We start from the raw sequence: 136,359 nt of genomic DNA on the forward strand, positions 1-136,359 counted from the left end.
AGCTGGCTTGCCTTTTAGAGCTGCTTTTTGTATCTCTGCTTCTGTCTCCTTGAACCCCAGTCGGCCTCGGCAGATGGCCACTCCCACTAAGCCTTGTTCTGCTGGAGGTTTCTTCCTGTTAAAAGGGAGTTATTCCTCTCCGCTGTCGCTACAAGCATGCTTAGTGTGAGGGATTGCGTTCGAGTCAATGAGTTGATGCAATCATCTGGTTTTCCTTTGATAGAAAACTTTGAATCAAATTGACTGTATGATCTGGTGAACTGTAAAGAGCCTTGAGATGACGTGTGTTGTGAATTGGCGCTATATAAATAAACTGACTTGAGTTGAATTAAATGATTCACATCACTTGACAGAAAGCCATAGTTTATATTATCAGAAGAGGCTGAATCCCATTTATTATTTTTCCAGCTATCAGTTTTACAAAGCCAGCAAACTGTAAATACTAGTAATGGAAGCATTCGATATAACAAAAAAAAAAAAGTAGAATTGATACGGAATATTAAATGTGGTAAAGCTGTGTTGGACTTATCTGTTTCCAGATTACAATGTGGCTATCTGTGACATTGCAATTTATTCATCCATTTTTTTTAGGTAGGTAGGGGTGATACAGTGAAACTGCACATCATTTAGAAATGGATGTAAAGCTCTTTGATAACAGTTTTTAAACCTTTGAAATGCACGAACATCAGGAATCAGAAATCTCATTGGGGTGTTCTTTAACCTGTCCTCCAAAGTTTAAAGAATGTGACAAATAAAAAAATAAAAAGAACATAGCAGCTATACTGCTAAACAGTCCAGTCATATTCAGAATTCAAATTTCTGAAAGTACTTTAAATATGGATTAAATTACATACTGTTCTATAAATGATAAGTGTTTTAATTAGGAGTCATTTTCATTTATTGTGATTTACCAACCCAGTCTCATGGGAAAATGTACCCCCACTACGTTGGTCCACACTGCAAAACGTAGTGGAGGTACGTTAATGGCCATTTTTTTTGTGGTACTGTTACGTTTCTTCTGCCTATACGCTTTCTATTGTTTTACGTCCTAGTCACGTGACTTTCAAGATTCCAGCTGGGAGAAGAAAAAAATATATATAGATGGCCGACATTCGCTCATTTTTTTGTGGAAGGATTAATAACTTGAGTTTGTTTTTGCATTAAAATGAGTTTTGATTACATTTCTAGTGAGAAATGTATAGTTTGTTGCCAGAATATTTACTCAGGGAATGTACATATTCACTAGCTTGTTCGTTTCTTGCAAAGATTTTTCAAGATAATGTGAAACTGAAACGTTTTGGTATAAACATGGCTGAGAGTTCTCTAACTTTTAGTGGGAAAATCAATAATTTCAATCAGTTTCTGCATTTAAATGGGTTTTGATTACATTTATAGCGAGAAGTGTAGGGTTTATTTACATAATATTTACTTAGTGAACATACATAATCACCCGCTTGCTAGTTTTTTGCTAAACTAGCAAGCGGGTGATTATGTATGCTCTCTGTCATTGATTCCAGATATGCTGGTTGTGTATTTAAATTGTTTTGGTTTTTCTTTAGTTCCTCTTTGGTCAAAATCTGGTCAAAATCCATCAATGAGATCGCACCAAACAGGAAGTTAAATGCACCAAGGATCCGGTAGATTTCCAAATAAAACACATCCGATCTTAACCCATGATCCTTTTTTTAAACTAGTTTAATTAGTTTCTCCCGTATGCCACGACGTAATGCATTGATCTGAAAATCAACCTCAGACGCAACGCACGCAGTGGCGAGGGTTTGATCCGTCAGATGGAGTTAAATCACAAAGAATTCAATGCTGAATCGGGGCGGCAGCTAAATGCTAGGCGATGGGTAGCAGCCTAAACGTTGCAATTTCACATAATCCTGACGAGATCCGAAAAACGTAGCAAAAACTAGCAAGCGGGTGATTATGTATGTTCACTAAGTAAATATTATGTAAATAAACCCTACACTTCTCGCTATAAATGTAATCAAAACCCATTTAAATGCAGAAACTGATTGAAATGATTGATTTTCCCACTAAAAGTTAGAGAAATCTCAGCCATGTTTATACCAAAATGTTACAGTTTCACATTATCTTGAAAAATCTTTGCAAGAAACGAACAAGCAAGTGAATATGTACATTCCCTGAGTAAATATTCTGGCAACAAACTATACATTTCTCAATAGAAATGTAATCAAAACTCATTTTAATGCAAAAACAAACTCAAGTCATTAATCTTTCCACAAAAAAATGAGCGAATGTCGGCCATCTATATATATTTTTTTTCTTCTCCCAGCTGGAATCTTGAAAGTCACGTGACTAGGACGTAAAACAATAGAAAGCTTATAGGCAGAAGAAATGTAACAGTACCACAAAAAAATGGCCATTAATGTACCTCCACTACGTTTTGCAGTGTGGACCAACGTAGTGGGGGTATATTTTCCCATGAGACTGGGTTGGATTTACTGGTGGCATCCATGTTTGTCAAAGAACACTACTGCCACCTACTGGTTTGTGACGTCATGGTGTGGTATCGGCTGTTGATCAAGCCCCAATGCTGTATCTGGTTTTTGTCACAATGTGCAAGTCATCTTGAAAACATTCGTCTTCGAAACGTTGGCTACTTATTACATGTTATTCCTCTGGCAAGAAGTTTTATGGCAAATCCTTCCTCTTTAAGTTGGCAATCTAGCAATGAACCCATGGTGGATCATGAATCGGAAATGTGAAATAACTCATTTTTACCCGATGTATTACAACATCCAACTGCCATGCATGTGGGCATTGTTAGTTAAACTATTGCTCTCTTGAATGGTGAAGTCCTCTAAAATAATTATTGTTGATTGCAGATGTGTCTCGTAGTTCCCATTGATTTTGCTTGTAAAGCGGGGAGAACGGCGCTAGGTTTACCGTACCGTGATGTCACTGCCGTCAGATGTCAGAAGTGAGGTGTTTGTATATTTGGGAAAAAATGGCCGGCTCCAGACTCATTGATCCAGATGAAAATTGTTGTTTTCATTTTTTTACTGATTAACGCTAAATCATTAAATCACTGCAAACATATCAGTTTTAAGTATAGATAATGATCCATTGATTATTCTTTGCTGACAGACTTTTTCTTTAAACAAGACAGATGGGCAAGGAGAGCATTAACAAGAGAGGTGGCTTGGAAACAAAAGGCTTATGATAACTGGAGCTCATCCAGAGCTCACCTGGGAGAGTCTGTTGATGGGAAAACAATTAGTTCCGGACTCCATTCATCTGTGTTTTTTTGCACACTGACAAAAAGATAATTACTGTTAAAGGGAAGCCTGTTAGCCACAAGTTGTCACAATCCGTATTTCCTTTTTTTTCCCATTTAATTTCCCTTGTTTAATTCTCTCCCAGCTGTGCTGAATTTTCCTAATTGTACTCATATTATTTTTATCTCTCCAGAATTTTTTTATTGTCATTATAATGTCACAAGTACAGAGCAATGAAATTAATTCTCTGCATTTAACCCATCCCCTTGGGGAGCAGTTGGCTGCCATTAAGGGGCGCCCGGGGAGCAATTGGGGTTAAGGGTTTTGCTCAGAGAGCCAGAGTTGCAGTCTATGGGAGTAGGGCTCGAACATCAGGATTCCAAGCTGTATGCCCTAACCACTAGGCCACCACTCCACACTTCTCTGGTGAGTAGTTACAGAAATGTAACTTTGCCCTTGATCAGAATTCTATGGGTCTGAACTAAAGAAACACTAAGCCCGGTGACCTTAGTGTTAGTTGTAAAGAGGTGGGGCTAGGTTTAGATTGTTTTGATATTTAAAGGAGTGTTTTGTTATATATGTTACATTTCTGTTTAAAACCTATAAATACATCATGTTAACTTCAACCTTCTGCATATAAACCTTGGTATTTTCTTATTCCCTTCTGGCCCATTGATTGAATCACGGGATCAAAATCCCAGTATATCTACTGTATATTGGAGTGAACTGTAGCATTTTATTTGGCTCTTTTGTGAATTTCTTTACGTAATGCTGATCATGTTTTTACTTCCAACTGTATGAATTGCTTTTTGTTGATTTATAAAACTAAAGATTGGGTTACAGTTTTTTATTCAATTTCTGTCCATCGGGGGGCATATTTGGCATTGAAGTAATGCACAGTATAATGGTTGTATGCTGATCTGTTTATAGTGAAAGTTTGTGCTTATTTGTTTAATTATAATAGCTGATATAATGGATTAGAATCGCTGAAAGAAGTTAATATTTTCAGTGTATTACAAGCAGTTAAATCCTGTGTTATACCGTCATAAGTTTATTTGGCAAAAAGTCCAATTTTGAAGCTTGCATCCTTTTAATAGAGGAAAAAAATCATTTGATAAATACAGTATCTTTTTTAGGTCGGCGTTAAGTAGGGCTATCGGTGTTATGTTTTCACATTTAGAGCTGGGCTTCCCTGGTTTGGGTATCATGAAGATTAAAGCACTTATCATAGATTTAGGTAGTCCAGAATTAAAAAAATGCTTCCTGATACATACATACAAGTTCTTAATATTCCTTTTTTAAATTCTGTCATCAGATATCTTGAAAAAAGTTTATCAGTAACAACAACGGTGACCTGGAAAGGAACTGTACTGAACAAAAAAATGGGTAAAGTCAAAATTTCAGGTAGCCAATTTTTCAGAAGTCCAAAAGTATCATAGCTATCAACACCATTTTTGTGTTGTGTGTGTGTATTTAAAATGTGTGTTATTTGTCTTTCACTTAAGGTGCTAGAAGTCTGTATCTTTGTCTAATTTTGAACCTCTGTTCTTTAATTATCTTCATAAACGCAATGTCACGGTGGGGTTGAGGTTTTTGAGGACCCAAATGCAGAGATCAGGAGGCTGAGGTAAATCTTATATATTTAATGAGTAACTGAGGCAAAATCCAAAAATACAAAGAAACAAAAGACCTGAAAACATCACAGTGAACCCCACCACTAGGTGGTGTCCTGTTCTCGCTGGGCCTCCCTGCACACCTGCGGCTCATTGGGTCATTATCAGAGGAGTACATGAACTGTGGACTGTCACCACCTCGTCGCCGGAGTGTTTGCCAGTATTGGGTACTCTAGCCAAACTGAGATTGGCTGAGTCTAGCCTTTGCCTTGTCTCTCTGAATCTAAGCCTTGCCTTTGTCTTTGTTCTCCAGTAGGATGCCATCTTGATCCACTGGATAAGCCTGGTCCTTCTACCCCCCTTGGAAGGAATAATTTGATTCACACTGAGCAGGGGGAAACCTTCACCAGATCTGTTCAAGGCCACTTCAGTCCCTTCCATTGCTCCTCTGGACCCAACACAAGTCTGCCTGTCCTACCCTCCAACAAGTTCACTCAGCTCTGGATTAAACCCCCCACAAACTGGACCCAAGAGAAACCAAGAATCTCCCTAATGTGAGTCTTCTCCAGCTATTCACCAGTCTCAGTCATTTTCACTACGGACCTTGAACTGATCTTTGTGATTTCCCCTTACAGTTTCCGGTTCCGGTTCACCTGACCGCAGTGGGACTTCAGTAGGCTTTTAATCTCTCTCTGTGTTTTTTGTCAACCTCTCAATAAACCTGTTAACTTTTCCCCTGGCTCTCTGAGTGAATCTCTGCATGTGGATGAGATCTTTAAAACGCATCATGACATGAGGAAGCAACAAACAGCAACAAGGAACGAGCACTAAGTGACTGCAGAGGTGGAGAATATAAGGGGAACAGAACAAAGGATAGGCTCAGAAGCTGAATTTGGAGCAGGTGTGAGCGGAACTAACTAGAAGGAAGCCATGGGGAAAGGAAACAAGCATAAGGGGGCAACAGAGGGTAACTATAGTCTGCTTGAATATAATGAAAATAAACCAAAGATCAACAAAAGTCAAAAGGGGAGAACCATAACAAGCCATTTGTTAAGTCTGCATTTGAGTAATCTCAGGCCTTCTGCCTAACAAACTTGAACATCTACAAACAAAAAATAGTGCTTGACGGCATTTGATAGTAAATTTTTCATAAGACATCTGCCAAGCTTAACTAAAAGACCTGATTACTTTATGTGCTTTCCACATTGCTATGTTGCAACATATAAGTTTACAGTACAGCTAGAGTAATGGCAATACAAATGGATGTAGAAATGCAAAGTTAATACAGTGAGGTTTCTTTTTTTTTTTCCATCTCTATCATTATGTGCTCTTCGACAAGACCCCGTTGTTATTTTTTGCTAAATGGTCTCATCACATTGACAAAGATGAAGATGAATCAACAATTTAACATTGCTTGTAGGTAAATAACAGGAAATGTGGACTAAAATGCATTTACACACAGTGATTGTGAATTGAATGCTGCCGTAGTTGCCAAGGTTCACATGAAAGAAGAAGATTAAATACAATTAAGATCTCTCTATTATTCAATTATTTGCTTCTGAAAATAAATGATCCTAGTAAACCAGCTCTAATATCTATATTTATATATGAGAGGCACATTTCATGGCTGCACAGTAGCAGGCCTTGAGCACCAGAACAATAGAGGCCCAGATCTACCACACAAGACAAGACCCCAGGTGCAGACTGTGCAAAGAGGCCCCTGAGACATTCCAACATATAACTGCAGGGTGTAAGATCCTAGCAGGGACAGCGCCATAGCCAAGTGGCTGGAGTAGTATACAGGAACATCTGTGCAGAGTATGGGCTGAAAACCCCAAAATCAAAGTGGGAAACACCTCCAAAGATGGTAGAGAATGACTGAGCCAAGATCCTTTGGGACTTCCAGATACAGACGGACCAAATGGTAATAGCAAACCAACCGGACATTGTGGTGGTGGACAAACAAAAAGATGAAAGCCGTTGTGGTTGACATAGCAATACCAAGTGACTGCAAAATCAGGAAAAAAGGAACATGAGAAACTCAAGAAATACCAGGGGCTCAGAGAAGAGCTGGAGAAAACCTGGAAGGTCAAGGCATTAGTGGTACCCGTGGTCATTGGGGCACTCAGGGTGTCAACATCAGACATCTTGGTCCAGAAAAGCGCAGTTCTAGGAACAGCAAAGATACAACGCAGAATTGTCAAGCTCCCAGGTCTCTAGTAAAGGACCCAAGCTTGGAGGAAAATAGGGAGACTGCCCGTGGTGGATGAGGAAGTGTTTATATATATATATATATATATATATATATATATATATATATATATATATATATATATATATATATATTTATATAGTACCTTGGGCGAAAATGGTTGGATGAAAGTATGATTATTTCTACAACGGCCCAATAATAGTACCACGGTAATACCGGTATGTTAAATCCAAAAACATATAGACTTTCATAAAGGGTGTCTTCCCCCAAGGTGTGTAGGCAATATTTCGCCTGCAATTAGACACTCACATTGGTACAGATGCACATTCACCTCTCTTCAGAAAAAAACATGTTTATACACACATAAACACCCCTGATGCAACCTATTTCATTGAATGCTTTGACAAGCTATACTTAATGGAAAAACCTACATGCTACATTTCAATGAGCACATTTTCTTCCAAGGATGCATATACCTACTTAAATGTTTCCAGGATTTCTATTAATAGTTAACAGAGGCTTTTTCTTCTGATGTTTTATATTTTCAAGGGTGTTCTATAGAGGTTTGTTTGCACAAAACACAAATGACATGACCACAGTGAGTAATGTTCATGTCATCCATATGTAAAAGATGTACTTCGAACCCTGCAAGTGAAAGCAAAAACTGCGATAGCTGGAGCAAATTTCACTGAAGTCAAAAAAATATTAACTTTTATGTTGATTTGTACATGCATTCTCTGCCCGGTGTCTTGCTCCAATCTGCTGCTGTATTCCCTTATCTCCAGAGCTGGTCCTGGCCAATCATCTCTTCTGCCCTGTTGTGGTGAACCCCTTGTCTTTCCTCTTGATCTGTTCACCAGATGCTCCTGTCTGAGCTCCAAAAAACCTCCTCACTTTAACTCTGTTGTCTTGGTGGTCCTCTTCTGAAGCAGGATTACACTTTCATATCCTGCTCAGATGGAAGTATCGCGTGAAACAACAGTCATCGAGACGTAGCTCCAGGACGTCCTGAACTGGGAGCATCTCTGGTTGACTCAGGGGCATCGGTGCTGGCACTGTTATTTGGCTTTCCAAATTAAATAAAGCATTGGCTCAGTAAAATCAGGTTCTGCCATGTTGAGTTAAGGCTGCAGATAGAAGCTGATGCTATATAATGTAGCACGTGGCATCATGTGAATGAGGCCAAATATTTGCTGGAATTGCATTCAGTGTAAACAAACCGTAAGTTTGCTTGCTTTGCTTTTTTCAATAAATGTTTTTTATTTTTTTTTCTGTATGAGGTCTATATGTGTTTTCTGAGCCTGGTGTCTCAACAGGACTATCTCATGATGACAATAAAAATTCTTCCTCTTAACTGAAGTTGAGGAATCTAGTATTTTCTTCTCTATTAGTTTAACTGCTTTGCATAATACACCACAACCATTAACAGCATTAAGACCCTGAGTTTGATGCCACCTCTATGCTTGAGAAATTATTAATGTGACTTAAATTCTCACGGTAACACTAAAGGACCTGAAGCAGAAGCAACTTGGTAAGCATTGACGTTTACAAACGAGACATCTGATGTTACTCTTCACAATGGGCTAACTTACCCACATGAATAAAGCAAATGTGTCCTGGATATAGGTTTATGGTCAGAGAGGACAGACCAAGAGATTTGGCCATTATTAAAAAAAAATATTTTTTGTTTGAAAAGGTCATAGTGATGTTTCAGATTCAACACAAATGTAGTGAATCACAAACTCAGCGATGGTAGCATCATGTTGAGAGTGTTCCCTTGAGAGTATTTGTTGAAAGTAATGTGACGCATTCATAGTAGCTCATTGTTGGAGAAAAAAGTAAAAGAAGTTTATGAGAATTGTTGTACAAGGCCCAATGTCTGGGCAAAACTTTTCTGTAGCAGTAGACTGGAAACCATTGTGCAAATAGTTAGGATATGGATGTGCGTTGATAATTCTTTCCCTTGTTTTGTACATACTCGGTTTATTCTTGGTTGACTTCTGTCTGTTCTATATTTCCTCAACTGTTCATCATTATCCAGATATTATCTCACATTCATAGCAGTGCCATTGTAAACTCCTCCCCCACCATTTAAGCTCTCTGATTGTAGCTGTTCTTTCCCAGGTCCATCTATTACCATCTACTATTGGTCTTTCATTCCCCCGTAAGTCTTGTTTCACGTTTTTATATTTCATTATTTAAAACCTCATAACGTTCATTCCATATCACTTTTTGTTCTTAGATCCTTCTCCAACCCTACACAAGCTAGAAAATTCATTGCAGCTATTGATTGATTGCTCTGCAGCTGCAAACCCAGATACTGTCATGGAAAGTGGAGTTTAGAGGATTTGTGGTGACTAGTGCAATTGCACTACAAAAAGCTTAGACAAATTATATAAAATAAAAAGCAAAGAGGAGCAAGAAAACCAAAATCAAGGGTTATAAATCAGAGAGAAATGTAATGACCCCCACTGAGAAAATCAGTAAAGGTCAAGCAGACAAAGAGGGAGCATTAATTCTAGAGGTGTGTGGGTAATAGAAAGACCTACAGTCATGCAGAGCCGGGTTGTGAACCCAGAAAGAGCACTACACTGAGAGACCATGTGTGAGTGTGCTTGCAATCCCAATGAGCTGGTGAAAGAGAAAGGATTCCTCTTTGTGTTTGAGTATAGCCCTGCACAAAGATGTTAAATTTCATTGCTGTCGGATTTCTATAAGAATGCAGACTACTCTCAAATTCAACTATGTTTTGTCCAAGCCTCATGATTGATATTATACTGTATTAGGCTATAGCATAAAAAGAACATGAGGTATATTCCAGGTCCTACAAGCACAAATAAAAGCAACTTAAAATGAACACATATTGCATGTTACACTTTGTAAATGTTTTGTAACAATACAAACACTCATAATGTTATCTTAAACATAAAAGAAAATTTTTTAAACCTTTAATCAGTGTGCCAACATAATACAAACGGGGTCACATAGGTTAAAAATGTGAACAGATAACAGGATAAAATATTATAAGTTATCAAGGCCCTTTTAATTACTCTATGGAATGAGTATTAGGATTAATTTTACATATTGCTACATCAATATTGTTGTATGTGGGTTGGTCAATATTTCAGCATTGTGTCTATAGTACTCTTTTTTGTATTACAGTTTAAAACTCCATTCCTCATCTGCCCCTAAAATATTCATTAGAGAGGCTTCATTTCTATGTGACAAATTCAGTTTCACAGACAGCTGTATGGAAGGAGGGGTAGTTGCTTTAGCTGTGATTTAAACAGGAATAATCACTTTCTTCTTTTTTCTCTTTAAACCTCAACTTTGGGTTAAAAAAAAGTGTTGTTTTAGTCTAAAATTGTTTATTCAATACCAAAGCTGAAAAAGAAATTAACCTTTTTATGAAGACTCATTTTTCATATAGACTAGAGAAACATTTGTTGATTTACTGTTTTAATAAGGTTTATATTACAGCAAAGGAGGGTTCTTTTGGTGTGATGACTAGAAATTCATTGTATAAGTATTTTGTGAGTGGTTGTGACTCAATGTAGAGAGTATTTGTCTTGCAATCATAAAGCTGATTCCAGCTTCTCAAAAGCACTTAACCTCAAAGTAGCACTGGGTAAAGGTGGCTCCTCAGATGAAAGTTGAGATCCAGGGAGATATTTCAAAGGCTATAGCGCTAGTACCTTGCAAAAGTAATAAAGGTCCTATTGGCTTTCACCCATTTTTATTCATAAAAATGTGCAATATAAACTAAATATAAAAATGTATATTAAAAAGAGAGTTTGGAAAAAAAAAACAATTGAAAATTCTGTATATCTATTCATCCCCTTTGATATGAAGCCCCTAAAACTCTTAATTACAGGACTAGTCTGTGTGCTTGCAATCCTGTTACAGGATTTTGTCAATATAAATGTAATTTCTGAAAGGTCCAGGAGTCTGCAACAGCAAGAGTCATCACACTATAAAGACCAGTAGCTCTTCAAAGGGACAACGTAGAAGTCAGGTCGGGGTTATGAAAAACATATCCAGATCTTTTTTGTTCCCCTGAAGCATTATCATATCCATCATCCTCAAACGGAAAGAACTTGGTGCCACAACAAATCTGCCAAGAGCAAACCGCCCATCAGTTCTCACAGACTCAAGAAAGAGGACATTAATAAGAGAGGCAGCACAAAAAACAAAGGAAACCTTGAAGAAGTTTGTTCTGTATTTAAAATGCTGCAGACACTCAAGCATTAGATACCTTAACAGACCATTGTATACCTGATATATCTACCTGTCTAACCATATGTTTTTTTGCAGCAGAGAGATACTTTTCCCTTTGTGACCTTTGCAGATCTGATTGTTGTGCTTGGAAAAAGCAGCAGAACAATAGAGGCTGACATGTCAGAGTCACATCAGGGAGGAGGATTGTCCTCGTATGGAAGGGCCAGATTACTCCTCAGATAATAATGTAGCAACACTTTGTGCCGTCTTGCCTTGTGTACAACTTTCTAATTTCTCTTTTTAAAGCAGACCCTCAGTAAAACATATCAAACACAAGAAAAGGGTATTGACTGCATGGAGGAAAGAAAGCTGCTGTCAATGAAAGATAATGATAACTCTCATTTGGCAAATTCAGAAGTGGATAGACTAATTATTATAAGTATTGCTCTGTTTTTAGAATAAACTGTTATTTGTTTCCATACTTGAAAAATAATTGATTAAAAGCAGACACTGTTGCAATTTTCATTCCACATCTCCATTACATAAGGCTTCTGCATTTTAATCATTTTTTCTTTCAGTTTAGATTACTGTTTGTTTAAATTGGCCACCACAATGTATCTGTAGTTTGATCAGACACCTAATTAAAGTATGTCAAGTTGATTTAACTTTATCTAAAAATGTATAAGACAAATTTGGTTCCTCTCTAAGTAGTATGATTTTGTTTTGTTTCTTTTTGTAAGGTGTTGTTGCGAGTAAGTAATTATACAATCTTAAGAGGTGCAGCGCTGTAAAAAGCAGTTAGGTTCTTACAAATATCCCTTGTTTTACTTTTGAATCACATTTAAATACTTGGTGTGCACGACCCATGTACGGAGACCTTAGTCCTAGACGTGACCGACCTGGGTTCGAATCCTGCCTGTGGTCTTTTGCCGCATGTCTCTCTCCCTCTCTCATACCCCCTTTCCTTTCAGCCCAATTTACAATAAATGACCCACAAGTGCTTTAAATAAGCCAGACTCATCTGGTGCTATGTTAAAGGGATAGTTCGGTATTTTTGACATGAATCTGTATGGCATCCCCATCACCAGTGTCATACAATCACACTGACTTACCCCTGGCAGCGTCCTGTGAGCAGAGTTCTCGTCCAGTTTTGGTCAAGCTGAAAGTAGTCCGGCAGGTTTGCTAGACCCAGCGAAATAAAACGTTTCTCTTCCCAAAACATTATGTGTTCAAAAGAGCGATATTTTTGCATCCCAAAAACGTTGTAGTGAAAAAGTCACACGTCGTTATCACTTGGTCCTATTTTCTCTCTGTTCGTATCAGTGCGCGCCGTCATTCAGACAGCTAGGGCCTACTAACCTGACAACAGCCAGATGCATGTCTCCCTCCGCCCAGCTAGGAGCTAGGCGGAGGGAGACATGCATCTGGCTGTTGTTGAGCTCGCTGTCTGAATGACGGCGCGCACTGATACGAACAGAGAGAAAATAGGACCAAGTGATAACGACATGTGACTTTTTCCACTACAACGTTTTTGGGATGCAAAAATATCGCTCTTTTGAACACATAATGTTTTGGGAAGAGAAACGTTTTATTTCGCTGGGTCTAGCAAACCTGCCGGACTACTTTCGGCTTGACCAAAACTGGACGAGAACTCTGCTCACAGGACGCTGCCAGGGGTAAGTCAGTGCGATTGCATGACACTGGTGATGGGGATGCCATACAGATTCATGTCAAAAATACCGAACTATCCCTTTAAAACAGATTTCTCCCATTGCTAAGTATGATTAACTGCATTATTTTTTGTTAATTTTCAATGCTCATACCCAGGCCCAATTCCAACCATGTCTGTAGAATCAAATAATAACATGAATAAAACCTGACAGACAACACAAAGTAGGCAAAACTTTAATCACAAAACACCTGTGAAACACAGTGAAGGCAGTTACCCACTTCCCATGGAATACAGGGAACAGTGTTGATTTTTCCTGGAAGTGGCCATTGTACCCACTTATGGTTTGACAATCAGTGAGACACCTTAACACTCCAAAAAGCTATTTTTGCCTCCAATGAAGCTTAATACCATTTATACAGGGCCTTTTAGTGGTAAAAATGTTTTATTACCTCTGAAAAATAAATAGATACTGCTCTAACTTGAGTTAAAATATGATTGAAGGCACATATAATGCATTAACTAATTTTTATTTTTTTAGTGTGTTATTTATTTTAGGTTTCTTTTTAGCAACAATATGGTTCTTTTTCTTTTGATTATATTGAACTTATTGCACTATATCAGTTAATACCCTGCACAATTTTTGACAATCATGTTACAAATGTTTATCTAAAACATTCATGAAAACACTCAACAATAGTTTAATATATTGCATCATTTCTATAAATTATGCAAAATAGTTTATTTAGTGGGGTCACCTGGGGAAGGTTTTGTTTGTCAAAAGAAATAAAAGTAACAGCCAAGACTGACTGACTTTATTATCAAACTTGATGCAAGCCAATCAGTAAGAAGGTGTTCATGGTATAGTTAAATAACAGTGACTGTCTCTTTAGTTTCTTTTATATTCTAGCATTTTTAGTTGGAGCTTACAGGGCTAAATTTAATAGACTTATCAAGTTGTATAAAACCGTTATAAATAACCAAGAGCTGCTTTAAACATTCAGACAAGGTTGGAAAACAGACAAGGTTGGCTGCATAGAGAACTTTAAAGAAAGCAATGGAGTTGAAGGGAGTCTAAGGGCATATTTTAGCTATCTGAAGCCTTCAAGGACAGAATCTTCCTGTTTGCTTCTTTTATGAACTATCAAAAAATATTGATAAAGAGTGAAAGAAGGTTTTTTTATAAAGAGCACTTAGACTTTGAAGGATTTTTTGCCATGGATGTTTATTGTTCATCATAAACCCTGCCTATTAAGTTGAGAGAAATCTAAACATTTTTAAATCTGTAAATTTAAATATTAAAAATATTATATACTAGGACAGACTGGCTACCTGTCCAGGGCATACCCCGCCTCTCGCGCATAGACTGCCAGAGATAGACAAATATGATATAAGAATGCAGAAGTGGTATAATAATATACCAGTAAAACTACAGATTGTGATTTTGTTTTTACAAACATAGCATAACAGCTTACTTCTTAATATTGTGAGGAAGGATTATTTTAACAGAACTGTACTTTATCGCAAATGCATCATTAGAAGCTCATAAATCCTACAATCAGTTTAACTCAGCTTGGTACCTTTTAGAATTCAAATATGCAATCTCAGTGTAATTCATGTCTTCAGCATGAAGCAACTGTTAGAAGTTTCTAGCTGTTTGACTTTTTATGCCTCAAAAATGTGATTTGAGTGCATTCTGCTTTAATCGCAATATGTGTGCATGTCAGTAAAGCCACTTTAAGTCTGAGTAATGCAGCACTTTCACCAGCCAGCAGTGGGTTCATTCATCAGGAGCCCACTCTACCATGCAACAGCTTTGCTTCAAGCTCGTTCACAGGCTCTACTATGTAAGAAACAGCAGGAGAGTATCTGAACCTCCATTTAATTAAATGTCACATTCTCTTACGACTAAACTCTGTTCCCCACTCCTTTTTAACTGTAAAAGTGCTTCTATCACTTCCTAGTCAGTGAAATAGCAGAGCACCCCAATAATTCCATATAATTCTTTGACTTTCAGCGCTTTTTAGACAATGTTCATTAACAAAAATGGCATTGAGCTCCAGAAGAGAAACTTTACCAGTTAACAGATTTATTCACAGTATTTGAACGTATTAAGCAGTATACTTAAACTTGTTAAACAAATGTTATACTGTGACCTTGATCTTCAAATATTCTAAATAAGTGGTGCTAAATTGCACATACGTACAAGCACTAAGATAGTTGCTCAAATGTTAAGACAAACAAACCTGCCTAAATCTGCCAATTAGGAATAGCTTTCAGGTTGAGAGTGGTATGAAGAAACCTAAAAAAAATAAATTAAAAAAAAGAGCAGATTTATGCTCAGTCACACACGTTTGCACCTTTTTAGGATACACAAACCTTTGGAAGTTTAGGAACTGGGTCTTAAATTGCATTTAATGCTGTAGACCAAAACAAAGCAGTACATAAATGAAACTGAAAAATAAAACTGCTTTATTTATTTTAGCTCCATCTTCATCAGCTCTGAGTGGCTTCCCTTTAGGGTAGAATAAATGCCACTACATTTAGTGTAATATTACATAAGTCTAGCCTGAGCAGCTTACATGGATTGCCATCCCCACAAGCTGAAATTAGCGCATTTGAAAAGAACCTGACACTGTAAAAACGCCTGTGATGTATTTTCTGATAAAAGGTAAGATCAGGGATGGTGCTAGACATTTAGGGGCCCTGAGCGAAAAAGTTGTATGCTTTTCTGTCACTGGAAACTAACAATAATACAGAATTCTCTGTTTGTTTCTCTTTATTTCCACAAAACCCTCTCTATACTATTGTTTTTAAAACAGCTGCAATAAATGAGATGAAAAATTTTAAGTTTGATTAAAAAAATTGCTAACTTTGTACCAATGGTAGTGAATTAATTTCCACACAAAATAACTGTTTTTTTCATTATCATGGAGTAAACTTAACAAAGACAACAAATCTTGACAGGGATTTAAAGGAGGAAACAAATAAAGTACAATTGATGGAACATACCAAACAGCGAGTATGTTACAGAACTAAAACTCTTCAAATAAATGCTGTTAGGATAAAGCCCTAATCACAGGTGATAAACATTATTTGGGACACCATGTAATAAATAAATCACCCTCATAAATCTGCTTTTGATGTGGTGCATTCGCAAGGGATAAACAAAACCTGAAGAAGATGTTAACGCAGTGTGCCTTAAATCTCATATGATATAATCCATCATTTGCATCTGATATCACTCCTTCTCTTCATCCTTTTTCTACTGAAGGCTGAACATGGAACCATTTCTCATGCTTTTATATTTTTATTTGTGTATACACTATATTGCCAAAAGTATTTGCTCACCCATCCAAATTATTGGAATCAGGTGTTCCAATCACTTCCATGGCCACAGGTGTATAAATTCAAGCACCTAGGCATGCAGACTGTTTTTACAAACATTTGTGAAAGAATGGGTCGCTCTCAGGAGCTCAGTGAATTCCAGCGTGGAACTGTGATAGGATGCCACCTGTGCAACAAATCCAGTCGTGAAATTTCCTCGCTCCTAAATATTCCACAGTCAACTGTCAGCTGTATTATAAGAAAATGGAAGTGTTTGGGAACGACAGCAACTCAGCCACGAAGTGGTAGGCCACGTAAACTGACGGAGCGGGGTCAGCGGATGCTGACGCGCATAGTGCGAAGAGGTCGCCAACTTTCTGCAGAGTCAATCACTACAGACCTCCAAACTTCATGTGGCCTTCAGATTAGCTCAAGAACAGTGCGCAGAGAGCTTCATGGAATGGGTTTCCATGGTCGAGCAGCTGCATCCAAGCCATACATCACCAAGTGCAATGCAAAGCGTCGGATGCGGTGGTGTAAAGCACGCCGCCACTGGACTCTAGAGCAGTGGAGACGCGTTCTCTGGAGTGACGAATCGCGCTTCTCCATCTGGCAATCTGATGGACGGGTCTGGGTTTGGCGGTTGCCAGGAGAACGGTACTTGTCTGACTGCATTGTGCCAAGTGTAAAGTTTGGTGGAGGGGGGATTATGGTGTGGGGTTGTTTTTCAGGAGCTGGGCTTGGCCCCTTAGTTCCAGTGAAAGGAACTCTGAATGCTTCAGCATACCAAGACATTTTGGACAATTCCATGCTCCCAACTTTGTGGGAACAGTTTGGAGCTGGCCCCTTCCTCTTCCAACATGACTGTGCACCAGTGCACAAAGCAAGGTCCATAAAGACATGGATGACAGAGTCTGGTGTGGATGAACTTGACTGGCCTGCACAGAGTCCTGACCTCAACCCGATAGAACACCTTTGGGATGAATTAGAGCGGAGACTGAGAGCCAGGCCTTCTCGTCCAACATCAGTGTGCGACCTCACAAATGCGCTTCTGGAAGAATGGTCAAAAATTCCCATAAACACACTCCTAAACCTTGTGGACAGCCTTCCCAGAAGAGTTGAAGCTGTTCTAGCTGCAAAGGGTGGACCGACGTCATATTGAACCCTATGGATTAGGAACGGGATGTCACTTAAGCTCATATGTGAGTCAAGGCAGGTGAGCAAATACTTTTGGCAATATAGTGTATATAACAGTCAAAAGTCTATTTCACAATGTTTAGAGAAACAATAGAGGGAGGTGAGGGAGGGAAAAATGGAGCATTCAAACAGTGCATATGAGGCCTAAATTTTACGTAAGTATGTACAGTATGTTACTATTTCTATTTACACAATAATTTTGATAGCCCTGATCACATGTTTATTTCAACGCTCCCTTTGCCAAGCTGTTTTGGATTTATCAACCTATGAGAGATGGGTAATCCAGCTCCAATAAGTAGAAACCCTGAACAGAGATAGGTTTCTATTAACGTTTGCATATCCAGCTCTACAAAAAAGACTGAAGGTAAATCATCTGGTTGCGTGAACAGGATGAAACAAAACAAAGCAGCTTCAACTATAGCTTTTTAACTATTAATTACATACTGAACTCATGATGAAAGGGGGCAGCTTGGGACAGACTTGAAAGAGCTCCATGTTTTTCTTGAGCAAATGTTTTAGAAGGTCTTGTATCAAATAAGCAATTTATGGCATTTTGAGTTCTGTTCATATGTTGCTGTTTTTGAAGAACTGGCTTTGTTTTCTTGTTCTTGTTTCTTTCCCATACTTTTATCTCATTAAGAGGAGTATCAACACTTATTTTTTTCCACTTAAAGCATTGACAATATGATACTGCAGCTTCAATGCGTCACTGTTGGGGGTACTGTTATAATTAGCTGTTGTACAGTGAAGATAGAGTGAACAGAAAAGGATAAATTCTAGTGCAGCCAGGGGGGTGATGTCCGGGATCCGCCTGCAAATCCAGCGTCTCTCTCTCTCTCTCTCTCTCTCGCTCGGATGGTTTAGGAGGGTGGACAGGCAGGTGAGCTTCAAGGGGGAGGACTAGTTCTGGCAGGTGATCAGAGGAATCCAGCTCCCTTGTGGCTTAAAGTTTTTCTGGCTTGGGTAACTGGTTCTAAAGGGAAAACAGAGACACAGTATTAGATCTGGCTCGGAGGAAACTTGGAGTAGAGTTAGTTTGGTTATGTACCGCGATCGAAGCGAGAAAGAACTGATGCTCTCCTCCTGGTCTCTGCTCCTTAAGAGGGGGCTTTAATCAGCAGTGATGAGGGGCATCTGCCCGTCACGCCCTGCAGAGATGGGAGAGCGAAAGACTACCCAGCCCTGCACACAGGCCTGGAGTATGATAGTTTCTACTAAATCTATATGGGTTGGGATTTTAACAGCCACTGCCTTTGAGATAGATGGAACTGATCTGTTGGAATTACCTCTATTCCAGGGGTCTTTATTTCATCTCCACATTAAGTGACCCATTAACTATACATATGACAAGTGCAAAGAAGGATTTGGGATTTAGAAATGAAAACTGTTGGTCTCTGAGGGCATTAGATGTAATGTTAAGTAAAAGAATAACAGTGTTTAGAAGACTTAAAAGCAGCAGAGTCTGAATATAACTTCAATACTATACGCAGTCATTTGTACAGTGGTGGACCGAACCTTTACCTTTATTCTGCTTGGAAAAATTATTTTCCCAGATATATACTTTATTAACTTCAGGAGTTCAATAGCTTTGCAATCCTTGAAGTACTTTTTCTCAAGCAGAATTATTGTTTGCTTTGATTAATTTAATGATAATCGCACCTGGCCTCCCTGCTGTTTTATTTTTCGTTTCGTCTCAGAGCCCCTTTGCAAATTTGTATTCCCATTAAATCCTGATGTGTGATTTTTAGAATCATCGTGATCTGAACACCTTAGCAACAAAAGGAACAAAATAAAAGAAACAACCAGAATACTAACAGGTATGAACAACATGATTCCTACTAAATAATACGTGTTCAGAATCCTCCAAAAAATGCAACAACAATGGACATGAGTGCTGGTGGTAACAACATGGTGAAAATGATACACCATTAACAGCTAACAACCGTGAAGGGAATATATTACTGTGAGGCTTGTGATCAACGCTCATTGACTCTAAATTATTGACCTGATTAAACCCTTTAAAAAGCATTGTAAGTAGAAGTGCAGTGTCAGCTATCTTTGTTCACACCAAACTCCATAAGGAGTGCATTCTAATATCCCTGTTTTCATTCTAGCTATTTTGTACACTTTGCAGTCTCATTCACTATGGCTCCTTCCCCTCTGCAATTCTTCTTTCTCTCCTTTTTTTCTTATCATACGAGTTTCATATCAGGGAACCCTGTTTTCTCATTTTCCTCCCACATGCATTGGGATTCTGACATCTTTAATCCATTCAGCTCACCTGCATTACCACTTTATGTTTTCTATTTATGTGCAATCAAACCACTGCAGGGGGAAAAAATCAGTGCAGCAGCTCATGTTCTGGCTGTTGGTTCACATAATGGTGGCAGGAACACCAGCAAGGTTTGAGATTAGGGTGAGAGAAGTGGGAGAAATTATAATGCCAACGACTCACATGAATAGCAGTGTTTTGGGGGCATTTCTCATGGTTGTTGCTTGGCTTTATCTGTTGTTCTTTCTTGCTCCTATTTTCTTATTCCTTTGCAAACCTGAGACCCTTATTATACAGGACCTTGCAAAGGTATTCAGCCCCGTCGAACATTTCAGGCTTCAAATATAAATATAAAGATATAGAATTGTATTTTTTGTGAAGAATTACCAACAAGTGGGACACAATCATGAAGTGGATGTTTTAAACTTTTTTATCGAATTTAACAAAATTAATCAGCCCTTTTACTTTCAGTGCAGGAAATGCTTTCCAGTGAGGATCTCTGAGTTATCTGTGTGTTATCATCTCTAAATATAAATGTACGTGATCTGTAATAGTCTCAGTGGTCTGTTTAAAGTGCAGAGAGCATCAAGAAGAAAAAGGAACACACCAGGCACGTCTGATATACTGTTATGGAGAAGTTTGAAGCATATTTGAATACAAAAAAGATTTCCCAAGCTGTAAACATCCCAAGGAGCACTGTGAAAGTGATCATACTGAAATAGGAGTATCAGACCACTGCAAATCTACGAAAACCTGGCGATCCCTCAAAACGTTCAGCTCAAACAAGGAGAAGACTGATCAGAGATGATCACTCTGGATGAACTGCAGAGTTCTACAGCTGAGGTGGGAGACCATAGGATAAATCTCAGCCATATTCTGCACAAATCTGCCCTTTATGGAAGAAAGCCATTTCTTAAAGATACAGAATTTTGCATCTGTTTGCCACAAGCCACCTCGGAGACACAGCAAACATGTGGAATAACTTGCTCGGGTCAGATGAAATCTTTTTGGCAACAATGCAAAACATTATGTTTGGTGTTAAACAGTGTTGTTTTTGACAGCCAGCCTAGATTAGGTCTTAGTCTTTGGGATGAAAACTATTATTAGTCTTAGTGGCATTTTAGTCATTATGATATGTGATAGTTTTAGTCTGTTTTAGTCTAATAAAACTTAAAAAGGTTTTAGTCAGTTTTATGTTGCAAAAAAAACTGAACCTTTATAATTTCGTATAACATCCAGATCCTTTACCAGACTGACAGCTCTTGCCTAGATTGCCGGGGATAGAATGCTGCCGTGCCGTTCATCATTGCTGTTGGGCAGAAAACTTTGATTTATAGAATTCAAATAAACTTTTTTATGACTATATGCCCTATTTTATACAAAAGTGTCTCACAAAAGCAGTGAAAAGAGCAGATCTAGATGAACACATCATATTGGTTGAAATAGCAGACAGACAAGCTAACAAAATGGACAATAAAAGAATGGTTTTAAACATACAAGGTTTCCATTCAAAAGCAAAGACTTCCTGATCTGCAATAAATTATGCATTACATGCAGATCAATAAATATTAAGAACAAAAATATTCATCTTTCTACTTTGGCGATTAGATTTAAATTCACAAGGTTTTAATATAAAAAAAAATACAGAGAACATAATTGTCTTATAATGCCATCGCAATCCAGACCTAAATTGAATGAATATACTAACTAAAATGTTGACATATTCAAAAGAAACATAAAAAATGTATTAATAACAATAGAAGGAAACATTTACATCATATTTAAATAGACAGAAACGAGAGCTATAAGAGAGAAATATTCAAAGATCTATGTACCTTTTCACCTGCACTGTAAAAAAAAACGGCCTCATTTTACGGTAAAAAACTGGCAGCTGAGTTGCCAGAAGTTTACCGTCTTTATACGGTAAAATTCTGGCAACCAAAACTGCCAGTTTTTTACCGTATTTCTAAAATACGGTAAAATTCTGGCAACCAAAGCTGCCAGTTTTTTACCGTATTTCTAAAATACGGTAAAATTCTGGCAACCACAGCTGCCAGTTTTTTACCGTATTTGCTAAATGCAGGATTTTACCGTATTTTTAATATACGGTAAAATTCTGGCAACCACAGCTGCCAGTTTTTTTACCGTATTTGCTAAATGCAGGATTTTACCGTATTTTTAAAATACGGTAAAATTCTGGCAACCACAGCCGCCAGTTTTTTACCGTATTTCTAAAATACGGTAAAATTCTGGCAACCACAGCTGCCAGTTTTTTACCGTATTTGCTAAATGCAGGATTTTACCGTATTTTTAATATACGGTAAAATTCTGGCAACCACAGCTGCCAGTTTTTTACCGTATTTGCTAAATGCAGGATTTTACCGTATTTTTAAAATACGGTAAAATTCTGGCAACCACAGCTGCCAGTTTTTTACCGTATTTGCTAAATGCAGAATTTTACCGTATTTTTAATATACGGTAAAATTCTGGCAACCACAGCTGCCAGTTTATTACCGTATTTTGTAAATGCAGGATTCTACCGTATTTTTAAAATACGGTAAAATACCGTACTTCCTAAAATATTTAAAAAAAAATAAAATGTGGTTTTGCCGTAGTAAATACGGTCATGCTGACTGAGGCATAATATCTCCATGAGTGAAAAACACATCCAGACTGGATGATATATTGACATTTTATTGTAAACCCTCCCCCCCAAAAAAAACTTATGGTAAATTACTGGTCTCTGTTCCTACCAGAATTTTACCATACAAATTATTGTACAACACACAAGGAAGTGTAACTTGTCAAGCATTTCTATACAGAAAGTTATAAAGAAAATAATTTCTAATTAAACAAAAATACAGATTACGAGTAATCCACTTAAAGAAACAATTTCTATTTAAAAAGTCAAGTTAAAAAAAGAACTGATTCTATTTTCTGTCCAGTTTCCTCACGGTATTACTGAGATCTGGAAAACATAAACAAAACAAACAGTATGTGTCCACATAAGAGATAACATATTGTAGAAGACAAAATGGTGATAAAAGGATTCTTGTTCTGGGTTGAGAGTCACAAGTCGCTGAGATCAGACGTTGCTCAGGATGGTTGTAGTCTTCCCAGTCACAGGTTGAAATTGAGACTCGCATGTTGTCAATCGGGTGTTTCCTCTCTGCTGGAAAACAAAAAGAAAAAGTTAGAAAGATGCACTACATGAACATCTTATTCGCTTAAATGTTTGTTTCACCTTTGTTGACTTGCATATGGACACAGGTACTTCAACCAGGTGGTGCGATCATTTCTGACTGAAAATTCAGTAGTTAAACCTTTGTTTGTTGTCAACAGGTGTGATCCTCTGGTCTGCAACCAGACAAAATACACAAACAAAAAACAAATAAAAACAAATATAACTGTTTTAGGCAATTTATGAAATAGATACTCATCATTTATCTGAGTCTCATGAAGGCCAATAGGTTGTCTTCAACCATTTATGTAAGTTACATTTTCTGCAAGCTAGCAGAAACAAAGCTGTAAATGTGAACACTTCATACAGGCAAACAAATTGATACAGCTGAGACAATTTATGCTAGGTTAGTTTTTCTCAGTCACTTTTGGTGCATTTCTCAAGTCATTGTTGGCATTTACAAAACAGTAAGCGCATTTCTCAAAACAATTTGTAGAAACAGGAAAAATAGCATTTGTTTGCTTTCAAAATCCTTAGTTCAGCTCTTAAAATTCTGTCTGTTAACATATCAGTGACTCAAAATAATAAGTTATAGTCTCTCTATGTACAGATAAGACAGTCAAATTGATTAGTCATGAGAAGAGACTACAAAAGGATCATTTACGCCAGTGTTTCTCAACCCTGCTCCTCACCACCCCCTGCTCTGCATGTTTTAGATGTGCCTCTACTCCAGAACAGCTGATTCAAATGATTGGATGACAATCAAGTACTGCAGAAGCTTGTTAATCATCCAGAGATACAATTCAGGTGTGTGGCAGAAGGGAAATACCTAAGCCTGCAGGACAGGGTGACGCTGAAGACCAGGATTGAGAAACACTGATTTACGCTTTTGCTATAATTTATTCATGGAACCATGCCTTGGTGATTCAGAAAGAAAAAGACAGAAATGCAGAGAACAAAAAAAGTAGAAAAGGAGCCACAGGACAATCTCCTCAAGGAAAACTGTACAGTGCTGTAGAAATTACATTACATTTTAATTTCCATAGTCACTTTGTTCCTTAACTCCACTGAGGATCTTTTTTCCTCAGTGGGGTTAAGGAATGAACAGTAGGGTGGGAGGACCTCCATCAGCGTCATGTTGTGGGTCTCAGCCATGTCCTGATGTTGGACTGATGGAAACTGGCAGATGTCCTCAGCCTCTTCTGACTCTTCTTCTGCTTTCCTCCTCAGCCTCACTTCTCTTCTTCTCTCTGGCTGTTCACTCTGTCCAGATACTTGTTCATCAGTTCTCAGACATGTAACATTGTGTTGTGTTCTGACTATATAGAGCATAATGTTGCCAACTGATGGTTCACAAGATGCACCTCCAATCTGTTTCAGAAAACTGGTTGATTGTTGGTTGAGCTAATGGTTCATACACTGACCTGTTAGAGAAACTCAGGACTCACTTGGGAGCAATTTACCAATTCAGGACAGATTTAGAAAATAATAGAATATAAATTAATTAATATATTATTCACATTATGACAACTTTAAGACTTATGCATGTTAAGACTTACACAATGAACTGATGCTATTTTGGAAGTTGAGAATTCAACACAGACACGTTGTTGTCCTGTTGTCCTCATTTTCTGTATACACCCTTTATCCTCCGGGTCAAAATGACCCGTCTTCACTAAACCCCCAATATAAGCAGCTTAATTGAATTTTAAACACCAAATTCTATCTTGTATATTGTCACTCACCACAAAATGTGTGAATACTTGAGTTTTCCCTCTCCACTTGAATTTCTATAGCTTAAGAAAAAAAATGTGCAAAATGAGTTTCGAATGCATTTTTATTCATCACAGTGACTAATTTTCTTTTACTTTTCTCCAGTGAACAAGAGGATGTACAATACAAAAATATGAAAAATAACATAACCCATTCAACTAATTGGCACATGTAGGGCAGTATGCAAGTGCACAGTCTTTGCAGATATATTTCTTACACCTGCAGCACACAGTATGTGTTTTACAGTCTGAGGGCAGAACTGACATCTCTTCTTCTTACTTGGCTTAGCTGGGGAAGTGGCTGTGGTAGATGGATCCTCAGGTTGATCAGGAGCTGCTGCACTCTGAATAGCTTTCACAACTACTGCTGAGGCTTCTGTGCGGGGGACATGCTTCCTTCTTTCAATGAGTGGAGTTACAAGTGCCTTTCCTAGCTGCTCCAGGAACACCCTCCTCTTGTTGTGCTTATGAGACATCCAGGTTGGGTTGATCTCTATCCAAATCACAAAGGCATTGTAGGAGGACACATCAATGATGTTGTGGAAGATGACCAGGGGCCAGCGGGCAGTCATTCTTCTGCAGCTATATGCTCCAATCACCTTATCAAGGTGTCCACACCTCCTTTGTTTCGGTTGAATTCCAGGATAATGATTGGCTTCCTGTCCTCACGGTCACTAGTGTCGCCGTCTTTGTGCAGTGTGCTCAGAAGAACTACATTCTTGTTTTTCTTTGGGAGGTAGGAAACTAGAGTGGTGGTGGGTGTGAAGGCAAACTTTGAGGAGAAGACCTCTCTCTCCTTTGACCCAAGCAGTGCAGGTGGGAGCTCAGGCTTGTTCTTTCGAACTGTACCAACCATGGTGATCTTCCACTTCAGGAGCTGCTGTCCGAGTTCATAAGAGTTGAAGAAATTGTCACATGTCACATTGTGACCCCTCAGTCCCTCTGTCACATCAAGCACAACTCGCAACCCCTGGTTCTTCTCTGGGCATCCACTGGTTGACTTCCCAGTATAGACTTGCATTTTCCAAGCATAGCTTGATTCGGAAGCCACCCATGACTTGATCCCATATTTTGCTGGCTTGCTGGGCATATACTGCTGGAAAGGACAACAACCTTTGGACAAAAGACATTAGCATCAGTGATTAGTATCAGTGTCACAGAAAATAGTCAAAGAAATCAATAGTGAAAATCACTTTTATTACAAATATGAAAACAGATTACCTCTAAATGGAACCAGTTGCTCATCCACTGTTACATCAGGCTCTGGATTGTAGAGGTAGGGTAACCGCTCCACCCACTTGTCCCATACCTCTCTTATGGCTGCAAGTTTGTCTGTCATACATCTTGCTGGTCTTGATTCACGGTCATCAAATCGCATCAGTCTTGAGTAGGTGTGAAAGAGTTTGAGTGGCATTGTGGCTCGGAAAATTGGCCTTCCACTCTCTGCTTACTTCTGCTACTGATTGATCTGAGACACAACTAAAACTTTGTAACATTTTATGGTTTGTAAATAACTCTGTGACCTTGATTTCAACTCCATTTGCCTCACGGGTCATTTTGACCTACAGCTTACATGGAAATGAGACTAAAAGCAACACTGAACTTTTTCTTAAAATCTCAAGTTAAAAAAATTACATTTAGGGGATTTTGGGGGGGGGGGGGTTAACACAGTGGCGGGTCATTTTGACCCGAGGACAACAGGAGGGTTAACATATTTTGATCAAGACGATAAAAGCAAATTACAATTATAAAAGCATAGAAGTGTACATAACCAGCTACATGATGTACAAAAGCAAAACTTGCAAAACTAATTTTTTGATGTGCAGAAGTGACACAGTAATTTGAAGATTGAACAGGTAGTTTTAGGAATTTCAATTCTGTTCTGAGAGATGCACCCAAACTGAGAAAAGCTGTAAAATATTAATATTTAAATTCTCTTATTTTAAAATCCTTCAACTGTCATGGACCCAGTGACTTTAGTGCAAGTATTTTGGGGGTGAGAGTCAAGACGTCAAAGGAAAATATTAAATAATATCTCTGATGCCAAGCTTTATACTTCTAAGTATTACCAAAGTATTGAAACAAAAGCTAACATGTTCTTCAGAGATTTAACTTGCATGCATGAACATTTCACACTCAAAGTAATTCAAATTAATTATTGAACCAAACTTGGAAAAAGTTGCTTCTGCCATTAACAATAACTTTAAGCACATGTAGTCTAAAGTAGACCAGAAATATAATCTATGCAGCCGTTCCTACAGAAACATTAATGGAAGTGTTGCATCTGTGAAGATTAAATGTTCCGTATAGTAAAAATATATAGCTGCAGTGCATATACATAAACAGCATGGCTCAGAAACTACACATTTCTTTGTCAGTTGGTTAAAGTTAGCTAACTTCAGTTAAAACCGTGAAAGGGACTCACCTGTGATGTGTTGCCCTTCTCCTCCTGAACGTGCAAAAATAGCAGAAATTTGATTTCAAAGACAGTAGCAGCATCTTGACAAGGACCAGGCCTACTGGGCTCTCAGCACCCTAGTTAGCAACCTTAGTTAGCACAGTGACTTTACTGTGTTGAGTTCAGGACACCACTACAGGAACAGAGTTAAAAGAATCTTGCTGCTGATACTGAAGGATCAAGCAGCAATGCAAACTAGATAATTATTTGTTTACATGACAAATAACAGTCTCCATTTACTGTAAACCCTGCTATTTATCACAATAACAAAATGAAAAACTCTCTAGACAAGGGGTCCCCAAACTACAGCCTGTGTCATTTGGTCTGGCAATGCTGGATCCAGCCTGCCTCCTCATACCAGAGAGCATTCAGTGTATTTTTTTCATATATTGTATTTTCTGGTTTGTGGATTTTTCTTCAACCACCAGGGGGCTCTTGAACTTTCCCTCAAATATATACTAGTCAGTCCCAGTCACCGTTTCACTCACGGTTTTTTCCATTTCCATTCTGGGTAAAAATCTATCTAAAAGCGACCGCGAATGTGTCGTAGTCAGCAATCCCCCCCCCCCCCCCCCCCCCCCCCCCCTCGCCCCGTCGACACTTTCAAAGACAGAACAGCACACACACCCCCCCAAACCCCCCCCCCCGCCGACAACGGCCCCCAAGCAGAGAAAGGAACAGCTATGTGGCCCTCGCAGGAAAAAGTTTGGGGACCCCTGCTCTAGACTATTCTCTACTAATAGCACAATACTTAAAACCAAGTGTGGGATTTGTGAAACTTCAATGATGGGTGACTTTACAACTTGTATGATTTTGGATAACACTAGAATTGTTCTTTATTGAAGTTTCACAAATCAGATAAAGGTTTTACAAACCCCACACTTGGTTTTAAATATTCTGATATGAGTTGAGAATAATCTAGTCCAGATTTGAACAGTCTAGGTGTTGTAGTTTTTTAGCTAGAGTAAATTAAAGATGCTGATTGTAGTGAAAAATTAGGTGGAATTGCCCTTTAGCCATTTCCCAAATTGGAAGCAGCAATTGGAAACCAACTTCAGCTTCATTCAAGCAAGAGGGGCTAACATACAGTTCTCTTAATGTTAATGATCAAATACTCTCATAAGTGATGGTGGCGTTGGCTGTAGGAGTTTGCTTTGCAATCGGTGGATCGCCAGATCGATGCCTGGTCTACTGCTGAGATTTCAGTTTGGTGTATTAAAGGCATTATTAAAAAAGAAACCAGAATATCACACCAGCATTCTGTTCTTTGTAAAAAATTCTTTTGCAGTCTTGTTTACGCTTTTACATTGTAGATCTAAACATCAGCAAAATTTGTAATTTTGGCTGATTGCTACTGTTAAGTTTAGGGTAATTAACTGCTGGCAATATTACAATTTTTTAAGAACTTTACAATTACTTATATTTTTACACTATATTTCTGTATTTTCTACATTCGTGACTGTCACAATTATTTAGGATATATATTTATTCAGTTATGATAATGCCATGTATTTTCTACGGCAGTATAATGCTGTGAATATTCTGGTCAGTAACTGCTGGCATTTTACAATTTTTTACCGTAAATTTACTGACTTTCTTTGCAGTTTCGACTTACGGTAGTTCCATGTAATTTCTACGGTAATGCAATGTTTTTGGATACGACGGTCAAAAACTGTTGGTCTTTTACCATTTCTTACCGTAAATTTACTGACTTTCTTTGCAGTTTCGACTTACGGTAGTTCCATGTAATTCTACGGTAATGCAACGTTTTTGGGTACGACGGTCAAAAACTGTTGGTCTTTTACCATTTCTTACCGTAAATTTACTGACTTTCTTTGCAGTTTCGACTTACGGTAGTTCCATGTAATTTCTACGGTAATGCAATGTTTTTGGATACGACGGTCAAAAACGGTTGGTTTTTTACCTTTTTTTACCGTAAATTTACTGACTTTTTTTACAGTGTGGGTCTTTATCCAAAAATAAATAGAATTCATTGAGATATTTTCTTTGGATATAATTTAGTGATTCCTTTTGGTAGAAATTAAAGAATGTTTAGCATCACCTCCTGTGAACTGGAAGAAATGAAATAGTGACAAAAGGATTTTTTTACGCTTGGAAGAGGATGATCAACCACATATAGTTTATGAAGTAGCGAGAGCTGGAAGAGCCATACTGCTGAGAGCGAACCATCAGTGTGGAGCGAGAAGTGCAGAGTGGGAGCTGCCGCCCTATGGTGGTGCCACTAGTGGGAGAACGGGGGTGCCTATTGGAGTCAGCGGAGGAGATGTATCCCTAGGAGAGCAGTAGGCCCCCCAGTCCTTTTCTCCCAATCCCCAGACTGCTGGGGGTTGTCTGGTCCAGGTGTGGGGTGGCAGGCCGGGCCCAAGAAGATTTTTCAGAGAGCTGGTTGACCTAACTTATACAGTAAAAGTTACCCTTTGTTGTACTACGATTGGGCCTTGCAGAAATAATCATACTTTCATCCATCCATCTTCTCCCACTTATTCCGTCAGGGTCGTGGTGGGGCCAGTGCCTATCTCTGGCAGCCTGTGGGCAAGAGGCAGGATACAACCTGGACAGGTTGCCAGTCTGTCGTTGGGGAACACAGAGACATTGACCCAGGTACAGACAGTCTCTCACCGTAAAATGGGAATCGAGCTAGAAACATTGTTCCTTTAAGGCTTCAGTGGTATAAACTGCGCCACCATGCAGCCCAATATTCATACTTTTCTTTACATTTTGTCATGTTAAAACACCAGACTTCATTTAGTTTTAATCTGGGATCCTCTGGAAGTCTAACCAGTTTGCTTCAGATTAGTTTATAGTTCCTACCTATGTTATTTAGTGATCCAGTAGGAATTCAAGAGATCGGCTTTAATGATACTGTGAGCATTAACTTTTAATTCAAATTAAGTGTGCTAAACCGGCTTCATGTGGGCAGCAATAAGGTTAAGTCTCCATTGCACTGTAAGGTTCAACTCTTTCCCCATTTTATCGCCAGTCATTCTCTATAACCTTTTGTAACTTAAAGAGACTTATTTTATTATTACTTTAATCAGAGTGTCAGCTAAGTGGAACAGAGCTGTTCTTATTTTTAGCACAAGAAAAAAAAAATCATTTTCGAGTCACTTCAAAGTCACAAATAAGTTAACATCAGGTAAGAAGTGAACTAACTTTACCACTGATAAACCAGAAGTGAGCTCTAGTTAATTTGATAAGACATCTCTGCCCTGCCTATTTCTGAAAAGTCACTTCAGCATTTAGTCATTTTCTCCTTCTTTTTAGATTTCCCTTGTTTTAAAATATGGCCTCCGTCAGTGTTTTGTTTGGGCTCATTATTTCATTATTTTCAGCTTCTTACCATTCACCTGGTTTTCTGTGAAAGATTTACACTCATTTAATTTTTGTTTTACACTTTTTAAAATAAAGTCTGTCTCATGCTGTAACTATGGTTCAGTGGATCATCATCCTGAATCCTAAAAATTGTGTTTGATTCCAGCATATTATTGTCAGTGCAAATGTCACTGGTAAAGCGTGCATATTAAAGCCAGCAATGAGTGTGTAAATTTGTTCACATCTGTAAGTATAGCCGTTTTTATGATCGACATGAGCGGAAAAACGCAACATTAATTCTGTCATTACAAAGACATATTTAGTCAAATATATTTTTATTCCAATATTTGTCAAGCTTTCAGATATTACAGAGAAGCTATGCTTTCTAAATGCTCGGAAGACCTGATCTACTTATCAGTTGAACGGATCATTAATTTTCTTCAATGATTGAATTTGCAGATTCAATCAATTTAGAGCATTTGCACAATCAGTTATGCAGATCATATGCTGATGATCAGAGGGACATTTTTTTTCTGGGAGGGGGATATGCAAATGTGATAACTTCCAACCTGCAATGGAATTAATCATCAAAGTGTAAACAGTTTCAGATCAAATTTTTCCATCTATATTTGAGAGCAGGTATGCCCAAAGTCTGTCCTTAGGGGCCGCTGTCTTGCAGGTTAAATACGTTTTCCTGCTTCAGCAAAGCTGATTTTCATTGACAGCTGATTAACCAGTTTTTGCTGAGCTGCAGTCATCAGAATCAGTTGTGAGTTGTATGGAAGCAGGGAAACCTCTAAAACCTTAAGGACAGCAGCCTCGACGGCCGACTTTGAGTAAACCTGTTTAAGAGGTTTCTCAGGTTTGTGAGGTTAGAACATCCATGCAAATACATCCACAGTCATTTTGTCAAGGTGGGAGCATTGGTACAATGATAGACAACAGAGGTAGAGGATCCATTTTTGGACTGGCAGAAATAATAGAATAGTATTTGATGAAAAAAAAGGCTGCATGGGAGAGATTAATGTGGGGCCACAGACAATCTTTATGGATTTAAATCATGGAAAGAAAAATACCATGACAGCATTTAAATATTTGGTGAAGTTCATAAACAAATTAAACCAAACATCAACAGCCACACAAGAACAGGAAATCATCATGGAGCCTGTAGAGTAACATTAGAGGGCGATACAAAGAGAACAGACTCTATATGTACCTGAAAATATGCCTCTCTTGGGTGAGTGATTTTATAAAAAAAAACATTGTTTTCTCATCCTTAACATTCCCTTTCTGTGTGTCTAAATGATACAGTTATGTAATATTAAATTATTGTGGGCCTTGGACTTATATTCAGTTTAAAAAAAATGTCATTTAAATATTTTAGATGAAGCAGGCATTGTAAAAGAGTTGATGGGGTAAATACAATATAACTTGTTATTTAAATTAATAACTTTTTGTCATGATCTCAGCGCTGATGCCTGGTCTGCTTACTCATTTCACTCACCTGCTTAGTTCTGCCCAGTTCTCATTACCTGCTCATGTAATCCACCTGCATTAGTCTCTATTTAACCAGCCTTCAGACCAGTCATCTGTGCCAGATTATTTTCAAGCTTATTGGTGAGACTTATTTTAGCGTACCTGTGTTCTGAACCCCTGATACTGACAGGTTCCTCCTCTCGAACTCTGAGCCTGCTTGTTCCCCTCTGATATGTTTGCCTAACCCGTCTTCTGACTCCTGCCGGATTTCTGCCTGTTTGTGTACCGTACCTGGAACTGTGACCCAACTCCGTCCTGGATTCTCCCTCTGCCCCTCATTAGATCTCTGCAGAGATGGCAAAAGTACTCACTTTGCGTACTTGAGTAAAAGTACAGATACTTGTGTTAAAAAATACTCTGGTAAAAGTGGAAGTACTAATTAAACTTCTTTACTCAAGTAAAAGTAACAAAGTACAGGCTTGTAAATTTACTTAAAGTATAAAAGTAAAAGTAGAAACCACTTTTTTCATGCCGTTGCCTACATTTTAAATGGATGTCTGCCAATAGGACTAGATCTCTGTTGTGTTCATTTTCAATCATCTCGTCGTCCGTACTACTATGCTAACGCCACCGCCACCAAGCTGCAATGATTTGCCACGAATGAATACCGCCTAATCTGTCGATTCATCTTGTATTGGTGCCTCAAATGCAACGTAGATTCCCATCCAATTAGATTGAATTTGGTATTGATGACGTGAAAAATAATAACGGTAATTCCATTGAAATTATTCAAAACTGAAGTAACGAGCCAATTTTTTAAAATGTAAGGAGTAGAAAGTACAGATATTTGTGTAAAAATGTAAGGAGTAGCAGTAAAAAGTCGCCATAAAAATAAGTAGTAAAGTAAAGTAAAAATATCAGAAAAATCTACTTGAGTACAGTAACGAAGTATTTGTACTTCATTACTTCCCATCTCTGGATCTCTGACCTCCTGGCTCTGACAACTGAACACATCACTGACAACGGCTTTGGCATCGCCCTGTTCTGATCTCGTGTCTGTCCTCTGACCTCCAATACATCAGCGTCTGGGACTCTCTCTTTGCGGTGTCTGTGCATCTTATTGGCAGCTGAATGGCTGGAACCAACCTCACCCTCTGATCTCAGAATGAACTCTAAGAACAGGTTAGTGGCACACAAGTTCATTATAATCCACCTCCATAGATAGACGTGGTCAGAAACGTGTTGTCTTCTCCTGCAGTGGTTCCTGTCTTAGACACAGATGCCGGTCATTTCGTTTCAGTTTTCAGTAAACCTTTTGAGAAATCTGTTTGTCTGCCTTGAAAACAGGACCCTACTGTTCTGAGCCTGAACAATTACATTGATGGAAAATCGAAATATTGATTCACATCATCATCTTTAGAATATGCTAGCTCCGACTGCAGCATGTCAAAATGTGAACAGGCACTGATTTTCATTGCTCAGTTTACTAAGAAGATTGTTGTTCATTAGTCAAATGCCTAATCCCTGAAAGAGTTTTTTTGTGCTTTGATAAAGATCTTAACAATACAAGATTGGCATGTGATAATGCATCATATCGATTGCAGACTATCTAATTCAATGTCGTCTGTCGTATTTAATCTTTTAGGTAAGGCAAGTTTATTTATAGACCACAGTTCAGTAGCAAGAGAATTCACTGTGCTATATATGAACAAAACATGATAAAACAGATCAAACATTGAAATAATAAGAAAAAAAGTAAAATTATAAAATGGCTGACATTAAAACTTTAAAAGTTATGTTACAAGCTTACTAACCATGTTTCGATAGCCAATTCAAAGGCCACTCTAAACAAATAGGTTTTAACCTTTAAAAAAAAAAAAGTTCTACAATTGTTTCTCTATGTTTGGTTCTGGTTCTTTTTATGCTGAGAAGACTTGAGCCAGAAACAGCCAGGACTGTTGATACACTGAAAACGGGTTTGTAATATATTTTGATGCAACGTCATTCTCTGATTTATAGACTAACACAAGTATTTTAGGGTCCATTCTCTGAGAGACAGAGATAGTGTAAGAACTTTTTAGATTACATTTACCTTAATCTGTTACTATTTCAACTTTTTGTAATGTTTTCACTGTTTTCTCTATAACATTCGGATGCACTTATATGTGACCTACAGTATAAGTAATATTCATTTATTTGATCATTAATTTTATAAGCTCTAATTATATGGCTCTAAACTCTATCTGCCAGTAGAAATCAAAATCATCCTTTAGACCCTTGTGGATCACTTGCAATAAGCCCAACAATTGCATGTGCTATTCAATGCTTTAGAAGTGCAGGACCTTATTTTTTTTTTAATTTTATCTTTTCGAACAAAAACTGTTCGTGCATGTCTATTCCACAGAGTTCCTCTCCTCCTAAAGTGGTTGCTTGTTTCATTAATTTATCAACACAATTTATGCTCTGTCTCTTCTCTGCTCCTGGCCTTTACATACATCACTGAGTGCTTTATTTTATGTTTTTTTTGCATACTTTGCAGCACACTTTATGTGTGCTGAAGTGCGTCTCAACATGCACGACCATAAACTAATATTGTTATAGCATTCCCTGGGGCCTGAAAGGACATAAAATCTGAATTAGCTATCGACTCTGACATCCTTCATTAGAAGAGCAGAAGATCACTGCACGATTGATTATTTTCGTCATTTGATCACTAATGTAGTTTCCTCCCTGTGCTTTCAGCTTTTTTTGTAATCTTCCTCCTCTTGGCTTCCACATTTCTGCTCTTTTTCCACCATAATAAATCCATCTTAACCACCTTATTTTAACAATTTGCTTTTCTGCTCAAACATGACCTAAATATACCTCTGCTAAGGCCATAAACTGAGCAACAAAAACATATTTTAATATAAATAATTAATTTATTAATTTTCTCTTTAAAGACTCTTAATACATACTTGTAACATGGGATAATTGACCACTTTCAGTGCAGAGAAACTGGGCCTATACCCAAGCTTCCCACAGAGAATGGATCTCCTCACCTATGTCACCTTGTCTGAGTAAAGGCCAAGCAACCCTAGAAGAAATTTATTTTGGTCACTTGTATTTGGAATCCATTTCTTTTAGTCATAATCTGTATGTCATGACTGTAGCTGAGTGCTCAAATATAGGTTGACCTAGAAATGTAGAGCTTTGTCGTTTTCCCAAGACGTTAGAGGTCAACACACTTGTAAGATTCATTCTTGATATGTCCATCCATCTCTGGCTCTAAAGTGAATTTCATACAATGATACTTTAACTGGTCTCTTTAAGGCTGACTCACCCATTTGAACTTTATTTTGTGAACTCTAATTTGGAAGAGTTGAGGCTTGTCATTCTCAGGGCTCAGCGGTGTGGTAAGCAGTTTCCTGCTTGCTTGTTTTGTTTTTTTTCCATCTCCTCTTGCACCTGACAGGTGGGGGTGCCCCTGCAGCTTCAGCTCGTTAGGGGGCCGAGGACTGGCAGCTAAATGGAGCAAGGAAGCAGTCTTAATGTCAGTTTGCTATTAATGCCCTAGTCCTCCATGCGACATTAAAATGGTCACACAGCATCTCCAGAGGCGTTTTTTTCTATATACTTTATTTTTCTCATTTTAGTATTTTTAGAAATACACAGACATACATTGAACAGTAAGACCCCCCTTCTTCCTACTTCTTTAAATCTTTATTATTCTCTTTAATATTTTATGCCATATGTCCAACGGTTCTTTTAGCCATAAGGGTATTAGGTCAGAATCTATATGTTTTTCAATAAGGAAATTCTTTCTGAGCAAGGATTTTAGAGGTATATCACTATAAGACAGGTCTATCTCTTTCCATTTAGTTTCACACAACCAACACTCTCATCTGTACTGCTCTGTCTGTAACTTCACTCTTGTTTTTTTTAAGCCCAAATAAAATTTGAGAATATTCTATCCTATTCGTGGAATTGTTTGTCTGGTGCCTTTATAGGCAGAGCCTGAAAACAAAAAGAAATCTTGCTTAAGGTTAATCAGTCCATCCATCCATCCATCCATCCATCCATCCATCCATCCATCCATCCATCCATCCATCCATCCATCCATCCATCCATCCATCCATCCATCCATCCTTCCTTCCTTCCTTCCTTCCTTCCTTCCTTCCTTCCTTCCTTCCTTCCTTCCTTCCTTCCTTCCTTCCTTCCTTGAGCCGGGTCGCAGAGGAGGCAGTCTAAATAGAGATGCCGGGACCTCCCGATCCACATACACCTCCTGCAGCTACTCTATGGGGACCCCAAGGCGACACCAGGTCAGCTCAGAGACATAGCCCCTTCAGCATGTCCTGGGCCTTCCACAAGACCTCCCCGAAGTAGGACATGCCTGGAACACCTCCTGAGGGAGGCGACCAGTAAGGAACTGGAGCAGATGCCTGAGCTACCTCAGCATGCTCCTTTTGACGTGGAGGAGCAACAACTCTACTCCAAGCTCCTCCCGGGTAACTGAGCTCCTCACCCGATCTTGAAGGATGTACACAGACACCCTGTGAAGGAACTCATTTCAGCCACTTGTATTCGCAATATTGTCCTTTTGGTCATTACCCAGATCTCATCACCTTAGGTGAGGGTGTGAACTTAGATCGATCGGTAAATCGAAAGCTTTGCACCATGACTCAGCTCCCTCTTCACCACTACAGTCCGATACAGCAACCGCATGACTACCAACGCTGCACTGATCTGTCTATCAATCTCACACTCCATCCATCCCTCACTCGTAAACAAGACCCCAAGAAACTTGGATTCCTCCACTTGAGACCACAACTCTCCATCGACCTGAAGAGGGGAGTCCACCTGTCTCAGGTGAAGAACAATGGAGGGTTCCTCACTCAGCTGCAAACCACCCCAGTGTACTCAAAGGTCCTGGTTAGATGAGGCCAACAGGAAAACATCATCTGCAAACAGCAGAGATGATGTCCTGAGGTTCCCAAAGTGGACACCCTCTGGTCCCTGGCTGTGCTCAGAAATTCTGTCTATAAATGTAATAAACAGAACCAGTGACAAAGGGTAGCCCTAGTGGAGAACATCATGCACCGGAAACAGGTCTGATTTACTGCCGCTGTAGGTACCAGATCTGCTCAGGTCCTGCGCATGGTTTCTATACTTTGTCCACATTTAACGATACGGAGGGCTCAAAATAACGTGAAAATTAATAATAATAATAGTAATAGTAACAGTTTTCTGTGGTTAAGCTTCTTTTCAATTGCGTAAAGTATCTACAAATATCTAGAACGTTTTACTATTTAAAAAGTTAATAAATAAACAACTAAAAACAAAACAAAATGCGACTGACTATGTTATTTGCTTGTTTTTGCATCAGCCTATCGAGATTCAGATTAATGTAATTAAGCAAGTTGTCCGTTAGAGGGCAGCAAAACCATATTTATGTTTTTTATACATCCTGAATTTATAATAACAAGCTTTTATTTCACTGGTCAGAACCTACTTATAAGCTTCAGGGAGAACAAATTGTGTATAACCTTCTAATCAGATTTTAGTTATCAAAGCTAACAACATAAGTTTATTTAAGCCACTATAAGATATTACAAACAAATACCCTCCCAAATAGTTTGCTTATCACACAAAACAGATTGTTATGTATACCCACTCAGCATCCATTTGTTTAGATACAACGTTTTTCTGGTGCTATCAACATTTTTACCTCAATAAATCACATGGGATCTCATTCCTTTAATATTTTACTAGAAATAACAATATATGTGTATCACTGAATTAAAAAGAAAGGCCCTAGGCCTAACCTTAAGGTGGAAATATTTCCCTTTTAAATTAAATTAAATTAAATTTTTATAGGAGAGAAAATAACTAAACTTTGCTTGTGTTTTTTAAAGATACTAGAAATTATTACAACTTTCTAAAACATCTTAGTGAACCAGGCAATAAAATCTAACTGCTCCCAAAATAGCTACCATACCAACAACTAGTCAAAAGTAATTATACATATTATTACATATTAAGCCATATTAAGCTACACTACTTTTAACTTTAACAACAACCGTTAGTTCTCTACAAGTAGAATAACTGTTTTATTTGTCTTAAATCTCTACAAAAGTCATTTCTAAGATGTGCCATGTGTCCTCCACTGCCCTGAAATCTTAAGAAAAGAATAAAAATAAGCTGAGACTTTTTTTTGTCATCTTGTTAAATGGCAGAGCTCAGTCTTAGAACGCAGTACTTTCCTTTAAGACTGACAATGATTGTTTTCTAATTTCGGCTACTTTAGATTGCCAATGAAATGTAAAATAAAAGCAAATATAGGTAATAATATGTTGAGACCCAAAAAGAGATGCAATACAATTTATCCGAGTGGAGTTGCAATATGATGATGTCATAAGAAGGGGCAGCATCCCGTACAGGGCACCACGAGGGACATGGTTGAATGGCTTCCCCTGCTCTGAAAAACACATGCGGACTGGTTTGGCAAACTCCCACAAACCCTCAAGCGCCCTGCGAGTCCCTTTCATAAAGAAAGGGCCCACCACCCTCATCTTTCAATCCAGGGATACTGTCCCCGACCGCCACGCGATGCTGCAGAGAAGTGCCGGCCAAGATAGTCCTACAACATTCAGATACAAGGTTCTCAGGATGAATCACATCCACCCCGGGGCCTTGCCACCAAGAAGCTTTCTTACACCCTTGGTGACTTTAGCATGGCTAATTGGCCAGTCTGCCTCTAAGTCCCAAGCCTCTGCATCCTCCTCGGAACACGTGACGATGGAATTGAAGAGATCCTTGAAGTACTTCTTCCACCGCGTCAATCACCTTCCACCCAGTCAATGTCAGAAGTTCCCCACCCACACTCTAAGCAGTGTTGGTGAAGCACTGCTTCCCCCTACTAAAGGGCTGGTTATACACCTGCAGCAGTGTGTCGCAGTGAACTTGACGCAGACATTTTTGATTTTATGCTCAATATTGAAGCGTGGTCTGTGCTATATGTTGTGGGTCTACATACGGCTGAGGCGATAAGGAAGTGGGGGCGAGTTTAGTCAGACAACGGAGGGACATGAGGGCGAGAAAGAGCCGGGATCCAAGTGGAAAAAGGGTCCCAGTGTTCTTGCGCACCTTGATCTTCTAGCTGGTCAAACTTCACGAGTTGTTTTCCGGAATTTCGGTCATAAAAACAAAACAAGCCGGCCTTCTGTCTGCGGCACTGTCTGCAGTACAATTTGGGAAAGGTGCAGCGGAGTGTCTGCGGAGGGGGTGGGGACGGCTTTTTGTTCACTGTGACACCTACGCAGAGGACCTGGTTTCGAAGTATAAATCAGCCTTAAGGCGGCGGACAGTAGAGTCCTGCAAGGGGTCGGGTACCCGCGGGACCCCAACGGGTCGGGGGTCGGGCGGGTAGTTGGTGATTTTTTTTTTATGCGTGTGTGTCGACCCGTGCAGGACCCTAGCGGACAGTTTGCCCGAACACTTTCAAGGCCGACCGATAGTCCTCATCCATGGCCTCTCTGAACTCCTCCCTTGTTTATCACATAATTTTCATTTCTAGAAGCTTTTTAAGTAATGTTGGGCATTCACCTTTTTCTCCCCCAGTCTAAGGGATTTTTTTTGTTGTTGTTTAGATATTGACAACAATATTGGCTCAGAATGTGAAATAACTGGTGGAAGCATTTGACAACTAAAAAAAGAAAAAAAAGGAAACTGATGTACAACTACATGCGAACACATCAGACTGTTATTTCTAAATATCTCATCATTCATCGAAAAATGAGAGGTGGAAGTGCTGGGGGAAGGGTGACACAGTGCCACGACAGAACAACAAAGAAAAATGTGTTGATTGCATCTGAGTGTGAGAGATTTTTGACCTTAGGGTAAAGAACACTATACCTAAGTGGACACACTCAGATAGATTTTCCTAAGGGGAGAAAAGACAGGGTGGGATAGAGAGATGCTGGCCGATAAAAAGTCAGCTATTTCTGACTCTAGAAATAACATCTTCTGTTTGACCTTTTCAGATGGATTCACACTCTCTTACAAAGGGACTAAAAACAAAATCTCTGATAGCTCCAGCATGTATTTCATGTTTACCAGACATATATTTAGAGAAATCTTTTTCAGAGAATTCAGAAAATGATGCATAAACCTTCTAATAAAATTACTTTTGACTAGTTGTTGGTATGGTAGCTATTTTGGGAGCAGTTAGATTTTATTGCCTGGTTCACTAAGATGTTTTAGAAAGTTGTAATAATTTCTAGTATCTTTAAAAAACACAAGCAAAGTTTAGTTATTTTCTCTCCTATAAAAATTTAATTTAATTTAAAAGGGAAAATATTTCCACCTTAAGGTTAGGCCTAGGGCCTTTCTTTTTAATTCAGTGATACACATATATTGTTATTTCTAGTAAAATATTAAAGGAATGAGATCCCATGTGATTTATTGAGGTAAAAATGTTGATAGCACCAGAAAAACGTTGTATCTAAACAAATGGATGCTGAGTGGGTATACATAACAATCTGTTTTGTGTGATAAGCAAACTATTTGGGAGGGTATTTGTTTGTAATATCTTATAGTGGCTTAAATAAACTTATGTTGTTAGCTTTGATAACTAAAATCTGATTAGAAGGTTATACACAATTTGTTCTCCCTGAAGCTTATAAGTAGGTTCTGACCAGTGAAATAAAAGCTTGTTATTATAAATTCAGGATGTATAAAAAACATAAATATGGTTTTGCTGCCCTCTAACGGACAACTTGCTTAATTACATTAATCTGAATCTCGATAGGCTGATGCAAAAACAAGCAAATAACATAGTCAGTCGCATTTTGTTTTGTTTTTAGTTGTTTATTTATTAACTTTTTAAATAGTAAAACGTTCTAGATATTTTTAGATACTTTACGCAATTGAAAAGAAGCTTAACCACAGAAAACTGTTACTATTACTATTATTATTATTAATTTTCACGTTATTTTGAGCCCTCCGTATCGTTAAATGTGGACAAAGTATAGAAACGAAAGTTGAAATAATTAAAATGTTTAAAGTCTCGCGATGCACCTTAAGTTGGTTGCCTTCCACCAATAAAAACATAAGAAGAAGAAGAAGTCTCGCGAGGGAAGGTAGAGGGAGGGTCGTTTGGTGCATGGCGCGTGTTTTGAAGCTGCTTGTGGAGAGATGTCCTGGGCCGTGAGTAGTGAGGAAACAGGAAGCGATTCTTGTGGGATGGAAGAGGGAAATAGTGACAATGAAGGTTGGAAGATAGCAACATCAAAAAATGAGAAAAAGCGGAAAAAACAGAGATCAGTTAAAGGGGAATCTAGTTCAGAACAATCCAGTGATGATCAATCCATACATTCCACAGCACAACAAAATGAATTCAAAGTCATATTCAAAGTCGTTAATCAGGCAGACTCTTTTACAAATTGGAATCCGGTTCACTTAACAAAAACCATCAATAAACTTGTCGGAGAAGTCAGAGGTGCCAGAATTCTGTACAGTGGAGACCTGCTAATTAACTGCAGAGACAGCGCCCAGCAAGGCAAAGCAATACGTATCAACAAAATTGACGGGATAAGAGTTCAGTGCAGCCTAATGGAGAACAAAAAGATCAGCAGGGGAGTCATTGGAGGAGTTCCTCTAAAAATTTCTGAAAAAGAGATTCTGGAAAACATAAGCGGTGCAAAAGTAAAAGAAGTAAAACGGTTAAAAACAACAAGAAACGGAGAAAGATCTGCCAGTTTATCGGTGTTAATTAAATTCGAAGAAGAGCAATTACCAAGCAAAGTATTCATCGGTTACATAAGCTATAATGTCAAAATCTACAATCCTCCACCACTGAGATTTTTCAAATGCCAAAAATTCGGTCACATTGCAGCAGTTTGTAAAGGGAAACAGAGATGTGGAAGGTGTGCAGGAGAACATGAGTACGGAAAATGTGGAAAAGAAGCTAAAATAAAATGCTGTAATTGTGGTGGAGAACATACTGCTGCTTATCGCGGCTGTGAAGCAAGCAAAAGGTCTGAGGAAATAAAAAAAATGAAATTTGAGCTCGGAATAACCTACGCTGAAGCTGCAAAAAGGATCCCATCTCAGTCAGAAAAACCCAAACCTACAGTTCAACACACAGCAAATTCCAAACCTCTAGAGAAATCTCCAAAAATTGATGAAGACTCACTAATTGTTAAAAAGACAAATTTTGTTCTTTTCATGGTAGAAGTGATTAATTGTACTGCACAGACAACAAAAAAAACTGAAAAAATCAAAATAATAGTGAAGGCTGCAGAAAAATATCTGGACATTAAAGATTTGAACTGGGAGATGGTTGGAAGCATGATGGGAGGACCGATGGGACCATCAGAAACTGGCAGAATTACGATGACCTAGAGTAAATTAAAATTATATGGGCAAATGTGATTTAGTATTATGTTGGTTTAAGTTACACAGGTTTTTTTTTTTTTTTTTTTTTTTGGGGGGGTGAATCGTTTCCTGTTTTCTTGCTTTACTCCATATCAGTTGGTGGCGGTAATGCACAATTCACAAGTCTGCCAACCGCCATAAAATCTCAGAAGAAGAAGAAGAAGAAGAAGTCTCGCGATGTTACGCGCATGTCATTCGAGTCTAACTGGAGGGATTTCTGGGCAGCTCACACGAAGAGTAGCTAACGTAGTTAGCAGGAGGGAAATATAAGTTTATCCTCGGCGAACCTGCCCGTGTTCACAAGCAGCAGTGCTAAGGTAATGTGTTATAACTTCCAGATGAAAGACTCTTGTTTTTACACATGTTTTACGGTATGTTTATGGGTTTATCGTTCTTTAGCAAACAATAGCAACAGTTAACTATTGGCTACGTTTGATTTGCCTGTAAGTGTTCTTTTATTTTAGCTTCATTTTATAATAAATAAATGCTAATAGCGCATACGCATATCGATACACGTGTATGAAACAAAATATAATTTCTGTTATTTAATAGCTGCTTTCACTATTTACTTTGGTTTGTGCTTTGGCTTCTGAAAACTAAATTTTCTAGACAGAGGCCAGCTTGCTGACAAATATATCCTTGTTTTTACTCATTTAGCTTGGATTTAATAACATGGCACCCTCTAACCACTGCACGCCGTGCTGATAGTTTTAAAACCAGATTCTTCCCTATTTCTTAAGGTTAGGTTTTCTTGGTTTTACATTGTCACTTCTTCTAAGCCTATAAGAACCACGTGCTATCCGATTATTAATTGATTAATCGACAAAATAATCAACAGATTGTGGTTTAAATTTATTTTAAAGATTGAAATTATCTTTAGTTGCAGCCCTTAAATAAAACTAACAAATGTACAGAGTACATTTTTTTACATATATGCTTCAAAGCATGGTGGAACAAAAAAAAAAAAAAAAAAAAAAATGCCTTCTTGCGATTTCTGGTTGATTAGCTTGTTCATTTGTAATAAAAATGTAAATTTACTTTATCGTTCAAAGCAATGAATACGGTGCTGTTTGGGAATAGAACTACTTTCCCAGCCAATAGTAATTCATTTATTCCAAGACGGTAGAGTCACTTAGATTTGTGTCTGGATTTTAGCTTAGGCTGAAAATATGAAGAACATTGCAATATCCTAAACATGTTTGCTAAAATAAGAAAAACGAATGCTGAAGTGTTCCTTTTGATTTGCAATACATGCATATTTTTTAAGACAAAGTTTAAAATACATGTTTTGAAATTACCCAAATAACTGGGCTTATAATTGTTAAGAACAATCTATTTCGGTTATTACTCAACGGTGCTGGAGGAGATCTTGGAAAAACAGTTCCAGCAAGCTATATTTGTGAACATATACAACCATGCCCATCCCTTCAGACCACCCCTCGAAACCACAACTTGAAAACACATGAACACGCATTCTGTCTGTCGAGGTGGTCAGCTGAGGTTGAGAACGAAACAAGCTGAGAGTTAGTTAAAGCAGCTAATTTACATGCAATGTCAATTGTTGACGCGCATCACGGCGCAGCAAAAGGTCCTGCAGCACGTCTAGAGCAGCTGAAGCAGTGTGTTGCTGATCTGGGAGCTGGCAGGGAGACAGGCAGCACTGATGATGCAGAACGCTATGATCACTCCTCTGAAACAGTTTATTAACGCCTAAATTAACTTAAAATGCCGAAATCGAAATTTGGATTCTGACATCTAAACTGCAGGATTCTTCCAGCCGCGGCAAACCGCGAGGAGGCAACCAGGCCATGGGCTGCTGTTGAATGGGATTCCTAGTGACACCGCACCGCCGGGCAGGGTATTTGAAGCACTGACGAAGTTTTCAGGTGGACTTTCTCACTTCAAAATAGGTTAAAACTACTTTTTACCCACTGATCACAGGAAATATAGCTCTGCCCAACGGCTATTCGACCCACTTTTTCCACCGCGCAAGTCAGAGTAGCAGAGATTCTTCAGCACGTCATAACTAAACTTGTACAAGCATCAAAAATGAAGCAGCACGCGCGTTTTTGCTGCTCTTGCTACTTTAGATGTGAACGTAGCTTAGCAGTGGCTAGCTTCCAGCCATGGCGTCCTGCAAGACCATTGGGGGTCGATTCGTTCATGTGTCAGGATATGCGCACAGGGGTTTAGGACAAGCAGGTGGCCCTGATTGACGTGTCAGGAAAAAATAGTGCACAAGGGACCGTGTTTTGTGATTGGTGGGCGTTTCACACTGTAGTGGGGACCATTTACTTTTGTTTCACTTCCAGACCTATTTCACTGCTTGCTATGCGACTGTGGGGAGATCTTTAAAGGAGAAGTTCGGTTTTTTACACTTTAAGCCCATTTTCTGTAGTGTCCAGGATGAAATCGAATGATCGACACCAAAAGTTTGACAATTGCTCCTGTCTCTGCTTTTTGGCTCATTTAGAATCACCCCCTGGCTGCTTTAGAATGGCTTGCATAGAGCATGTCCGATAATGTCCTTAAAACAACCTTTAACGTTCTTTCTTTAAAATATGCTACTCACCGGGTCGTCAGCGCTGTTCAATGACGTTCCAAAAATAGTTTCGTGAAGAAAAAACGTTCCTGTAGTGTTTTATTAAGCATTTTGTAAATCCCATTGAGTTCTGTTGGAATAGTCAATATTCCGCTGCCACCGGAAACGGAAATGGGGCCTGTTTACACAGTTGTAGTCTTTTCGCTTCACTCTGTGTACTCCGACGTCGAGAATCAAGAATCCACCTTTCGTATTCCATTTTCAGAGTTTTTTAAAGTGTTTAACAGAGACGTTAGCACCTCGACGTCGGAGTACACAGAGTGAAGCGAAAAGACTACAACTGTGTAAACAGGCCCCATTTCCGTTTCCGGTGGCAGCGGAATATTGACTATTCCAACAGAACTCAATGGGATTTACAAAATGCTTAATAAAACACTACAGGAATGTTTTTTCTTCACAAAACCTTTTTTGGAACGTCATTGAACAGCGCTGACGACACGGTGAGTAGCATATTTTAAAAAAAGAACGTTTAAGGTTGTTTTAAGGACATTATCGGACATGCTCTATGCTAGCCATTCTAAAGCAGCCAGGGGGTGATTCTAAATGAGCCAAAAAGCAGAGACAGGAGCAATTGTCAAACTTTTGGTGTCGATCATTCGATTTCATCCTGGACACTACAGAAAATGGGCTTAAAGTGTAAAAAACCGAACTTCTCCTTTAAGCCACATGGTAAAAAAGGCATCAGAAAAGATCTCCTACTGCACCTTTAAGGGTTTCTATGTCAATGATAAATGTAGTGCTAAGATGTCCTGTCTCTGTGTTTTTATTCAAGCTTTCTGCCTCTAATTAGTGCACCTCGGCCTCAGGGACCCTTTAAAATGGATCTAGAAGATGACACCACTATCCTAACAACCTTAAAGTCCTTTAATACTTTCATCAGTCGCCCTGAACATTCACAGCGTCCATCTGAGCAGTCACGGAGCGGGACCTTGCAGTCTCACTACAAACGCAGCTTAGAGGTACAAAAAAAAAAGTTTCACATTGATCTTCCAAGGTGATCAAAACCACCTTTGTAGCCACTGACAAGTTTGATTTCCCTCTTAGTTTTTGGAAGCAGCAGAGAGGGTTCAGTCTCAGCACCGCTACCTTCAGCTGGACCAAGAGAAGAAACAGATGGAGCTGAGTCACAAAAGAGCTCGTTTTGAACTGGAGAAGGCAGCTTGTGACAACGCTCGGGATTTGGAGGTACAAAGCAGTTTTACTGCCTATGTCCACTCATTAACCCAAGGCATAAACGGATTCTATTTAAAAGGGTTTATTGCAGCTCTTATTTTTACCTTTTCTTCTCTGTTTTAAATGTTTACTGTTTATTATTGCAGCATGAAGTGGACCGTAACCAAGGACTTTTAGGGCAAATAAAAAAGTTGGAGGAGAGAGAGAAAGAAGCAACGAAAAACCTCTCAGAGCAGTTGGAAGAAAACTCTTCTCTCCGCAAGAACCTGGATGGGCTGAAGAAAAGGCTGGATGAGCGAGATACTAAACTGTCTACAGCCAACCAGGTAAGAGACTCGGTGATACACTGACTGAATTCATGCTTTTTGGTCATTTTCTCGTCATCTAATTGCTTTATTCATCCATATCCAGACCATCACTGCTTTAAAGGATGAGATTAGAGATCTAAGGCAGAAGATTCAAAACCAAGACTCAAGCATTTCCTCCCAAACACTGGAAAACCAGGAGCTACAAGAACAGCTGGATTTACAGCGCAGGTTTGGACACACTCCGTCATGCTCTTGGAAATCTGCCCCTCCATGTTAAAGAAAATATTGATCACATGCAAATCTTCTGTTTTTCTTTTTGTTTACCAGAAAGTATCAAGAAGCTTCTCAACTTTGCCAAACTCTCCAAGCTGCACAGTCCTCATGCTCAGAGCATATAATCAAGATTAAGGTATGTTTTAGCTTATTAATTTTATAAAAGATGGAAAATATGGCCTACATTTATACATCCCCTGAGTCAAAGCCTTATAGATCAATTTGCAAAAGCAAACCTATCAGTTGTTAGAGCTGTGTATTTATGCTAAGAATGAGTTACTCTAAGATAAATTGATTTCAAAGGAGTGAAGATGGGTTGTGGGGCTGATAATGAGGCTAAAATGCAAAAAAGAAATGAATATAATTTGGAAAACAATCTATTGTTCTTCTTTCCACATGTGGTGTGCTTTGTTTCAGTCAGTTTGATGACCTGTATGTAAAGTTTGGGATTGTGCTTAGACTTTAGGAAATTCTAAGTGATTGTTCATGTCTTTGGACCTTTTTCACAGCCGTCCCAAAATAAGCAAACAACCTTTTATTAGAGGAATTTTGTAAGTAAAATTAATTTGTGATAGCTTAAGTTGCGCTTAGAAACAAAACTGATTAATTAAACTCTTTGTTAGATTTATGATAAAAGGTTGTAGACAGTAATTCAATTTTTTTTTTATTTTACACTGATTGCTGAGGAATTATTCACGGTTCACCACATTCTACATCCTGCATTGTGTAATTGAACAGAGGAAGCTTTTAACTTTATTTTTAAGTACTTCCTGTACAGCAACATGAAAAAATACAATAAACAATGATTTAAAAAAAACTTACTCTCAGCATAGTGGTCAATGATGCTGACAGTATCTCAAATGTGCTGCCATGAACCCTGGGGTTATTATCAGGAAGCTTTGTATTAAAAACCCAATCAGAAAAGTTATATGAGGCCTGGATGTAAACTCTTTGTTAGATTTATGATAAAAAGTTGTAGACAGTAATTCAGTAAACAGTTGTCACCCCTAAAAATGAGGATCTCAGAAAATCGAACCTGCTTTGTAGTACAAATATGCAGAATCTAAAAGTCCCTTAAACATCAACATATGTCTTCATGTATTAGCTCAATTAAGATCTATGAAATATTTTTTTAGGTCTGTTCGAATTTTTCAAAAAGTTGTCAGTATTACCTGGTAGGTTGTGATCTGTGTCTGAATGAGTCATATGACAGAGAGGCACAACTTTACGCGAGTCGGAGCTTACCTTGAACACAAGAGCTAACCCTAAAAAGTTAGAGCAAAACTGATTGTCATGACTTGCACTTTAGCTAAAAGAAGACAAACCATTTTACTGAGTAGATTAGCTGCTAAAAGGGCCACTTTGTCTCAACTTTGTGCAGAAAACATCACCCTCTGCCTCAAATCACTCCTTCATGATCAAAGAAATAGGTCGTTTGTTTACAGTGCGGGCACAGCCTGGTTAGGATAGCTGCTTCTTGTAAGGGGTATTCCCTAATTGTTCATTTTCAGGGGAGAGGGGGGGCTGCCACTCAAACAGCAGAACTCATGAGGATTACTCAGAAGTGCATAAATCAAGGGAAATGCCACTTCGTGCATGATTTTGAAGAGAACAATAGCAACCTGTGCGTTGTCAAGTGCTTCTGTTACATCATCAGTCTCAGCCCCAGCACCATTCCAATTCACAAAAACAATAGGACACAGAGAACGGACAAAGTCCCCGGATGTTGTTCTCGCCCCTCCCTCTTTACAGAGTATGCATGAGATCAGACTTCTCAGTTCTTGAGATTGACAGCTGTCCCAGCATGCACTGCGGCAGCAGCAGCTTCTAGTGGAGCGATCACAAAGCTCAGAGTATTAAGTTAAAAGTTCTCTTTTCTGTTGCCGTTGTTCAATAAAATAATATTTTAAGATCATTTGAGGCGAGAACATTATACTTTTATGTGTCACTATATGGTGCATTTACTGATTTAATGTGTAATTAAAAAGTAAATGTCAGAAGTTGAGAGGACCGAGGCAACCAGTAGACATTCAAGGCTAACTGTAGCCAGAGCTAATCAAAGCCCGTCTGCAGCAGGCCTCTTTTGGCATAACTGTGTGTGAAGGACCGCTGGTTCTTTGTTTTATTTGAAAAAATGTTCATTCCATTTGTGTTTATGTGACTGTGTTAATTATTATTCCCCCAATAAATGAAAAAAAAATTTATTATCTAGATACTATTGATAACAGGAGGTGAAATGCATGTGGTGACATCACGAGTACGCTTCTGTTCCAATTGACCCGTATTTATGCTGCATGCTCCTGTTCTCCCTAAGTCCAGACTTTCCTGTGTTCTTCTCAAGAACATACTTGGCGAGTAAAAGAGTCCGTATTCGCGTTGTTGTGAATTGAGAAACGGCCTACCTCTGCATTTAACCAATCCTCTTGGGGAGCAGGGGACTGCCATCGTGTGGCGCCGGGGAGCAATCCGCGGGTTAAGGGTCTTTCCTTGGAACCCAGAGAGGAGGCTAAGGGGATCAGACTGGGTACTTGCAACCTTCTTAGAGCACAAGAGTCCTGCTCTAACCACTAGACCAACACCTCGCTTAACATCCTTCAGGAGAAACAGTCAGTGTTTCTAAAGCAAAGTTCAAAAAATTGTTTAAAGTTGACTAAGATTAACTCAGAAAGACAATAATTAGTAAAATTATTCTGCTATTTACTAAACAAGGGGGTGTGTTTGTCTATATGAGGGTATACATTCTTACAGTTGTCTATAATGGGAAACTATGGATTATAGAATTTGTTGTTTTTTGTCTTTGATTTTTATGTTGCATCCACATATGTATGTGTAAAACTGAAGCACGTGTCTGTTCATGTTAATGTTTTGTCATTCATTCATTTGCTTCTGCAGTTTGCCATAACAAATGGTTTAGCTTTGTTTTGATTGATAAATGTATCTCTGATTTTTCAGGAGCTGGAGAGACGGCTTGCCCTGCAGGAACAAGATATGGCTATTGTGAAAATTATTCAGTCTGAGGCGGCAAGAGTTCCAGATTTGGAAAAGGAGCTTAAATATGTCAAGGAAGAAAACTCTTTCCTCAGGTCCGTTTTCTCTCTTATTTGTGCTCCTTTATTTAGTTGTTGGTGTATTTTTTTCCCCCCAACTCCAGTCAATTTGTCAGGAAATTCTACCCATAACCTCTTCTTAATTTTCTAAATTTCCCACACGTTGCTGAGGAATTATTCATGTTTCACCACATTCTATATCCTGCATTGTTTAATTGACCAGAGGAAGCTTTTAACTTTATTTGTAAGTACTTAGTGTACAGCAACATGAAAAAATACAATAAACGATGAATAAAAAAAAAAACTTACTGTCAGCATAGTGGTCAATGATGCTGACAGTATCTCAGATGTGCTGCCATGAACCCTGAGGTTATTATCAGGAAGCTTTGCATTAAAAACCCAATCAGAAAAGTAATATGAGGCCTGGATGTAATGACTCACATTATTAATGACATATGTGCTGTTGCAGAGTTCACTTTGCAGAACGTTAAATCTCTACGTATCTTTGAAATTTCAGCTAATAATAGAAGTGCATTCTGATGCTAGACCAAGCATTTTGATCTTTTGTTTGATGTGTTGAGAGTTTTTTAATGTCTTTCAAACAGGGAGAGTAGAGAAAATTGTAGCCTGTTGAAAGAAGAGGTGGAAGGGCTGAGGAAAAAGCTGAAGAGAATGGAGAAAAACAAAGAGGAGCTGGTCAATATAGAATTGGAGAAAGAGGTAAAGTATCTAATGTTGGACTTTTCTCATGGTTATCTCTAGACAATCAGATAAACACCAACACTACCATACATGCAAATCACATGCTCCAATCTTAGGGCCTTCCTACACATTTTGGCCATCTTATAGTACTATTCCTAGAACCTTGAACAGTATCCATGCTCGAACGCTTCATCAGGACACAATGCTCACCCTGCCTCATTTCTATGTGCGGAAGATAGATGCATCAAGCATAAACCAGCCTTCAGTCACAATTGGTCATTGCTACAAATCAGACCAAGTTGAAACAAGCTGCTGTATTGCAGAATAATGATGGGAAGTTAAGTGGAAGGAAAAAATGCACAAACAACAAGGATAACTTAAACCTCAGGAGGATCCTGAAGCAAAAGTGGTTAATGTGGATTAAGCATTTTTTATGGAAGATAAAACTAGTGCTGATTACAAATGAACATTTGATTAATTAGTCCAAAGATATTAATCAAAGTATCTTTTGTATGATGCATATACTGAAGTTAAGCTTATCAAAAAAGGGGTTAGGTTTAGACAACGCTTTGAAGAAAACATTTTTTTTTGAAAACATCAACCTAGTATTATTAATTCACAGTATTTCTAAAACTGTAAGGCACCAAATATCCTAACATAAATCTTAATCAAAATCAAGTGTAGAGTAAGATGCACAACAGATTGATTTTACTATCAACTAATCTCTTTAGTGTGTAAATTATTTGGTTTCTTCTGGTTTATTTACATTTCAAACATTTAAGGATCAGAAACCCCTTAAATTAAGTTTTCTTTTTGCTCTGACCACCATTAAACTTTGATTATATGTTTGGTTACTTTTAGAAACTGGCTGAGAAGCTCCAGACCTGGGAAAACATTGGACTGTCTACAGGACTTGACATAAGGTTAGTCATTGTTAATTGTGTTTATGTGAAAAAGCTTTTCTTTTAAACAAATGTTTTTAATTAAATAAAAACAAGGACCACTAGGGGGAGCTTTAGTCATTCTAGAAAAATGTGCCTCATCATCAGGGACTCATTCCATCAGTGTATTGTCATTTTTTATTTATTTTTTCGTATGTTTTAGCTTGCTTGTTAATAAGGGAACAGACGGAGGCTTCGTTTCCATGCGAGCAGTGAAGTAGTCCTGGCAGGTTGCATGCACTGAAGACCTGTGCATCAAATGCATTCATGCACACATTAACACTGATACGGTTATCTTTTGGATTAATTCTGAACAAGATGAAACACATCCATGCTCATAAAAACTATCCATATTGCTTTACATGTTTTATCGGTGGAGATGTGCTTAAAAACAAATGTTGAACATTCTGTTTAAGTAAAAAGAAAAATGGAAGGTTCCAGCATATAATGGAGCACAGAATAGAGAGAAAGGCTTTTAGCCTGGGCACCAGTCAAATTGGAGACCCTGTGTTTCATTTGCTCTGGCAGAAAGCATCTGTTCTCCCATGTGTTTCAGCAGCTGGCTTTGCATTGACCAGGCCTGCCTCTTTGACGTATCTAATACAGGAAATGCATGATATGATGAGGCTCCACACTGAGGCTGCTTACTTTCTCCAGTTTGCCGTTTCATCTTTAGTTCAGGGGCATTTTCTCTTCATCCTGTTGATGATTCTTCTTGATCAAAAATAATATAGAGAGATTAGTTTGTACATAAGTGTATTTTATGGCAATGCAAAGAGAACAGTCTAAAAGGTTTTGCTTTTGAACCAGCATGCATAGTTGCAAATTATTCAATTGCCTACCTTAAATATTGTAATTATTTGAACCTTTTAGGGATGAGACGATTTATGAAAACCGTCCGAACCGTTCGGTTCGACTGTCTCGGTTCGATTCGCGTGTGTTTCTTTCCGCCGTCATCGTAGGTCACTCTAAATCCAAAGCGCTCCCATACAGCAGACCTATAAAGTGCTGCTGGCGCGTCTTCCAACTCCTGTTCTTTCCCACTCGCCATTCCGACACAATTCTCCACAACAACTGATTTTTTTCCCTGCTACACCCGGCTAAGCTGCTTCGCTTCTTCTTCTTCTTGTTTACTACTGGTGGTTGGCTTTGGTGGCAGTACCGCCACCTTCTGCTCTGGAGTGTAAACGCTTCGCCTATGAGAAAAAGGAGCAGCGCATGAACCGAACGAAACACACGCGAATCGAACCGAGACAGTCGAACCGAACTGTTCTGACGGTTTTCATAAATCGTCCTATCCCTAATATATATATATATATATATATATATATATATATATATATATATATATATATATATATATATATATATATATATATATACACACACACAGAGTTTATTGCCTGTGTTCAGGCTCAGGATTTTTTTATTTGCTTTAATCCCTGCGCCTTCTATGCCTCTGAACAGACCACACCACATTACAGGTATTCGAGTATTGCCCAATTGAAACACCTGCTGTTGCCATATTTCATTTTCCAGTTGCTTTAGTGTGCGTGCCACTCGTAAAATAATCCTGTTTGGAAGAGGGGTTTAAGATGCATTCAAATTGTTTGGGGAAAAAAAAAACTGTCAGTGAAATAGATGCAGACGGCTTAAGTTTGCCATGCAAATTTGTACTTGATGGTTATGATGGAGTTTTAACTATAAACTACACTTTAATTGTTATGCATGGGGAAATTAGAGATATGTGGTGTATATTCGATAAATCACCCACCCCTAGTTCCAAAGGATCCTTGAAATCCTTTAAAGTTTGCAAATTTGAAAAAAAAAGAAGTTCCAGGCCCTGGAAAGTTTTTGAAAACTGTCATTGTTGTTCAACTCTGTTCCTTGAGCAACAATGTTAAAAAGCAACCCACTTGACTTCCAAGTTTGAAGACGTTTTGCTTCCCATCCTATGTTTTGCAAAGCTTGAAAAAGCTTCTTGAATAGGAAGCGAAACGTTTTAAAACTTGTAAACAAAGTCCAGTGGATTGTTTTTTAACTTTTTTGCAATTGCTATGACCTGGATGACTGAGAATCTTCACCAACTGATGCCTCAGAACTTGCTGCCAGTAGATTAAAGTGGAGAGGATGGTTTAGGCTGCGCTGTTCTGCTCATCACAAAAAAATTGCTTTTACAATTGAAAGCAAAGAGAAAATTTTTTTTAGTGGGGTGCATCGATTGCAGATTTCTGGCTGATTCTGATTTTGATTGATACAGATTTTTTTTTTTTTGATAACAGACACTGTCACTTCTTATAAGAAGACACCTTCAATATTTCAGTCTTATCTTAATGAAAGGCATTAATCTACCTATGAAATGACAAATAAAAATACAAGTTTATAGCATTGATTTTCTGATAGATTCAGCTCATCACTGATCTCTCAAAATTAAGGAAACCAAGGCTGCACCGCTGTTTCTTTGTTTTAACACCCAACATTTGTGCACAGGTCGCTAATACGATGAACTAAATGTGTGATAGTAGCTCGTTAGTGGTCGATATACTTTAGCTGCTCATGTCTGAGATATGATCAGGATACGGTTAAACTAAGAGGTTGGATACATGTGATGGTTCTGTGGTTGAAGTGGACCAAACATTGTATCGGGATATTGTATGGTTGACTACTATTATACCTTATTCTATTAAGCTAAAGTAAATTTTCCCTTATGGATTCAGACTGCATGTTTTCCAACAGTATTACTGTCTTTTACTGTACGGTGCAATATTTTGGACATAATATTGTAAATATATCTGTTTTGTGCAGTTGTTTTTCTGTAAGGATGTCGAATTCTATATTAAATCTGCCTGCTGGTTAATTTCTGACAACATTGTAACATAAACTCGACTCTCTTAGATCACTTCCTTTAAATGAAGGTTGAACTTTCCCCTATATTGCTTGTGTTAATTGGGAATGTTAAGATGGTTTCATTTGCTAATGATAATGAATCACAATTTTTACTCTCATAGATGGCATCATGTGACTAAATAGATATTGCTGCCATATCAAAATGGTGTTAAGTATCAAGTAGTTTATTGTAACATAGTTTATATTTTCTTGAGGTTTTAAAGCATCACCTGGAACCTTCCAACCTTACATCCTCTAGTAGGGAAAATCTGTTCTAAATGTAAACATATGCTTCTAGTTGTTCTGTTCAAAATCCATTAATGTCTTTTGCCGTGAAGTCATTTCACCTTAAAAAAGGCAGTTCAATGGAATACCTAAGTCTGAAATAAATTTGCGGAATCACTTCAACCAAACAAAATAGCAGTGTGTGCTGCAAAACAATTAGCATTCGGTAATAGCTTGTCTTCAGTGCTGCAGTAACTGAGCAGAAAATATTTAATGCTGTGGCATTCCAACCGTTCTGCGTTGTTTTCAAATTTGTTTGTGAAAAAAAGATTAGTTCACCTTGTTATGTTATTTGATGTAAAGAATATCACATAAAAATGCATTTGTAAGGGAGGTTAATGCACTATTTTCTTTTACAACTTTTTCTGCACAGCAGTGTGTTTTAGTTTTTTTTTTTTCCTTTAACCTTGGTCCTCAAGGCACACTACTGTGCAGGTTTTAGATATTTCTCTGCTTTAAGATACCCGTTTCAAATGACCGCAGTTCAGCAAAGTCTGGAAATCAGCTGTGTTAAAGCTGGGGAACTTCTAAACCAGGGGTCTCAACCTTTAGTCTTCAGGGGCCAGTATCCTGCAACTATTAGATGCATTTCTTCTTCAACACACCAAACTCCAGTGTGAGCTTATTAGCAGAGCTAGTTAGGTAGTTTAGCCATTTGATACATGTGTGTAGGGAAAGGGGCACGTCTAGAGGTTCCAGTACTCCAACCCTCAGGGATTTTAGCTTAAAACCCCGATCTAAAATATGCAGTTCAGTGTGCCTTGAGGTGCAGGGTTGAAAACCCTACTATAGAAGCACCTAACACTGTATTAATGTAAGCTCCCAAAGATGGGGCGAAGCTCCTGCCATGTTGTTTTTTTGTACCTTTTTGTTTTTTTTATCTGTAGATGCAACCTATGCAATGAATACTGGCGTACAACAAAGCTTTTCTTGTATTTTAGGCATTAAAATGTTGATTTTCTATTTAAATATGAATTGAAATGATCGTTTCCTTTTATTTTCGTTTTTCTTTCTCTAATATTATTTAATCTCATTACCCAATTAAACTTGAGGATAATCAGCATGATGCTACTATAATAGCGGCTGTTGAGTACATGCTGGTATATTATAAGACTTGATTGCATTTCTCCAACTTCTAATAACTGTGTAAATTCAAACTAATATTTACTTAATAAATTGAGTGTTTTTTTGTATTTCTAAATAAAAAGCAAGTTTAATTTTTTTCTTCCTTCCTTTTATGAATTCGAGACATTTTAAGATCTTTTTTGTCATGCAAGCTTAAGCATAATTTGTTAAAAGAGAAAAGAAAATGCCAATAATGTTAGGCACTCACTGAACAAAGTCTCCTATTAGAGACTCTTAAAAGCATTGTTTGGAGTTAAAGACCTGTTGGATTTTGTGAGGATGAAGGATTTCTCTTGATAAATTGAGGACATTGTATTTCATTCAGCAATTGGTTCACCTTTACATCACCCTGAGGAACAATGCGGGGCTAAAATTAGTATTGGCATGCACTTCTGCACTGATGGAATTAAATGGTAGGCTTGTGGACTTTTACAGGTCCCTACATCAGGATTCAATCATGATAGCTGTATAATAGTTATATGGTGATGCTAGTATCATAAAATAAATCAAACTGAATTTGGAATTATTATGTGTTATATATCTAAATGGATCCAGTTTAAGTGAAAGGGAAAATTTATGTGGATATTGTAAAGATTTAATAACTCAGGACTTTCTGAAACATTAATGTCACATTTAATTGCAACTTTAAAACAAAGTTTATTCAGACTGCATTTATTTACTACTTTTACAGGAAGATGTCTTATCATGGTTTTGCCACGATGGCGCAGACATTTATGGTTGCAGTGATTGTTAATTTAGTTGCCTAATATGCTGTTTTACTACAGTTTAGTTGAAAACTTTCTGTTTTGTAACACCAATTCATTTGGAAGCTTCTTTTTTTTTTCTCATCTGCCATTTTTCTTTTTGGCCAGATTGCAATTGATTTTTGGACAAGGAGACCCAATCCATGTGGCTGCGTGGGAAGGCAGACAAGCCTTTAACACCCCATTATGACTCTACCAGCAGCTCGCAGCCTCTTACTAGTTATTTTCTATCCTGTTGTAGGTTTTGATAAGTATTGTCTGCTTCTGCGTAGACAAAGAGTTAGAGAATTTAAAGTAAAAGAAATGGAAAATGAAAGTAATTTATTTTAATAACTCTGTTGGACTGGTCAAAGAAATTCATAAGGGGGTTGTTGCAATGTGTTTATCCCCTTTTGCAATTTTTATTTGGGAACAAAATTGGCATGTTTGTGTTTTTTTTTTTTTTTTCCCATTCTTGTAGGTTTTTCTTTTTAAAATGATTTTCTTGGTGCTATTGGTTAGTTACCTTTTAGATAATAGAAGTGTTTGTGAGTTGCATTGAAATATATTTATTTTAATTTAATCATTTTGACATAAGCATGATAATTCTGGATATTGGCTGTCAGTGATGCTTGCATATACAGCTTTTTTGCAGATTTAGAGGTTTTCTTGTGTTGTCTGTCAGACACAAAAGCACAGCTAACTAACATGATAGCAACTGCCCACTCTGAATTGCAAGCAAGAGTAAATAAAGCTTTGATAAATGAAGGATAGTTTAAAACGTGACATTTTGAAGCTCCATATTACCTGCAGTACTTTTCCTGATCAGAGGAAAAGATTTTTCTTCTATGTCAATTCCATGAAGTTATTTCAAAGCAGCAACAGACAAATCAACGTTGAAGCCCATGCATCACACAGGCAGAAGAAAAATAATTAGTAGCATAGTCGTGTTTGCTGGAAAAGGAAACTCCTTTTGCAACAGACTGAATATAGTTTATAAATATAAAGGTTAAAATCTAAAACAAGTTTTATCATATATTTAATCAAGCAAACTATTTGTAGCCAATACCATTGCGTTTTCTACAGCTGTTCATTACCAAATGTGTTAATACTCTTTCCAAGATAAACAGGCACACAATGTAATTCTGATATATAAGGGAAGGCTTGCCTAGGCCGCAACATGATCTCGGATCACAAGTAGGCCAATGTCCCATTTCTTGACGTCATACTAAGCCAAATAAAAATGGTGATTTAGGTTTGAAGTTTTAAAATATAACAGTGATGCTTGGCATAAAAAGCTGAGTTGTCTTAATTCTTTCAAACAAAATATTAAAATTTTTCCATTCAGATCAAAAATGTTCTCCACTGCTATATATGCTCTTTCCTTTGCCTTCCAGGACTCCATGACCATTATAAGTGGGTAGTACATTTATTTACCTGAGAAACTTCATCAATAAAATATCCTTTGTGATCACTTTTTTCAATTTAACGCTACTTTTTATTGAGTACAATTTCTTGCTACATACCCAATGTTTCTTCATAGAATGATGAAGAAAACATTTTTAATACTGTGTGGTGTGGAGGCTGCAACGCTGCAGACTGGAAGAAGGTGAGAAGAGTGGTGTAAACAGCAGAGAAGATCATTGTGGCTCATCTTCCCTCCATAAAAGACATTTCATCTGACAGCTGGATGTTGAAAAAACTCTAAATCATGTCACAGACTCTGCATCATACTGACAACACCAAACCAAAACACTGCATAATTGCACCATATATATTTAATGCTCTGAACTTCCATATCAATGCATATTTTTTCACCATGTATTTCCTCCCCCCACACTTGTTTACATCTGATCATTGCTGCCATTTAAGTAATGGAAATGTCATGAAAGCTGTACAAAATGGAATTTCGTTTTATAAAAACTCTGTGTATGCAAAATGACAATAAAAGTTGTCCAAGTCTATGATAAAAGCTTGAGATCAATTCACGACTTGTGGTTTCTAAACCACCCTCCTTGTTAAGCCCATAGTCACATTTGGACGTCATGTAAAAATGCAGTTAACGGTTTGCTACTGGAGGTTTTTTGTTCTCCTCTAACATACATACAGCTCCTAGTATTGGTTTCAAAGGTTTTATGTTGTGGAGCCTCCAGTCTTACCCTAAAACTTGAAGGCGTTTTTTTATTTTATTTTGAAATGTATCTATATCAACAAAGGTTTTGTCCTCCTCAAGTTTACTTGGCCCTTTTTGATTATACTGAGCTCCAAACTTAATATTTTTTGCACTGGGTGTAATCTGTAGACATAAACATTGGTTTATGCCACCAGCAACTAGCCAGCCTCTGAGGTTTTAGCTCAGAGCCCAGAACCTTCTTGCTGCAATGCTGTAGTGCTACCCACTGCGCCCCTGAGGAAGGTGGCTATATTCATATTTTAGGAAATATAGAATTGCAACAGAAATGCCATCTACCACAATATGGCATCACTCTTCAAGTTAAATGGAGGAAAACAAATTATTCTGGAGATAAAACAAAAAAAAGAACAGAGGGAAGCATGTTGGTCTTGGGTTTTTATGTTTGATAAAATGCAGCCCCCACATCTTAAACCAGGGCAAATGTTATTTTGGTGTTAGCCTTTTTACTGAAGGGAGCGTATTAAATGAGTCTTACAACTGACTTCTAGTCCCCTGACAGTCCATTTACCGCATGTAGTTATTCACAACATATCACCCAATAGAATGTAACCATCTGTGATTTGCAGAGTTGACTGGGCTGTAGACTGAAAAACAAAAAAATAAGCATATGGCAGGAATGGGAACTGCTTAAACACAAGAAAGCCTTTCAGTCTGTGTGCTTTAGAGTTGAGTTACGGGACATCAGTGCTTCATAATGCGGGCTTTATATAGCAGTTGTTTATTCTAGGAACAAAATTATTTTCTAATCTTTTATAATTTGCAAATGTGTAAAGCTTGATTTTTGATAATTCTCAGTCCTTAAGTATTGAAATGGAAAAAAACATTTTATTAATATTTTATCCAGCCATCCTTTCATTAAATTGGCCCCTTACCTGCTCATCTTTGTCCCTGTTTTCTTAAATAAATCTGTCCGTTCTTCCTATCTGTTTTGATTTTTATATTCTTTGGTCATCCATCTCTTTGGTCAATCTTTTTTATTTCTAGTTTATATTTTAATATTGAATTAGTAAAGCACATTTTTGTTCCACAGAATCCATTTACAGTTCTGTTATTCCCTTTATCGGACAACGTGTTTGTTTATGTAATGTCAGTATCTCCCACTGTGGGAGTTTGTTTTCTGCAATAATCTGCGTTTTAACTTTCTTGCCTCTAGCCTCTTCCTCTGTAGATCATTCCATTTTATTTCCCAGCTTCCCACTGGCTAATGGCTAAAAGAATAAGGACCAACGCTGCTTTGTTTTCATCTGCTCCATCCCCACCGCTTCTACTTCGGATTGATTTTTCATTGCTGTCTCCGTGCATATGTGTATGCTAACTACTCAGTGCTGTGTGTGTGTCTGCAGGAAACCAGAGGATCTGTCCAGGGAGGTGATTCAGATCCAACAGAGAGAAATTGCTCTGAAAGAGCAGAGCTGCACACTCAGCAGCCGGTAATACATGCCGTCTGCCTCACACAAAATCCTCCTATCTCTCTTTCTCTCGTTCTTGTTTCAGACTTATTTCTCTCTTTCTGTTTGCATTGCATGGTTCTCTCTCTCCCCCATGTATCTATTAGAGCATATCTCTGAGAAGTCCTTAATTGTCACAAAGTTAATTAAAGTGGTCCTGACTCTGATAGCACTCCTGACAGTAGCCACTGATGTATGTGTGTGTGTGTGTGTGTTTGAAATGTTGTGAGAGAGGGAATTCACTAATTAAACTTGTCCTGTTCAGACAGAGGTGATGTCTGCAGGGAGGACTGTATGCATGCTGTGGGTTATTAATGCTGCGCTGAAGTCCAGATTTTGTTGGTTAACGAGCATTTCACCTCTGCTGTGCTTATTCGCCTCATTATGACATATTAGAACCAGCAAAATTGGAAGCTGATAAATGAGCAGGAGTCAGTAAAAAGACTTTCCAGTGTAATTATTGCCCTCCGTTGTAATTATTGTCCTATTGATCAGACTTGACACAAATCTCTGCCTCAAATGATTTCTGAACCATCATCAGGCAGGCAGTTTGTCTTTGAGGGAATATAATTTTAAATTGACTTTAAATTGCTTTTCTCAAATTGTATGAAAATCTAGCCCTAATCAACACACTTCCTTTTTTTCCTAAATCTCGTTCTTTCTTTCTTTTTCTCTTTCAATGCAAATTACTTCCCACCTTTTAATTTACCATCAGTGTGAGAAGTTTGGAGCGATCCCTGTCTGACCTACAAGCAGAGCTGACCCAGCAGTGCAGCAAGGCTCTGGAGGAGCAGAAGAAGAGAGAGGCTCAAGATTCTCTCGTCCGACGTCTCCAAAAACGAGTACTTTTGTTAACCAAGGTATCTGGCAATCAAAAACAAAACAAACAAAAAAAAAAATAAAACACACACACACACTTAAACAGCTGAAAAGCCAATTACTTCTAAAACGGTGGGTACACAGTAGGGATTTATATCTCAAGACCCACACGGAATTCCTAATCCTACCTTTTACTGCTTGCTTCTCCCTATTGGCCGGTGAGTATCATGTGGCTTCTCTGGCTGTATCTCCTGCTTCCTACCACTCTGCAGCATTTGACTAGACCTCCTTGTGATATTGATTTCTCAGCAGGTGTTATTCCCCAGGTCATCAGGCACAATCTCTTAGCACACAAATCACATACACACACACACACACACACACACACACACGTACAAACATTCTCAACTTGGTATGTGTAGTGAGAACCATGAGTTGACTTCCATTGATTTTCAACACTTTATATGCCCCACCCCAGACAATAACCCTAAACGCAACCATTATCATTGCATACCTCTCTAACCCTAAACTAAACTCTGTTCACAACTTAACCCTAAACCTAAGTGTTAGCAAAATAACTCAAGGACCAGGAAAATGTCCTCACTTTAAAACAACCGGACAATAATTTGCTGTTACTGTTATCACTAATATGGCCAAACAGGACCACACTCATACACAGGAAACGCCAACACATCTGTTTTCTTTTTGAGAAAGAATGTTGTTACTCTAAGTGTTCAGCTTTTGTCTTTTTTTTTGTGTTTATCAAACACTGAGGTGGCGTTTTCTGTAAAAGCACACCTGTTTTTCTGTTGTTAATGGATAGGCTGTTTACAGGTTATAGAGGTTCAACAATTAGTCGAATAGTTGTCTGTTCCTTCATGATAAATACAAAAGGTATAACTCCCACAACTTTTATTCTATGCCTAGGAAACCCAGCAGTTTACACTTTCAAGCATATTTGAGTCGAATAAAAATAAGACTAAATGAAATGGACACACTATATTTACTGATGCTTCTATAAGGCTAGTTGTATTTCTTGTTTGTATGTTGGATTTAAAACTAGAACTTTGATCTAAGAACTTTCATATCTGTCGTATTTATACACATAATCGGATCACTGGTGGAGCCGGGCTGTTGCGGATATTTAAGGTCAATGGATATCAATGAATTCTGCACTATAAATTATGCAATTCACATTAACCTTTATATATGTGAAGCACACCTACATTCATCCATCTGTTTTCTGTCATGCTTATCCCTACTGGGGCTATGAGGGATGCTGGTGCCTATCTCCAGCTGTCAATGGGCGAGAGGCAGGGTACACCCTGGACAGGTCGCCAGTCTATTGCAGGGCACCAAAGAGACATGCTGGACAAACCCCCATTCACACAGACACTTAAGGAGAATTTAGGGAACCTGATTCATCTATCAGTCATGTTTTTGGACTGTGGGAGGAAGCCGGAGTACCCGGAGAGAACAAACGCATGCACAGGAAGAAAATGCAAACTCCATGCAGAAAGACCCTAGCCTCGTGAGACCATCCTGATCTCGCGAGCTTTCAAGACTTCACTCGCTAATCAGTCTGGAGACTCTCCGTTAAAGAAAATTTGGAGCCGTTCACCAAACGAACGTCCAATCAGCATTGGCTTTGAGGCGGGTTGAGGTGTGACGCAATGAGATGCGCGACAGTTCAGTCTAAAGAACAACTTCAGCCGATGAAACTAGCTTTAGCGTGGCTATCGAGTTTTATCGGAATTACACTGTATTTCTTCACTGAAAGAAGAGCAAAACACTGTTCTGGAGGCTTTTCTCAGAGGAAAAGACGTTTTTGCTCTTCTCCCGACTGGTTTCGGCAAGAGTAGCCTGGCTTGCGGTTGTGTTTTCATCGTCGCTCTGTTAGTACGTCATATGCTTCGTTGATCTGATTGGTTTATTTGGCCCGTCTATCACCAACTTACGCCAATCAGCTAACCAGTATTTTCGCCCCTTCCCAAAATTACTTCAACGGAAGGTTTCCAGATGGATACGCGGAGCAAATCCATCTGGCGGAGTAAGGTTAGAAAGACCCCTGGCCGTCAAACCCGGAAACCTTTTGCTACAAGGCAGTACTGCTACCCACTAGGGGTGGAACGGTTCACAAAATCCACGGTTCGGTTCGATTCTCGGTTTCTGGTCACGGTTTTCGGTTCGATTCGATACGATACATGTTGATTGTTACACCAAAATCCCATAAAAAATTATGAAATTAATGAAAAAATCCCCCCCAAAATAATGGATTGTAATTATTTTAAATGATCCGCGGAAACCCTGGATCATTTCCGTATGTTTTGCTGCTTTGAGTTTAATCATCTGGCGCATGCTCTCTAACCTGACAACAGCCAGATGCATGTCTCGCTCCGCTGGCTGTTGTCAGGTTACATGCTCTCTACCATCTCCAAGGAACTCAGAGGGGAGCAGACGAAGCCACAGTGGGGGCTGTAGGCTTTGCTTTGAGCAGCTGGTCTGGAGCGCAGCGGGGGTTGCTGACGGAGTATGAGGGATTTCGGGGTTAGCATGACATGTTGCTGTTAGCATAAACAAAACATGTTGCACAATGCTTGCACGCTGTTGCTTTTTTATCCACAACTTTCTTTCCGCCATCATCGTAGGTCACTCTAAATGCAAAGCGGTCCCATACAGCAGACCTATAAAGTGCTGCTGGCGCGTCTTCCAACTCCTGTTCTTTCTCACTCGCCAGTCCGACACAATTCTCCACAACAACTGATTTTTTTCCCTGCTACACCCGGCTAAGCTGCTTCGCTTCTTCTTGTTTACTACTGGCGGTTGGCTTTGGTCGCAGTACCGCCACCTTCTGCTCTGGAGTGTAATCGCTTAATCTATGAGAAAAAGGAGCAGCGCATGAACCGAACGAAACACGCGCGAACCGAACCGAGACAGTCGAACCGAACGATTCTGATGGTTTTCATAAATCGTCCCATCCCTACTACCCATTGCCTCACTATGCACACCTACATTGCTAATCAGATGTTGCAGTATCACCGAATTTTCATGCATAATCTTGCAAACATTCTACCCTGATGGTGATGATTCTCCCTCTCCGCTTAAGATACTGGATGTAGCAAAAAATGGGACTGGTTATGTCACCAAATTCCCAGTCAGTCTCAGTCGTTGAAGCACTTTATTGCATTGCCCTACTGATGGTGATTAGAGGGCCCGGTGTTGCCTAAGTAAGACAGAGGACATCTGTTTTAAAGTACAAGTTAAAACCACGTTATCTTCCAGAAGGATATTAGTTGGATGCCAGTCCTGGTCAAATAGGCATCTATTTCAACTATGTTCAGAAAAATAATTTGTCTGCTGTTCTGAAATGCAGCTTTCTTTACTAATTTTTTGCTTCTGGTTAACATTAGTAAAAAAGCTTTAAATGGTATTTTATCAAAGTTAATTGGAGGTTATCTAGAAACGGCACCCAATCAAAAACCTGTAACCACTGAATTTAAAGTTTAGTTTTTGACCAATCAAAAACAGTAAAAATGAATTCTAGAAAACCACTGTATTTAAACAATAGTAGTAGTAGTAGTAGTAGTACCAGTTCAACCCAGAATAACGCATTTATTTTCTCTTATGTTCTCCCAGTTAAAGTTAAATCCACCTGTCTTTGAGCCTAAATAGGTCAGTGCCCTAAAAAGAGCTTTGCTCTTAGCTGATTTCCATTAAAACCTTAAACCCCATTTTTCATTCAACTGTTTATTGCTGTTTAGGTTTACTATCAAAAGATTGTGTTAAGAAGTCAAAAGTTGTTCGTTTTTGGTTTTAAATGTTTAGAATGTGCATGAGAGATCAGCTTTCGAGGGTTGTCAAGTGTTTATAAGACATGCTTTTTTTGTTTAAAGCCGAATAAAGGTATGATATTATTGTATCTTTTTGAAAGAATCCTGTGATTAATAATTTGTGTTATGGCTTACCTTATACACTATGATCATTTACAAAAATAACAAATAAAAAGGGGAGGAAAATGCATGAAGTGGAAGAGATAATTGATATAATGAAGCGGCTCTAACTCTGCTCTTATAAGAAAAGCAAACCCTCGCTTCCAATGGCTTAAACACTAGCCTTGATTTGAAACTAAAAGCGCTCCAGTGGAAAAGCCACATTAAAAGCCAGTGACTTTCCACCACTCTTCCAAATACCAAGATAATGTTGATATTTGTCATAGAAAATAACTTAAATTTAAGTGCTGCTTCCCAAATGTTTCGTATCCATAGTCAAAGCTATGATAACAAAGATTGATATAACTTGGTCTTTGACAAAGCAAGATGATGACCCAAAATCAATTAACATTTTCCACAGTGAAGAGGTTAAGGTAAATAAGAACATTTCATGTTTGAAGACCTCAGCACAGCTTAACTTTGGTTATCCTGTCTCTAAAACTATTTACTTTGAAGCTTTTGAACACATCCCCCTTGGGGGTATCTGTAAGTGTGGAGCCGAGTTACCTTTTTCTTTTTACACCTGTGGGGCATCTTGTTTTTGTTTTTGTTTTTTTTAATTATGTCGCTGAGGCTTTTAGCTACATTTTTGTGCTCATTAGTCTGGCAAACAGTAGAGCTTCCACTAACAACCTTTTCTATAATTATGAAGCTGTTGGCCAATTTATGAATTAACAAGTTTAAAGAGTTTAAAATGAATCAAACTTGTTCAATTTTCTTACTCAATTTTAACAGTAAGCTTTTGCATTAACTGTAAACCATTTAAATTGATTGCCTTACTAAAAACAAAACAATATTTAAATGCATGAATTCCAGCATGACATATAATATTACAATCTGAAATGTACAAATATGTAACATTATGTAATATTCTGATGTTCCAGCCTTTACTTAGCCATGAGAAACTGGATTAGCCTTTTTTTTTTACTCAAGATATTTTTTAGTTTTACATAAACAAAAAACAGAGCACAGTTATAAGATGTTGCAAGGTAGGCTTATAGAAGCCAGTTGAACAAGTTGCTCATACAAAAGTTTGTTAAAATAAAAGAAATATAAGCTTCACAAATAGCGAAAGTAGCATGACAACTACAATAAAACAAGTCAGGTAGTGAAGCAAAAAGATATAATACAATAAAACAAACAAAATAACCCCTTCCCCATCAGTTACAAATATGTAACATTATGTAATATTCTGATGTTCCAGCCTTTACTTAGGCATGAGAAACTGGATTAGCCTTTTGATTGTTAAATAAGCATTTTGTTTAAAAATCTGCAATGAAAAAACAATAGTTAAACTTGCTTTTAGTTTAGATTATGGTTAATTGTGCATTCACATGTTTTTCTGTATACCCCTCAGTTTAGGTTTATCTTTAGCTTTCAAAAAATAAACCCAGCCCTTGTTTCTCTTGCAAGGCACTTTTAAGGTTGTACACCCTCTAGCCCAGCTTTTTATTATGTTTTTTTTTTATTCTGCAGTTTCCATTAACTGATTTTATCTTTCTTTCCCTTAAGGTTAGACCTACTAAACAACTACACTGACTATCACACACATTATCTGATTTGTGGGATGAATGAATGACCTGACCTATAAGGGGCACAGTAATCTTTGGACACTAGCTGTGCGTTCAACAGTTTATTTAGAGACAATAGATGATGGAGACGGTACTAATGGTTTTTATCACTCAGTCTTCCTGCACCCAGTTTGTTTAGAAACTAAATGTTCATTTATCACAAAAAAGTGGAAAGATGTTTGATTATGATTAGAAAAAAAGAATCCCATTTTGGGTTGAAAGAGAAACAGTCGTGCTGGTTTGATTTTGGAGTAAATTATTACCTCCAGACATATTTCTTTTGCCTACTTATGTTCCTACTGATTATTTTACTTTTTCATCTTACACACTGTGCTGAGTCTTTGCAGTGTGATTTGGGGCTAGATAGTTAGATCGACTGATAAAGGTTTTTAAAAAACTTATGTCTGGTTAAATGCTGCTTTAAATTGTTGTTAAAACACAAAGCAGACAATGTTTCCATCTTAGGGGTTAGTTGGTCTGTCTAATTTATGTTTTGTTTGAATCTGAATTTACCTAATTGGCTATGGTAGTGATTCACAATTTAAAATTTTTGCTGGTTCCAAATGAATTTTCTTTCCAATGAAAGCTTTGCTTTAATAAACACAAACATTATTTGCATCCATATTGTTTAAACTGAAGCATAAAAAGCATCTAAAGTTTGCCAAGTTTTTAAATAGTCATTTATTTTAATTGAATTAGAATTATGTTTTGCCATGAAAAACTTATACCAGTCATTATTTTTCATATCGAGGAAGCTCTAAACTCATAATGTAGAATATTTAACCATAGTCTTCAATTTTGAAATCTTGAATTTCTTTAATTTTAAAAAAGTGCAATTCAGACCAACTTTTAAATATTAAGTAGAATTAAAGTAACACTTTGTGTACTTTGAGAGATTAACTAGGACATCAGGTCATACTCTTAACTTGCTTGAAAAAGTAACAATGGCACCATTAGGAAAAACTTGCTTATTAACTTTGTTTTTTTTTTGTTTTTTTTTTACACCTGCAGCTTTGGGTTCCGTTTGGTTCAGCATGAAAGCATAATCGAACTTTAATGTGCATCAAACTAGAAATAGACAGTCTTGGTTTGCCTCCAGACAAAATGTGATGCACACTAGTTGCTGTCTGAAAAAATAAAAATAATTACTATGGTACAACAATGTGATATTATGTAACTTTGCCTGTATCTCCTCTGAATGAGTATCTCACGGTGCGTTGCATGTTAAGAAGTATTAATCTGAGCCTTCTCCTGAATCGGGCAGATATTTCTATTTCATCTCCAGCGCATCAGAATGTTATTTTTCAGCTTAATTTCCAGTACTATCGTTTGCTATTACTTGTACATGCAAACCATAAAGAAGAAAAGGAAAGAGCTACTAATAACCAGTGTACCTTAGTCTCCACCATGAAAGCTTTATAAAATTTTCTGCAACTTCTGGATTTCAATAGGTGGTCATGGACACATGATCCTCACCAGGTGCTGTGGCGTTTGGTCCTAAGTGACAAAATGACTGTTGTAAGAACTGTACTAACCGAAAAATGAACCTTTTTATTAATTCTTTCACTTTTTTTTTTTTCATTCATACAGGGTGTTTAGAACTCTGGTACTTTTTTTCCTGCTTCACAAATAGCCAACAGGTCTGACTATGGTTTAGTCAAAGGGACAAGTAGACTTGCATCTGAAATGCGATAAAAAAAAAAAAAAAAAAAACATTTTTGGGACATTTCAACACCTATCCAGGAGTCTTTGTCAATTCTGTTGTCTTTCACCAGTATGGAAGTCCTTCATCCTGAACACATTCCAAGTCAGATGCAAATCAAAATTTATTTTACGTTAATGATGCAGACGGTTAAACTTTAATTTTTCTTCAAATATCGTTGCTCAGACTGTTCCAGAAAAAAGAAAAATGCATTTTATAATTCCCAACAAGTGCTTAATTTAGACCTGCTATTTGGCTATGATGTGGCTGGAATGGACTGTTTGAAATTATCTATATTATTGAATATCATTGTTTGGGTGAAGGGACAAATAACTAAGAATGTAAAGAAAATCAGCAACAGATGTTGACAGGAGCACTTTTGTTTTAGACTTTAATGAAAGTCCTTTGTCTTACTATTCCTTGTGTATTTTTTTGAATAGAAGTTGTTTTCTTTGAATGAAATCCTTTCACCTCTCTTACCAGATATAAAGGTGACTCTTGTGTTTCTGTGCTTAGATGTGCCAAACTCACTAATGTTTAACAACACTGCTAGGGTTCTTTACTTTCATTGGGATGTAATTCTGAAGGGACTTCACTTTATAAGGTTAAAGAGAAACTTGACTAACTTGAATTGGACTCTCTCCATCTGCCCTTGTCTCTCTGAGTACAGTTTTGTTCTGTTATTTTCTCATGGTTTCATTAAAAAGAAACGGGTGAACTTCAGTCATGTCTTTAGAAATCATTATCAGCTGCAACTGATACATCTGGGATATTCTTCTTTTTAGTATTTTGTGTCATGCAAATATGAAGGAGAACATTTTTCTTTTCTCGTTTTTTATTTCAAAAGTCCTGATACCCTTAAAACATGCAAAAAAAAAAAAAAAAAACTCCAAATCTACCACAAAGTTGTTTTACTTTACACACACACACACACAATTGTTAGAGCCCCTTGTTCAATAAAAAAATACAAAAAACACAATGGTCACAGAAATAACCAAAATCTAATAAAGGTAATATAAATGTGTTTTACAAGATAAACTGCTAAAACGAGCCTCAACAAAAATTATACCTTTAATTTAAAGGGATATTGTGTAAGAATTACTCACATCTGGTGGGAAAATGGGGTATTTCCTGCAAACGAACTTTAAATTCTAGCCTGTCACTGCCTCAAACATCTGTTGCAGCAATTGTATCCGCCATGTATCAAAAAGCCTTGACAACGCAGATGTAAGTCTTTCAAGCTGGCATTTACTGTGGCAAAATCTCTGCGTCTTTGAAACCCACGTCAACCTAAATTCTGTACCAAGAAGATTAGCATACATTATGTGTTCTATGGTAACAAGCACCACTGTCTGATTAAACAAAGTGGAAAAAGTTGGCTTAACACTAATTTAGTCAATACAGTTGACTTACTTGGGAATGTTGAAACTATTTCTTGTGCTGTCGCTACATTAGCATGGTCCTTTATTGTGCTGCTGTAGTGCAGACTTTCAGATGTTGGGTTAGAGGCTCCAAATGATCTGCCACCTCTCAATCACACTGAAATGCCAGCAAGGTGCGTTGCTATTGCACACATTAGTACTTTTATATTAGATGGCCGAATGTCATGGCGCTTTGCAAACCATGCCTTGTGTATAAACTAATATAAAATCCTTTGCTTATGAAAATTCATCTGATTATTAGTAGAGGTAATAATGCACCAATAGTAACACGTAAATGCAATTATCGATTTCAATCGGTAAAAAAAAAAAGTAATATATGTTACTGGATAATATTACACATTATCCATTCAATATTTTTTTTACACAAGTTAACCTTTTGAGGCAATCACTGCAATCAAGTGATTCCTGTGACCGTAAATGAGACTTCAGCGCCTTTCAGCAGGCATATTGGCCCACTCCTCAGTGCTTGAAATGTAATGCTTTGATTTTTTTAAAATGCTTGTAAATGTTTTATGTTGTAATCATAAATATTTCCCAACAAGTAGAAATCTCCATAATAAACCACTTTTTAAAGAGAGAGTAAAAAAGAAAACAATGCTAACCACGTTGTCTGCATCTGGTGCAAGCTTTCACGTTCGCGTCTTAACAGTCTTCTGTCATGACGATGTAGCCTACAAGTGGACAAATGGTCGATCCACCATGTAGGATGTCATTTTTATAAACAGTGGCTGGAAAATATAAAATATAATCCATGGCAAGTGAAATACAAGTCACACAGTCACTGGCTACCCCATTTTTGTTTTATTTATGCTAACTACTAGCTACATACTAGGTTAACGTGATAAAGAAGCGCTGCTTTAGATATGGCAGCATCGGGTGATTCTGATAAGGTGTCAGTCCAAACGAATGATTCCCACCAGAGTTTGTATTCACTGCACCAGAAGTGCGTATTTAGCAGGGAGACAATGAATCCGGTCAACTCCGCTTCAAAACTGCAATTTACCACTTTTCATCCCATGGTATGGTATCGTGATCAAAAAAAGTTGCAGCTAAAATTATCTGTTCTAGACGTATATTAAGGAAATGGGTATTCTTAAAAAAATTTAAGAATGTATAAGCAGTTGGAACAATTTAATATTTTTAATCTATTAGAATATGGCATATTCAAAATTATTAAGACTTCTCAACAAAGATTAAAAGTTTTATTGATTTCAAGCATTGCGTCCCATTTTATAGGTGTTGACGAGCTGTTTTGCATTTTTCTAATAGGGTTTTGACAAATGTCTGCTGAAAATCATGCAGGGTGGAAATATCCTAACATCAATTTGCTTTTATTTATATATCCCCTATTCACTTTGTCATCTCAAGGCACTTTTCAAAGTCAATACAATCAAATCCTCCAGTCAGATTGGCAAGGATTTTCCCCTCTAAGGAAACCCAACAGCTTGTTTTGAGTCTTGAAAAGAAGTATTCACTCCTCCTGCAAGAGCGTAGAGCCACAGTTATTAATAAAAAAAGAGAAATTGACCATGATAAAGGTGTATGAACCTGCCATTAGCAAACTGCACCTTTGTCTGAGGTTGGAAGGATGCCTTTTCCAGACAGCATGTTTCTAACTCCTCCCAAATGATGCTCAATAGGATTTAAGTCACGAGCTCATAGAAGGCCACTTCAGAAGGGGTTTTTCGCTGTGTGTTTAAGCTCAACCCTGTTGCAAGACCAATGACGAGTGGCTGGTGCTGGGCATCACATATCTCTCTTGAATCCCTTGGTAGCCTTGAGGTTTTGTTGTTCCCTGCAGAGATTTGAGCCAGATGAAGCCAAGCAGCTGCAGAGCACAATGGAGCCTTTTCTATGTTTTACTGTAGGGACATTGCTCTTCATTTTTTCTCCATTTGTTAACATAAAGCTAAAGTACCTGGCAAAAATATACAATTTGTCTCATCTGTCCATAGGGCTTTTTCTTAGAAGTTTTGTGGCTTGTCAGCATGTAGTTTGGTTAATTTCACTCCATTTCTTTTTTTTATGATAATCATTTTTTCCAACTGTTGTGTCCTCTTGTCTCCCATTAAGTCCACTTTAGCTCAAACAATGATGGATGGTGGGATTTGACACCACAAAGATAAACTTCCTTCAGCTTGAAGTGTATCTTTAATCCCTTTAGAAATACTCTTCTGGGATCTTTTGTTACCATTTGTTTTATCTGTGTCTTTGATTTTTTTTAAATAAATTTTTCTCATGGGACTACATCTATGTAGGTTGGCTACAGTCCCTTTAATCTTAAATATCTGAATAACAGATATTTCATGTTTGCAACTGTAGTCACATGTACATCAAGCTGCTTGGAGATTATCCTGTAGTCTTTATCTTGAACATGCTAGTCTATAATATTTCTAATCTCCTGAGAGAACGGGTACCTTTTCTCTGGTCTCCTAAAGTTTGAAGCATCTGGTTTGCCTTCCGTTTAGTTTTAAATGTTCTCTCGTTTTTTTGTGTTTTTTTTAATACAATGTAAAGTGATCAGTTTACCCAAAGATAGTAGAAATGTTTCAAGGTGCCTCGAATGACGGCTCTAACAAAAGATGCTGAATGCAGCAAATTCTCTTAAGGTGGTTCCGTGTGCTCCATCCTATCAGAAAGCAAAACAGTAAAGGACAAAACAGACATGACTGCGACATAAAAGTGTTTAGAATCCCAATTCCACTGTATTTTTTTATTTATTTATTTTTTTACCGGTTTAAAGTATAGTCCCCAAAATACTTTAAATGAGACATTTATCTCTAGTAAAAAGAAAATGTATTAAACTTAAATGTATATCTTTTTTTAATGTTTTTAGTTTTTACGACACTATTGGCTTGTTTTTTCGACAGACTGACAGGAAAGGGGACATGAGAGAGGGATAGACATGCGGCAAAGGATCACAGGTCTGTTACAGCCCGTTGGAAATAAATAAATATTATACAGTAAAGCCCTTAACTTATTCAGATGCAATAATGCTTTCTGGAGTTGGTTTAAGATCGATCTTTTTCTTGCATTTATAGAAATGGCAATAAAAGGCTCTTAAATAAAAGACATGCACAAGGGGAAACATGAAAACTCGATGCAGAAAGACTTGAAAACTCTCTGGGTTTTGGCTAACCTACTTATAGGACTCTTGTGCTGCAAGGCAACCATGTTTTAACAAGACGACCCTGAATGTTGAAAGAAATAGCTTGTTGATCTGCGTTCTTGCTTAGATTCTTTCACTCTATGGTTAATACATTAAAAGTAATATGGGCATATGTTATTGGGATTGGACAAACCTGCAAGAATCACACCTTTCAAAAGAAACTCTGCATTATGCACACAGATGGAAACGTAATTTCTCGTATCAACTTCTTTATCAAACATTATCCTTAATCTAGTCAATGTTGCTTTCAATATTATTCTTTTTCTGCCTCCTTAACATTGATATTTTTATATTCAAAGGCTGCCTGCCATTTTATAGGCTGTACATGGACGGATACATTTCCATAAAAAGACACCAATCAAATCCCCATTTGATTCCCCCATTCGGTTCCATTCATTGTAAAAATGAATGAGATGGTGTGGAGCTGTGACTGTCGATGGTCAAAGGGGCATTAAAGTTCCCTCAAGCAGACGTACAACCCAAATTAATCAGAAAGCTGAGTTTTAGGCATCTAAGTAAATTCTCTTCAATACAGACAATAAAATATTACAAATTAATATTAAGGGAATTGTAACATGATTTAATTTAGACTTGCTGATTGAGTAGCAGCGGTCCACATGTAATGGCTATAGCTCACTTGGAAGAGTAGTCTTTTATGGAAGTTGTGGTTTAGTAGCTGGGTAGATATGGCTTTATTATTAAAAACTTTTAAGGATTTGAAAAAAAGCCATAAACCAAGTTTACCATTTGTTCAAATTGCTGTTTTTTTTGTGATATCTTTCAATGTCCAATGCATAATGAGGCATAGTTTAGATTTTTTTTTTTTTTTGTCAATGTACCTGATGATGATCTTGTTTTAACATAACACAATTAGCACCAATGCAAACATTTCAGGGGCTATAAGCTCGGAAGTGTTTAAAAAGCAAAATATTCTTGTCTTTAAGGATTTGACTTACGTGAGCAGAAGTTCAGTCAAAAGACATTTTGAACTCTTGTTTTCAGCTGAAATTTTCCTCAGCATTTTACACTTGACAATCAAACATTTCCCTGAGATGTGTCACTGTTGAAAAAAATGCTACAACTATGGACACATTTAAAAGAGGGTACTGGTCTGTTCATACACAGACAATTGTTATTACTATAATCACCTTAAATGTACAATACCTGATTCTACATTTGGTGAACTTTATTTTATTTTAATTTCTCTATAAGAAACCCTCCTTCTCTTGGACATGCACAAGGCTAAACACGTGCCTCAAGCTTGTGTAAAACCCTCCAGAGCACCATTTCACATATCTTCACAGTTACAGATAAAATGTTTCTAAAGCAGAAAGTGAGTAAGCTTAGGACTGATAAATAATGAAAAGTTACCTGTCAAGCAGAGCTACAGACAATTTTGAGTCCAAATCTAGTCTCAGGCTATTCCCTCAAAGCTCTCCATTTGTAGTAGGACATGCCAGTATTCGCATGCAATTTGCTTCTTCTTTGGTCACTGTTATGCTTCAGGTGTCTCTTCTCCATCTGCTTTACTTCTTTTAGGCTGTTTAGCAGCCTGTGTGTGCAGTGGCAGGCAGTGGAGGTATCACTACCTCCCATGGCTCTTTGGCAATCATGCTGTTCCTTTTATGCATGCACCCACTGGAGGAGCAGCTGCTTAGCAAAGACTTCACCTCTTGTGCCATTGGCAGAGAAAAGCTGTTGCAGGTTTTCCCCAGTTCCTGCTTCTTCCTACTACAAAAAAAAAAAAGAAAAAAAAAAAGCATGGATTCGCTCAAGCGTGCAAATAATCAGTTAATGTTACAGTCATCTACAGCATTTTTCATAAGCAGGCCCAGAAAAACTGAAAACAAGTAAAAATCCTCTAAGACTGACAGCAAACTGCAATTTTTTAATGATTGTATTTATACATTTGTTGGTATTTTTGAGTTGCCCAGCTTAATTTAATGTGGTTTTAACACTCAAACCTTAAGCCTGAGCAGAGGTAAGCAACACACACATTCACTGTTCTTCTATAAAAGGCAAAGTTTACTGTCACTGTGGAAATAAACGTCACCGCTTTTTATGTGTTGCCCTGCCTCCAGCCAAAATTTCTTATCCTTTCAACAAAATTAAGTGAATATTGTTAAAATCCTGTCAAAAGTAAACTGCTTTATTTAGGCAGAGTTTTTGTAACCCTGCCTGTGTTTGTTAATTTTTGCTAAGAAAATATCAGAAAGAAATGATTGTTTGATTTGTTGTTGTTTTTTGTCAGGAGCGTGATGGCATGCGTGCTATATTGGAATCTTATGACAGTGAACTGGCATCAAATGAGTACTCTCCTCAACTCAGCAAACGAGTCAGAGAAGCAGAAGAAGTTATGCAGAGGACACAAACTTACAATACAGAGATGGAGGTGCGTGATGGCTTTAGAGATTTTTTTTTTAATGTCTAGTTGATTTAACCTTTTCAGACTAAACGTATGTATTCTTTCCAATATATTTTGGAACTTTACAGTTTTGTCATTAATTGTATTTTGTAAATGAACAAATTAAATGGAAAAAAGAAAAAGTTGATACAAAGAACGCATGCAGGTTGTCACTTGCCCAATCTTCATCTGTATTTTCAGTTTATACTGTCTATTCTTAGATTACTTAAAATGTTCACTTTTTCTATTAGAAAACACTTTTTTGTCAATTCAGGCGCAGCTTACCAAGGCACAAGAGGAGACAGGGGAACTGAAACTAAAGCTACAGAAAGTAAGTATACTGTGCCCTCCACAATTTACTAGGTGTCCTTCAGTAAAAAGGCCTTATGATAACATTTTAAGAAGGTAGCATTCGGTTTTTCTTGCTTAAATTCTGACACCAAAGTTATTGGCATCTCCTAACACCAAAGACAGCCGTTTGGGTTTTGATACAGGTCCAGATGTTAATGGGCTGATAGTTAACACCTTTTAAAGAATTTTAGTATCAAAGCATAATTTTTTTTCTCTTCAGTATTGTTTATTGGCTATCACAAATATTGCAGTTTGAAGAAAACAATTCATATTTTTGCTATTCATTTTCTTCATATTTAATTCCGTAAAAATTCAAAAAATATCCACTGGACTTGGTTTTCAACATTTGAAGACGTTTCGCCACCCCTCCAGGAAGCTTTCTCAATTCAAATGTCTGGATCCGCAGTGAGTTTGAGTCTTATATAGACAACGCCTTGTATCGCTTGGAAACATGCAATAGAAACCGATGAATGGGTCGTTAGTTCCATCGTTAGCCTGTAATATCTGAAACTGTCTATGATTCTAGGGGTCGGTCGTTAAAGGGGGGATTGTCATTAAGGGGGGATTGTCTCCTGTAATACCTGAAACCTGTCTATGATTGTTAAGGGTTGGTCGTTAAGGAGGTATTGTTCACCGGCTGGAGCGGGTAAGTCCCTCGTTCCTCTGTGATGGGGTGGGGGGTTTGGTGATATCTGGAAGGGATCATGTCTATGATTGAATTGTATGTTTTTGGAAGCTGGAATCTCAGTCCACCACCTCTGTTTAAAGTTGGTTTTTCTCTCTTAACATAGATGGCTTCCTTCACGCCCCTCTCAAACCACCTATTTTCTTTATCCAGAATATGGACATTCTGGTCCTCAAAAGAATGTCCTTTGTCCACAAGGTGTAGGTGTACTGCGGAGTCTTGTCCAGAGGTGGCCGCTCTTCTGTGTTGGGCCATGCGTCTGTGGAGAGGTTGTTTGGTTTCTCCAATATAAAGATCAGAGCATTCCTCACTGCACTGAACAGCATACAGGTGCTGGTCATAAAATTAGAATATCATGAAAAAGTAGATTGATTTCAGTAATTCCATTTAAAAAGTGAAACTTGTATATTATATTCATACATTACATACAAACTCATATATTTCAGATGTTTATTTTGTTTAATTTTGATGATTACAAATGACAACAAATGAAAATCTCAAATTCATCATATCAGAAAATTAGAATATTACTGAAGACCAATAAAAACAAAGGATTTATAGAAATGTTGGCCAACTGAAAAGTATGAACATGAAAAGTATGAGCATGTACAGCACTCAGTATTTAGTTGGGCCTCCTTTGGCCTGTATTACTGCAGCAATGCGGCGTGGCATGGAGTCGATCAGTCTGTGGCACTGCTCAGGTGTTATGATAGCCCAGGTTGCTCTAATAGTGGCTTTTAGCTCTTCTGAATTGTTGGGTCTGGTGTATTGCATCTTCTTCTTCACAATACCCCATAGATTTTCTATGGGGTTAAGGTCAGGAGAGTTTGCTGGCCAATTAAGAACAGGGATACCATGGTCCTTCAACCAGGTACTGGTAGCTTTGGCACTGTGTGCAGGTGCCAAGTCCTGTTGGAAAATGAAATCTGCATCTCCAAAAAGTTGGTCAGCTGCAGGAAGCATGAAGTGCTCTAAAACTTCCTGGTATGTGGCTGCGTTGACCCTGGACCTCAGAAAACACAATGGACCAACACCAGCAGATGACATGGCACCCCAAACCATCACTGACTGTGGAAACTTTACACTGGACTTCAAGCAACGTGGATGAAGTGCCTCTCTTCTTTTCCTCCAGACTCTGGGACCTTGATTTCCAAAGGAAATGCAAAATTTACTTTCATCAGAGAACATGACTTTGGACAACTCACCAGCAGTCCAGTCCTGTTTCTCTTTAGCCCAGGCAAGACGCTTCTGACGCTGTCTGTGGTTCAAGAGTGGCTTGACACAAGGAATGCGACAGCAGAAACCCATGTCTTTCATACGTCTGTGTGTGGTGGTTCTTGAAGCACTCACTCCAGCTGCAGTCCACTCTTTGTGAATCTCCCCCACATTTTTGAATGGGTTTTGTTTCACAATCCTCTCCAGGGTGCGGTTATCTCTCTTGCTTGTACACTTTTTTCGACCACATCTTTTCCTTCCCTTCGCCTCTCTATTTTTGTGCTTGGACACTGAGCTCTGTGAACAGCCAGCCTCTTTAGCGATGACCTTTTGTGTCTTGCCCTCCTTGTGCAAGGTGTCGATGGTCGTCTTTTGGACAACTGTCAAGTCAGCAGTCTTCCCCATGATTGTGTAGCCTATAGAACTAGACTGAAAGACCATTTAAAGGCTTTTGCAGGTGGTTTGAGTTAATTAGCTGATTAGAGTGTGGCACCAGGGGCCATCAATTTTGAACCTTTTCACAATATTCTAATTTTCTGATATGATGAATTTGAGATTTTCATTTGTTGTCATTTGTAATCATCAAAATTAAACAAAATAAACATCTGAAATATATGAGTTTGTATGTAATGTATGAATATAATATACAAGTTTCACTTTTTAAATGGAATTACTGAAATCAATCAACTTTTTCATGATATTCTAATTTTATGACCAGCACCTGTATACCACTCCGCTCATATTTGGTCTGGGGGTTTTATCTTTCGGATGCTCTGTTTAAGGGTTTGGTTTGGCTTGAAATGTACTGGGATCTTGTGTTTGGAGAAAATCCTCTTGAGCTTTTCAGACACTCCAGCAACATAAGGGATTGTGATGTTTTTGCGTTTAATTTTCCCATCGCTGTCTTCTGTTGCGTGTCTTTTGGATTTCCTTGCTGATTTGATAAAAGCCCAGTTTGGATATCCACAGTTTCGGAGAGCATCTTTGATGTGTTTCTGTTCTTTTTGCTTCCCATCTGTTTTAGTGGGGACATGTTCTGCCCGGTGTTGTAAGGTTCTGATGACTGAGAGTTTGTGTTCCAGTGGGTGGTGTGAGTCAAAAAGAAGATACTGGTCTGTGTGAGTAGGTTTCCTATAAACTTCAATGTTTAGGCTTCCATCTCCTTCCATGCTCACCAGGCAGTCCAGAAAGGGTAGTTTGTTGTCCTTGGCATCCTCTCTGGTGAATTTGATGTTGCGGTCAACAGCGTTGATGTGTTTGGTGAAAGCTTCCACTTCCTCTAGCTGGATTTTGACGAAAGTGTCATCCACGTATCTAAACCAGTGGCTTGGTGGTATTCCATTGAAAGTGTCTAAAGCTCTCTTTTCCATTTCTTCCATGTAAATATTTGCTACAATTGGTGATACTGGAGATCCCATTGCGCAGCCATGTTTCTGTCTGTAAAAATTACCTCTGAATTTGAAATAGGTTGTGGAAAGACAAAGGCCCAGTAGTGTGCAGATCTGGTCCGGAGTGAAATTAGTCCTGTTGTTTAAATCACTATCTTGTTCAAGACGTGTCCTGACTGTTTCCACTGCCTCTGTTATAGGTATGCATGTGAAAAGTGAAGTAACATCAAACGATACCAGGGTTTCTCCTGGAGCCATCCTTAAATGTTTGGCTTTGTTGGCAAAGTCTTTGGAGTTTTCTATGTGATGTGGTGTGTTCCCCACCAAGGGAGCTAAGATATTAGTAAGCTGTTTAGCAATGTTGTATGTTACTGAGTTAATGCTGCTGACAATGGGCCTGAGTGGTGCCCCTTCTTTGTGAATTTTTGGAAGTCCATATAAGCATGGAATTTCCTCCCCTGGATATAATCTGAAATAGGCTGTGCTGTTAATTACCTTGTCTTTTTCAAGTTGTTTGAGATAGTCTATTATTTTCTTTTTGTAGCCGCTGGTTGGATCTCTTTTCAAGGATTCATACGTATCAGTGTCCTTCAGTAGAGTGATAATTTTGTCTTGGTAGTCTGAGGTGTTGAGGACTACGGTGCATCTTCCTTTGTCTGCTGGTAATATGGTGATGCTTTGGTCCTGGCTCAGGGATGTTATGGCTTTCATTTCCTGGGGTGTGAGGTTGGAAGGAGGTGGTTTGGCGCTGGACAGGGTGGCTGTTACCTTCATTCTGAGTTGCTCTGCCTCCGTTTCAGCCAGGTTGTTGTTCCTGATGGCCGATTCAGTGGTCGTGATCAGTTCCACAATGGGTACTTCTTGTGGAGCAATGGCAAAATTCAGGCCTTTACTCAGTACATCCATCTCTGGTTTTGTCAGTGGTCTGCTAGATAGGTTTTTTACCCACTTGTCTTCAACCTTGATGTTATCCTCCTGAGTCATGTTGCTCTCTTGTTTAAATGCTGCTTTCTGTTGTAATCTTTTGAATTTGGCTTTTTGTCTTTCTTTTGTTTTATGATGTTGTGAAAGCTTGACTTTATTGACCAAAATGGCAACTTCTTCAAACAAGGTTCATATACTTCATACTTCATATTTAATTGAGAAAATGTATAGAATAAAAAAAAGGAAGTTTGTAATTTTTTTTTACTTTGATAGTCTAGTCTCTCCCTCTAGTCTGTGCCCCTCTTCCCCTACCTGCCAGTGGTTTAAATTATATCCCACACCTGTTTGGACAAAGGCACCAACAGTCTGGCACCGGAAAGAGGAATCAAAGAACACAGTGGGATGAGTCGGTGAATGGAAAATGACTCAATGACATGATTCTTGAGGAAAAAAAACAAAAAACCTTGCAACTCATTGATGCCCTCGAAAAACTCTTTGTGTGCACTAAATACTAATTTGTGACAGCAGAATATATAATACTTGCACAAAATACATTAATTCACTCCTTCAAAGTACTTATTTGTGGCCATAACATGGGTATAGAGTGCTCACGAAATACTAAAACAATCTTGTCATACAGCCCAACTTCTGATTTGTTGTCTTGATTCTGGTTCTAATCGATTCTCAATTCCACCTATGTGAGGAAGAAGGGTCATAAAGGTTTCAATGTTTTAAATGAGCTGGCTAACCAGAGTTCTTTCTAATTGAACTTCCTTTTATGAACATTTAAATTCTTATAAACTTTACTCTTAGTTATCGAAATGTTATTTCCAACCAGAATATAAATATCAAACTTAAGAACGATAATATCAATCTGGATAATTTCCTTTTCACAAGGTCAAACTTTCACATTAAGAATTGTTTAAAACCTCATTAAGACAGATCTATACAACTAACGCTGCAGCTACCTATACCTTATTACTTACTCTATTATTTTAAATGACCTGACTCCGGCTGCGGTGAGGTGCTAGGCTGATTGTCACAGCTCGAGGAAAAAAAGCATTGCAACAGATGCTGTGCCAAGAATGATATCCCCACGACATTCGCTTCCCTGGCATTGTTACTGCCCCTCATTTCCATTCAACTAGATATAAAGGTTGTGATGTTTAATCTTTGTAAACAGAGAAATGAGATTTTGTTCTCTATTGTTAGTGGGTTTCATCAAATACAACCAATCCCAAATGAAATAAATGAACAAAGTTAGGCTTAAAATATTAAACTTCTGGCAGAGCTAGATTAAAGAATTCATAGGAAATGTGGCAGGTATCCATCAAAACAATGTAAAAGGAAGATAATTGCTTTGTTTTGTATCGGCACAGTATTGTTTTTAACATTCACCGATTTTGGATGTTCGGCATGTGTACACTTTTAGTATGGATCATGTGCAATATTTTATCAATGACACACCTGGTCTATACCAGGACTTGGGAGAACTTGATTGCATACTAAGGATGCAATTCATCATTTGGACTCAGGTGTGGAAGCCGGGATACATGGAAGTTGTTGAACATTGGACCTTCAGTGATTGCAATATAAAAGCAGGGAGGTAGTATTAGTCCTAGAAAACTAATCTTCCTGTAAAGAATTGAAGTGGTCAAATCAGAACAGAAATGTTCCAGCACACCCAAAATAAACATGCTTTTCTGTATCTAGTTCAAAGACCTAAACACTGAATCAGAATGAGGAGATAAGCCAAGACCAAGAGTATATATAATGGGTAATTTTCTCTAAATCTATGCTACTAAGAACATTTGCGCAAACATGTGTTAAAATTAAGCTTGACACAGACATTTTTAAATTATGCTCAATATTGAAGCGTGGTCTGTGCTACACACTGTGGGTCTAGATACGGCCGAGGCGGTGAGGAAGTGGGGGCGAGTTTAGTCCGACGGCGGAGGGACATGAGGGCCAAAAAGAGCGGAGATCCAGGTGGAAAAAGGGTCCCAGCGTTCTCGCGCACCTCGCTCTTCTAGCGGGTCAAACTTCATGAGTTGTTTTCCGCAATTTCGGTCATAAAAACAAAACAAGCTGGCCTCCTGTCTGCGGCACTGTTTGCGGTCAGCTACAATTTGGGAGAGGTGCCCTCTCAAGGGGGCAGGGACGTCTGGAGCCGTGGTATTGCATTGCACTCATTGCACTGATTTTGTGCAGTATTTTTGCTTTATTCTTTGATGCAACTTTTCTACTTCTGTTATTTGCTGTTGTTTCCAAAAAAAAAAATGCATAACGATATTACAGCTTTCATTGATTTATTTCAAACTTGAAACTTTGTTTAGCCTGTAAGGTGTAAAAAAAAAAAAGAATTAACCGAATAATTGAATCGAATCGCATCGTGGTGTATTCTTGAGTATCGTAAATAATCGAATCGTTGGGTCAGGAAATCGATACTGAATCGAATCACCATGATGGATGTGATTTACACCTCTAAATAGTATTGTATCAGAAATTAGAATATTTTATCGGGACATCCCTAGCGACAAATGCAAACAGTGTGGAGATGTGTTGGACCTGGCTGTGCTAAGCATCATGAATCAAACCATTCCCGGTTTTTGAGAGTGGTGAGGCGTTACTGGTGCATAATATTCTGGTTTGTTTGTTTGAATAACACATTTTTGTTTTCAGTTGGCGCTTTGCTTGCATGTAAACATAGCTATTGATTGTATTCAGTATTATCCATAATAAACATCAGGTCACTGACCAACATTATTTTTCTGATGTGACAAAACTTACTTTGGATACATTCTATCATACTTTGCCAAACATTATTTAGAGAGATATATTTTAGTACTGAGTTAATATAACAAGCTAGTGTTGGCAGCCTTAGAGTTTGAAGGTTTTTGTCTTTACTTCACCTCTTATTATTTTTGTGGCCCCTTGTTGCAAAGGTAACATCAACACATCCAAAGCAAAGAGTAGTGACGCATAAAATCCACCTGTCTGATATAGCAGTAATTACTTATTCGTCATGGGAAGACTTTAATAGAGGATATGCTGAAAGACAGACAGATGCTTTTAGGAGGAAAATTGGTTTGCAAATGTAAATGAGACATAATTGCAGAACAAGAATGGTGAAATAACTGAGAGACAGACGGATTAAAACCTGTGGTAACAAAAGCGAAGAGGACATTATAAAACAGAGTAATAGGACTAATGGTGTGTGAAGGATCTGCTGAATGGTTCTCTATGTGCCGTGAGATGGTAGTTGATAACGGAGAGTCCAAAGAATTTGTCTGCAGCCTAAATGTTTCTGCTGGATTTCTGACCAAAGGTGGGGTGACGTTGGTTCCCCCAGATCATTTTATTTTTCTTTTGTCTGTTCTAGGTGGAGTTTGAATTGGACAATGTAAAGAAGGAGCTGACCTCTGCAGCTGACGGCAGCTCTTTAGTGAACAAAGAAGAGGTCAACATACTGAGGTACTAAACTCAAAGACCAGTTGGCTTTTCTCATTTTTTTTTTGCAGTCATACTTTCATAATTTTAATGTAAAAGCTTTAAAAAAAATGTGCATTATATTAAGTTTTTTTCCCTCTGTGTTCTCGGGTATAGTTTTTACGGTTGTGTGTTTGGATATTCATTATTTCGTAAGAACTTGGAAGAGTAGGTCAACAAACAGCACTTGTGAAGAGACTTTAACCAACAGATGTTGTAGCTTCCCAAAAAAAAACACAAAAAATCAGTTCTTAAATCAGAGCCCAAAACTCACCTTTTCAAACTTTCTAATTAGTGTCTTTAAGAGGGAGTGTTGGCCTAGTGGGTTAGATCAGTAAATCTTGTGCTCTCAGAAGGTTGCAAGTACCCGGTTCGATCCCCAGAGCCTGCACGCTGGGTTCCTAAGCAAATCCCTTAACTCCACACTGCTCCCCGGACGCCACATAATGGCAGCCCAATGCTCCCTAAGGGGATGGGTTAAATAAAGAAAATGAATTTCCCCATTTTGGGACAATAAAGGGATTTAAATTTTTATTTATTTATTGTCATGTCTTAACTTTTTCCTTGATCACGTTTGTATTTATTCTACAGTTTTAACTATGTGCCTGTTTTCTTGCGTTTTTATGTATGCAATATAAAGTGACATTGAGTCTCAAGAATGGCGCCTACAAATAAACTGTATTATTATTATTATTATTAAATACATTAACTTTAAACATATAATCACTGTATGTTGCGATCTTTTGAATAATGGTAGAGAAAACCCTGGGAAAAGCTTTAATGATACATGACCTTAAACTTGGACAGAAGACATGTAAAAGTAAATGACTAAAATTTAAGTTTGCAGTTGTATCTGCTTAAAAGAAACTATGACGTTAGATGAATAAAGTTTGGTACAATTATGTCAGTGATATCTGCAGAAACTGTATGTAGATTTTAAATTCTAAGTCTTATAAAATTAAAGGTTTCTCCTGACAAATCCATACGTTAAACACTTGTTTAACCAGAGTTAAATAATCAGTTCTATGAGCTGCATATATGCATAATCTTTTTATACATGCATTAAAATATTTTATGCTTAAAAATTCCAGGCAAAAAATTGAGGACTTAGAGAAGGAGAGACAGCGTTTGGAGGAGCAGAATAATATTTTGGAAATGAGGCTGGAGAGACACAACCTGAAGGTAGGTACCAAACTTCCTTCCAACTGGTTTTTAAGATGGATTTGCTCGTCTAGCACAAAGGAAGCAATTTAATAACCCCAAGGGTAGCAGCCTATCCTGCTAGCTGCCGCAGATTGATGCATCTACACATATCTCATATCTGACAGTTTTCCAAGCACAATTGGACCCAGGTGCCATTCCAGCAGTGGCCAGTAAAATAGTCCCAGAACCAAAGACATACTTTTAAAACCTATCCTTTTATTGGAAGAAAAGATAATTTTAGACTGGGCCAAAAACTGGAGTGAATAAATTTAGATTTGTAGCTTTAAATGCAAAGGAAATTAATCTCTCTGGGAAGTGGGATTAAAACTGCTGACACACATGTTTGATTGATCTACTTTACACTTAAAAAATTAGTTATGGCTACTGTAACCTGTGCCTGTTTTGACTGCTTTTGTATGAGTGTGCATGTCTCATCTTAGTTAGATTCTGTATCTGACTGAGATGAGACACCCCGACTCACACTGTGCCAGACTAAGCCTACCCTAGACATTTTAATGACATCTGTGTGGGCAAGCATGTTGGTTCCATTTAGCCATCGAGTAAATGGAATCTATGACTTTTCAAGCATGACCACTACCTATAAGGCAGTGGTCAACTGACTGTCTCTGCACTGGAGTCAAGGTTACACAGTCAATGGATTGGGTCAGTTCTTAGGAGCTAATTTTACGACTCCTCCGCGGTCTAATGCACACCTAGAGTGCTTCACATCAGCCTGGGTTGAAAGATTATTAACTGAATGGAGAAGTGTTTGAAGGGGGAAATCGGTCTCTGAGCAAGTATGAGCAAATGGCATTCAGAACCCTTGCTTCAAAAATCTCAAAATGAGAATTTTCATTACTCTGACTTGTATAGCACAGTACTGTAGCTAACCCATAATTTACCCTGTCTTTAAATTTTTATCACTCCCGTCCATTTATTGTCATGAAATATCTCACAAAATGACTTTTTTTTTTTCTTAAAGATTGTTCCAATTGAGCTGCTCAGCAGTATATCAATGTACCGATTCATTGAGTTCTTATTAAGGATTTAGGGTTTTTCTGTATAGTCAACAGGAATAGGCATAGCTTTTTACTTATATGGTGTGTATATGATCTATATAAATCATGACAATGAGGCATGGCTGAACATTGTTTTACCCTCATTGTTTAATTTTAGCTCCATCTTCTAATATATATGATAAGATATACGCTGCTCAAAAAATACAATATAACTTCAATTAAATCAATTTTCATTTAAATCAAACAGTCCACTTAGGGAGCAACACTGATTGACAATCAATTTCAAATGCTGTTTTACAAATGGAGTAGAAAACAGGTGTAAATGATTGTCAGTTAACAAGACACATTCAATAAAGGAGTGGACCACACACAACTTCTCAGTACCTATGCTTTCTGGCTGATGTTTTGGTCACTTTTGAGTGTTGTTGGTGCTTTCGCACTCGTGGTAGCATGAGACTGACTATAACCCACACAAGTGGCCCAGGTAGTGCAGTTCATCCAGGATGGCACATCAATTTAAGCTGAAGGTTTGCTGTGTCTGTGTCTGCACAAACGATTAGAAACTGACTCCATGAGCGTGGTATGAGGGACAAGTATCCAGAGATTGGGGTTGTGCTCACAGTCCTTCATGTGATCACCAGAGGAAAAATGACTGCCATTATGTGATTAGATCCTCAGACCCCTTTTGAGACCAAATGCTGGTACGGTTGGCCCTGGGTTCCTCCTAATGCAGAACAATGCTAGATCTCATGTGGCTGGAGTGTGTCAGCTGTTCCTACAAGATGAAGGTATTGAAGCTATGGACTGGCTGTCCGTTCCCCAGACCTGAACCCATTTGAGTACATCTAGGACATCATGTCTCGATTCATCCCCTAATGTCACGTTTTACCACAGACTGTTCAAAAGTTGGCAGATGCTTTAGTCGAGGTCTGGGAGGAGATCCCTCCAGAGACCATCTGCCACATCATCCGGATTATGCCCAGGTGCTATAGGGAGGTCACACACAATACTGAACCTCATGTTGACCTGTTTTAAGGACATTACATCAAAGTTAGATCAGCCTGTAGTGGCCTTTTCCACTTTAATTTAGCATGACTCCAAATCAAGGCCTCCATTGGTTAATGCATTTGATTTCTATTGATGATTTTGTTGTCAGCACATTCAACCCTGTAAAAAACAAAGTATTCAATGATAATATTTCTTTCATTTAGATCTAAGATGTGTTATTTGAGTGTTCCCTTTTTTTTGAGCGGTATAAATGATTATATATTCTATTTAAATGACCTCCCAGCCTTCAGAGAAATGGTTCTCAATCAATGCATGACATTGAGACATTTGATCAAATATTATATAGAACACAACCAAATTATTAAGGGGTAGAAGTGCCACAAACTACAGATTTCTTAGACCATGAAACCTGAATAAATAAACTATGAGAAAATAGAAGACACCCCAATATTTATTCCCACCTTCAGTGGCAAAATCTGCAAAGTGACCTAAGATGGCTGCACATGACCAGATTTTTGTTTCTCAGTTAAACCTCAGTTAAAACAGCTTGATGTTCTTCTGGCAGTTAAAGGGAGAGTTAAAAAAACTTGTTTAAAAAGAAAGAAACGTATAAAGAACACTTGAGAACATTTATTTTTTTTTAATCAGTTGCGTTTTTTGTATTCTAGATGTTCAAAGGATTGGAAAATGCCATGTTTTAAGGCCAGGCTCTTTGAGAGACGGTAATTTTCTTAATCCCTAGGAACTACAGGTGCTGGTCATAAAATTAGAATATCATGAAAAAGTAGATTGATTTCAGTAATTCCATTTAAAAAGTGAAACTTGTATATTATATTCATACATTACATACAAACTCATATATTTCAGATGTTTATTTTGTTTAATTTTGATGATTACAAATGACAACAAATGAAAATCTCAAATTCATCATATCAGAAAATTAGAATATTGTGAAAAGGTTCAAAATTGATGGCCCCTGGTGCCACACTCTAATCAGCTAATTAACTCAAACCACCTGCAAAAGCCTTTAAATGGTCTTTCAGTCTAGTTCTATAGGCTACACAATCATGGGGAAGACTGCTGACTTGACAGTTGTCCAAAAGACGACCATCGACACCTTGCACAAGGAGGGCAAGACACAAAAGGTCATCGCTAAAGAGGCTGGCTGTTCACAGAGCTCAGTGTCCAAGCACATTAATAGAGAGGCGAAGGGAAGGAAAAGATGTGGTCGAAAAAAGTGTACAAGCAAGAGAGATAACCGCACCCTGGAGAGGATTGTGAAACAAAACCCATTCAAAAATGTGGGGGAGATTCACAAAGAGTGGACTGCGGCTGGAGTGAGTGCTTCAAGAACCACCACACACAGACGTATGAAAGACATGGGTTTCTGCTGTCGCATTCCTTGTGTCAAGCCACTCTTGAACCACAGACAGCGTCAGAAGCGTCTTGCCTGGGCTAAAGAGAAACAGGACTGGACTGCTGGTGAGTGGTCCAAAGTCATGTTCTCTGATGAAAGTAAATTTTGCATTTCCTTTGGAAATCAAGGTCCCAGAGTCTGGAGGAAAAGAAGAGAGGCACTTCATCCACGTTGCTTGAAGTCCAGTGTAAAGTTTCCACAGTCAGTGATGGTTTGGGGTGCCATGTCATCTGCTGGTGTTGGTCCATTGGGTTTTCTGAGGTCCAGGGTCAACGCAGCCACATACCAGGAAGTTTTAGAGCACTTCATGCTTCCTGCAGCTGACCAACTTTTTGGAGATGCAGATTTCATTTTCCAACAGGACTTGGCACCTGCACACAGTGCCAAAGCTACCAGTACCTGGTTGAAGGACCATGGTATCCCTGTTCTTAATTGGCCAGCAAACTCTCCTGACCTTAACCCCATAGAAAATCTATGGGGTATTGTGAAGAAGAAGATGCAATACACCAGACCCAACAATTCAGAAGAGCTAAAAGCCACTATTAGAGCAACCTGGGCTATCATAACACCTGAGCAGTGCCACAGACTGATCGACTCCATGCCACGCCGCATTGCTGCAGTAATACAGGCCAAAGGAGGCCCAACTAAATACTGAGTGCTGTACATGCTCATACTTTTCATGTTCATACTTTTCAGTTGGCCAACATTTCTATAAATCCTTTGTTTTTATTGGTCTTCAGTAATATTCTAATTTTCTGATATGATGAATTTGAGATTTTCATTTGTTGTCATTTGTAATCATCAAAATTAAACAAAATAAACATCTGAAATATATGAGTTTGTATGTAATGTATGAATATAATATACAAGTTTCACTTTTTAAATGGAATTACTGAAATCAATCTACTTTTTCATGATATTCTAATTTTATGACCAGCACCTGTAATCTATGGTTGATATAATCTATACTCTGAAAAATGACGCTTCCTTTTATCTTCAGCCGTTTAGCAAACAGCTGAAGGTTTCTGGGTCAATTAAGCAGCTATTTAGGAGGTTTTGAATGAAATCCCTTTTATTCCAGTAACTATGTATTACGCGAATGGTATTTATTATGTGATGAACAGTGTTTCGTATTGTTTTTTGCTAACCAAATCAATCGTTTGGGATTATAAACCTCGAATTTAGATTTTTGTTTTATCAAACTGTGATACCCACCTGAACATCATTGTTTTATTTTTAAAAATAGGCTTTTGTCTTGAAACCTTAACTCAAATTCCAAACATATAGAGAATACAAGAGATTGCATTTTGTCGTACACCCCCAATACCTGCAAAAATTCCAGCAGCTGTCTGTTATGCTGTCGGCATTTTGTCAGTCTACCTGACAAGCTTTTATCTTGCTTTTCTTTTTTTAAATATATTTTGGAGTTAGGTCTAGTTCTCTGTAATGTCACAGTTGTCCCTTATTTTCTGCTGTTATTTTTTTTTTTTTACAAGTGTTGTGGATTAATATTTAATGTTGCACCTTTTTTTTTACCCATTTCCCTGATTTATTATTAACAATAGCAGTCTGTCTGTTATTAATAGATATTCTCTATATTATTTTAAAAAATGCCTACACAAAAAATGTAATCACTTTTCTGTAGTAGTTTAAGAGAGGATGGATTTCCCTTTCATTATTTTACGGGCTTTTATAAGTAAGGACCAACGAAACGGAGCATTAAAGAATATTTGATCAATAATATTTTTTCGCTTTCTTGTTTATAAAAGACACGGGTCTATCAATGTTTAATAAGTTTACTGAGTTAGCGAGTTTAATTGAAATAACATGCTTTATTTGTTTTAAAACATCATAAATATAGGATTTCACAACTCATCTTTGTTTTACCATTTTATTGAATATTCTCCTTTTTTCCCCATTAATTAAATACTAATTGCAAAAGGTCTTGTTAAGAGCCTGTGGACAATTTTAAAGACGTGTTAAGTTGAAACTGTTTGTTTTTAAATTGTGTCTTAAAGGTATTGTGAAGGATTTTTGCAATTTTTTTAAAAGACCGTCTCCACTTAAAGCTACAGTGTGTAATAATTACAGGGATATAAAGTCAGAAATGTAATATATCATACATAACTATGTTATTTATCATCACCTATGAGCTCAGCCTTTTAACCATAATATTTGCGTTGCCTTAGAATTCGTTATTTATAATTACATAGGAGCGGGTCTCGCAGCCATGGAGGCAGACATCTTTGCGCTACGGCAAGCGCAGAGGCAACAAACTAGCGAATGCGAGATCTCCCATTACGCTCGAAAATAACTACGGCAAGTTGAGAGAGATTAACTGAGACGGTACTGAACAGTAGATGGCAGTATTATGCCTGAGAAGCGTTTAGTCTGCCTGAAACCAAAGAAGAAGAAGAAGCAGGTATACTGCGCCTCAGTAACAAGAAAGGTGAACAAGGCGGCAGGCGTGAGTGACTTTGCAAACTGTTTGGCACTGTGTGGCCAAACATCAGACGAATGGAGGATCATGCCTACTCTGTATCACAACGAAAAGCGGCGGACACCGAACCCCCGTCATCTAAGAAGTGGAAACACGACGAGAATAAACGCAATCGTGACAAGAAACGACAAAAAACACGGATCAACATTGGCACGGCATTTACACGATGGAAGTCAATGATGGAGGAAAAAGGTTTTCAAAGTGACGCTCAAGTTGCCAGTTTTCTCTTGGACAGGTAATTAATCCTACACACACAATTGTCTAATATCACTGCAGTTTTTGGAGTACAGGATGCTCAGACCTGTCTAAAACAATAACATGCTGCGTGATGATGCTGTTACTCTCCAGTATACTTATTCAGCAACGTCCCTGACGTTTCACAGGTAATGATTCAGTAATTTTCTGTAAAATAATTTTCTGGATATATACCTCGGTTACTTCTCTCCGGCTCCTTTGGAGATCTTCAAGCCTTTCCTCCTCTGCTCTAGTCACCCCGCTGGCACCCCTCTCTCGCCTGGCCCTGGCTGCACGCCCTCGCCCTCTCCCTCTTCCTCGCCTTGTAACCCCCGTGCCACAAACAAGACTTGGACTCTGTAAACGGGGAATATATATTCTTCCAGCGAATACAATCTCGCTGTTAAACTAATGACTACAATTACTTCGTTTGTTTATATCACCATGCAAAGCAGCTCACCAAAACGTCCCAACGACGTAGAAAAAATAACGGGTATATTTATTATCTAAAGTCTACATGAAATCTATACCCTACGCAGACTAATGAAATACTATCTGTAAAATTATCTATGTAAACAAACCTCATCACTTGAGAAGGTAGGTGATTCCGACGTCGTGGAAGACATTTTGTCCCGTAACGCTCGCCGTACTGTTGGGGGGGAGAAGCGGTGGGGGGGAGACGTTCATGTTGCTGCAGTCCGCAGTCTAGACGTTAGATGTCGCTGAAAATTACACACTGTAGCTTTAAAAAATAAATAAAAAATCCACATTCACAACCAAGGACCTAGCCTGGGTGCCATTCCGAACTTAGTCCCGCCCACAATGTTTGAGGTCGGGAAGTTCGGTCTGGCATTGCTCAACAGTAGCGCGAGTATGCTAGCATAATATCTGGTGGGCCAATCAAATTGTCAGGGCGGGCTTTATACGATGATGGACAGTTGATCAACAGTAACGTAATCAACCATGTGACCAAAGCGCGCATGGGTGACAACAACAATGGCTGCCGCTGGAGAGTTGAGGTGTGTAGATTCTGCTATTAGGTCTGTTCTAGAAGATATCAACAGCAAATTAATTTTAAAAGAGGAACAGAGAAACGCGATCAAGGCTCATCTTCTTATTCTAGGCGTGCAACTGCACGTTTTGATTTTTGTTGACAACAACTATGCCTCGCTTAACATACGTCACGCACTCCGTTGCTCTTATTGGTTGTAGGTCTATCCAATTGAGTGCAGAGGCATTTTTTTTCCTGGTTCGTTCAAAACACGCCCCATAATCACAGCTCTATGGAGCAGTATCAGACTCATATTCTGACTAGAATTGAGTAGGACTACGTCAGGCTACCAAGGACCCACTTTAGAGAGGAAACGCCTATTAAAGGAAAAGTCGGGTCAGCAAGGAATGATCAATGGATCATTTTCCATACCTAAAATTAATATGTTTGCAGTGATTAAATTAATTTAGTTTTAATCCAAAAAATAAAAAGAATAATTTTTGTCTCAATCATTGAGTCAGGGACCTGCCATTTTTTCCCAAATATAGTAACTTACTCCTGATATCTTCTGGGTGTGATGTCACAGTGCGGTAAGCCTTGCGCCATTCTCCCCGCTTTACAAGAAAAGTCAATGGAAACTACGAGGCACTCTTAAAGCTACAGTGTGTAACTTTTAGCGACATCTAGCGGTCAGACTGCAGACTGCAGCAACATGAACATCTCCCCCCCACCGCTTCTCCCCCCCAACAGTACGGCGAGCGTTACGGGACGAAATGTCTTCCACGACGTCCGCATCACCTACCTTCTCAAGTGATGAGGTTTGTTTACATAGATAATTTTACAGATAGTATTTCATTAGTCTGTGTAGGGTATAGATTTCATGTAGACTTAAGATAATAAATATACCCGTTATTTTTTCTACGCTGCCGTAGCGCAAAGATGTCTGCCTCCATGGCTGCGAGACCCGCTCCTATGTAATTATAAATAACGAATTCTAAGGCAACGCAAATATTAAGGTTAAGAGGCTGAGCTCGTAGATGATGATAAAATAACAGTTATGTATATATATTACATTTCTTACTGTATATCCCTGTAATTATTACACACTGTAGCTTTAAATCAACAATTATTTAAGATTTCGAGAGGACTTCACCATTGAAATATGCGAGAGCTATAGTTAAACTGACAATGCCCACGTGCGTTTCAGTTAGATGTTGTAATACATCGGGTAAACGCTCTCGTGCATGCTCTGATTAAAAGTGGCTGTTCTCATACAAGATTACTGTGCCCGAACGTCTGCCCTAATCCCTAAATACCTCAATCACTATATAAAGCGAGGACTATATGGTAGCCTTTATAGCGAACTCAGTTTACTTACCATTCAGACAGATGATCACTGCTTTTTGCTCCCCGTTGGTCAAGTAACTCCTCCTCCACTGCACGGTGCCAGCGCCATCTTTATTAGACGCCGCTGTCTATCCAGGTTAGATTGGATTAAACTTTCTGTGGTTATGGTAGCTGAATTTCTTTCTTGAATTAGTGGCGAAATATTTCAGTTATTCTTGTTACCTCTAGATCAAGAACAAATCTATCGGAATAAGTAACAAGCTTTCACTTTATTTTTCTCAGTTGCAGCTTCCACAATATGAAGCATTGCAGTCATGGGCTGGTTGCAGCTCCTTGTGCTGTATAATCCAATCAGTGAAAGGCTTTATTCTATTGTTTATTTGCTGAAACTTTGTCAGTTTTAGTCACTGGCCAAATTTTCAATGTATTTGTAGTTAATAAGTTGTCTGAATTCCCAGCTGAATTAAAAATTTTGTTTTTTAATTTAGATGTTCGGTCATTAATATTGATGTTGAATCAATTTGTGACTATTTTTAGTTTAAAACCTTCGCTTTCCTTGAAAGAATATCTTGAAAATCTTTGGATTAGGCTTCCAAAAAGGTTTAGTATCTTGCTTTGGACTGAGATTTTTTTTTTTCTGTATTTATATTGGAAAAGGTTTGATCTCTATATGTTTAATTCGATTTTTTTTTATTTAATCTGTTTATTTTTGGCTGTATTAGTTTAATACATCAGAACTTAGACATGTTAAGGAGGTTCCAGCTTCTATGTCTATATGGAACAGGGTGTTCATGGTGGAGCTTCTGCCCCAATGCATTTCTCACTAGATAATTTATGCTTTTACAAGATATTGCATCAGCAAGGTTTAACTGTTGTGTGTCTGATGATAGACCCTGTTGTATCTTTACAGTTACTAGCCATGGAAAAAAAACGGCATGTTTACATATGAATTACTGAAACGTTTGCTATTCGATATTGTAGTTTTGAAGGTATTATTAAGCCTTTTTAACCTGCAAATATAAATAGAGTTGGAAAGAGTCTTCACATGAATGGGAACTCTCTCTTTCAGAAGGTCCAAAATGTGATGTTGCTGTTCCCTCATGTCTAATTTGCAACAATTTTCATATGCTCTGGATACAATTCTCCAAGTGGCCTGAAATGTTTTTTACCATATTTCAATAAATATCAACTATTTAATATCAACTTTGAGTTTACTTTAAAATTAGAAAAGAAAATTAATCAGTGGAAGTCTGGTTGCCATTGCCTTTTGAATAAATTGAAAACGACTCTAGTGCTGGAGCCTCACTTGCCACTCTGCTGTGAGTGTAATATGATCTGCCAGTTTCCCATGTGTGGCCTCTGGGGCTGCCTTAAATGGATTATGATGGTTGATAACTGTGGCTTAGAAATGACAAATACCAATCATGGTCAAAATTCTTAAGTAGTCACCTGCAAACTCTGCCAAGGAGTTGTGCTGCTGTTTACTGTGGGAGACTTTTAGCTTTTGTGCTGCATTAAAGCTGAAGTCTGTAAGTTTTTAAAAATCACTTTTTTGTCATATTGGCTAAAACTGTCCCTATGCACAGACAGCAGTACATGTGATATGTAACCTGTGAAAAAAACTGCTTCAATTGGTACCGCCTACTGCCTGTATTTCAATCTGGAAAGAATAATTCGGGACGAGTCAAAACAACCAATCACAGCCAGAGGAGCGTCTGATGGAGTGTCAATCACAGCTCACACACGCTGAATCCCCCCCCCCCAACAATCAAGATCTCCCAAGTCTTGATTGTTTCTGGAATACACAAAAACCTTTCAAATATTGATGTCATACACTTGGTATGAATAAAAGATTTGGTCTAAGAGTAGGCAATGGGCATGCAAGGAAAATTAAAAAATTAAAATCACACCTTTAATTTGCCTGGTTTGTTTTTGAGATTTTTACACCATATTTTGAGGGCAGTATTGGCTCTACTATTGTGCTGATATAGAGAAAAAGAAAGTGTCTCAGGGGGTTTCTGTGGCTTTTAACTTGGTATTCTCCAAATATCTCTTATTCTTCTCAAATGCAGTGCTTTTGTCATCTCCCGTCTACCTCTTTTTTTTTTTTTACTTTTTTTGTTTGTTATGCTGGGACCAGCATACATTCACACTGAAATTGTTTCATGGTCTTCAAAAATGTGTGGACTGGATTCACACAGACTGGTCAGCTCCAGAAACAGGACACTGGCATAGTTAAAGGTACAGTGGAAGGATCTTCTTTTTCCGGGTGGACCATCTAATTACGTGGTCCTCCTGACTGTCAGTCATTCTGGTGATATGTTTACCTAAGGCCATGCTCGTCCCCATTTTCAATTACCAGTAATTAGGCTCACAATGGAAAAATTGCAAATCTTCTTTTGGAAAGTAAGCTTGTATGAGCGATGCAAACAGCAACTTTTAAACAGAGCATGCACAAGGAGAAATGGGGTCCTTTGTTTCTCCTGCACCTGTTTATTAGGCAGGAGCAGGTACAGGGTTGTGGATGTAAATTTTTTTGAAGTGGAGAGAGCGTGACTTTTCAAAAATTCAAAAATCCTCCACTGTACCTTTTTAAACGATTTGGCATGAATACATGGATCGTGGGGTTGTCTTCTTCCTTTCGTTAAGCTCTGCAAAAAGTTGCAAACATTCGGACACCTAAAGGCTTCATATACTCGGACATGCAGTGCAGATATCAGAAGCTAAATGGACTATTACACCCCTTGACCATTGAAGTTTTGCTTTAATAGTTGAGCAAACGGCATATATTCCTTGTAATGAATTCCGACATTTCAAACACGTTATTTTAATGGGATGAAGAAGGGGAATTGATGGTAGCAGGTATGATGAGCTAGCTGCGTGTCTAGCTCCACCAGGCACCCACCAAACAACCTCCATGTTTAGAGCAGCTTACCGTAAAAGCTTGCGGTTGCATAAACAGTTACTGTTGCACTAACATGCTCAGCAGGCAAAGCTCTTCAAATCAAGCGGTTATCTTGTAATGGAGTCTTGCAAGTGAGAACACATCAAAGCAGTACAAATGAATATAGGAAGTATGCCCATGAATAAAGTGAGCCATGAATGTCCGTTGTAGGTATCAGATCTGTTCTGGTCCTGCGCATTCCAGTGAGGTTACGCTACATGATGGCTGAACGTTGCCACATGATGTAAAGCATTGTGGTTGCCCAGACAAGGATAATAACATCACACAGCGCCCGTGTGCAGAGTCGGGAGCATCTGTAGTGTTAGCCAGTCTAATGACCAATGAAGTTTTACCTGATCGATAACAGAACTGAAAAAAAATCTGTTTATGGTGAACAAAGTAACTGTAGGACCGTAACATAAAAGGGGAGAGCTGGGTAGCGCTGTAGCTAGCTGTGCTCAGTAGCTAACAGGTTAGCCTCTTTTAGCTCAGTCAGTTAGCCATATTCAGCTACACTACTTATAACTTTGTCAACACAACTGTTGGTTTTCTACAAGTAGAATAACTGTTTTTTTTTTGTCTAAAATCTCTATGAAAGTCATTTTTAGATGTTCCATTTGTCATCTCTGCCCTCAGATCTTAATAAAACGAATAAAAACAAGCCTTTCAGACTTTTTTTTGTCACCTTGGTAAATGGTGAAAAGCAGTACTTTCCTTCAAGACTGACAATAATTTTTTTTCTACTTTGGGCTATTTTAGATCGCCAATGAAATGTAAAATAATAGCTAAAACAACTAATATGTTAAGACACCAAAAGAGATTTGATCCTTAAGAGGGTGCAATACAATTTGTCCGAGTGGAGTTACTATATGTTGACGTCATAATAAAGGGCAGATCTGGTACCTACACCGTCTGATAGACCAAATTGACCGGAGATGCCACATCCCTTCACAGATTTACTTTTAATTCTTGTAGTAGCTATTTATTATTTTTTTTGTTACAATAAAAAAATATGGTTATTTAGGAGGATGGATTGTTGCTATTCGATGCAAAAGGCTGGGTCTCCTTAGGTAGAATGCTTTTTACAAATTAAAATAACTAACTGAACCTGATTGCACTAAAACGAACCATCATTTTTAGAAGGACTGTTTGCCTTGAAAACTCCATTTAGGTGACACTAGCTACGTTTACATGCGCAAAATTTCCCCGATCCGATCCAAACCTTGGTTGATCGGAAATTCAAAATCTCCGTTTACATGGACACTAAATGAAATGATCCGATCATGACGTGTGTATACATGTACCAAGCGTTGGATCAGATTAAATCTTTTAAGCATGCGCAGAACTTCCTGCCAAACTTGGCAGTTCTGTCTGCGTCTGGTTTTTCGGAGGCCTGACAAACGATGCGCTCGGAGCGAGCGGAAAGAAAAAGGAGAGAGGAGGGAAAAAGCGCTTGGCAGCGAAATGTCCGAGAGAAAATGTAGAGAATGAGCGATTGAACCGGCGTGGGAGAGCGAGTGGGCTGTGGAGAGGAAGAAGAGGAAGAGGAGGAGGATAAATTCCTGCATCCTGCAGCTTTAAATGAACTTGAGTGTATAAGTCGGCGTTCCTAGACTCCTCCCGCCATGTTGTTCACAACAAGAGCGAGAGCGACCGGTGGTTTCCTGTTGTTGACAAGGCGGAAAAATGTCACGCTGACGTCGCACACATGCGCAGTGAAGATTATTTTACTCTTAAGATCCGAATGGGTGTTTACATGGACGCCAATCGGAATGGCGATCGGCAAAAACCACCTCTCTCTTTCGGAATTAAATTTAGATCCGATCGGACTGAATCGGATTAGAATCTTCAGTCTGACATGTTTACATGAAACATTTTTGATCTGATCAGGCCTTCAATCCGATTAGTTGTGTCCATGTAAATGTAGCTATTGTTACCAGATGACAGCAACTAGGTGGTGTTTTCGAAGCATAAAGATTAGAAAGTGAAGAAAGTCACACATAACATAATAAAATCTGGTGCTCTTCCTTCACCCAATTAATTAAAAACCCTGTGTTTTGTTTTTGTTTATAAAAACTTCAGACCTTGTTATCCTCCCCGCAGCAGTGTGTTGCAGTGAGCTTGATGCAGACATTTTTGCTTTATGCTCATTTTTAAGCGTGGTCTGCGGTATATGCTTTGGTTCTAGATCTAGGTCCCAGCGTTCTCGCGCACCTCGCTCTTCTAGCTGGTCCAACTTCACGAGTCGTTTTTTTCGCAATTGCGGTCATAAAAACAAAACAAGCCGGCCTCTTGTCCGCTGTCTGTGGTCACCTACAATTTGGGAGAGGTGCAGCAAATTGTCTCCAGAGGGGGTGGGGACGTCTTTGCGTTCACTGCAACCTAGTTTCGAAGTATAACTTAGCCTTTAGCCTCCAGCATTAGTTTCATAACATTTTGTTTATTTTTTTTTTACATTTTTAAAACTATAGTTTTATTATTTCTGGTCTTTTAGTGTGAAATTAACAAAGCCATCATCTTCAAAGCATGTATCTGTAGTAAGGGTGTGCAAAATAATCGTCAAATCGATGCATCGTGATTCTAATTTTTGTGATCTACTGAATCGATTCTTGAAGGCAAGAATCGATTATTAAAAAAAAAAAATGAACAAATAAAATACATTAATGGTTGGCGCACATCAATCAAACCAAGTGGAATACAACTTCCAGTCCAGCAGATGTCGCTGCGGATGTGTTGACGCCTGCTGCTTTGTGTCATAAGCATGTCCGGACTGATTATCCTCATTTTGTTATTTTAAGTTTGATGAATCCTAAGATCTTTTTGTTGGTGTGTCCATGCCAGTAATAGTAATATTTCTGTCCAGTATTTGTTTTCATGGCAACACCTCCAAAAGTAATTTCAATAAATACAGCTATGTATGAATTCAGTTGCTTTCAGTTATGTATCAATTGAAGACACTATCCAGATCACACCCAGCCAGTCAGCCACTGGTAATGGCTGTATCTTTTTCTTACAGTGTTCAGTGAAAATATCCCAATGCATCGCAATATTTCAAGTATCGTGATGCATCGTGATAGAATCGCATCGTGGCATGTGAATCGTGATTCGAATCGAATCGTGACTTCTTTGCCAATACCCACCCCTAATCTGTAGTACATTGGCCTACCATAGGCTATGAGAGTAATGATTTTTATTTTTTTTACCACACAGATTATTGGTTTATTAGGGAAAATTAAACATGTTTTTGATTTTGTTTTCAAACCTTTCAAACCACTACTGACTTCTTGAATAATCTAAAGCTTCTTTTAGATAAGACTTACCACAGACAATATATATTGGCATCAGACTCTGTCTTGTCTTCTGCATAAGTAGGATGAGGAAAAATTGTGTCATTGGAGTGAAAGTGAAACCGGCCTTCTGTCTTGAGAAGACAAGATGACAGTGCTGCTCTGCTTTTATGTGTGAAATCACTGAAATGATCCAAGACATCAGAAGAGAGCCCTATCCTTTCTCTCGGAGCTTAGGGGGAAAAAAACAGCTGTAAACATCCAAGTATCTAAATAAGTATCTTCCATTTGATTGAACATAGCTTTTCTTTTCTTTTTTTTTCTTCGTTTTTTCTATATTCATTAGGTTATTTTGAAAATACTGACAACTTCTGTAGTTGGTATGAATTGTTTGATCACGTAAAAAGATTTAAGAGTGAAAAGGTTTCAGCAATGACTGACAAAAACCCATTAGTCTTGTGTTGTTGATGTGGTAAATGCTTTCCTAATTACCTGTCAACAGACACAAAGATCACCCAACACTGGGTTTCTAACAACAGCCCATTCTGTCTAAAATATAATGAAATGAACATTTGAGTTATTCCTCTGGGATGTTTTGTATTACTTACATGCTCTACACTGAGCTTTAAACACCAGAATACAGAAAGAAGACCTTGAAGCGCAGTCGTCCATGCAAGTCGCTGCTCTGCAGAGCTCTTCCTTCATGCTTTCCAGGCTCTCACTCAATCTTCTCTTGCTTATCTATAAACTCCCCTAAGGCTCAAGTCCCTATGGCAAAGCCTGGCAGAGATTTTAATGCTACCACTATATGGACATTTTTCTTTTTTTAGAAGACGGAACAGAACTTTTGAGACTTTTTGTAGCGTTTGGGATTTGGTGCTCATTTTCTGAACGGAAGCATTTCCCTAAATGCAAATCTTTTTGTAAGACAATCATACCTCTTTTCCTGGAAGCTTTAGTGCATCATACACAGTATACTTTGGATTTTGAAATCCTTGCAGGGCAGCTCAGCATGAAGAAAGGGCACTTCACAAATAAATAATTCTCAAAAAAAGTGATGAAAAAAAGTGGGTGCAAAATGTTAAACTCTCCTATGGGGTTAGTTTGCTATAGGGAAAACAGATTTTTAATTTGATGATAATCAGGACAATAATGACTTACAGCTAGGGCTGCAACTAACAATGTTCATAGTCAACTGAACTATCAATTGGTTTAGTTGTCTAGTTAGGATGATTTTTCGCTCTTCATCACTTTCTGCGACTGCAGCCGTCATTTCAGCCACTTGTAAAACTGCTTCAGCTCAATCCCACTAGCCTAGACACCTTTACAGGAAACATCTCCCTTTGTTGTCTCCTGTTGCCATCTTCTTTATTTGATAACTTTATAAATGAAAACCCATAATTTGAAAGTAAATTTTTTTTATTTTTTTTATTTAGTAATGAATAATGTTATGGTAGGATAGGTGAAACATTGCAACTACAAACACATTCTTAAAGAAGCACACATGCCCTTAACTATCAAAATTAACACATTTGACTGAACCAGTCTCCTCAAACAGAAAGGTTTCTTACGTATAAATGTAAATGAGGTAAATGTGTTAAACACAGTTTTTGCAGCCATTAGGCTAATTGAAATTCAGTCTAAAGGCCTGGTGTAGTGAATTGTAGATGTTCACAGATAATGAGATTATATTCATCAGCCTCTCTATGTATAGCCATTTCTGTCCCAGAATTGTTTCTTTTTAACCTTTAATATCTCTCTCTCTCTGGAAGTGGCAACCTTGACAAAGCTAGATGAGAATGCGTGCTTCATATTCTGTCACTGATGCAGATGCAGTCTCTCACTTACACATAAATACATAGACTTTTTTCAGAAGGCAGTAAGTGCAACCTTCGAGGAGCGGGTTAGAATGACCATAGGAGAGTTAAGAAGAATTCCTGCCAGCAGGGTTTTAGCTGGGAAGATTTCATAGGGTGTGCACCTTGCTGTATCACATCTTTAGGCTTTGCACAGCATATGGGGGTTGGGGGTATCCTCCCCTGGAAAAGTTTTAAATATTGACACTATGAAATGTAATTTCCTCCATTTTAATCTACTAGCACTAAGTTGCTAACTGATTAGCAAGATGCTTCAGAGAAAACGGCCACAAACAAACTTGCTTGCGAAACTTCCGCCACAACAATCCTGCCCGCCTTTATAAAGGACCAATCACATTCACTTTATTCACTTGCTTAAAGTCGTGCACCACTCCTTATGACTTTAAAGGTAGTGGACAATGATGTTTAAGAAATATTACTATGTGCAAAAGGTTTTACCATATAAATTGAAATGATGAAAACTATCAATGTTTTAAAGATATATTTTTCACTCTGCAGCATTGTTTTGGAACTGGGAACCTTAGCATAACATTGTTACTTGGTTTTGGGTTTGTAGTCTCTTTTTTTTAAAGTGGCTTTAATCCTTTTAAATTTTTCTTAAGTCTTATTTTATAACTAAGGGTTTTAATAATGGTGATTCTAAGTTTAGCTGTTTGGTTTCCTGGCAATCACTTAATACATATGGTGCCCTTTCACTGCAGAGGAAAAACATGCTTTTCTAGCAATGCTTTTCATGAGTTTTTCTAATTTTGATTTCTGCTGAAAAAGGTCTGAGTCCAGTTGATTACCTAAAGCAATTCACACTGTTTTTTAACGTAGTAACAAAGAAACCACTTTCCAGAAAAAGCTGTCTTTATTTATGTTTTTTTTTACTTTTGTAGTTGACACAGTGAAATTAACTATAGATGATATTCTTTTGGAAGTATCTAGGTTAGCTTGTTTTTAACCTGTACAGCTTTTAATTTTTTCTCAAGTTCAATAAAGGAAAGAACATTTTTGGCACGACAAACTTCTGATTAAAGGAATAGTACACCCAAAACATGATTAGCCTTCATTTTCTACTCACCCCCATGCTGAACAACACTCTGGAGTACTTTTTTGATATCTCAAATGCATCTGGAGATCTGGGAGGCTTCTTGCTGTCTGCTGACATTCAAATAATGGAGGTCTATGGTGCCCGAGACAGAAAGGTCCATAAAAGTCCACAAAAAACGTGTCAATATTCCTCAATACTGCTCGTCCAATGTATTCCAGGTGTCCTGAGTGGGTAGCATCCAGAATTTACTCGAAACGAAGTCATTTAGAATGTTTTTAGAGCATAAACAGTAGTGTATAGGATTTCCTGAAGGCGTGTCCCTGCGCGTTCAGGACGCTACGGAAGCCGGCAGACCAAACCAGATGAAAGTGCGCATTCAGCGTCTGCTCCGCCGATAATGCAAGCGTAGAAGAAGAAATGTGCTGTTTACCTGTGCAAAGAAAGAAACAACGAAAGAAAAATGTCTGAGGACTTCAGTGTTGAGGAAGAGCATGAGTTCTTTGCCGAGCTGAATGCGCACTTTCATCTGGTTTTGTCTGCCACGGTTTCCGTAGACTCGTGAGCGCGCTTTCAGGAAATCCTATACACTACTGTTTATGCTCTAAAAACATTCTAAATGACTTTGTTTCAAGTAAATTCTGGATGCTACCCACTCAGGACACTTGGAATACATTGGACGAGCAGTATGGAGGAATATTGACACGTTTTTTGTGGACTTTTATGGACCTTTCTGTCTCGGGCACAATAGACCTCCATTATTTGAATGTCAGCAGACAGCAAGAAGCCTCCCAGATCTCCAAATGCATTTGAGGTATCAAAAAAGTACTCCAGAGTGTTGTTCAGCATGGGGGTGAGTAGAAAATGAAGGCTAATCATGTTTTGGGTGTACTATTCCTTTAATCCTACATCGGCACACCAATCAAAGACCTCACATTGGGAGCGGCACACACAAGAATTAGCCTCTGCAATCCGCTAAACCTCACACACTTCCGAGTCGGATTCTAATTCCTTTGATCCTTCCTGCATATTAACAAAAAAAAAAAAAGAAAACTGTTTGTGCATCTACTAACTTTCTTTAAGTTGAATTTCATAACCCAACAAGATCGGTTTATTTAGTTTTGGTTCAGGTAAAATGTTGAGTACTTGAAATTATTTCATAGAGTTTAGTTTAAGTTTTCAATCTGTTTAGAGAGATTTTAATAGCTTTCTCTTGTTGACATAGGTTGGATCAAAACACGAGGACATATGCTAACTAAGTGATGATGTCTTCTGGCAACAGCCAATAGAGACTTTTCTTACTGGAAAGTTGTCAACAGTTATCTTAATTATATCTCTCCGATAAAACTCACTTGCTTCTCAGGCGTTTCACCTTCCTGCAAAAGAAATATTTTCATCCAGCATGTAGTCTACTTAGTTTGCTAACTATATGTATATTTTTTTTAATTTTCATTAACTACCGCTTCACTTTTTGTTTTTCACTCTAAGAATTAGTTTTAATGTACAGTGTCTGAGCTATAAAGGTGCATGTTAAGCCCCATGGTTTTAATCAGTTTTTTTGTGTGACTTTTTTTTTTTTTATCTTAGTTCTTTTTTTTATGCTTTAATTTCTGATAATATTTTGTATATGGTTGCTTGTTTAAAAAACAAACATTGCTTGTGGGTACATCCAATCACTATGACTGTTTAACCTGTTTTGGTATTCAGTTATTTTTCCCCTGTGTGTTATGGTTTATTGAGTATGTAAGTGGTTGTTTTTTAGTGCTGTTTGCTCAGTGAGATTACATTTTTTTCCTTCAACCTCTTTGCGTTCTGTAGAAAAATCTTTTCTTTATTTCCTCACCTGATCTCTTTAAATCTTACTCTTACCAGGGCTCTTGGTCTGTTTTAAAAACTATACATCATGTTTCTGATTATTAATTGTTAATAAACACACCTGTAGTGCCTGATGTTTTACAAAACGCCTTGCTTTAAAATGTCACCTAAATTCTCAGCCTCTTTATTGTCCAAATGTATGCAGATGCAAAACACTCTAGACGATTTACATAAGAATAAAAAAAAAAAAAAACAAGAAAAAAAACAGGGTTTTATGTGGAAATGACGTATGTCCAGCTGAAAATGGATCAGTATAAATAGACATGTTCTGTACAACTCATTTTGGAAACCTCAATCTCTGCTGCTTTTAAATTATACGAAACGTTATTTATAAGCATGTGAGGTTTTTCTCTCTCTGTTCCCTCCTCCCTGTTCTGCCGACAACACAGCACCCTTTGTATTTTTTTACATATTCTTATTTGTCTCTTAATGTTACTTTAATGTTTTCTTTACCTCATATTCTCTTTCTCTTCTGTTCTTTTTCATCTGTTGTTTATTGGTAACCATTGCTTGAGGGTATGGAAAATCTAATTTATTCAGTAATCAAGGGCTAACATTGACACTTGTGTTTTATTTTTGTGTGGATGTAGAATGATACTTTGGTCTTTTGTCAACCTTGGAGGGTATATATCAAACGCAAAGCATATGGGCCAGATCTGGCCTGACAAGGTAATTTGTCCGTCCCTCAAGAGCCAAAAAAGGCTTATCAAGTCATAAAATAGACATATGTCCTTTTAAAGTAACTAATACTGTTGAATAATACCAGTTTAGTCTTTGTAAAGGAAATTCTGAATACAAACATTACATTTCTGCAAATACAGCATATTGGTTAAAGCTTTATAAATGCCTATAAAGCTACAATTAGCCCTTTTGAATAAGGTGGGGGTATTAATTGCATTTTTCATATGATCAGTCTGCTAGAAACACAATTTTCAGAGGCACAGAATGTTGGTCACATTAAATTTAAAGAGTAACACAGACTTTCTCATTCCAGCACTTTAAGTGGCAATAATATGCTCAAAGGGGGTTTTCCACCATAGAAGGGACGAGAGAGTTTTAGCTAGGGAGCAGATTGATGTGTGCAAATAGCATTAAATCTGAGAGAAGAAACAAAGATTTGAGAGAGAAGAGAAAATATTTTAGAGAGAGCGCATGTTTTGAGTGTGAGCATTATAAGTTTTGAGTGCAAGAAGATGAAATTCTTTTCTCAAATTGAAATTATGCGCTCTTGCATTATGGCAGGATAATTCTCCCATAGAAGCAAAGCAGCGTAGCCGGGCGTAGCAGAAAAAAAATCGGTTGTTGTGGAGAATTGTTTGGGTATGGCGAGTGGGAAAGAACAGGAGTTGGAATACGCGCCAGCAGCACTTTATAGGTCTGCTGTATGGGACCACTTTGCATTTAGAGTGACTTACGCTGACGGCGGAAAGAAAGTTGTGGATAAAAGTGCAACAGTGTGCAAGCATTGTGCTACACGTTTTGTTTATGCTAACAGCAACATGACCAACATGTCATGCTAACCCCGTAATCCCACATACTCCGTCAGCGCTCCGCCCCGCTGCGCTCCAGACCGCCTGCACAGAGCAAAGCCTACAGCCTCTGCTGTGGATCCCGTCCGCTCCCCTCTGAGTTCCTTGGAGATCGTAGAGGGCATGCGCGAGATGATTAAATTCAAAGCAGCAAGACATGCGGAAATTATCCAGGGTTTCCGCGTATCATTAAAAGTAATTGCAATTCTTTAATTTTTTGGGATTTTTTCATTAATTTCATTAATTTTTATGTGGTTTCGGGGTAACAACCAACATATACCGAACCGAAAACCGTGACCACGAAACCGTGAACCGAACCGAACCGTGGATTTTGTGAACCATTCCACCCCTATTGTGTCTTAGCGGGTGGTCGGCAGCACAGGACCAACATAGAAGACCTCCTAGGCAAAGCCATCTGTGAAACAATTTTACCATCATTCCCTTCTGTAACACAGAAATTAGAAAAGGTAGCAGCTCCTTGAACCACCACCTTAACATGGTGGAGTGGTTTTAGTGCTCGAAAGATCCCAGAAAAGTTATTGTCAGGGATTTAAATACCCCTGTTCAGGTCTCCCAATGCAAACCAGCTCTGAGTAACAGGCCAGACAAAGAGCAGTTCAAAACCCTTCATGGAGTATTTACACTCAGCATGAAAGCAGTGTCCAATGAAGATATGCATTTACATATCAAGAATGTGTTTAGGCTGTAGAATGAAATTAATCAGGTTTGATCAAACTTAAGATAATTTTTACTGACCTTATACTAAAGACGCAAAATAAATGCACTCGACAAACACTTAACAATGGAGTCAACAATTTTTCTGCAATCTGTATCCATATTAACCTGATGGCCACAGACTGTCTACGGATTTTGTTGGCTACAGTCCAAATATGTGTTTTCACCACATCCCAAAGGTACTATTTGTATTTAGATACGGTTACTGTGAACTTTATTGAAGATTAAAATAATTTCAAAATAATTGCAAGGTCACCTGTGTTAATTATGTGCACAGGTGACCGTAATACAAGGAAGTTATGATCTTCTGTGATACATAATGATGTCTTGCCACAGTTATAGAAAATCATAAAGGGTGTTCCCCCTTGCATTCTGCAGAATAGGAACTTACATATTGCAGTTTAATTTGTACCAACATCCATCTTTTCATTAAGGATTTTATAAATTAGCTCCACTACAATTCAGCCTGTGCATATTGGCCTAATTCTTGTATAATCATATTAGATCAAGATGCTAATTAATTAAAAAAAACTTAATGTTTAATCAATTTTTGTATGTGTAATATATTTTGGCTAAGACTCTACAGTTACCTGGTTAATGTTATGCTGATGCTCCCATAAATTTGTTAGCATATCCTGATTTTTTATTCACATAAAATAAAGGAGATATCTTTCTGATTAGCGTTATGCTTAATATAAATTAAGCAGGGGTTTAGAAACTCCTTTGCATAGTTGTTCTGAATAAAACTTGGGTATTTGTATATATTTTTGTTTACAATAATACTGCAAGCAACTAGTGAATTATACTGTATGATTGATTGATTAAATATGCTTGAAGCAGCAGGTTTTCTTGGCAGTAAGCCAGTCTGTACATATTTGTGGCTCACATAATAAATGAAAGAGAATCTGCTCAGTTTCTAGAGGCTTCATTAGAGAAATGACAGAGGACGACAAGGGAAAAAAAGCTCTGGGAAAAACGTAAAAGCAAAAACTCTTGCATTAAAGATTAAATCATATATCTCGGGCACATTAAAGCAATACTGTAACTTTTAGCCACGAGGGGCACTAGACATCTAACTTCCAGGTTGGGTGCCCCTGAACGTGACTGGTGCACTGGAAAATATCCCTCCTTGTTATGAAATCTGATAGCAGATGGCTTTGGACCAGCAGATTCAGAAGACATGGAGTTGCGTATAAAGGCAAGGTCTCATTGACCCTAAATCAAAGAACCAAAAATATGTCTGAATGAGTTAACTGTTGTATTTGTTTTGTTGCCTAAGAACAACTTCTACCTTGGCTAACTGTGGTATTAATTCCATATTATCACATTCTGGGTCACAGAAATCATTGGGTGCAGGGTTCCCGCGGGTCCTTAAAAAGTCTTGAAAGGCATTGAATTCTTCAAAATAAAACTAAGGCCTTAATTGGTATTAAAATGTCTTAAATCAGTCTTTCTAGGTCTTATTTTTTAAAACATCATAAATAGGATTATTTTTATTACGATTTATTTTTGTAATCTAAATAAAACGTTAAAGTTGAAAAATGTTTTTTTTCTCATTATTATTTAAAAACAAACGGCTCGCCATTATTGGTTCCGTCCCGATAGCGGACATTTGGGAGATGCACCATTAACTTTTTGTCTGGAAAATATGAGCAAGTGTACTTGTAACGAGTTTTCTCCATGCCTAAAACCAGTACCAGGAAACATACGTGAGGCACAGTGACTTAGCACTGGTTATGTTGTGGCTTTAAAACTGATTTGTTTTGTTCCCTGCTAAAACAAAGTTTGTGAATTCAGTTAAATAATTGTTAAAATATATCTGTCATTTGTGTGTTTTTAGCTTTCTTCCTGTATGGGAAGCTTTTCAAAATTTGAAACATTAGTGCAGTGGTTTATGTTAAAATAAACCTTTCGGTTAAGTTGTCACAAGAGGCTTTTTATTGTGTTTCTTGTGAATTTGGTCTTAAATTTTTATTTCAAGTGGCATTAAAAAGTCTTAAAGTCTTGAATTTAACTTGCCTTATGCTGTAGGAACCCTGGGGTGACTGATTCAACTCTCAGATTAATTGATTTAACTCTGACTGATTCAACATCACAGAAACACATTTTAGTGATGGTCAGCCTCACATAGCTGCATGCCAAGAACTGTTTATTTAATTGAAAAATCATTTGTACTCAAATTAAGCTAATACTTGGGTCGCAAGTTATGAATTGTCAATTTAAAATAACATTCTGCTTCAAATAGTATCACTGACCTTTCCACTTATATTGGCTTTGTTCCAGTTTGCTTCATGGTCAAGATGGTCTAATTTTGGTGGTCAGGTTGGATTAGTGATTCACAAATCATCTAAGTTTGAAACATTTAAGCATGACAGAAAAGCAAAAGCTGAAGAAATCTATAGGATAGAAATATTTCCCTGCAATGTATGCAGATATAACCATGAATTTTTCTGTTTGATTCAAAACCATGTCCTTAAAGATCCCAAAGCTCATGTCTTTGTCTTTTAAGGGCTCATGAATCGATCAGAATTCCTCAAAGAAAACCAGCGATTGGTGTCTGCTTGGAAATCAAAATTTAATGCTTCCTCTAGTATTCTAACATAAACCATAGGAACATCTTGCAAGATGCACAGACCCTCTGTGTACTGATCTTAGATGGGAAAAAGGACGCAGACTTGAAAAATGTCTGCAGATTTAGATGTTTTTAGGCTGATCACTGCTTCCCGATCTTAAAAAAAGCCCAACATGCCCATTCTGATTTTGATCATTACAGATTTTGTTTTTTTAAAGCGTACACTGTCAGTTGTAAGAAAATCACAAAAACTCTTTAACTATTTAGGATACATTTTTGTTATGTTGCTTTTTTTATTTACTTCTTAGCATTGTTTATTTAGGCTGCTGATACAAAGCCTGCCTGATTCTGTGAATAGAGGCTTTGTTTTCTGTTGGTTGCAGATAAGTAAACAAAGTGTTCATAAGTACTTTACATAAACCCCAAATTATTTTACTGTTTCCTTTTGTTAATGACATTTTCAGCACCATTGAGATGTTTAATACAAAGTAAAAACTAAAGGAGCCATTCAGGTTTCTATGCACACATACATTCCCTCTGCATATTTTACACCATGGCTTAGTTTTGGTGGCCAGTCTTGCTTTAGGACTGTCTGGCGTAGAGGCTGCATTTTGGTACTTATGATGAATATGTGTACCCAGCTATATTTGATCATTTACAAAATGTAGAACATTTTTATTAACTTTTCCTGCTTTTACTAAGCTGTAATCAGGTCAAAGGTGCATTGTATTATAATTCATGTCTCCAGTCAAAAAGCATTTTTTGTATTTTGGTAAAATATTCATTAATGTCTTGATTAATAACCACGTGTAGATATATGTGCCACACATTTGGCTTCCTTTCACTTCCAAACATTACTAATGCAATCAGATATAATTGACCTTAAATAGTCTTAACACATCTCCCTAATAATATACCTTTTTTAACACCATCTATGTCTGGCTGCAATCACACTGATTGCTAATGCACACAAAAAAGTTAGAGGCTGTTGGTGTCATCTTTAATCAAACTTTTACAAAGTTACTGCTTTTAAACGTTCCTTCAGTCTGTAGCATCTAGCACTGAAAGCTTTTCTCTAAGATTTTCACTAGTTTTTACGTTGTTTTTCATGACTAAGTATTTAGAAATCTATCATCTATAGACTTTATTCAAATGAGTAAAGGTCCTGTCAGTTCTAAGATTATCTGTTCTTCTGTTTGGTGAAGGGAGACTATGATCCTGTCAAGACCCGGGTCCTCCATCTCAAGATGAATCCCGCCAGGGAGGGCAAGCAGCAGCGTCAGCAGGAAGTGGAGGCTCTTCGAGAGGAATTAACTCGTCTTAGGGAACTTGTGCGTTCCTTCCAGGAAGGAGGAATGGTCTCAGATGAGTCCAGCAGTCATAATCCTGGTCTGAGTTTCAGTTTGCCCCCATCCAAAGAAGTGCTGGGTAAGATTCGGGACATGAAACACCTTTTTAGACCAATACTGAAATGAAAAGTGATAAATACATGGTAAAAAATTTTTGCAGATAGTTTTTTATTTATTATGTTTGTTTGCTAGTTTAAAAAAGAATATCATTGTACTAAAGCTAATAATACATAGCCGTAATGGTTACCAAAACCTGATATCAAAACGGCTTGGAGTACTGCCTTAAAACCATCACAGACTGAAAAGCTTAAAGTTTTGATGACACAATATTGATTTCATGTAATTTTGCATTAAAATCATGCAGCAGGGCATACCAAGTGGTTCTGGGTTATTTTAAATCAAACAGGATTATTTTTTAAAACAAATATCCTACATTTAGTAGCTCCAAAGCCGCATTGATTACTAGTTAGTGGAAACCCCCATGTGCTGCTACATTCTATAATGGAGATGGATGGAAACACTGATGGTTGTTCCAGCACTTCTAGTCTAGAAGTGGTTTTTGTTGTTGAACCATCAGCCAGTTTAAACTCAGGAGAGGGTAGTGATGCTAAGGAACACAGAGGCATCACGTTCTGCTTACCTCACTTGCCCTCATCCAACACGCTTGCAAACTATTGACTTTTTTTTTTTTTTTTTTTTGAAGTGACTAGCAACCAATCTTGCAAATGTTTTCTGGTTTGTTTGACACTTGGCAAAAAAAAAAGTAAAAGCACTGATCGTTCTGAGTTAACTGTCTGCATCAAACAGAGTGTGCAGCTGTGAGCCCCTCCTGCATTGAAAGCACTGACAGGCTTGCTGTGAAGCTGCAACAAACTGTCTGAAGTCAGAGAAGAGAAGACACAAATTCGTCAGGTTTCCCCATTGAAAATTAATCGGGCATGAGCAAAACTTGGATCGATTCCTAGATTACAAAGCAGGATGTAAACTTAACTTTTTTTTTCTCTAAAACTGTTACCGGTACTCTTAACTAGATCCCTTCCTCTAATTGATTCAAGCACAGGCTCTGTCACTTATCAGACTGTTTGCAGGTTTGTGAAAGGTGTTAAGAGATAATAAATGAAATTTGCAAAAATTGGGGCCATCAAACAGGAAGGAGTGTGATTAGATTAAGGGTTTCTTTTATAATGATTATCCAACTGTACACTTTCTCTAATCCTTTTTAAATGTATTGCTCCTAAAAAATACATCTATTAATTTAGTCTCCATTATTATATATTTTTATGTGCGAGAGGGAGTTGAGACGGCAGTCTGGTAAAGACATCCATCAGAGTGCATGAGTAAGTGGTCGAACTACTTGGGCTTAAAAAAAAAGATAAAAAAAAAAAAAAAAGAATGCGACTCTGTCAGTCTATGCTCTAACCATTGAGTTTGCGCTCCTAACTCTAAAGGGCGGATTATACTGCAACCACACACATCAAATGTCACTTGCGTCTGGTTGCGAACCAGTTTTGCTGGTATGCTTCTGGGCCATCGATTTTGAATTTCTAGGGATGCACAGCAGGCGCCAAAGTCGGCGCCGCGCTTGTCTGAGGCATCATACAAGTGGTTGTACTTTCAAACCTCCTCGATTAACCTTTCGCCATAGTTGTCCATTGTTCCTCGTTTTTTTAAAATGGCGCACCCCGGCAGCAATCGAGAAGGAGGACCACACAGATAGCCGGAAAGGCATACCAAGGACAAATCACAGCTGCTTTTTGTCTGCTTGAGGTGTGCGCAGGTTTGCGACCGTCCAACGCGTATTCAGGTTTTTGTTTTAGGTGCGCAACGACTGTTACAGAGCCTCTGCGTGGCTTGCGTGGTCACGCACAGAGACAGATTTGCCGGTTGCAGAGGCTTTGCATCAGAAGCATAAATTGGCCTTAAGCCTTTAGACCCCTACATACTCAAGCAGACATATGTCCACAAATGGGTAAAATCTGCGCAGACCTGAGGCAGACTCTGCTACACTGCTCAAAGCTACATTGTTATGACTGCATAGGGATTGTCTCAGTGCTTTGCTTGGTTAGAGTATATTCATACTGCACTGCTTCAAATTTGACCCCTGGCTGACAAGGCTCCATTGATGATAGCTTTGAGCAACACACTGCTCACAGCAGCCAATTACAAGGACATGCAGCGACTTCTTCTGATAGATGTGCAGTGGGTTAAGAAACAGCCCAAACACCAAACTAGACTTGTCTCTTTTGTTTTTGTAAAGCTAAAATATAAGCTCATGTGATGAAGCCATGGCAGTGTGGGACATAAAGGTATTGAATGTATGAAGAATGTACAAATAGGTAAGGTAGACTGTGAACTATGAACAGTCCCCATGGGTATGTGGGACAGACATTAATACTAATGCTTAAAATGCTAACATAACCTCTTCAGCACCATCAAGATTGGTTCCACATATAGGAACTCAAGAAAGCCAACATGCACTCAATAAAAAAAACTGCTTTACGTTTTTACAAAAGGGTAATCCAATTTGAAAATGTAATTATAGAACAGGGTCAGGAACAAAAAATAAACAAGTCTGAGTAACGTAAACTGCTGAAGTTAAACAAAATGGACAGTTTGCAATGTGTTATAAAAAGTTCTAAACTAAAGTTAAAGAGTTTCCACCATAGCTGCAGCTCTCAGGGATGTTGAGATGTAAAAAATGCTGTTATAGAATTTTACTGATTTGCGACGTAACTGCAGGAAATTCTCTCAAAGTGGGAGTTGTCAGTTAGATGGAACAAATTTTAATCTAATAAACAATTTATTGTTTGCTTACATTCCTATTTTGTCCCTTTAAATGAAAAATCCTTTGGTTTTTACAGACATGCAATCATTACAGTAATCTGTGCAAGAGGTTATCTTGGTGAGAATTTGTTTAGCTTGATCGGGGGTGTCCATTCAGCAGGAGTGGACGCAGGAATGAATCAAAAGATCAAGAAATCTGAGAGACTTCAATGGGGGTCAGTAATATGTGGTCAATACTGTGCTTTCATTGATGTCTGTAAAATGCTTGACTTTCAATTTAAATTTACTTTATTGATCTGAAGATGTCTTTAAGTTTAAATTACAGTGAAGTAAAGTTTAAGCACTAAAATATTTTCAGTGGTTGTAGAACTGTGTTTAATGCTGAAAAAGAAACATCTAAATTATTGATATCCAGCTTAGATTTTTTATAGATAACAATAGGGTTGTCACGATACTAAACTTTTCAACTCGATACCGATACTAAGTAAGATATATTCGATACTCGATACCCTTTTCGATACCACAAGGATAAAAACAAAGACTCTAAAATTCAACAGAAATATTTTCATTACTAAAAAAATACAAGAAATAAATAAAAAACAATAAGAACAACGTTTTGAGGTTGCATGCTGTGCACAATATTAAGCAAGCTTGATAAAAAACTTACAAAATTTAAATTAAATTTTCCTTCCTTGGCTATGCTTTGCAGACATAACAATGGCACTAGCCAAACCAGTTAACAAACAAAAATAATTCTCAGCAGCTGCACCTCTTACAAAAAAAGTCTGAAACTGAAAAATGAACAGAATTATTCAATCACACAGTTTTGAGAAAGTGCATTTTCCACTATTTTGCACTTTAGATGGCTGTATCGATACTTTTGAAAAGGAGTATTGTATCTGGATACGTTTCAGTATTGATATTTTTTCGAGTATCGATACTTTTGACAACCCTAGATAACAATGCATTCAGTATGTACCAATAATCCCCTTTAACAGGATCGTATTTCACTCTAAAGACAGGTGCTGCTCTGATCTGTTGCTAACATGTACCATGAACCAGACTAAACACGAAAGAGAGAAAAGCAGAGTTGTAATGTTAACTTCCAATTCTGCTTTCCAAAATAAGGAATGCTTTTATATTTTGTAAAAGCACCATTTGATTTAGAAGGTATTGTGTCTTAATTTAGATGATGCAACAAGGCAAAGGGATTTATTTATCTTTATTTTGCATCTAAATCCCTTGTTCCAAAGGAACAAGGGATTTAGCTGGAAGTATGCATACCTTAACCTAGTGAGATTAGGAAATAAACAGTCAGCAAGCAAACCAATGCGTTTTAATACATGAATAACAGTGTATTTATTTCTATGAATGAGAAATAATTTCTCTGGTTTCACAAAAACACCAGCAGACTTGCTGTGAATGTATTGCTAAGATGGCATCTGCTTTTTCTGCGGTAGACCAAGTGTTTTATTTGCATATAAAGTGACTCAGATTTAATCCCAAATGAGCATGGAAGACTTGTATGAAATGACTTTTTACCTTCTTTTGATGGAATCAGCATGAATGCATTTTAGCACCAAGTCTGAACAGCTACACATTCCTTGATTGTTTTTGTGTTTGTGCTGATTGTTATTTCAGAGAATGGGATACAATGGCTCTGTTAGACGCCATTACCAGAAAGCCAGCTGCTGTGATGTAAATAACAGAGAGACTGTGGTAATTCATATCAAAACTTTTTCCTTATAAAGATTTCTGTTTATCCTATGAAACTAAACTAAATAACAAATAGCTCTTTCATAGAAAAAGGGTTAAATAATCTGTTTATGTAACTTTATACCTTTGCTGATTAAAGCTCCCATTAATTTCCTCTCATTGTTTTGGTGTTTGTTACCTTATCTGCACCCCATTGGCTTGACTTGGCACTAAGCCTTTCAAAAATTGGTCCAAAATCTATCCCACTATGATGGCGTCTTTAGCTGAGCCCTCATTTAGGTTGTTTTTAAAAACTTTATACATCATCTTGTAAAGTCAGTGATTGTAGAAAAATAAAATAAAATTTTATCACCAACCATCTAACAGCCATTAGATAGAGATTACTTAGGAATGACATGCTCTAGATCACTGAGCAGCTACACCACAATATGGAGAATTAGCATGTAGGTTAAAGTAGATGTTCCTGTTGTTGTTTTTTTCAGTCGTTAATAATTAATCACTGCAACCCTTAGAAATCTCTTCCACCTCTGTTCCATCTGAAAAAAGGTTGCCTCAGAGCATGATATAGCCACCACCATGTTTCCCTCTGTAGATAACCTGTTGTAGATACTCTGGGTAAATTTCTGTACCACACATACATTTTGGAATAGCTGCCAAAAAGTAGATTTTTCTTGTCAGTCCGTAATAGGGGTGTAAATCCCCAGGTTTATCATGATGCTATATATATTAATCTGTTGTGATGACAGTACAATATCAAAAGGTCTGCATTACCTACAAATTCAACAAGCCTGCAGTCACTTTGATAGGATGTTATGCTAATCTAACTCAGTTGTTGGAATCTATATATTAAAAGCGGTATTCTTTTCCTTTCATAAAAGAAGAATTTAAATAGATCACCTGATCACATTCTGACACAGTATGGCTGGAGCCAGCCTTTTATAAAGTTGATTATATAGATTAATGTTTTGATTTTTTTTCCTTTAATGTATTTCATTGTTAGTTATTGATTCGATACGGATCAATGTCTTTTTACACCTAGGGTGACCAGATCAAAACAAAAACAAATATGGGACATCTGTAGGATGCTTAAGAGGGACACCGAGGGACAGGCACTGCTTTTGCAGCTGTTGTGTAACTCACTTTTCTGCTGTTGCTTTACTATATATATTAAAAAATAACTTCAGCACAAGACGCTCTCAAACACCTGTTACTGGCCTCACCCAGTTATAAACCAACATCATTTGTTTTCTTCTCTTTAAGCCTAGTTTGCATCTTATTTTGCAATAAAATTTATTTGTGGGACAGAAAGACAGAGGTAAAATATGTAGAACTGTCACGCACAAATCGAGTCATTAGGTCATCCTAGTTAGAACTCTAAATCTTAACACTCACAAGGTTATGTTTATTGTGCCATGGTAATACATCAGAGCTGTGATACATTTTTAACTTCCTCTTAAATGATGGAAGTGAAATGATCGATCCTGGAGACTCTTTAGCAACTGACCAATCAGGGAAACAAAGTGAAACAGACCTCTGCTGGAGCGCTGCATCTCTCTCTATCTCAGACAACCTTGACAGGTTTTTACATCAACAAGGCATAGGAGACAGAGGAAATTTGCTAAGACATTAATAAAAGCCTAAAGGTTGTAACTAGCTTAACATGACTTAAATAAATTTGACCTACCTACTTTTCACTGTGTGAATGTAAGAAAGGATCCTATTTTAAAAAAAAGCTTGTTTTGTTTAATTAATTTCAAATGCATGTGATAAACTGCGCCCAAGGTAATGTGCTGCAAATATTCATGCAAATATGATAAAACATGATGCTGATTTCACCTTCTCGGTTTTGTAACCTCAAAAGGCGTCGGACACTACTTCACTCATAGTCAACCTTATTTTAGTCCCTAATTGTACTTCCTGTGGATGTTGAAAACCATGGGCTTTACTGTTGATTTTTCCGACTGTTGCGTCAGGTGTAGGAGTTTGCCCTGAAATCAAAGGGTTGACTGTTCAAGCCCCGGCTCCAGCTTCCAGTGTAGTTGTGTCCTTGGGCAAGACACTTCACCTGCACCCATTAAAGGGCCCATCAACTGAATGTAGTGTAAGTCTCCTGACTTGAAAAAAGTGCTATATAAGTACATGCCATTTAAATAACTTTACTGACTTGATGTAGAGAAAAACTTTGCCTATTGTCTTTGCCATAAGGTTTGCTGGTAACGCATCAAATTACCTCTGGTAAAGAGGTTAGCTATGGTTACACCATTCTGCCTTCTGACTTACATTTTCATGTAGGTGCAGCAATCTTGCAGTTTGCATCACATCAATTAGATTTTTCTGACTGGTTACTTACGTTATCTGAATTGTCGCAGGATTTTTTAATTTGCAAACTCTCGAAAATACAACTTGCAGGAGCCAGCAGATACGTTTACCTTGATAAGTTTCAGACCAATGAAATGGATTGAAGTGCATCAACGAATCAAGCAGAGGCGGAAGGCTGAAGCAAAACAAAGATGGCTGTGCCAGTTTCGGGGGAAATTCCCTCGGTTTCTTTTTGAATAATGAGCAAATGAAACTTCTACTGCTGCTGTGATTGGGTACCTGCCTCCCATGTCGTGTTTTTAGCCAATCAGCTCAAAGAGTTAAACTGAACGTCAGGGTTACTCAAACATCTATCTTCTTAATGTAGGCTTAGCGTAGATGTTCAAAGAAACGTGTATTATGAAGGTGTTTTAATAAACCTTTTTAAACATCTGCTGACCATTTTGTCTTTAAAAGTTCAGTTCTATCTACTCTCATTCCTTCTTTCTAGCTTGGGGCTATGCTATCTTATTTCTTTTCATTTCTCATCTTTTTCAGCTAATAGCTGGTTTTACAGCTGTTCATTTATATCTATACTGCCATCTTCATTAAAACCTGACACATTCTTCATCTGTGCCAATTTATGTCAAATTAAAATGTAATTTAGTTTTCAGGCAAGATCTTACATTTTAGCTTTAGTAGATAATTAACATGAAGTCTGTAATATCTCTTATCTTCAGACAGCAGTCTAGTTGTCTTGAAAGATATCAAAGATCACCTGAAAAATAAATCTCGATAATTGGGTTCAACAGTTTCTTTAATTGTCCTGCATGTGACTTCACTTACTGTCACCATTAATGATTTGTAATTTAAAAGTGACTTTTTTGGGGGGGAAAGAAATTATCTGCATAAAGATGGAATAACTTGTTAGAAAACGATTTTTTTTATACTATTGTAACGCTCTTTTAAAGAACTTGCTGTGGAAATAAAAGTCTTGTACCTTTTACTATTCAAGAGAATAGGAAATTGGGACTTAATAACTATAAAAATTAAAAATGATTGGATAAAAGGGTCTCTTGTAGAGTTTCCCTGATCAGGATTTTTTCTGCCGATCCTAAATATAATCCCTGCCATTTCAGATCACTGCAGATGGATCACATGGATTGGCCATTAATTTTTGGGTACAGGTATAAAGGCCGCTACTGGCTTATGTGACCTGGCAAACTTGAAGCATAACATCATTTAATATTTACAAAACTTAGCAAAAATTTGCTGGCACAATGCAGCAGGTATTCAGTCGAAAGGACAAATGAAAAACATGCCTTTGATAATACAATATGCAACAGAATAATAAACGTTATGATCACCTTCTTTTTCTATCGTCCAGATAATCATAATAGGACGATTTTCATCGGTGGCTGATCGATCAGCTTCCCACTAGCATCTGATAGGCATTGTAGAGCATTTAAAACAAACTGAAGACAACCCCGCCCAGTAAAGTAGTTATTTTACTTTGGTTCTTTTCATAGCTTTGGTAGTTAGATAAATATAAAATAATTCATTAAGCTATTTAAGGAATAATATTTTCTTTGGCTGTGTGTTGGGTCAATGGTCTTGCTTGAAGATGTTTATTTTTATCTACATTTTCTTAAAACAGTTTTTGATGTTATAGTTCATTGTTCCATGTATTCCTTCACGCATATCAAGCCTAGCAGTAGGACAGTCCACATCATTTTATTTCCATTTGCAAATCTCACTTTCAGTGTTATGTTTTTGGGAAGCTCTTTCAAATCATCCGTCTTTCAAAACATGATGTTTGCAATGACATCCAAGGCGTTTGCCTTTGCGCTGATATGACCGTATTCTTCCTGCTTTTCTTTTACTTGTCCAAATCTTCTGAAGTAAGCTTAAAACAACTCTACTTTGCTTCAGCAGTGGAATACAGAGACCTGCCATTTTTGGAGAGAGAATTTATAGTGTGTAAATTTATATCTTGACCATGCTATCCTTGTGCCACACAATTCTCTAGATATCATTATGCATTAGTGTGTTGCTGTGTCTTCAGAATTTCCAGCTATTTTCAGAGTAGCTTGGTTTCTGTCATAGCGTGACAGTTTTATCAAAGTTATGCTTTCTTTAAACAATATCAGCAGTGACTGGAGTTTGAGAAGAACATTGTCACCCAGGAGACAGTCAGTCACACAGACAGATGTGCACACTTTCACTTTGTATTTTGCACCTTCATGATCTTAAAAAAAATCTGTTCAAATGGAAGAAGCAAAAATTTTGTCAAGACAAGTATGATGCCTAAAAAGCCTCATCGCTGTTATCTGGACTAGAAGCCTTTTGCTCATTTCCCTTTCTAATTAAGATGTCATATTTTGTTTTTTTTTAACTTCACAGAATGACACTAAACATTTTCAACGTTTCAAAATAAATGAGTATGAAATGTTTTGTTTTTTGGTCTGCATTTTTTTCCCACTGAATTTCCAGTTACCACCCAAGGAGCTATGAACTAATTAAGATCTGAATAAACATACTGTTTGGAATAATTTTATACACCCGTGCTGCGTCCACATGATTTAGGAGGCTATAATCAACAGCTTTAATAAATGTGTTTTTGCAAACAGGTTTTAGAGACATTACAAACTTGGTTTTCCTCTCACTCGAATTCTGAGCAAATTAATCAAATATGAAGGATTTATCTGAGAAACTATATAAAAAAAAAAAAAACAAGAGTTCTATCTCATACCTTTTAGGTAATATGCTCTGCTACAAGTTATTGCTGCCAAAGGCGTATCTATAAGCATTGAAACCCCTAGGCCTTTTTTTCCTTATTTGAAAAATGCATACTGTAGAAATATATTTTTGTGCAAAATTTTAAAGATGCATGTTTGAAAACTACTTTTGGAAGTTATTCTCAATGAGCCTCTGCTGAAAGTTCTAAATTCATATGTGTATATGTGGTGTAAGCTGCATATTGGATCAGGGTTGGTCTTCAAAGTATTCAACATGTCAAAGTTCAAATTTAACCAGCCGTCTCTTAAATTTGAATTTTCATCACAGAGAAATCCACCCTTTCATCTTTTGGTATGTAGGTCTGCACAGGCCAGCTTCAACATTCAACAGCAGGGAAGATAGGAGATGACTGAACTTTTCTCCAAATAATTTGTGCCTACAAATGTAACATAAATACCAGAAAGAGAGTTGAATACTGGCGTTTATTCTGATGCATATATATAGTTTGTGATTTAGTTGTCTGCATCAGACCAGCGAGCTGCTCCTCATATCTTTTTATGTTCCTTCATACTTTTTCATTTGTCATTTAACTATTCTGTGGAAACATTTTTGTTAATAGTTCCTCTCTTAATGACTGACTCCATTCTACACAGAGACATTTCACTGACTTTGCAAACTAGTTATTGCAATGGGCTTTTTAAACAAATTAAAGTGATGCTTTGTCCTGTTTCTGTTCTTCTTCATAAGCACCCTGCTATGATTCTCATTTGTTCAATCTTTACTTTGCTCTTTGGATTGTTGCATTTTCTAGGAAAATTGGGCTGCTGCACTGCTTTGAGAACATTGTTTTAGAGCTGACCGTCAAAGAGCATCATTGCTGCATTAGCCTAGTGAGATAGTTATGGAATTCTTAATGTTTACAAAGACAATATCTTGCACACATGGCTGCAAATGTGTGAAATGTATTTTAATGAAGATGTTGATTCTGACTCAGGCTGAACAAAAGTACCTTTTATGGTCACTGTTCATTCAAAGTAGCGTCAAAGCTGTTGACTGATGTGTTCTCTCAACCTCTGTTTGCTTTCCAGAGTTACGTAAGCAGGTGGAGAGCTCCGAGCTGAAGAACCAGAGGCTAAAGGAAGTGTTTCAAAAAAAGATTCAAGAGTTCCGCACAGTCTGCTACGTCCTGACTGGTTACCAGATAGACCTCACCACCGAGAACCAGTACAGGCTCACCTCAGTCTATGCAGAACACATGCATGACTCTCTACTCTTCAAAAAGGTATGCAAAATTACAGTGCAAACTGAGTCCATAATCAAGCTAACATTTTATTATCACTGACTACCTTCAAAATTAGTTAGAAAAAGCGAAATGACTCAAATTAGTCATTATCTTAGTCTCAGAATGTACAAATAACGATTGCACCATCCTGCTCAGCTGCAGTATATAATAAACCACGTTATTTCAGGGTCCATTTACTGGTCAGTGACACAGCCTTTGTAAGCATATGCCCTGTGGTCATAGAGGGAAAGCTTCAAATGAGAAGCTACAGCTGCCTGTCGTATCTGTTTCAGTGTTGATACTTGTCTCTTTTAGCTGAGAACATGAGTGGAAGATTTTGGTGTGAGTGATGTGCAGAGAGTCAGAGTGGTAATAGGACAGTGGCACAGGGCTATAATCGCTGTCTGACTCCCTGAACACTTATTGAGTGTGTTAGATACAAACTGTATGTGATTGTCCCTTAGCTGTTGAGCAAATCCTTTACTTAAGTAGCTTTGGGGGGAGCAGGGGTGTCCCTCCTCCACTCCCACATCTTTGTCTCTTCTCTTCTTCTCTCCTTCCTGTGGCATGCACATGTATCCCCTTTATCTCTCCATTTTTATCTTCCCAATTTTCTTTGTTAATCTGATTTGAGCTTGTAGCCGTTGGTAATAACTGCGTTGTTGGTTTGGTGATTGCCAAACTGTGGGGAAATAATTCTGGCAAGTTACTGGGCAGTTTAGATATCTTGGTAGGTAATTCATGTCTTCCTCAAGGGTATTTTAAATACTGCCATGCTAAAGTGTGACATAAAAATATAAATGGTAAGATCAGAAGGAGTGAATGTGTGTATTGGTGTGTATTTGTCATTATTGCCAGAGTGCCATATTCACCCACCTGAGACCCTGCTTGAGGAGATAATTTTCTGTCCGTATGTATTAAACTCAGACTGTTTCTAAGAATGGAAATAAACACACTCTGGTAATGTCCTCCTGGTGAGCATTTTCCCTTTCATGCTGGAGTGCTCCCATGTTAGCCTCATTCTCAGCCTCTTTGATACCAACCTCATCAGCTAACAATCCCTCCATGCACATGTACAGTGATCCATGCACAAACCAAAGAGATGCTAATGCCTTTTATATTAGTATTCATTGTGCATTAAATGCATGTAGCTGATTTTCGAACTAGGACAGTAGGGGTACCACAATTGTTGCACAGAAAATAAACATGGGATCACTTATTCATGTTCCCAGTGAAGCTTTATGATGGAAAAAGAAAAAAGAAACAGTAGTTGAAAAAAAGTGGAGTAAACAGATTCCTGAGAGTTGGTTTTAAACAGACTGCTCAACAGCTGATCAAAATTTTAAGACCACAGCAATTTAATGTTAAAATCAGAGCCTCAGCCTGGCTTTCATCTATTTTGTCTGGCAGGTACTTTGTCACGACTCCTGTCATTGAAAAGGGCAGAATTATTCAGCTGTACAAGCAAGGTCTCTCCCAGCATTTAGTTGTTGTTGAGGTAAAAAAAAAGAAAGCAGTAGACATTTAAATAAGTTTGAAAGATTTATATGTTTGTTAAACTGTCTGAATAAAAAAAAAAACATTTTTAGTAATTCATCCACTGATGTATTTTCTTTCCTGCTGCTGTGTCATCTTATTGCCTTTTTATTTTCTTCCTACAGCCTTATTGCAGTCCAGCAGTGGGAAAATTGAAGGCTTATAACATTTTACCCAGGTTTAAGATTTTAATCAGATGTGTGTGTGAAGGCGGTTATAAAGTATGAGATAAAAACATTATTGACATCTCTTATTTTAATCTGAGGTGAGGGAATATAGATTTTAATGACTGGATAGTCAGAAGATGATGAGAAAAACCTTGGGATTTTGAACAGGAAGCAGAGAAGTCCTTACAAATAGGATTCTAGCGTTCTTCACCTTAGCAACAGTGTTGCCAGATAATCCTGCTAATATTCCCCTCCAGCAGAGGCAACCAAATCCCCCTTCTATGATATAAGCTGTTTAACTGGCCCCAGTCACGTTCCTCTACCTGTTGTGTGTTAATGAATTCATGTCTGTGTGACTCTGATTGAAATGTTTTCACCAACCTTCGGTTAAAAATATTTTTCATCCTCTTACACCACCATTGTTTGAGGATAATATGTAAAATTGATAAGCAAGATTCTTTCCTCGGCATGTGCAATATCGGCCTCATTAGGTGACAGCTAAAGACATTTTTAAAAAACCTCTTTCCACCTTTCTTTAAGTCTTGTTGCAACACTTAGCATCCTTTCACCATTAAAACCCAACAACACCATGAAGCAGGGTGAAAGCCCATAAATAATAACAGAAACAAGATTATTGCTCCTAACTTCTTGAACTTTAGCATAGTTGCATACTGACAAAAGGAATTGCTTAGCTATGGCATTATGCAGTATGTAGGGGAACAGATATTTGTCAACCTTGTCTGCAAGCTGAGTTTTCACAGTAATTGTGAGTTTGCAAATGCAACAGAATCAATTTTGTACAGCTTCAACTGTTCAAAAATGACTTAAAATGGTTTGGCCAGTCTGGTGGTAGTATTATGGTTTTAGGCGGGACGTATTTCTCTTGAGGAGAGCAAGAGCTGCCGAGCCCACAGCCAAACCAAAATAAAGATGGCAGTGTAGCTGATGCCATCACATCCTGTCATAATCCATTTCGTATTTGAAAGATGATCAGCAAGAGCGTTAAAAGTGAAGCTTGTTGTGGTTTCTCATGGCTTCTGCAGACATTTTTATTTGTGTGCACAGCTCACCTTTGCAAAGGATCACAAGTGTCTCGTTTGAGTTTCTGAAACTGATAAATAGTTTTTGAAACCAGAATAAAGTGCAGCCGATTAGACTTGTCTTATAAACATATCTCAGCTTCTCTTTATTATTCCTGATTCTTTTAATTTAATTTAATTAGTTATGGTCATGATTCGTAATGTTTGTAACATTTCAAAGTAGCTAGGCTCTTGATTAATGCTCCTTTTCTAAAAGTGAAAAAAAATCCATCTTCAGTTTACGCAGTTTGCCTTGACTGCATTTGCAAAAATATTTTTATCGGATGGTCTTGGAATGAAAAACAAGTACTAAAAAAAAACTTTGGTCCTCAGATCCATGATTCAGAATTTTTTTTATCATCTTTAGCTAAACTGTGCTGCTCTTAGGTAGGGCTGGGTACCGAACTTCGGTTCTTTTATGGTACCGACCGAAATGCTTCGGTTCTACAGAGTATCGAAACATGCCTCGTCTTTCGGTACCAAGTTTTGGTGATTGGCTTTAACACTTAACATGATTGCGTCATCCAAGAAAAATACACAGTTGGTCACGCCTACAGCCAGGGTTCATGTGTATCTGTTGTGAACTGGATGCGAGCGTCGTAGAACCCCTTTAAAACGCCCCCCCCCCCAGGTCAAAAGTGCGGCTTCACTTTATTAACACTGATGCCAATAGTGCGCAATGCAATACATCGTGCACGGAAACAATTTAAGAGCAGAAAGTTGCTCGGTGTTTGACTGCAAGAAGAGCGGACCGCAGCCAGCGCGACCATCCTCCTCTCAGCAGCCCGTGGGCACTGCAAAGCCAGAACGGAGTGAATCATGCTGCTTTCAAACTGGACGCAGCAGGAGCAGCAAAATCACGTCTGCTGCTTCCTTTTTTGCTGCTTGTACCAGTTAGTTCTGACGCGCGGCTGAAGAAGCTTTGCTGCTCTGGCTGCGCGGTCGAAAAGTGGCTCTGACGCGCGTTGGGCGGAGCTACTCTATCCTTTCTCTGCCTTGCAACTATATTTGCTGTGATCAATGGGAATAAAGTAGTTTTATTATATTTTTAAGTGGGAAAATCCACCTGAAAACTTAATCAGTGCAGTCAGTTCATCCTGCCTTCCAATATTTCTGTCGGAGCCGCTCAGACCCCCACATACCAGCGGTGCTCTGTTAGTAGGATCCCATTCAACGGGCTTGTTTGTCAGACATGGTAATTTTTTTAAAGGAAAACTGCTAAGTTAAAAAGGTCCTCACAATGTACCAGTGAATATTAGACACTGATTTTTTTTTTTTATGTAAGAGGAAAAATGTAAATGGAAAAATCTGAGCTTAAAATAAAACTCAAGATTTGTACTTTTTTATGTTGTGTAATTTTCTTTTTCTTCAAATTGATATTATAAAACTGGTATTGAAAAAAGTATTGTTCAGGAACCGGTATCGAAGTGAAGGTATCGGTATTGGTACCGGAACCGAAAATTTTTGAACAATACCCAGCCCTACTCTTAGGTCACATCCTCTCTTTGAGCTGTTGGTCTGTATGGACAGACTTGCTCTCCCACTGCCAACTAACCACTCCAGTGTGCCGATAAACGGTGCCAAGATCACATATTTAGTTATGTGTACTGAGCTTAGCATGCTTGTCTTTCAGTGTAGTTGGGTTAAATTTTTAAGAGGTTACTCATTACACTGTAGTATTAAATATTTAACCAATTCAAATTTTATTTAACTTCTTTATCAGTTGATAAAAATGTGATTTTTTTTTTTTTTTTTTTTGGTTTGTATAAGAGAATGTCTGCACTGTCATTCTGGTCATAGATAAGTTTTGAAAAGGAGGAAAGGAGGATTGTTTGAAAGACTTTCTTAAGCTTTGTGAATTTCAAATGCTTATGTGTGATAGATTTGATCAGACATGATGAAGTCTGAAGCATGCTAGATTGATGTGCGTTTACCTGTTTGACTGGCTAATCCACAGTAAACAGTAAGTATTGATATCTGGATCCAGTACTAATTTGGCAGAGTATCGATATAATACTAAAGTCATGTTTGGATACTTTTGCTATTGTTAATTTTACATGTCTGGATTATTTACATATTTACACATAGAATAATAAGGAGAGTTAGGAGATGGTGGTAGGAAGTTTCCCATTTATGTGGGTTATTTCAAATTTTATTAACCATTTTAAGTCTACAGTGTGGCTTTCAAGGAATTTGATCTTGTTGGCACCTCACTACTTTTGTTTTTGATCAATTTTAACACCATTGCCAGAATCCTGTGATTCTTTTAACAGCTAGCCTTTTTAGGGTGCTAAAAGATCAAGCACTGCACATTAGAGTTGAAGGTCTTTGCAGTATTGGTATAAATAAGAATCAGTTTTATTCAAAAGCTTTGTAGAAGCTCATAGTTTAAAAAGAGTTTTGATTTTAATAGGAAATCAATGTGGCAAATAAACAATAGTCTGAATTTTATTTTTAAAGTTTGCTGTGACTCAGTGTATGATACCTACCTTGTGCTTGTTTGTATTAATATATCTCTACTTCCCTAGGATGATGGTGCTGATTAGCAGCACTGATTAGGTATTTAGGACGCTCTAATGATTAGTCAGATAAATACCTTGATCTTGAGTGTTTTTTGAACATTTGCCTTACTCAACAAGGGAGAAACATGTCTTGCACATTAATAGTTGTAAATGAAAGGTTCTGATTAAAACAAGGTTTAGAAACTATCAAACATGAATGCATTAAAACTTAGTTAATGAATAGAGATTAAATGAATGTGCCCCAAGGACAAAGACTTTCAAATGATTTACTAATAAATCATCTAGAGGTGGTTATTGACCAGCTTTTCTTTATTTACTCGGTTCTTTCTCTCTGAAGTTTAAGTAGATAAATCGCTGCAGCAAGGCGGCACTGGGAAATAAGGTGCAGCTAGAAGGAGTTTGTGTGTAACATTAAAAACAGCATTGGTTTTTTTTAGAAAAACAAAATACATCGCTTTTGAAAAAAGATCATTGAAGGGCTGATTCTGTTGTCGATGGTTGATAGATGTGTGCGATATATTGTATTTATAAATTTCTGTATAACAATTTTATTAGGCAGGCAATCATTCAGATCAGTTTAAAACCAAAATCCCGTTTGATTTGTTATTCAACCTAAGTTGGTACTTGTGTGTGGATGTCATTTGATCACTGCTGCACTTAAAAAGAAAAGGAAATGTCATAAGAGCTCTACAAAATGTAATTTTGTTTTGTATACACTCTGTGTATACAAAATGACAATTAATGTTGTCTAAGTCTATAAAGATTTTAATGCTGCTGAAATACTATGAGACTGTTTCTGTGTCCTTGGGTATTGTCTTGTTTACTTTTACCCCAACTTGCTGTGATGGGAATTTCCTTAAGGGGACACGATAAAATGATACTGATAACAATACTGGGTTGAAAACTGGATCTGTTTTTCTGTTGGCAGACCTCAATGGTGGGTTTTTATGTGTAGCTTTTTATGTGTAACATCTAGCGGTCAGACTGCAGCAACATGAACATCTCCCCCCCCACCGCTTCTCCCCCCCAACAGTGCGGCGAGCGTTACGGGACAAAATGTCTTCCACGACGTCCGCATCACCTACCTTCTCAAGTGATGAGGTTTGTTTACATAGATAATTTTACAGATAGTATTTCATTAGTTTGTGTAGGGTATAGATTTCATGTAGACTTAAGATAATAAATATACCCGTTATTTTTTCTACGCTGCCGTAGCGCAAAGATGTCTGCCTCCATGGCTGCGAGACTGGCTCCTATGTAATTAACAATAACGAATTCTAAGGCAACGCAAATATTAAGGTTAAGAGGTTGAGCTCGTAGATGATGATAAAATAACATAGTTATGTATAATATATTACATTTCTGACTGTATATCCCTGTAATTAACCTGAAATGTGCTATAAAAACATACTTGCTTTGCCTTGTCTTTTCATGTTGAGTATGCATGACGCTTTCAGTGCACCCTGTTTTTGTATTTCTTGGCATGAGTTGTGAAAAGTTTTGTGTTTATAATATGCTATGATTGATTACATTAGTTTTGCCATCCGCCAAAGGTCTTTTTTCTTTTATTTTACGTCAAATTATCTGAAAAGGACAGTTCAATTGCATACTGTACACCCAATCTTGGAGTCCAAAATAGCTCAGCTGTTAGCTAAATTATTCAAAAAGAAGGTTGCTTTAACCTTATTAATATAGATTGAGCATCTGGATAGCCTTGGATGAGATAAAAACAAAGTTATTTTGGGGTTTTTCCTGGGTTCCTTCAACAGTTATTTAAAGGAGCTTGCAGCAAAACTTAACAACATATCTAATCAATCTGTAGCAAGCCTATCAGAAAATAATTTTTGTAGGAAATTGTTATAAATGCATGCTCATTTGAAATTTACTTAAAATTTTGTATTGTCCTATATTACAAAAATTCAGGTCCATTTGATTTTTACTGTCCTAAAAAATATTGAGAGTTAAACATTCCTTGCCAAATAAAAGATAAATTTTTTAGCTAAATGTTGTAAAATCTAATGTTTTTAAGAAGATGGTTTGGTCGGACACAGTTGTGTAGTGGTCCCTGGAGAGTAGGGGTGTAAATCACACCCATCATGGCGATTTGATTCAGTATTGATTTCCTGACCCAACGATTGGATTATTTTCGATTCCCAAGAATACACCACGATACGATTCGATTAACTGGTTCATTTTTATTTATTTTTTTACCTCACAGGCTAGACAACGTTTCAAATTTGAAATAAATCAATGAAAGCTGTAATATCAATATGCATTTTATTTGAGAAAAAACAGCAAATAACAGAAGTAGAAAAGGCCTATTAAAACCTCATTCACTGAAAAATAATAATGCCCCTGTGTTATTGATTCTGAGAGGCCTTGCATCAAAAGATACTGCATAAAAATCAGTGCAATGCAATACCTCGGCTCCAGAGTGTTGAGCAGGTATCGGAAGCCTGCGTTCTCCACAATGCAATAGGGACGTATGTCTGTACAAATGACGAACGTCCCCACCCCCTCCGCAAACACTCTGCTGCACCTCTCCCCGAAAATGTAGCTGAGTGAAGACAGTGCCGCAGACAGGAGGCTGGCTTGTTTTGTTTTTATGACAAAATAAAAATAGCGGAAAACAACTCGTGAAGTTGGACCAGCTTGAAGAGCAAGGTGCGTGAGAACACTGGGTCCCTCCGTCGTCGGACTAAACTAGACCCACAGCGTATAGCGCAGACCACGCTTCAATATTGAGCATAAATCAAAAATGTCTGCATCAAGCTCACTGCGACACACTGCTGCAAGAGTATAACCAGGAAGTGAGGTAGGAGGGCAAAATAGGTTTAGCGCCACCGCAGCACTGGAGTCAGAATTACGTCCAGGGGCAAATGGATAAAAATAGACTGGAGGAAAAAAAAACATAAGTCGCTACTCTTGTGGACGTGTTGATGCATCGGATTGACTAGTGAGACACAATTATGAGTAGTAAGTGAACTATTCCTCATTCCTGAGTCCATCCAATTAAATGACACCTATTCTCTCACTTAGTAAGCCAGTAGTTTCTTTTGTAAACTGTCTCTTTGAGCAGCTGATTGGCAACAGTTGGTGTCGGCCACTATTAAAATTAGAATACCTTAATCAGGAGTAGTTTGTTGGTATTACTGGTCACACAGGCAGTCTGCATTGATATGATATAAGGATGAGGCAAATATGGTGTTTCAGTTATTTTTTAACATTTATTTGAATAGAATGTTTAAATAAAAACATTTTAGTGTGCAAATGTAGTAGTAATGTTGTAGATGCAAATTTGACATCCTTGATCATATTTCGGCTTAGATTTAAGACTAAAAATCAAACGCATCAAAACGATTCAGATAAACTGAAAGGTTGATAAATTGAAATAAAAACAATTTCTCTCTCTGGGTTATGATCTGTTTATCATAGTAAATCAGGAACTTCATATTTGATCAGGAATTGATTGGTTTTGAATGGAAAACTTGTATGTCTAACACCATTCCTTTATTGTAAATGTTAGCTTGTCTGTCTGCTATTTTAACCAATATAATGTGTTGAACTAAATCTGCTATTTTCACAGCTTTTGTGAGACAGTTTTTTGTATGAAGTAGAGCATTTATTCATAAAAAAGTTTTAGTCGATTAAAACTATCGCATATAATAATGACTAAAATGTAAATCTCTATCTAAAACTAATAATCGTTTTTGTCCAAAAAAGAAAAACTAAAGACTAATTCGAAGATGGCTGTCAGAAACAACACTGATCTACAGAGATTTCAGGAAACTTTGACATACTCTGCATGGAGAAGTTTTACATCCCTTTCTTTGCTTTTCATCACTTATTTCACTTCTTAGACACTACCTCCCAGTGTCCCCTTCCTAATGAAAGGGAATGATATAATCTCAAGGCTAGCTCATTAAAACCCTCTCCAAATTAACTGTGGTCTATCACCTGGGGGAAGTGTGAAGAAATGAAAAACATGTAGTGGATTTGAGATGATATGTCAGTCTAGCTGATTAAATGAGTAAATGCTATTTATAAATCTCTGATTGGTTTATAGAGACTATGAAGGAAGAGTGCAGTTTATCAAGAACAGTTTATGGACAAGGTCCTGTTCTAATGACCTGTCTCAACTTTAACAGCCTCTCTGGAGTGATTAACGGCTCAGAAAAGTGTTGATTCCCATAAGATTCCTCGTAAGCCATCATTACCTTCATTTTAACATAAGTGTTGAAGGGAATAGGTCAGCCCCAAAATAAATCCACTTTGAAGATATTGTTTCCTGCTGATAAGATGGTTATCTTTCTGTTTCCTGACTATTAAGATTTAATGACAAAGTTTGCACATCTTCTGCTCCTGTCCGTAAACATGTTTCCTTTTAAAAGTTTTTGATTTGACAGTAAGGTAATATAGCAGGCTCATTTAAGGGCAATGACACTGTTAGACTAGAATAATTTAAGTAAAAACATAAAAATGTAGTTAAATGTAATTTTTTTGATTAAGATCATTCTTTTTATATATTATGTTATTTTTGCCTTTCCTTTATGAACCTTAAACTACATGAAACGCAAGATTATCAGCATTTATTACTTCTGCAAAAATTCAGGGTAACGGCTGTACTCGGCAGCTTTAGGTTAGGACCTTAACACTAGCACTCCCAGCATTCTGGTCCTACTAGAACTCCCACTGGCAGTCAATTTGACTTTGACATTTTTCCCAATGGAATGCAAAAGTAGTGATAATCTCATCAACTGAGATTGTTTTAGCATGTCATATAAACACATTTTCGATATGTAGACCTTAAAACAGGTCCAATATATATATTTTTAAAGGCTGTATTATTATATGCTATTATTATTTGTAGTCTAAAATTTGTGTAAACATTTCTAATTTGTATTGAAAATAAATCAGTTAAATTAGACTGTTTACAAAGGTTAAAAGTTTGAAATTACCATTTTATTTACAGAAATTGATTGATTCCCCCGCACATCAGCTTTTCACACTTACAACAGACAACATATCTAAAAGGAAAACTTTACTGGGTTTATTTGTCACACCATGAATATAAGGGTATGAATTGAATATCAATTATGTGTTGATAAAGCAGCAGGAGAATTGAAAATACATTGTATTTAAAAATCTTTCTCTGCTTGAAATGATCTCAATGCAACGCAGTACAGTTTTTTATTAAAACACGTACAAAATTCCTTTGATAAATGGTAAATTTCCTGTACTTATATAGAGCTTTTTCAAGTCAGAGGACTTGACCAAAGCGCTTTCCACTACATTCAGTCATTCACCAGTTCATGCACACACTGATGGTGGAAAGCTATATTGTAGCCACAGCTGCCCTGAGACTCACTGAGAGAAGCGAGGCTGCTGTACACTGGCGCCACCAGTCCCTCTGACCACCATCAGTATTGCTGCATGCACTAGTTATTTACAATTGTAGTTTTGGTTAAGAAAAAAAAAAATACAGGTTTAAGGATTTATACTATTATAATAACTCTGGACACTAGAGAAACAGTACCCACACCGTGAGGGGATAAATTACAGGGATGTAAGATTTAATGAGAACTATGAATAGTTTTCTTCTTTTTTATGTAATTATTCATTTATTCATTCTCTGTCTGTTCTGGTATGAGATTCTGCACAGGCTTGCAGAGGAAGTTTTTATTTTTTTTTACTGCATGCTTGATAGAGACTGACACAGGAGTGGATTTTCACTCCTGTCCCGTCCTGATCCCGGGCCAGAGTAGAAATCTAAATCCTGTCCCTTCCCACTCCTGGTGAAATTACTCCCACTCCCATCCCGGTTCCATTCAGAATGACTCCCGCTCCTGCACCACTCCCATTCTTGTTTTGTGTTTTTGAGCGCAGGTGAAAAACTGAGAGCGGAAGCACTGTTGGTTTTTGGGTCGTGTAGTTTTTTTTGACTTGCATTATAGTTTAGGCTTCAAGGAAAAAAACTACAAAATGGCAGCGCCACGCCAGTACTGTTTTTTTTTTTTTCCTTTCTATTTTATTTTGTTTTTTGGCATCAATCCTAGTTTTTTTTTTAGTTATTATTGGTTTGCTCCCGCTCCCATCTGCTCCCGTTAATGTTTAATCCTGTACCGTCCCAATCACGTGATCGTTACTAATACTGACTCCCATCCCACGGGAATCCCACGGGAATCCCGTGACCCGTGGGATTCCCAAAAAAATGTCAGTCTCTAATGCTTGATCTTTACAGATGACTGTGTACCTTATTCATTTTATTAACTTTTCATAATCTCTCCAAGTTAATAGTGGGAAATAGTGTTAGTTTGTGTGTGGCACAGAGAGTAAAATAAAAAAAATCCACACAGATCTGCAAACCCTGCCTAGTTGGAGCCTGTCTATAAACAGTCAGTGTGATGTTGGAAAAAAAATCTGATTGGAGATCAAAAAGTCACACCCGACCGGTGTGATCCAGCCTTTACACTGAAAATCAGGCCAATGCATGATGGTCCTTTGATTGACATTTTTGGGTCCTCCTCCTGTCCATTTCATCACAGACACTGGTTACTCTAAAACTTCAAACTACAATAGTATTATGCCTATACTATGCTGCTGTGTTTTTGAAGCACATCTACTTCCATACTTGCAGACACAGAAAAGTGCTGTGAAAACGTGAACCACATGCCGTTAAGTCTGTTAGCTCACCAAGGCAGGTGAAAACGCTACGGCTCATCAGAAAGCAAGCTTAGAAAACATTTTTAAACGATTGGATTGACTCTGTTCAAATAAGCAATAAGTAAGAAATTTACTGTAAAATTACAAATCCCTTCTCATTTGTCACCCAGCAACATTCCCTATAAACCATTAATTGTGTCTATCAACAGTGTCTTAGTGAAATTTTGCTTTCCTTTCAAACCTAAATGTAAAGAACTACTTCAGTGCAGTATGTAACTGGTGTTTATTTCCTGGGTCTTGAGCTAATCATATAAGAACTCTTTAGGACGCACTTCTCTTTTGGTTTGTAATCCCAACATGTGTTGGACACATTTTGGAAAGTACTAAAGGCTTTCTGGTTCACTTTGCTCGCTGAAAAAAAACACCCATTGCCGTTTTGCTTCTGGCTATGAAGATTAACATGAGCAAAACACTAATAAACAGTAAACACAAAGACTGATGGGAATAAAAGACTAAATGCATTAACTGTGTTTTAAGTGTAAATGATTTTACACACTTGAAACTTAAGAGAGAGACTCTGGAATTTCCATGAGAAGAAGGGAATGTTGACTCTGATTTCTCCTGACAGTTTTCTGTCCTGCAATACCCCCAGGGAGGAAGTGCGCTTGTAGCCGTCTGTAACTGGGTACATGCATGTTTGTCACTGTGTATGCTTGTTTGCGTGCCAGCACTTGTTGGTCTTGCTAACTCCTCAGGTCACTGTTCAAAGCATATGTCCGTTGTCTCATTGGTACCACGATACACAACAGCAGAAATCCAATTGATGTCATAAATGTTTTTCTTCTCACTGCCACGGACACACAGCCCTTTGCACATTAGTAGTTTCTTCAATAATTAAAATTGAAGACTAGTTAATAATGAATATTTGCTGTGTTGGATCTAAAACTGAATTTGGAGCAGGGGCTTTTGTTTTCTACTGAATAGCAATCTCATGAGTCTGCCTGACTAAAATGCCATCCTATTTGCCTGCATGGTCTTTGCAGATGAATCTGTACCTGTCAGTTTGTAGAAAATGTGTTCCTGTGTTACAGAGATGATTTGTGGAACAGTTACTTTTCTTAATGCTGACCATTTATAAATGTACAGTGCACAAACCTACAGTGAGGAAAATAAGCATTTCAACACCCTGCTATTGGGAAAGTTCTACCACTTAGAAATCATGCAGGGTCTTAAATTGTCATCTTGCATGCATGTCCACTGACATCGACTATTGTATCATACAGCTACAAATAAATATTTCAACACATGAAACCCCTTCCTCGTTTGCATAATGAGGCAGAAATGCATACAGAAATGTAAAAAGGGCAGGCAGAAATAAATAGCGGCGAAGAAATAACGAGGGTAAAAAAAATACAAAGGAAGAGTAAAACAGACAAATATTATAATATGCACATAAATACTTAAAAATATAAGTAATTAAAAAATAAAGTTGAAGATTATAAAGGACAAAAAAATAAATAAGGTTAATATTACAAAGGCAAATAAATAAAGAAACTAATTAAAAGAGTTATATACATTTATGTCTCACTTTATAATTTAATTTATACTTACATTTATTTGATTATTGTATTTTTGGTGGCAATTAATTGTATGCTTATTTATTTATTGAGCATTTATTTATTTATGTATTTATTTTTATATATGGCAGAGTCAATCGTCCATATGATACATAATTGCCCGAATTTAGGTGTACAAGCAGACGTATAACTAACTGGCCTGCATAAGATAACGAAAAACCCACCACAGATTTTAAGACATGATTTTTTTTTTTTTTTTTTTAAATAGAAATTTTCTAACATAACTAACAGTACATGTTTAAGCCAGAATGATTTGACATAAAAAAATGTCTTCCTCAACGACTTTAAGCAGGGGAACCTGCTGTGCCCTGCATGATTTCAAACCATGATGTCTTAGTGTAATACTAACAGTAACCTTGGAAATGGTGGTCTCAGCTCTTTTCAGGTCATTGACCAGCTCCTCCCGTGTAGTTCTGGGCTAATTTCTCACCTTTCTTCAGATAATTGAGACCCCACGAGTTGAGGTCTTGCATGGAGCCCCATTCCGAGGGAGATTGAAGTCATGTTTAGCTTCTTCCATTTTCTAATGATTGCGCCAACAGTGGACCTTTTTTCACTAAGCTGCTTGGCAATTTCCTCATAGCCTATTCCAGCCTTGTGGATGTGTACAATCTTGTCTCTAGTATCTTTGGGCAGCTCTTCTGTCTTGGCCATGTTAGTAGTTGGATTTTTACTGATTGTATGGGGTGGACAGGTGTCCTTATGCAGCTAACGACCTCAAACAGGTGCATCTAATTATTAGGATAATAAATGGTGTGGAGGTGGACATTTTAAAGGCAGATTACCAAGGTGTTTGAGGGTCAGAATTCTAGCTGATGGACAAGTGTTCAAATACTTATTTGAAGCTGTATCACACAGATAAATAGTTTAAAAATCATATATTGTGATTTCTGGATATTTCTTTTTAAATTATGTCTCTCACAGCACATGCACCTACAATGACAATTTCAGACACCTTCATGATTTCTAAATGGGAGAACTTGCAAAATAGCTGGGTGATCAAATACTTATTTTCCTCACTGTATATAAGCTATAGGAACACATGTTTATTTTCCTCACTGTATATAAGCTATAGGAACACATATTTGCTCAATCCCAGACTTTAATTAGGCCCGAGCAGCTCACCGCTGCGAGAGCCTATTGTTCCTGTATCGTTTGTTATTAGGCCCGAGCAGCTCACCGCTGCGAGAGCCTATTGTTCCTGTACCGTTTGTTATTATTAGGCCCGAGCAGCTCACCGCTGCGAGAGCCTATTGTTCCTGTATCGTTTGTTATTAGGCCCGAGCAGCTCACCGCTGCGAGAGCCTATTGTTCCTGTATCGTTTGTTATTATTATTATTATTTATTATTTTTCTCCGCGTAAAAGAAACAGCATTTTGGAGGCTTTAGCATGTTCAAAAACTCACCAAACTTGGCAGTAAATTGTCCCCCTAGTGAAATTTACGTATGATAATGGAATCCAAAATGGGCGTGGCCAAATGGCTCTACAGCGCCGCCTAACGTGAGTTGGGGAAAACCGTAAGTCACAGAGATTTGAGATTTGGCAGGTGCATAGATCTCACCAAATCATGAAAAAAGTTACATTATGGGTATGCTCTAAAACCTACAGGAAGTCAGCCATTTTGGCTCAAAGGCCGATTTTTGGCACTTTTTCAATTTTGTTGACGTCGAACTTTCGCGAACTCCTCCTAGGGACGGTGAGCCATCGGCTTCACACTTGGCATGTATGCAGATAAGGCATGTGAG

The 136,359-nt window shown here is 37.8% G+C and overlaps 2 protein-coding genes and 1 long non-coding RNA gene across 4 annotated transcripts; 1 reads left to right on the forward strand and 2 right to left on the reverse strand.

Moving 5' to 3' along the window:
* Nucleotides 1-22,731: 22,731 nt before the first annotated feature.
* On the reverse strand, nucleotides 22,732-25,048 carry LOC119777903. 2 transcript variants are annotated; one of them, XR_005279992.1, is made up of 4 exons: nucleotides 24,990-25,048; nucleotides 24,683-24,733; nucleotides 23,001-23,113; nucleotides 22,732-22,928 (listed from the first exon to the last, which is right to left on the reverse strand). It is a non-coding gene; the product is annotated as an uncharacterized LOC119777903 (long non-coding RNA). The 2 variants fall into 2 exon arrangements; XR_005279991.1 differs by lacking the exon at nucleotides 24,990-25,048 and having other exon boundaries at nucleotides 24,683-24,975.
* A 256-nt stretch (nucleotides 25,049-25,304) lies between these two features.
* On the reverse strand, nucleotides 25,305-26,263 carry LOC119777913 (piggyBac transposable element-derived protein 3-like). Its single transcript, XM_038276925.1, has 2 exons — nucleotides 25,931-26,263; nucleotides 25,305-25,822 (listed from the first exon to the last, which is right to left on the reverse strand). The coding sequence occupies exons 1-2, from the start codon at nucleotides 26,121-26,123 to the stop codon at nucleotides 25,305-25,307; spliced, it is 711 nt and encodes a 236-aa protein (XP_038132853.1). The 5' UTR covers nucleotides 26,124-26,263.
* A 19,389-nt stretch (nucleotides 26,264-45,652) lies between these two features.
* mad1l1 (mitotic arrest deficient 1 like 1) lies at nucleotides 45,653-121,069 on the forward strand. The gene is made up of 17 exons (XM_038276937.1): nucleotides 45,653-45,666; nucleotides 45,770-45,956; nucleotides 46,042-46,182; nucleotides 46,317-46,496; nucleotides 46,582-46,706; nucleotides 46,806-46,887; nucleotides 49,704-49,834; nucleotides 50,404-50,518; nucleotides 51,362-51,423; nucleotides 60,018-60,104; nucleotides 60,838-60,982; nucleotides 75,066-75,206; nucleotides 75,493-75,549; nucleotides 83,164-83,255; nucleotides 84,362-84,452; nucleotides 110,047-110,269; nucleotides 120,816-121,069. Exons 2-17 carry the CDS (start codon nucleotides 45,816-45,818, stop codon nucleotides 121,067-121,069), a joined length of 2,067 nt encoding a protein of 688 aa, XP_038132865.1. The 5' UTR covers nucleotides 45,653-45,666; nucleotides 45,770-45,815.
* The last annotated feature ends 15,290 nt before the right edge of the window (nucleotides 121,070-136,359 follow it).

The sequence above is a fragment of the Cyprinodon tularosa genome, unplaced genomic scaffold, assembly GCF_016077235.1.
Source record: "Cyprinodon tularosa strain WSP-4 unplaced genomic scaffold, ASM1607723v1 ctg1009, whole genome shotgun sequence".
In the NCBI taxonomy this organism is placed as follows: Eukaryota; Metazoa; Chordata; class Actinopteri; order Cyprinodontiformes; family Cyprinodontidae; genus Cyprinodon; species Cyprinodon tularosa.

What these genes read in the sequence shown, in the direction of transcription:
- LOC119777913 (XM_038276925.1), bottom strand. Translation starts at nt 26,123, where the DNA reads ATGCCACTCAAACTCTTTCACACCTACTCAAGACTGATGCGATTTGAT. An exon ending in GCAACTGGTTCCATTTAGAG is followed by an intron (nt 25,823 to 25,930) that starts GTAATCTGTTTT and finishes TTTTGTCCAAAG; the next exon opens with GTTGTTGTCCTTTCCAGCAG.
- mad1l1 (XM_038276937.1), top strand. Translation starts at nt 45,816, where the DNA reads ATGGATCTAGAAGATGACACCACTATCCTAACAACCTTAAAGTCCTTT. An exon ending in ACAACGCTCGGGATTTGGAG is followed by an intron (nt 46,183 to 46,316) that starts GTACAAAGCAGT and finishes TTATTATTGCAG; the next exon opens with CATGAAGTGGACCGTAACCA. An exon ending in CCCATCCAAAGAAGTGCTGG is followed by an intron (nt 110,270 to 120,815) that starts GTAAGATTCGGG and finishes TTTGCTTTCCAG; the next exon opens with AGTTACGTAAGCAGGTGGAG.